Raw genomic sequence first — 121,896 nt, 5'->3', positions numbered from 1 at the left:
GTTGTCACGCTTTCCTCTCGGCTTGTTTGCCACGTCAATCATCATTACGGTGCAGAAATTGCCTGGCGAACGAAAGTCAAGGGAATTCAAAATTCATTGCCAACGAAAATAGATTAAAACCATGCGAGATATCTTCGACCACTCTGCCTATTTTAAATAATTAACATCAATAGAATACCAAATTAATTTTATTATTGATTAAAATTTGAAGTAATTTCAATTCAAAATATTTGTAGACCCAAAAAGATTTACAATCTTTTGTGATTTTCACTTCATTTTTAAAAGTATATTAATATACTTATATAAATGATGTAATATTTAAATAATTTTAAGCTAAGCCTTGATTAAAGGAAGAGTTTCTTTCATCAAACAAAAATTTTAAGTGTAATCAGTTAGTCAATATTAATAAAGTTTATCTACCATAAAAAACTGATTTCAGTTATTGCATTTTGCCTATAAATAAGGTTCGTAGCTGATTTATGTATTTTATAAATAAGAAAGAATCAGTCCAGTAATCGTTTCTGTTTTTTGGAAATGCAATAGCGGCTCTATGCAATTGTTTACACTATGTTTGAAGAAACGCGTGTTAAAGATCTTAAACTGTCGCAGTCTTTGTTTTGGCTATTTTATTTGTTTTAATTTTTTGCAGTTATTTTCGTAACTATTTTGCGTGTGTTTGTGAGTTTGTAGCCGGTAAAGGAAATAAATTTTCACTTTTATTTTTTGGCTGAGAGTCAGGGGAAAAGCGGGAAAAGCGGCAGAGGCAACAGTAAACAGTAAACAAACAGGCAAACAAACAACAGTGAAACTTGCAAGGCACTAGGAGAGGAATGAGCGAGAGATTTTCCGATTTTCAGTGCAGTTGCACACACTGAGAAAATGGTCGGGTGCCGAGCGGCATTCGGGCCATGGCTTTTCCGCTCGGCTTTTTCCGCTTTTCCGCTAAGGATAAGTTGCTCGGCTGCTCGCCAGATTCTGTCATAACGGCTTCGGCACTCGTGGCGTTCGTTTCGCTTTTCCAGCAAGAATTAGCAGAGGCAAGCTTCCAATTAATTTCAACCCGCTTTCGAAAACGTTTTTCAAGTTCAACCACCCACATTTTTTTGTTGCTGTGCTTTTAACGCGAGTTTTGGAACAGAAAAAAAAACACAGAGAAAAACAAAATAAAACAAATATTAAACACCAAAAAAAAACACTTGAAAAATCTAACACAAATCCAACAAATATTTGAATCCAGACCGAAATTCACACAAAAACAAAAAAAATAATAACCAGCAATAGCAACAGCAAAACCGGCGGGTAAGTGTTAATTGGTTAACAAACAAACTTTCAACGGGTTAAATACGATTTTGGCGATAAAAACCCTTCATTTATGTGTGTGTTTTTTGCCCGCCTTTTTGTATTTATTCATTATTCGGCCCGATTGTTTGCTTTAGTCTTGGCCAAACGGTTTCATTACGAAATCATAAGGCCAAATAAAATACTTGTGGATAATTATCAGCTAGCTGTGGGAGTTTCCATAATTTATTTATTTATCAGCAATATTGCAATCATCTCGCGTTCGAAATCTACATACTACTCGAGGTAATTTATTCATATATTCAGGAATAATTTGTTCTACTCTTAATCGAACGAGAGTGGGAGAGCTCAAAAATAATTTGGCATGTCATAGGGAATTAAGTGTCTTCATTTATTTGATTGTTTAGACAGTTAATAAGATAATTATTTGTATTTCATTTAAAAAACAAATTGATTGCAAAAGCTTTCATTGGCCAACTTTATTCATTTCCAAAATAAAAATGAACTGTAGATTTTATAATTATTGTTATAATTCAACAGCAACGGTATTTGTTGACAAGTTACATCTTCATTAATCTAGTAATTTCATTTGAAAGTTCAAAGTTGAAAGTCCCTTTTTTCATTTGATTAAAACTATGTCAAATTTTAGTCTGCCCAGAGAGAGGAAACACAAATAAACGAGAACTAGATGCAATTCAACTTTGTTGCGTTTAATTGATAAATGTTATGAAGGAATGGCAACTTTTGTCAATTTTAACAAACAAAATAAACACAATCATGTCTTTGAAGTCTGTTTTATTGATAACATTTTAATTTTTGATTTTCCGCAACTATATTTAAACTTGTTGCGCAGCCTGCAAATCAGTTGCGCAAATGGAAAACATGCACTCGCATCTGCCATAATTTCGGATAAATATTTATGAACCCAAGCCGGAGCAGATCCCACACTTGATTCTGACATATCTATATCAAATCGCTTGCGGTCCAAATATTTACACATTTCATATTTGGGTTTAACTTCTCTATTGTATGATAAACAAGCTGTCGGCCACTCCATTTTCCCCCGAAAAAAATTTGGGGATGCATTCTGCATCTTATGTGCGAACGAAGCAAGGAAACGACATTTTGTATTTATATTTCAAGAGTGTGCACTGTCATATAGCACTGCCATACAAATATATACTATATACTCGTATATGAGAGGACGATGTGGGAGCTCGTTAGCATTGTCCAAAGTGCCGCGTGAAGTGTTTTTGTGTGCCGTGGCAAAGACTTTAAATGTCCCTGACTCTCTTCCTAATGAACTGCAAAATTGAGTGGATAGAAGGGAGGGGGTGGGGGGTAAAGGGGGGAATGGGGATTCCCCGTTGGACACCTGTCCACCTCATTATCGGAACCAGAATCCTGCGGCCAACTTAAACGTTGTCGTAATCAAATTGTGCCACTTGCAAAACTGCAATCCCATCTCAACCGCACCTGTCCACTTCAATGTTTCGTTTGCACTTTGAAAAACGCAACGACTGGAACCAAAAGTTGCCAAAAATGTTTGGTCCATTAGGCTCAAGTTTGCGAGGACATCAACTATTTTAAACTTATAAGCCTCAAGAAAAGTTAGTTGGGAACCTTTTGCGCTTGGCCAAGTTTTATCGCTAAAAAAACTTTTTGTTAACTTTTGATTTTAATTATTCTGTAATACTTTAAATTTTATCCCATTGGTTGCAGGACATTTTAAATGCGTATCTTATACTAAAACAAAAACAAAATATTTGAATTACTTTAGATTACTTTTCTGGGGATAATGTTTATGCAAAGTTGACTTTAATTTGTAATTGATAACTTTTAAATAAATTTGATTCTTCTGATTTGAATAAAAATTTATTTTCTATAAGTTATTTACAAAACATATTAAATTATTTGTTATTTCTACAAGAAGTTAAAATTAAATTAATTTTCATTTGAATAAAATAAAAATACTTAACTAAGCTTTATAAAAACGCACACCAAAATCAAACTCATTAAATATTCCCATATTTTAATTTCTACAAAAAGAATCAGAGAAATCAAGCACAATTACAAGTGAAATGGAAACGTGTATTGTTCCCGGGGATTTTCGCAGTGCAACTACATGGCGGAAAACCTTTTCCTTCGCTCGTCAAGTGTTTCGCCCATTTTCCTCGCCTTTCGCATAACAAAAGTTCCCTCGCTCGAATTGTGTCAAATGTTTTTCTTGCGAGGGGGACGAGTGCGGAGTGTGTCGCGGCACAAATAAAATGTTTGTGTGCGGATGCAGAGGCGAATTTGGGATTGGATTTGGATTTGAATTTTAGTTCGGGGCTCGGATGCGCCCGGTGGCGTATGCGTAATGTGCAAATAGTGCCAGCGCGCCGTGAATTTGTTTATCAGCGGCGAGTTTGCTAGCAAGTGTTTAAACAAAAGAGCGAAGCATAAACAAACTGTGTATATTTCGGAGAGCAGGTTTCCAACCACAACAAACGGGGCACAGTGAAGCCCCGCCGGGTGGACAGTGGCCCAGAAAATACCAGAATTGAAACCATGTTAAGGACCCTCCATCTAATTATAAGTCCTTGTCGTTTCGTCTGAGCCATAAGCCACTTATACAGCCGTGTTCAAATATTAGTAGAAGAACGTCAAAAATGAGTGAAAAGCCAATCTTTTTGGTATTTTTATTATGCAGTTTGTTTAGAATATCATTAATATTGTCAGTTTGAGAATATTTAGTTTTAACAACTTTTTTATGTCTTCATGCAGATCACATTAAAATAAACAATTTAAAATCGCTAAAAGAGAATTGTATATCGTTAAGTTAAATGTAATTTTTTGTTGATTTATATAAAGTTATTCATTTTGTTTGTAAATTAAAATTTAATTTGTAGTTCCTCATAAAATTCTTAAATATAGAAAAGAATCGGGAACTTTTAAAAAACACATTTTAGTCCCTTTAAATAAACCAACAACTATTATTTTGCGCACAGCTGTTGATACTTACACCCAAACAAACATAAGAATTATTTCAGCCATGTAAATCATTTCCTTACACAAATTGAGCTCTACTATACAATGTACCTATGACTTTATTCATTTTTTCAAGTAAAAGTTGTTTAGTTTGCATTTATTTTGTTGATGGAAATACAAAAATTCCCTAGTGTCATATATCGTTGGGCTTGAGTTTTCATTGGAATAGTATTTATTAAACCAAGACTTTTGTAAAAGGAGTGTGGAGCTGAAAGACTTCAAACGGAAAATTCGCAGGGCTTGAAATCGATTTTCGAGGATGTGGAATGTTTTAAATAAATGCGAAATGCATGGAGCATTTTTGTAAAATCATTGCAATATTAAAGTGGGTATTCGGATCTATTATTACTTGTATGCTGTGTGGTAAATGTCAAACATTTAGTGCCGGGTCATAATTGTCCCGAGTGCTCAGATTTCAATTGTTACACAAGGCAAGTGAATCCGTTTCCAGCGCAACTAATTAATCACTCTTGGTTCCCCATTTGGCTCAGCTGAGCTTTTGTGATGTTTTGGATTTTATTGGGGCGGTGGGCGGGTGGAATGGATGAACAAAAGGGGGCGTGGCAGGGGAGCAAAAAACTCTACAATTTATTAGCACAAAATGTGATTGGAATGTAACCCTGGGTAGCAGACGCAAAATCAATTATTATCTACCCTTTATTTGAAAACACAAAATGGCTATAAATAAAAGTGAACATTTATTTATTTGGTTTTTTACTAATGTAACGTTTGTGCATGAATCGTTTTGATATACACTCTCTGACCTACAATTAAAAATCGAATTACCAATTGTTTAACACTTTGCAAATCGGAAGTTAGCTTCAGGCGCTTTAATACCTCTTAAAAATCGATTGTAAATAATGTTTCTTTATTAATAATAATTTGTTGAATAAATAATAATGACGGTCGGGATTTGCTTTTAGAAATGATTTGTACTCACTTTAACTTCTTAAAATATTTACCAATTCTAAGACACTCTCTTGAAAAAATATAATTTAATACTTTTTAAAGTATATTTAATTATATTTATTTCAGTGGTCGCTAGCTACTTTTTTAAATTTAACCTAATTTAGTTCTTTTAACTCGCTTGAAGGTAGTCCAGTCAAATATACCAGTGTTCATCATAAGTCCATGAAATTGGTGCTTTGGCCGTTGATCCCTTCAAAAAGAAAACTGTTGGCCTTTTTTTTTGTTATTGCGTGCATTTAACGCCGAACTTGATATATATGAAAAACAATACATTGGCATGAGCGAAGGAAAATCGCATAAAAACAACCGGCGTGAGAATGATGGCAAAACAAAAGGGATGTTGTTGAAACAATAAATCAATTATATAGTTTGTTTTTGGCATTTTTTATGAACAACTTGCGGAGTACGTGAAAGCAGAACCCGTCCCTTGCAAAGTTTATTTTTAATCAAACGATAGGGAAGGGGCACCCATTGATTGACGTCAGTTGGTAAACGATTTAAATGTTTGACGACCATGCAGTCTTATAATCGGAAATCGGCATGAAAAACACCATCAAAAATGTACCAAAAATACTGTCGTGCCGGATGCTTTTCCAGCGGAAGCCGGCAGCCATCAAATATTAACTAGAAACCTTATGTCTTAACTGGGGAATTGTGCTGCGATGGACTATCGCAAATAAATAATATAAAGTGACTTAATCGCCTTGCCAAAAATGAAACTTCAAGTATAGGTGTTCGGGATCTCAATGAGGAAAACAATATTGTTGCTAACTCAAGTGGAACTAAATCCAAATGATATGTTTTCTCTTGCGAATGCTGTAAAAGTTCCAAGAAAATCAAACAAAGATATCTTTTTGTTTACTCGCAATTTATTTATGCTGCAGACACACTAAATCAATATTATGAAGATATACAATAGAAATAAACTTACATAATGAAACTTTTGAGAAGTTGTTTATTTTTCCGAGTTATTAAACGAAAAAAACCAAGTCTTAATCTGAAATATGGGTTGAAACCATGCATATAAGTCAATTTTTGTTATAAATACAAATACAGAAATATTCCAAAATTTATTTATAAAAAAGCCTTCAAATTTGATTTTTGTTTGACCGTCAATTTAGTATACAATAGTAAACAATAATTTAGAAAACTTTGCCTTGTTCTTGTTATTTTAAATATATTTCTAGCTTACGGTTTTTATTTTTGCTTAACATTTAAAGCATGACATTAAACTTAAAAGCTTACTTTGTTTACTTACGAGACTATTTTTGTTCAAGGCACTTTTCCATAGGTTTGTTTATACGGAAACCTCCAAAAATGATTCATGTTTGACCGTCGATTATATGCAGGAAAATAAAAATCTAAATTCTTTTTATTGTGGGCAACAGGATTTCTGGGCTAATCTGCCACTAAAAGCTCTTGATGGAATTATGTCCGCTTTGCTCGCAGGATTAAAGTCCATCAAAATATGCGCGATCGCATAATGAAAAATGCGACTTCGTTCTGCCGAAATTCCGAAATCCTTCTAATGCGAGTTGTAAGAGTTAACAGTAACTGTCAATGGGCTGTAATCCATACACACTCGCATAAAAAGGATGCCGACATGTGTGTGTGTGTGTGTGGGTGTGTGTTTGCCGGGCTCTCAGGATGTGCTTTAGTTGTCATTGTTGTGCCAGAATTCTCAGCTAAATCGGCTTAGTGGGAGCACACACGGCCCACACACACACCAACATAACACATCAACACACTGAAGATGCCATTGGGCTAAAGTGGGCGTGGCAATGGAGCGTCGCCTCTTAAATTTATTTGCGCATTTGAGCGCATTTAAAACGGAATTCAACGCCCTGGGCAATTTTGTGTGTGTGTGTGTGTGTGTGAGATCCTTGCACCTACGACAAGTCTACGTGACTTTCATAATCCTTGCACTTGCAACGCACTGAAAAAAACCGGGCTTCACCGCTACTTGCAAAGCCAAAACAAAACAAGTTGCAACTAAAGACACGTTAAAAATTCTGATTTTTATTACCAAAAGTCGGAAATTTTTAAACAAAGGTCATCTCTTTAAATTGGCCATAAAATTGCAATTCAATTCAATCACATTTGAAACAAACACATTTTAAATCTGCTTGGCTTGTAATTATGGATCGATTTTCTAAAAATTTTAATATAACTTTTCTAACATTTTTGTAATGCTATAAAGCCGCCAATTAGCAAACTGCTTTTGCGAAAATTGAACTATAGCCACCCAATTTAGGTAAACTGCCAGAGCAAAATTAATTATACAAATTTTGTTCTCATCTATCACTTTCTATTTTTGATTGTAGCCACAACTCTTGTGGTTAATTAAAGCATATTCAAATACCCATAAACCGCAACTGCCTTTCATTTGACATATCAATTTCACTTAGTGACGATTCGGGAAAATATACATATTCGGTCTAATCAAAGGACATCAATTAAGTACTGTTTAATTCCTGGTTTTTCGAACAGTGCATGTCAAACAGTAATAGCGTCTGTCGCTTTGTGCGCTTTTTTATACTTTTTTTTCAACGATTTTGTTATTGATTTTTTCCCACGTACACCCACATGACATGTAACACATTATTATGCCATACATTTATTTTTGAGTTTTTTTTTTTTTTGTTTGGCCAAAGAACTGCATTTGCCGTAGGCTAACAATGAGTGGGAAGAAGCAGAGCAAGATTCAATGAAAGCAGAAGAAGAAGAAGAAGAAGAAGAGGAAGAAGCCAAGGGGCTGCTTCTTCTTCGCATCCTTATGTGACATTACATTGCTTGGCTTTGTGTACGCCTGTGGGCATAAAATTGCAGGCAAACACACACCAACACTGAATTGGTGTGGCTGCACTGCGAAAAATGAAGGAGGAAAAAGGCGCAGTGTTACCCTGCTCAAGTCCTACTACCTAAAATTAGGACTTTTTTATCATCTCTTTCGAGGGTACCACACAAATATAATAAAGGAACTTACATAACTAACATGTAACTTTTAACTAACAGCCATTTATTTTGCATAGAATTATTCTATTTAATTATATTTGTGTAAAATGCTCCATCTAAAAATTTAAAATTTTCAAAGGCAAAAAATTGCTTAAAAAATTTTAAATATTGCATTTTTGACAGTGCACTTTAATTTGGCTAAGACCAAGCTTAGGCGGACAGATTTTAAACAGGTCTGAAAAACCGATCGAAAAGAAAATTTAATCAACCAACTAACCAGTGGCCCCACTTCCCCTATTTGTGTCTGAGTTTCCCAACGCTGACTTGTTGTCAATTTCATTTCATTTGGCTGCCATGGCAATTATACCCAGAGACATTCTAATTGAATCGACGCCATTAGAGCAGCTAGAGTCCCCCACTTTCGCCCCACCCCAGCAACCCCATTTGTGATCCTTAATTTATGCACATCTTGGTTGTCCTTGCACATGCCATGCAGAACATAATTGGCAAATTGCTATTGCCAGGACCACAAAGACGGCGTCTGTCCAATGGCAAATGAAAGTTGCTGTCACGAGCAATAGTCATCCTTGCACTCCAGCTCCCAAACGCCTTCTTCACTTATTTTTACCCCATTTTCATCGACATTTTCTCTGATGATATTTTCTTTGCGTAGAATCAGCTAAGAAGGCAATTAGTAACTCATTGCATTCAATGTAACGTTTAAAGAGTTGCTGATTCTTGAAATCAACAATTTGCGAACCCTCAGCATAAGACTCACAGCACTGGCTACACAGAGAAAAATGTTGTAGAAGGAAAAGAAGACACATATCTAAAATTAAATAAATCTTTAAGAAATCTGGGCATCACTGAGAATTAAAGAGTACCATATGCATTCAAGATGTATAACTATTATGGCAATATCAGAAACTCTTGTGCTAAAATTCAAACTTTATGAAACTTAAATATATATTTTTTCTGAGCATATGAACATAAAACTAAGCTCACATAAGTTATTAAGAACACTTTTATTTTTGTGTACGGATGAGGTAACATTGTGAGATGCATGTTTTTGGGGTTGACTTTGGGATATTTTTTGGAAGGAAAATACGAGCTTATGGGCACTCCGAACGGAAGACGAAGGGAGCACTTGTCTCCTGGGCGGCACAAGCCGCTAATTTCACTTAACTTGCTACAAATTTGCATAAGACAGGTGGCACATAAAACACTCACACAACTGTGAGGCACTTTGGCCCACTCATAACCAATTCCCTTTGGGCCTAAACTATAAGCTGACTTTTCAACTTAATTTGGCAACATATTTAAGGGCCAGCGCCAGCAGAGCTGGGGGCAACGGAAAAATTCCAAAAATTTGCCAAATGTTAGGTTTTTCATTCACGTGTGCTTAGTGTCCAATTTTGTAGTCAAGACTCTTGTGAGCCTCTTGACTCTACATCATAACTACATGCCCCACAGCAAAACAAGAATTGCAACAATTGGCCAACAAAAAGAGCCCTCAAATCGTTTTAATTTTTAACAACTTGTATACATTTTATATAAAACGAAAACGTTTTCCTTTGGTGGTGACAAAAAGGGTTCAACGAACCGAAGAATGACTAATGTGGAATAAAGAAAGTATAAAAGCTGTTTTGGAGCTTACATTTTCAATGCCTAAAGTTTTATTGCTGAAACATATTAAATATTATAATAGTCAATATGGAAATAATACAAATAAATTATTAAATCAAATTAAATGCGATATCAGGTTTTATTTATAGATTTATTATAATATATTGTATATTTATTACAAAATATATATACACACAAATTGGAATGCAAGAAGAGCAAATTTAAGGAAATTAAAATAATAATAGTGGATCATTAATTTTCACAATATCATTTATCCATACAAAATGCTAGAAAAGTCAAAGAGCTTGCGAAGAATTATACTTACATTAAAAAGGATGTACTTTTCAAATATTTATAAGCTGGAATAAAAGGAATGGAGGAAAAAAACGAAGGGGAGAATTCCGCGAAAAAGGAGAAAGTTAATTAAATGCCAACAGGCGAATGGCTTTAAGGGCATCACACAGACACAAACCCACGCACACACACATTGGCACCATTGCATGGTGCGGTCAGCTGTCTGTGTGTGTGTGCGTGTGTCCATATCTGTGTGTGCAGAATTCATAGTTTTTTTTTTTGTTTCCACAAAGCAAGGGGCAAGGTCATCCGTGAATTTTGTTGGCAGGCCTAGTTGTCGTCGTCTGTTGCAAAATGAGAGGAAGAAGCCTCAAAAAGGGTGAACTAGAAAAATGGGAGAGCCACAGAAATGGGAAAAATCATGGCAAGGACAAAAGGAAAACTCGACCAACGCCATTGGTCATTTTGGCGGCCATTTGCCGGCACATGAAAAAATACAAACAATAATTAAAAACTTTAGCAGAGGAAAATAGAGGAGAAAAATCTCAAAAATAGCTGCCAAGAGAATGCCTCTTTTCAAGTTCAGTTTGCAAAACTTTCGCCACTTCTGGCCAACTTCTGAATGGGCGATCTCGGCCAGCTGAATTCCCATCGATGGCCAAGTGGTCTTGAAAACGAGGTATATTTGAAAATAAATGGCAAAGTAATAGGATCCAATAAAGGCGATTCAATTTATAGCCAAGCCTTGCGGACAAACCGCGAAAGGGGGAAAAAATGGCAACGGGGAAAAAAGAATGCAAATAACGAAGAGTCTGTGGAATGCAATTATTAGGCAACTCAACTTTGCTTTCGAGCCATTTTTTCGCTTTCATTTATTAAGTTTCTTATTCCTATTTACTTGTGAATGCTAAAAAATGTGAAGCATCATAGCAAATACATAAATCTAATTTAAAACAGAAATTCTTTTCTCATTATCAATAGCATTTTGGCTTTTAAAGCAGAAATTGATTCATTCATTTCATAATTGCATTTCATCTCGTTCCCTTTCCCTTGCTCGCCAGTGAAAAGATACCACATCAAGATCAAGGTCACACTGCTTTCTCCCACACTCAAGCACACACATGGCCACACTCAGACACACATGCAACGTTTTTTTTCCAACAACTCATTTATAAGTAGAACAAGTGATGCATGGCAGTCTCCGCAGCTTTATATGCAAATCTTTGCCTGACCCACTATCCCTTTCTCTTTCTACCCGCCCCCGGCCCACTATCTGTCTCTTTCGTCCCGCAAGTGGAACATTTTAAGCATGTGCAAGCACACACAAACACGTCGTATCATGTTTGAGCCCGTCTTCTCTCCTGCTCCCTTCGCTTTCTGTCCTGCTCTGCTGATTAAATGGCAGGCCAAGCTGCGGGGACAAAGCACAAAAGTAGGGGCAAAAATTTTGACAGTGAATCGAAGTGGATTCGCTTAATCCTCTTAGACAAAAAAAAATACGTTTAATTTAATAATTAAATTTTTACAATTATATAACAACTCCATCTTAACCTTTTTAAAATATTTTCTTTTCCTTTTTTGTTAATTAAACTTTTGGTTAGAAATAAAAGGAAAGGGAATTTTAAAATTGATTGGGTGCATTCTTTAAACATGTTTTATTATCGTCTTATATTTTTTTTCGACCTATATGATTTTACTCAATTACTTTCTTATATGTACATCTAAAACGGCTTCAAAATTGTTCTTTTTTTCTTTCTACGTTAAATTTTTTTATTCTGACAATTTTAACACTGAATAATAATTTAATAATAATTAATATTATTAAAGGGTTTCCATTTAAATTCTATCCACAAATATGAGCCATATGAACTACTGTGTCGCAGCGAGACTTGAGATATTGCGATTACAGTGGACTCTGGGTATAACATTTCCTTACAGCATTGTCTTGCCCAGTCTCCAGTCTCCTGCCCCCTGCCACGCCCACCCGCCCACGCGAACAGTGGGCAGTAAAAAAACGTGGCATGTGCCCCAGCTTTTGTTTTGTATTTAGTGTATGTGTGTTTTTTTCATTTTTTTTTCATTGTGTTTTTCGTGCGGATTGCGTAGCCGGAACAATGCAACAGTTTTTGGCCTGGCCAACCAAGTCTGGCAAACAAAGCCAGCCATAATAATAATAACAACAATAATACACATAATACATAATAAGAAGAAAGCCTCCGTTTCTCCCACCACCCACATAGAACAACCTCTTAGCGTTGTCTGATATTTAGGAATCTTTTGTCTTGTGCGAATAGTAGAATGTGGAAAGTGCAGAGCGCAGCAGAAAAGCGGAAAATTAAAGCATCTCCCCTCGGGGGGCGGAGCCACGCCCACCGGGAACAGAGAAGGTCGTCGATTTCAGTGATTAGCGAGGGGAAAGTTAACTGACAGCTTAATTGGACGGCCACAAAATAAAAGTTTTGGTTTTTTTTTTACAATAATTTTATTCTATTTAACAAACATATTTATATACTTAATTTAACTAACCAATTTAACTAATTTAATTAAAATAAATTTAATTAATAATAATCGTTGCCAATTGAAATCATTCAACCGAAAAAATATGGCGAAAGGGTAGTCAAGGGTTAAACAGATGTAGCTGGAAATTCATTCGTAATTGATAACTTGATTGCGGACATCGATATGGCAATACAATTGGGAACTGTTTTCTGACGAACCAAACAATTAAGCGATAGAATTGGTTGGATTAACTGTTATTTTATTCTACATTATTTAATTTTTATTTCGTTGATTTCATGTATTTCTGTGTGGGCAATCGATTGGTTGCGACGCCCGCATTGTTTTGCGGTCGCCGTTGCGTATGCGTAATGAATTTTACGACCCATATTAATCATACGCCATGTGTGCGGGCGTTTTGCTGTTGTCGTGCACTAACTGCAGTCGATTCAATTAGTATGCGGAATTAATCGAGGCGCGAATTACTGGACTCCAGCCAAGTCCAATTAGCCGACTATTCCCCACAAGACGTCCTCCCAATCGGAAGCCCGATCCCTTTGACATTGTCGCCAGCGCATGCTTATTATCTAATCAGACAGCGAGTCCTATCCTCCCACTTTCCATGGACATCCTTGCCAGCATTTATCTCCCTGGTTACCGCAGCGTCCAAGGTCATCTGGTAATGTCAGGTTGCGATTCTACTTAAATCTCTAGCTGCGTATAGAGCATTAACCCTTAATATGCAAATGAAATCATATCGAGCATGATACCACAGAAATATTAACATTAAGGAATTTTGATTTTTAATTCAATCCCAAAATAAAAAATATATTTGTTCATTATCTAACCAGCCAGCATAAATCTTTAGCTGCAGATAGAGCAATAACTCTTTTCAAGAACATTCGGAATATGCAAATGCAATCATGATTTCACAGATATTTTTAAAAGTTAATAAGTCTTTGACTTTGTTCTACAACTGGTTTTATGGGAATTTTGTTATATTAATTTGTCTTCAATACAAAAAGAAAACATAATTGTAAAGTCAATAATTTCTAATTAACTTGCTTTGATTAAACCAGCTATAAAATATTTTATTAAACAAAAATTAACTTACACCTTCAGTGCTTATTATTTCAGCCGCCTTTGTAAACTACAAATGTGGTTATTCTGTGAAATTTATAGAGGCGTTTTACCATGAACAGTTTGGTTTCAATCAGTGTCAATTACAAATTGTTAAATTGATTTAATTACACACAGTTTGATTTGGCAATATTGCTTTGATATTTCACAACACTAGCTTTAAATTTGTTGCAAGTCCCAAACGATTATCAGCCCTGGTAATACGATAAGCCAAGCAACCAGGACCTTTGCAGTTTAATCCAGAGATATTTTTCTTGCACTGCTGTGCCATATTTTTGTTTAGTGGGCAAAAAAGAGTTTCCATCTTGTCTGTGGCTTGGCAAGAGAAAGCCAGCTTCAAAGTTACGCTAGTCCAAGCTACACTCAGCCAAAACAAGGCAGCCCACAATTGAAATATATTTATTTCTGGCAGAAAATCGCATATGAATAAATTAAAATAAATCAATTCCTCTAATGGTACATTAAGTAAAATTAAAATATTTGAAGACTTTATTTCAGTGCCCTTAAATTCACATAAATCATACATATCATGGACTTGGGTAAGACGAAATTTTCTCTAAGTGTAAAGAACACAAAAAACAAGTGGCGAAAAAGGCAAGCGGCCAAACGGAAACCCAAAAACCCGAAAAACAGAACGCAGAACGCAGAAAACACAACTGCAAAGCGCAGCAAAGTATGCTACATAATTTTTTGCAGCAGGATATGCTGTGCAAGATAAATGTGGCGTAAATGGTGAGTGCGGGGGGCATATAGTGGATACAGTGAGGCAGTAAGCGGCTTGGCCGACTCACAGCTAAAAAGCTTACAGCTCACAAAGGGAATATTCAAGAAGGCGGCGGTTTAAACGGGGGCGTGGCCACTTATATGTGAAAATGCAAAAATGCGAAAATGCAAAATGCGAAATGTGGGCGCGCGGTTTGTTGCAAGGATGTGGAAAGATGCCGGCAAGAAGCATTGGGCAATTAGTTAACCACAGTCAGCTGTTAGCGGATGACCCTTGACCTTGCAGTCTCATCAGCAACCCTCAATTAAGGCCCACCATTTTGGACACTGTACACACTCCACACTCCACTCAATTGGCTTAATCCCCCACCTGACAGCAAAGTCGAGTCTTTGTTGATACGTAATCCGGATTCCATTACAATTTTACATGGCAATCCGGAGCGCTAAAGGGTTAACCTCGCTGTGCACTTTGACAGCGTCTGTCAGTGGGTTAAGTCCACCAAAAAAAAAAAGAAAAAAAAAAGGTTAAACAATATGCAGCTGTCAGCTTTGACTTTCGGCTTTCGGCCTTCTCCCGCTACCTGGCTTTCACTTCTTGCCTTCACCCCATTCCTCCCATTTCCGTTTATCGACGGCAGCTCAGCTCCGACTTGGCCATTAACATTCACTTGCAGCTGCAGTTGCAGTTGCAGCCATAGTTATGTTGTACGCCATCTGCACTGATTGAATTCAAGTCCTTGAACATCACTGCAGAAAAAATGGAGGATATTGCGAAGGATCAGGATTCAGTATTCAGTTTTTTCCTGCCATATGCATTTCTTACAAACAGAAACCTTTGTATTTTTAAATAACAAAGGGAAATCCACCTTTTATCATCAGTATATAATTAAAACTAAACCTTTCCATCATTTTCTTAATGAATATTTAATATCGTGCATAGTGAGATCAAGTCGTTCACCATTTTCATCATCATCATCTTCATATATATTTTTTAAAATAAAAACGTTGTACATTTTATACATATTTTTTTTTTTCAAATTTCTAACTTTTGAGGTTTTTATGTCTTGATTTGATTGATTTGTAATGCTCGCAGTGTTCACACACAAGAACATACCAGTCGTTTCCTATACATCCTGCTGCCCTGACAGCCTGTTTATTAATGGCATTTTGAAGCTGATTGAAATTAAAATGGCGCATTGTTCAAAGTGTATTTCCCTCCAACAAAAATAAAAGATGAGCAAAAAGTATAGAAACCATAAGGTTACAAATTAATTCTAGATATATGTTGTTTATTGTTTTTTTTTCCCCAAAAACACGTCTGGAAATCACTTCACTCACATAAAACCATTACCGCAAAAAGGTTCCGTCTGCCACAATTTGATGAATATTTCCGTTTACCTTTTGTTGCACAAAAAAAAGAAAAAAACAAAATGTGGAAAATACGAATCCAAAGAAAAGTAAATCGAATGTGTGATGATGTAAAGAAAAGAGGGAGCATTTCTTCACATCTGTAAGCATCAGTTGTATGCCAAACCGAACCCTTAAAGTCCCCTTCATTTCTCATATTTGTACAGCAGATGAAAGGGCCGAGAGACTACCAAAACATTAATTTGTGACAGCAATAGAGGGGAGCTTAATACTAACATAATTATGCACAATTGTATTGCGAACAATTAGGAGCGTATCATTATTTTTATGTCATTCGAAACGCAACTCAAAACCGCTGGGGCAGATAAACGAGCCAAGCGAACGGTGAAGATACATCTGCGGACACAGAGCACAGAGCTGCAGATACATTTACTCAGGTTCACGGATAGTCGGCGGTGCAGGAAAACTGAAAAGCGGAGGAGCAGGAAAGCAAGGAATCAGGCGACCACAACAATCAGCCAACGAACCAAAACGAGAGTTACGAGAATTAGTCTGGCAGTCTGCCAAAATTTATAAAAATACAACAAAAAACCGGGGCACTGGGAAAAAAAATATATATATTTGTCTGAATCACATAATGGCATGCGGTCACCCACAGAAATATTTTCCATTCGTAAGGTCACACTGCGCACAACAAAATTAGGTCTTATTAAAACATATTTTTAAAGGTTAGATAACCGTAAAAAATGTAAATTAATGAGACACAGATTTTCAAACATTTCAAATTTTCTTTCTTCCCAAATCGTTCTTCAATATCTAGTCAATAGTGTTACCATGTACATTTATGATTCATTTGAGTCTCTTAGTGTGACCTTGCTATATGCAAGAAACTATCATCTTTTGCAGAAAGGCAAGAAAAAACTGCAGTTTACTGTTTTAAATGAATTGTATTAACCTAAAGTAATAGAAATTTAATGTTTAATTTTTCCGTGAGTGTGCATGCCTATGTTTATATAGGGCTTGGGTCACAAAAAAGCGCCAGAACAGCGCAGATCTTGTTGCCTCGTTGTCAAGGTCTGGCTGCGACTTGTGCCGGGCTAACGAGTAAAGAATTTCCTTCGTGGCCAGTGCTTAGTGGGTTGGGTGGCCTGAAGGCGAGTGGGTGGGCTTGGGCTGTGGGTTGTGGGAGGCCAGGCGACCAGGCGGCCAATTTGGGACCACTGCCGTTCGCCAATCTGCCACCACCCTGGGCCACAAAACATCGAGGTGAACGAGAGCAAACAACCAACGAACCTTGGATGCCGCGGCACTAATAAAAACATTTTTCTCAATTTGAGTACAATTGTTTTACTTCAGGAACTTGCAATGCAATATAGAAATCCCTTTTTTATGAAATATATGAATATACAAATCTAGGAATTTTTAAGAATATTCATTGAAAATCACAATAAAATTTTAAAATGTAGAGTTAGTTTGACGATTTTTTTTTGAGTGTACATTGCGTTCTACAACCGTGCCAATGATTGGATGAATGGTTTCTTAGGGGTAGGGATTCTGGGGCTTGTAGGGCTCACAAGTTCAGGGGTTGCGCAATCAACAGGTGTTCGTTAAAGCTCGCAAATTTGAATAATCATTATGTAACTAGCTTATTATTGCACAACATTGTAACGAATATTTTGAGCTGGTGTTTTATGTAAGCTGTTTGCGTAATTCTTCTCCTGATTGAGATTGGTCAGTGAACTCCCGGCGCCGAACCAATTGTATAACTCGTGTGAGCCATCAAACAAATAAATACTAAGTACATGTTGCGTATTTGCAGTTAAAAAGGAAACGTAAGCTTATCTGTTTATAAGGAAAGCTTGATTGACAATTGGATATTAAAACCTTTGCATAACTAGTTTCCAATATCATTTAAAAGAAATCCCGATATCATAGACCGATTTCGAAATTAATTAAGGGAATGCCCCCATAAAATTTCATGTAAAACCATTTAGAGCAAATAAAACGCCAGCTTTTCGTACCAAGGAAAATTCTTGAATTGTCAGCCACTTAAATGGCAATTGTCATTTGAATGAATTAAGAACAAACACAAATTGAAAAGTAAAATGGAGCAGCGATTAAACAAAGTGGTAAACTCTTTTGTGGCCTCGATATTCGTTACTTCCCTCATGAAAATGCCACCACAAAATTGCATCGAATGGCTGTCCATTTTGAAGACAGTAATCCATTGAGAATGTTTAATTCATGGATGGCCATTCAAGCGTCTTTTGTTGTGTTTTCCACACTCAAAAAAATGTGGACTAGCTTGGTAGTTGTTATATTAAAAGCAGACACATTCAAAGTCATTAACAAAATCTAAATAGTAGCATAAACTTAAATAATGTATAGACTTTAGAAAAAGGATAGGGAACGCAAAATTTGTAAAGAATATTGAAATGATATTATACTCAAACTGTATATGTTTGTTTATTTATGCCATTATTTTCTTTGTGTAGCATTGACTGTGACACTGAAACTGACATTCTGTTGGAGTGGCGGTACAGTGAACACACTGACACAGGTAACGGCACCATAACCAGTACTATTTGCTATTGCGACTGTAACTGGCGGTGCCAACAAATGGCAGTAAGTGCTGCTAGGCCGGCACGTTCTGTCCCAATGATATTGATTTATAGAGTGTCAATCTGGCAAATTGCACAACAGTAGCGTAATCAGTAATGCAACAGTTGCACACACTCACCCGCACTTGTCGCAATTTTCCGGGGGGAAAGAGGACGGGAAAAATCTGAGTGCGGCGGAAAACTCTGTGGCATTCAATATAGACGAGGCACACAAAACAACTTGACGAGCTGTCAAAATCTGTGCGGCCTGTCAAACGAATTTCAATATAAAATATCAACATAGGAATTGACGAGGCGAAAGCGGGATTGCCATTCATTCATTAGAATTTTGCCTCTTTAGAATTTTGCCCCTTTGGCAGTGTTTTATTCAGTTATTCAATTACAAACCCGTGACCAAGACACTTGCATCGATCCAAGATGTGAAGGAAAAACAAAACTGTGGAGAACAAAAACTGCTCCGGCAGATAATTACACTGAGATAAGTTTTTTAGAAATTTCCATATATTTACTTTTTAGTCGTGAACTGCTTAAGTCCTACTTCTCTATGTGTGCATACGTGTCTGGTATCTCTGCAAATATTATTTCATTCATTCAAATGTTTCGTATAAGCAGGGGCTATTTTGATTGCATGTGTTACCTTCATAAAGTAGTACATCCCAGCGTTCAAAATGAAATTAGTCAAATAGTTAAGTCTCCAGATTTTTTCTCTCTGTGTGGCCAGCTGCGAACAGTGGCAGTTTCAATGCCAAATTGTATAAGCAGCTGCAGTGGCTCAGCCAAGCGGCAAATGTCCTGCGGTGACAAAAGCAAAGCACCACCCCACATTCAGTTGCTTTAAGATCCTGTCGAAAAAGGTGATGCAACCGTGACCTCCGACCTCCCGTTTTAGTCGCCAGTCGCCCTGGAAAATACCTCGAATTTAAGATGAACGTATAGCTGCTGTTCAAACACTTGCCAAAATTTCGATTGGAAAATCCTTTGTTGCAATCTAATTGGCCCGGATAGTGTTAATAAATTCTATGCTGCAAGATAGGTAGTTTGGATTGACCGTTCTTCCAATTAGAACAGCCTTTATGGCACCTTAAATGAAATAATACATGTTGGTAATATTAATTTTGTCTACATAAAAATATAATAAATTCATGTGTCAAGTGAATGTATTTAACACTTGTCTTTTTTCAAAAAATAACAATTAAAGTTTTTGAATGGGTTTACAATGAACTTATAACCTTTTAAACTCTCTATTAAATCATGATTTTCTTTGATTACGTAACAGTTAAAGGTGATAAATTGCTTAGCATCATTAACGTACCTAATTAAAACTAATTAAATAAGTTTTACACTCCTTAAACGCACTGTACTTACTATGGCAACTGTGGGCTAAGAAAAACCCGCAGTGAAAAGTCTTCTGGCTTGTCAAATAGCGCGAAATATTTTTCAATTAGCGCCGCCAGCCGCCTAACCAAAACCAGCATTTTCCCACCATTTCCCACACCCCACCAAACCCCACAGTTTTCCGCCCACATTTCACCACTTTTCCTCTGGCCCTTTTGTTAGCGAGCGAGCATTGGCCCAGTCTATGCATTTCGTCTCTATGAATGGGAGCTCTTGAGATTCATTTTCTTTCACTTTTCCCCATAATTATGGCAAAGAAATGTACGAAAAACACACGCCCCAACGCCTGCAGATGGATTTCCGGGGCTCTCAGATTTTGACGGCCTACGAGAGAAAGAAAAACACCAAGTCCGGAAAAACTTCGACTGCACTTTGGGCGATGAAAATGTTAAAACAATCGATCGGCAAACGGGACAGGCCCATTATTTAGGGCTCAATCAACCCAATTTTCAAGTCGAGCGCTGTCAGTTAAAATTACTTTTTAATGTTGTTGATTGCACTTTTAAAGCTCCATCGAAAACGTATAACGAATTTAAATCCACATAAATCCTTGATTGTTGCTGCCTATCCAATGGCATTGACAACTTATTTGGAGCAGTATCGCACTGCGTGTTAAATAATTGAATTGCCGACTGTTCAATAAGAAAGTTGATTAATTATTGAAATGAACCAGCATATCGAGCACGAAGTTGTAAACAAACGAATTCAACTCGATCAATTAACTGGACTGAATTTGGATTGTTTAAGAAATAATAAATATGCCAAGGGCATGAATATGAAAATGAATTTATGCGATGCATCGCGATGAAGGGAAATATTCAATTAAAAACAATTATTTGATTGCTTGCGATTTCAAACTTTAGTATGTTTTAAGCTAATATTTGTTTGCTTTTATCCCAAATCTATTTCTTGGGCTAAGTATTTTTTTAAATACATGTATTACTATTGTCTAAAATGTAAAATTAAATATGCTTCTAATGGTATGTCCTATGTTTAAAAATATTCCTGAATTCACTAAAACATTAAATTTAGCACCCACTATTTGAATAAAATACAATTTATATGACTCTTGATTTAATGTAAGGTCTTTCGAGTGCAGTCCCCTTTTGTGGGGCTAACTTTAAAGTACACAAGTATTTAATCTAGTCCCCAGAGCAGGCAACCAACCTCTTAACCCCTTGGCACCGCACTTTAACCCGCTGCAACTGCTGCCAAGTGACCCAAATCAGGGTCTGCCGTCTGCGGTGCTCGTCTGCTCGGAAATTAGAAACTGAGGGACAGGATCCAGCTTCCAGTTGGCTATCCAATCCCAATCCTTTGCTCCTCGCGCGACTTTCGAGATGGCTTTTGAGTGGCTTTTGCGCTTAGTTGGCTTAATTACGAACGCGCCGAGAATCAGGCCGCTGCAGCGATAAGTATCGATTAGTATCGCTAAAGTGAGTACTCTCCATGGCCGTTCCAAGTCAGCATCGTAATCAAGGTCCCCCTGAGAAATAAGTTCGAATAAATTACTAAATAGTTAAATAGTTAGTATCTAAAAAGTATAATTTCTATTCTTCTTTGCAATGTCGGATGCTGTAAATATCATGAGGGGTTTGCAATCACCTATAAGGTTCCCATGAGAAAGAATTTCGAAATAATTAGTAAATAGTTAAATAGTTTCTAAATTTCAATTATTTTATTTAGTGCTGTAAATATCCAGTAGTATTGGATTTCTTAACGATCTTTCCATGTTGTAAAAAAAACACATAAGTCAATCAACAATATATAAAAGTTATACTTCTGTAGGAATTTAATGGAATATTTTTCCCTACACACTTAATTTAAATTTATTCAAATAAAATAGACTTAGTAATGAGTAGTAACTTAATTTTCAAGTGCTACAAGTATTTGTTTACTTATAAATTAATACACTAATCGCTATGAATTAGAAAATTATGAATTCTGCATTTAAAAACTTAATACTTATGTTTAATTATTTCGGTTGTTCTGATGATTATTATTTATTGCAATATTGAAATATTCATATTTTAGTTACTTTTCTCTCGGTGCAGCATGTCTGGTCCTGGTTCTTATGGTCTTATGCAACCCAAATATGGAGCTGGATATGGCCGGAGAAATGCCCCTCGGGAATAGAGAATGTGCCCCATATTATGTGATGCATGCATATGCGAGCAGCGACTTCTCTGGCCAAATTGAAATTCTCATGGAATTATATAAAATGCACTCAAAGGCATTTTCGGGGCAGCTTAGCAACATCAACAACTTCTGGGCACTTTGGGGCGACCGTCCTTACGACGTACGAAAAACGCCGGATTTTCGGGCATAAACAAAAAAACAAAGCAAAAAGCAAATCAGCACCCCATTCTGTTTAACGTTGGGTTGCTAAAGCTGTCACAATGAAACCCAGACTTGAGGAAATCATAATTTATTATGTCATTAGTAATTTACATTTCGTTCAGCCTTGGCGACAAATGGCACATTAGACATAACGTAATTCCACCATTAAAATTGTTATATTTTTTTATTTTTTGGGAAGAAACCCTGCTCTTCATAAAATGACAGACAAGGATTGCTTTTTAAGAGGATTTTCAGCACTGACTTGCATTAAAAGTCTGTGAATCATGTTGAAAATATTTTAAAAAGTAATAAATATATATATATATATATATATATATATATATATATATATATATATATCGGCAGTTTGCAATGCTTTTCAATGGACCTTCAGTCTTTAAATAACGATTTTCTCATAATAAATCATGCATTTAAGAGTCCAATTTTTATTTAGTTGCTTGGACCGGCATTATTTTTTTCCAAAAGAACTGAGTTGTGTGATGTGCTGCCTTGAATTGAGAAAGGAGGCAAATGCAACTCATTGGAATCCATCACACGACCACACCACACAAAGAAAAATAAATGCCTTAATTACATTTCAATTAAAAACATATAAATATATAATATATTCAAAATAAATATCAAAATAATTGCAATTGTAGTGACTAAGTGACTTAGTTTGAAACAAAAAATAATTAAATATATTATCAAAATAAAATAACTTCAAAATTAAATTTACAAACAAAATTATTATAAAATAAAAAATAACTGCATAGAATTTGAGCCAGGACCTTTCAAGAATTAGATGACATCTTGTTATTCATGTCAATTTTTAAGCAGTTTTCACAGTGATGCACTTATTTTTGATATAATTCATTACTGATTAACAATGTACAAATATTTTGGACTTGCCATTATTTTTTCTGCGTGTAGTTGCTCCTGACCATTTGCCATTTGGCCAGACTTAATCCCGGCAATCGGTGTGATGTGGGTGATACGAATACGAACACGAATACAAAAACGTATACGTATACGTATGCGAATGCGAATGGGAATGGAAATGCCGATGCCAGTGATTTGTGTATATGGTATAGAGTACGGAAAATGCGATATGTGGACCGTGATGTTTGCACTCCGGTGCAGCGATGCAATGCGATGCGATGCGATGCTATAAATAAGCCTGGTATTTATTAGGGGGCAATCATAAACTGCGTTAACAACGGGCACTCTGCCAATCTGGCAATCTGTGAATATGCCAACGAATCGAGAATAAGATCCGGTAAACAAAGGAGCCCATTCCGTTGTCGTTGTCTCGTTGTGCGATAAGCTTTCAATTAATTCTGACCGGGCCAACAGGGCGGATGAAAATTGCAAACGGCAAACGGGAACGGCAACGGAAACAGAATCGAAGGGAAGGGAAGTGAAGGGGCAGCGGCAGCGGCAAGAGATCAATTTCCAATTGCAACACGTACACATACATACGTCCGATATATATGCTAATATCCGAAGATAAAGAACCAGCTGATGAAGGTCGCATTCACATCGCAGATGAACAATGAAAACAATGTGAGGGGTATTTGTAGGTGTACGTGCTGAAAACCATCCAGTTAGTTAATTTGATTTTCTGCTCACCGGGAAATGCCAGTGTGCAAACTCCTGATATCTTAGACAACTCACAAGAGGCAAAAGACATTTCAATATTAATTAAGCTTAGAAAAGTTATATTAAGCAAGTGAAAATACTAATATATATGGGGAAAGGTTTTAGGCAAATTTAAAAATTAAAACATAGGATTTATTATATTAATATAATAATTACCAAAAAAAATATATAAATAAGTATGTGATTATATCTGATAGGACTATGTAATATTTTTTAAAATAATCTTTAAAAACTATTTTTTATGCCGATAAAGCTTAACATATTTATTTTAAAGGCAATTTTAAAATGATAAAAAAGTAGTTGAACAGGCAACCTTTATTTCTTAAAAATGACTTGCTCTTTTGTTCAGAATTGACAGCTTATGACTGATTATTTGACTATAAGTATGATGATAAGCTGATTTCCCTGTCTGTTTTTTTCTTAGCATTTTCACAATGTGGTCGATGGCGAAATGACCCTACTGTCCAACATCCTCGACTGTGGAGGCGGCATTCCCGCCCAGCGCCTCGCCCGCCTGCTGCGCCAGTCCAGCTCATCAGGATCGACCCCATCCGGATCAGCATCCGGGCCATTTGAATCCAAATCCATGCTGGAGCCGACAACCTCGCACATCCTGCCGACCGGACGAGTGCCAATCCTGCACGATTTTGGTTCCTCGTCAACAGAATCGCCGCTAACGGGAACGTACCTCCTCGATGGCGTGGCCAGTGTGGCCGAGATGGCCCTGGAGCCCACAGTCAGGGACATCCTGTCCGATCCGGATCCGGACAAGGTTCTCAGCAATCTCAACGCCAGCGCACCCTGGAATTTAACGCTTGCCTCGTCGGCGGCCACCAATTTCGAGAACTGCTCGGCGCTTTTTGCCAACTACACCCTACCGCAAACTGGTGAGTGGGTATATACACCCAAAAATAACATATAAGTTTAGTTTTAATACTTTTGTCTTGAAAATAAACAACAGATAGTATTGATTCAAATATAAATAATATAATCCCTATACTTTTAAGTTTCATTTCTATACCGGAGAGTCTAAACCTGTAGTCTAAATTATTATTGGTATTAATCTTATTGAGAAATTTTCCACATCGAATAGCTTAAAACAACAGATTAGTTTCTATGAACATTTTTTTAAGTGTAAAGTAATTTAAAGCTTAGGAAATCGCTGCTCAACAGAGGTTTTTAACCATTTAATGATTGTAAAGTTGGAATGCTTCGAGTTTGTTAATCGTAGGTGAAATGAAACTTATATTTTCTTTTTTAAACAAATTTATTTTGTGCAATAGAACAAATAATATTAGGCAAAATTTCTCTGTACACAAATAAAAGCAAAGAGCTTTCTAACTTGATAGCCATTTTGAGAGGTTTAATAAAACAAATAACAAATTAAAATAATACAACTACTAAAGCTTAAATTCTGTTTGTAAAAGTCTAGCTTTTTTAAACAAGTATGATTATATTAAACGATGACTCAATTGTAAAGTCTGATTTCTTTTTGACTTGTTGTTGTATTTGGACAGGTCTCTACTGCAATTGGACATGGGACACATTGCTCTGCTGGCCACCCACTCCGGCCGGAGTCCTGGCCCGGATGAACTGCCCTGGCGGCTTTCACGGCGTGGATACGCGCAGTAAGTTACTAAAGGACTTAAAGGGGTTTTTAGTTACCTAATCGTTCGTTAGTCAGGGCTTAACCAGCTGTAAGCTGACTTTGTTCGGCCGATTAAAAGTCAAAGGACATAACCTGCGGTTATTATCCATATCTGGCGGCCACAATTATGCGGATCATTAGCTGGCAATCCGTTCAAGTGCTGCTTGGCAAACAATTACTTGATTTCGTATTCATCGAAAGGATGTCAATATTTGCATGCCTGACTGGCGCGTCCATTCAACCGAACTCCCAATCGGCCCCGCCCTCTTTTAACCCTCTACTCTATATATACCCTATTTAACCCGACGGGGTCATCGTAAAACTGGGCCAAAAGTGGGCGTGGACAATGCCAGGGGCTGTCCAATATGCCCAGCAATATGACCAGGTGTTCCATGTGCATACCTCTAACTAGGTTTGAAAATCCAGGAAAATCGATTGCTTAATTACGATCCGAAATGTGTCCGACCTCTCCGATTTGATAACCCGCAAAATTGAAAGCTTTCCCAGGGGAAACTGGTATTTCATAAACGCAGGCAATATACACTGAAAAAAAGGGCCCTCTCATAAAAAATTCTTGGTTTTTTGGGGAGACTAATGACAAATTTAAAAACTTTACAAAAACTGAATGCTATATTTTTAGTTATTCAGTGCATAATTTAAACATAAGTACGATAACATGCATTAGAAAATTCGTAAATAATTCCCAAAGCAAAGAAAACATAATTTGTCCAAGTGCATAATTTCCCTGGCCTCATTTTTCCGCTCCTTGTCTTGATTTTTAGCCCCAATCCTTGCAGCTAAACGAGGTCGCCCATTCGATTGGCATAATTGCACTTGTCAGTCAGTGTGTCAAAGTTCGATTACCGTCATTAATCCGTGGAAACCATTTCCCCTTTCTCTCCGACACACAGAATTCGCCATCCGCAAGTGCGAACTGGATGGCCGGTGGGGCAGCAGGCCCAATGCCACGGAGGTGAGTCCGCCGGGATGGACGGACTACGGGCCGTGCTACAAGCCGGAGATTATCCGCCTCATGCAGCAGATGGGCAGCAAGGACTTCGATGTGAGTTAAATGCCTTCGATGGCCATTTAAACGTTTTGTAAAGAAGCCATTTTTATGCGGTTTTTTTTTTAATTTGTATCGTACATAATGGAGTTGCAAATATGAATATCTGACTATTGAAAGCAACACGTAATATTTAATATTTCGATTATTTAATATTAAAATAGTTTAATTAATTTGGATAATATTTATTTTAAAATGAATACCTCTTGTTTAAATGTTTGTTTAAATAAGTTAAATATGGGTTTAATTTAAATTAACTTTTGTAAATATTAATATTTATTCCGGATGACTATTTCTGGAAAAAAATTTGTTTGCCTATGAAAGTTAAAAATATTTTTTTTTACCACAAGTTCTTGTAACACTTACATAATTTACAAAAAAATCTTTTTTTCATTTTGACTCTGGTATTATAGTAACTGCTTTTCGTTTTGTGATATCCCATAGCTCTACATAGACATAGCCAGAAAGACTAGAACGCTGGAGATCGTGGGCCTCTGCCTTTCGCTGTTCGCCCTAATAGTTTCTCTGCTGATCTTCTGCACATTCCGCTCCCTGCGGAACAATCGCACCAAGATCCACAAGAACCTGTTCGTCGCCATGGTGCTGCAGGTGATCATCCGGCTGACTTTGTATCTGGATCAGTACCGGCGGGGAAACAAGGAGGCGGCCACCAACACCAGTCTCTCAGTCATTGAAAACACGGTGGGTCTAATAAGTACCTTTGACATGATAACATGATTAAAAATATATTTTTAATGATTTTCGTGTTTCAGAGATATTTAAATTGAAACAAAAAAGTTTTTAAGCATATAAGTATGCAAATATAAAGTTTACGTTCTGAAATCTCTGGAAAAAGTGTTTTAAGTTTACTATAACATTATATCTAAAATATATTTAAAATATTTCCTCGCAAATAGTTTTTAAGCTATTAAGTATGCAAATATAATGGTAACGTTCTCAAATCTCAGGAATCTGTTTTCTTTTGAAACTAAAATAAATCTCCACATTCTAACATCAAATTCAAGAGGTTTTAACTCATTTAAAAATAATAAAAGTTAACTACAAAAAAATTTGAATACGAAAGTCCAAAAGATTCCTTCAAAAGTCGTAGATCCGCATACTTTTACATAACTTTATAGGTGATTGTAATATTTCAGCGTTTTCTGTTCCAAATATTAGAAATCCCCAATCCGTTTGGGGTTTCCCATAATAAAAGCTGCTGATCTATGAAATTTTTTGTAAAATCACTAGAGATGCATTACTAATTAGCAATTTTCATCGGCAGCCCTATTTGTGCGAGGCCTCGTATGTGCTTTTGGAGTACGCCCGTACCGCCATGTTCATGTGGATGTTCATCGAGGGTCTCTATCTGCACAACATGGTGACGGTGGCCGTTTTCCAGGGCAGTTTTCCCCTCAAGTTTTTCTCGCGTCTCGGCTGGTGTGCCCCCATCCTGATGACCACCGTTTGGGCGAGATGCACGGTGATGTATATGGACACTTCGCTGGGCGAATGCCTGTGGAACTATAATCTCACACCATACTATTGGATCCTCGAAGGACCGCGACTGGCGGTTATACTGGTTGGCTATTTCGTTATCTCGTACTACGTCCTCTTATTTATTTATTGCCCAAACTAAACTTGCAGCTAAATTTTTGTTTCCTGGTGAACATAATACGGGTGCTGGTGATGAAGTTGCGCCAATCGCAGGCCAGCGATATAGAACAGACTCGAAAAGCGGTCAGGGCCGCGATAGTCCTACTACCACTTTTGGGTATTACCAATCTCCTGCACCAGCTGGCCCCTCTGAAAACGGCCACGAACTTTGCCGTCTGGTCGTATGGGACCCACTTCCTCACCTCGTTCCAGGGATTTTTTATAGCTCTTATTTACTGCTTTTTAAACGGCGAGGTAAGCAGTTATATTTCTTTTCTGTAATTTAATTAGCAATTTGAATGTATTAAGAATGAAATTAATTTTTCGTATTGTATTGTTTCTATATTTTTTCGAAGGTGCGGGCAGTGCTGCTGAAGAGTCTGGCCACCCAGCTGTCGGTGCGAGGTCATCCGGAGTGGGCGCCAAAGAGGGCGTCCATGTACTCCGGTGCCTACAACACGGCACCGGACACGGATGCAGTGCAGCCGGCGGGTGATCCATCGGCTACCGGAAAGCGGTGAGTTTCCGCTTTAGTGGTCACCACTTGGTTTTGCTGATTTTCCGTAACATAATCAGAATATCACCGCCGCATAAAAGGTTGAACGGAAGGAAACCGAGTAGCGCCAGCATTGTGATGATCCATGAGCCGCCACAGCGGCAGCGATTGATTCCTCGGCTGCAGAGCAAGGCCCGGGAAAAGGGCAGGGATCGGGCGGAGAGGGCGGATGCGGATGCGGATGCGGAAACGAACACGAAAACGGAACCGGAACCGGATCCGGCCATCACGCGCATCCACAGCAAGGAATCGACGGCGGGAAGCACGGGATCGCGTAGCAATCGCGGCTCCAAATGGATCATGGGCATCTGCTTCCGGGGTCAAAAGGTACTAAGAGTACCGTCAGCGTCATCCGTGCCACCCGAGTCAGTTGTATTTGAGTTGTCAGAACAGTAGCCCAAACAAAACTAGTCGTAGACGTGTAGCCCATAGAGCCGTAGCCCATAGAGCCGTAGCCAAATAGAGCCGTAGATGTAGCCAACGCTATATAGCCACCACCACAGTAGCCAGCACCCAACCACCAATTACGAACCGGAAATTCCCAGCAAAATAAATATCCCACAACCAAACTATCCATCTGCATCTCCATGATAAAATATCAATTCCTAACCCGCAAAAAAAGCAATCTGAAATCAAGAACAGCACCATTATGTCGAAATAAAGTTTTTATTTTTGTAATAACTAGTGTGAAAAACTCTTTAGGTTTTACGTAGAGAAATTCCCAATAATCCCAAACCAGAAAAAACAATCTAATAACCTAAAGTCAGCATTAAAATGTTTAATTCTATATCATTTTGCGTTAAAAAAAAAATTTCTAAAGATTAATTTTTTTGTGTTTCCCAGTATTGTCCAGCTTTTGCTTTTGTGTAACTATGTATATATATTCATTCATGTAGGACAGATCCGACCCTTCCTCAAATACCATAGAACTCCAAGTCCAAATTCGATACATCGCGCGTCCATTCTTACTACCTTTAAGTTTCTATTTAATATATTTGATAACGTCAAGTTTCTATTAGCTCCATATTCTGTTCTGTACACGCAAATACACTCAAAAACACTCGCACACGGTTATGAATATATAACATTTTCCAGCAAAACTTGAGCGGCATGTTCTTCTTATTCTATTAATTCTAAAATACTAGATTGAAATATTCGAGTAACTTAACACAAACTTCACGTTACTATGCAGTGTGACCAAATCGCAAGGGGGAACTATGAACTAATTTATAAAAAAAGAAAAGGTTTTTTTTTATATTTTCAAATAGTTTCAACGTGCTGAAGTTATTGTTTCTTATTTTATGGCTGAACAAGTTAAAACTAGTTTTAATGCCTATCTACCAAAACTTTTTTTATAAACCTACCATTATTTCATTGATTCTTTTTATGTTTTATCATGTATTTTAGTTTAGTAATATTATATTTTTGTATGACTTTGACATTGTATACTATTAATTGTATTGAATGTGTTATATTTTATAAAAAGTTTATTTAATATGGTACTTCCTTATGCTTTGGACAGACTGTGCTTTATGTTTGTTAAGCTGGTCACACTGCCAGTCACGATCGTTTACGTTCACTGTCACTGCCTTGAATATTGCTCGCTGCGCTTTGTTTTGCAACGAAATACTTTTCCACGATCGATATTAAACTAATGGGGTCCGCAATCGGAGACATAAATTGAATAAATATTTTTCCGGCTTATCTCCCGACTCTGTTTCCCACTTAAAATGCGGCGCTCTTTCCGGACTTTCGTCTTCTTTTCCTCTTCTCTTCGTTTATCGATTGCAGGACAAATGTGTGATGCCAGGTTCCCAAAAGACGCAGCAAATATTTATGACGTCACAACTGGCACCGACGTCGACGCTGGCAGCGGTAGCAACAACAATAACCACAACAACAACAACCGCAGCAGCAAAAACCACAATAGCAACAATCGCTACAATCGCAACGATAACAAAATCGAAGGCAAAAGCCAAAGCGATTGCAAAAGGTCATCAAATGCCGAAATCTTAAAGGATATCGATCTCTATTTCTTGCAAGCGCAACTGTACTAAGCGAAACTAAAATGCTGAAAAGTGTGCACGTTTTTTGTATGCAGCGGCTTCGATTATACCGCTAAAAGTTTCGATAAATATCGATTAATATACATTATATCCAATATTTTTTGTATACTTACCAACGAAGTGGTGGATCACAATTTTTTTGCATATACATCCGTATATACATATTTATATATTTAAAGAGAATGTGTAATGAGTGTATTGATGAATGTAATTGTTAATTTTTTTTTTGAATAAGCTCAAATAACATAAATGTAACGGTATTTACATAAAGCATAGAGAAAACATATTTACATACTTGGTATTTACACTGTCGCATGCAAAAGAGAAACCTGATAGAAATATCGGAGCATATATCGTATATTGAATATACACGCATATATATTAAAAATAAACACGTAAAGAGAGTACAAAGCACTTGGAATGGTAAAGAGGAACAAGAAGAAAATAAACGGAATTTGAGCGTATCACTATGTCACACATCATCTGATCTCTGATCAGCGGGAATATTGGATATTCACCCTAACGTTAAGCTTACTATGCATTTTTAAATGTAATATTTTGTGTGTGAAGCCGCGTCGGTTTTGATTTATTTACTCTGTTTCCGTTTCGCTTCACGCAATTTTCAAAACTAAGAATTCAAGCCGAATTTAAGAAATGGAACCTAAAAAAAACCAGAACACCCAGTGTTCGATGGCAAACTATTACGTGTATAAGGCTAAATGGAAAATGAATAAACATGATTTTATATGCATACATACTAAACCAAATTCGGTTGTCTATTTTCTTCATCTTACTTGGGATCAGGTTCGAGGTCCACAAAGCTTGCGCTTTCAGATCGGCACGTGTCATTCGCGAATTCCCAAATTGGCCCAGCTTAATTGGCAATTTTGGTCCATAAGCAGCTTAATCGGACGATTTAATGGGCAGTCAAAAAAGTGCGATAAAAAGATGATGTGGATATTATGCCAGCTAACAATAATCGACGTTTTGGATACCCTATAACTGTATAGTTTAAAAATTAACTTACTAATTAGTTTTATAATTATTTTGTACTTAAATTTAAAGGCTTTTTTTCACTTAATAATGCTGACTTCCGTAGAACTTCCCATCCTAAGCAGTCTCAATGACAATTAAGTCACTAATTGCTGGTGATAGAAAAACTGACAGGCATATAGATGACCTATTTAAATTGCATAAAATGCATCAACTACTAATAAGGCAAATCGACATTGGAGAAATGAATCTCTTTACCTATAAGAGTATACAAAAAAATAACGTTTTACTACGTTTACTTGATATTTAAACTATTTTGAAAAGCTAAACTCAACTGTTTTTGATTTTAACCATTAATTTGAAGATTTGGTAAATCGAGCGTATACTTAATATATCTCTCAATTTTGTATGCGTATACTTGATATTTATCGTGCGTATACTTGTTTTTAGCTGACTCTTTTTCCGCAGTGCACACTTAGACACTTAGATACACAGAAGCCAATTGACAATTGAAACCACAAACATAGCAATCACAAAGGTTACGATTACGGATTGTATTTCCAAGAACGACAAGCGGTACAACATCCGGATCACAATGAACAACGACAACAAAAACAAGAGGTGGTCTTCTAATGGGCGGTAGTGGTGGTGGTGGTGGTGAGGTAGCAGAGTTGAATTGGGTGATGTTTGGTGGTCAGGTAAATGGGGTACTTTGGAAGTGGAATCGGTCTAGAAGAGCAGGTCCTCGTCGCCGTCCTCATCGAGGATGTTTTGCGCCTCCTTGGTCTCGGTCACTTGGCCCAAACGCCGCTGCTCCTCACGTTTTTTATCGGATGCCTTACGAGCCTCGCGTTTCTTATCCTGGATCTTCTTCAGCCGATAGAACTCCTCACGCTCCAGTTCGTCCAGCTCGCTGATGATGTACTCTATGGTTCGGTTGATGCGGGGTATGATCACTGGAAAGGATAACAAATAATTAGGTTATATTATAAATTACATATTTTAAAGAAAAGAGAAAAATCATTAAGTCTTACAGACAACAAAATATAGCAAGCCAAAAATTAAACATTAATTGCAAAATAATACAATATCACACTCATAATTTTAAAATATTATTGAAAAAGACTACAGAAATTAAGTATGCGAAAATTATAAATAAGAAATTAAATTTAAGTTCTTTTATAATGCAGTTTGGATACTTTTAAACTTTTTTTGCATAATTCGAGCACTATTTTTTCTGTCTATTTTGAAATTTTAGTGATATTAAAATGTAAAGCATAATACCTTAAGTTTTAAATAATTTGCCTTGAAAACTAAGTTTTTGGATTTAAGAAATGTTTGTACTTTACATATTTAAGTGCGTAAACAAAATATAAATATATATATATTGTATATAATAAGACCCATGAGAAAAAGCTTAGAAATGGGGTTTCTAGCCCGCCACCCACCGTGCTCAATGGCATTGACTCGCCGGTTGGTGACCTTGATCACATCGTCGAGGGTCACAAAGGAGGTCTGCAACGAGGCCAGTTCGACGAGGAGGCGCACGGCGCACTGGTAGTTCTTCTTGAGCTTGGCCAGCTGCTGACCACCGCGTGCCAGGCCGGCCAACTCGTAGGTGTCCACACCATCCGTATACGGCTCAAACACGGGCAACGTGACCCCGGCCACATTGTCCTTTTTGGTCCTGATCTTGATCTGCGCCTTTGTCACATTCTGCAGCACTATCTGGTTAATGTCGCCAGTGGTGAACTTGACCTCGGCCAACGAGAAGGCAGCCTCCTTCATCACCTGACCCATTAGGGTTTTGGTCTGCAAAATAATCGTAGGTTATAGTGGCACAAGTCCATCATTCAGCGTGTGCTCACCTCTATGATCTTGCCCAGAATCAGGCGAAAACGCATCTGCAGAGCATCTGCTTTCTTTTTCAACAAGCCATGTCCCTTGGTGGCCCCAGCCAAACGCGATTTCATCAACGTTTGGGCACTACAACATTTATACATATAGCATGGATTCAAATCCTACCAGGATCTGTGATACTCACCCACGTGAGGGAAATATAGGCAGGCGATCTTTGGCTGCCATTAAAAATTAAACACTCAAGTAAAAAACTTAAAAAAAAAAATAACAAAAATACAACACGCACCACGCCAACCAAGTCCGAACTATAAATAACAACAACAAAATATTTACTAAATATATGCGAGATACTACGAAAATAAAATAGACGACAAAAAATAAGACGAGGGAACGACAAACAGCACGACAACAAACTGGGCCAGCGAATGAGCGACCTGGCGAGAGAGTGACGATCTCTAGATGGGATACGATGTTATGGGATAGAATGGAATCGAATAGAATCGAATCGAATCGAGTCGGATGGACTCGGATCGGAGGGGCTATTATGGGGGCTCGGAATTGGATTCGGGCCACTCAGCTGTTCCGGAACAGCTGCCACACATTATAACACAGTATATGCGATGATAAAAGGTATGTCCGATATGCAAACACCTGTAACTCGGTGGTTTTTGGGCTTCGGGATATGAAATTTGGTAGACCACCTTTTGAAAACTATTTTATTGTGAGGTATTATAATTATTCTTCTCGGCATTCAATATTTTTATGATAATTTAATTATGAGTTTTTCGTTAACCTATATGAATAACTTGTATATAAATAGTGTTAATGTGGAGGCATGTATTAATAATACCACAAAACACAGAACAGAATATGAATAACTTGTATATAAATTGGTTTACTCTTAAGGCAGTAAAATCAAATCACAAAACAAAGGTAAAACGTTTAGTCGTTAGGGCTAAGCAGACCAGAATAGTTCTCTCAACAAAGATATGTATGAACTTTTAATTAGTTAAACCATAACTTTAACGAATTGATTATTAAAATATATACAAAATGTAAAGTATATAATGCTTTTTAGCGATGACATCAGCTGATCCAAGAGCAAAAATTGTGATGATATAAAATCACTTTGTCAACAGAATTTTAAATATGGGTAAGTTTGACATTCCGGTTGTATTGATCATTTTCCCAAGCTTTTGGATATTCTCACCATATCATGGACTTATAAGTAAGATTCTAAATTTCTTGGCCTCTTAATATTATGGATTTCGGAAAGTTCTCCCAAAGGATTTCCGAGATCGCGATCAACCGCGGATTTCAATGGAGCAACAAAAGGATGTACCATTTGAAGGGCAGTTAGTGATTGCACCCGTTCGATAGTCACTCGATAGGCCGATTGTCATTTTGACAGATTTGTGACGCAGTGATGCCAGTTCCGTTTTATTACCGTTAGCGCAGATTGATTTCAATTGAATATGATTGCCATCAATAACGCACAACAATTTTTGGGGCAAACAAAAACTAGCTGCCACACGCAGATAAACGCACAGCGGCACTGACTTTGAAATACCTTTGTACCCCATCTGTTCGGATGTCTACGTGACTCCGGTTACGGTTACGGTTCCGTCCACGTCCATCCGGAGCAGAGCCACGCAATTTGAATATGCGTCTTGTGCCGTCATGTGACCCGATTTGAATGTACAGAGTGTGTCTATAAAGCACTATTGTCCAGAGAGAAAAAAATTAGTTTTAGTATTGCCAAAACAAATAATTTGTAAAAAATTATTATTAGTAATTATTGTACCTATCTCTGCTATACAAATATTATAGCATGTACTGTTTTATTATTAAATATTTAAAAAAAATACACTGCCTTGTTTTCCCCAGTGCAGTTTACCCATTGTGTGTCAGTGGACACGTGCCATCCCCATTTGGACACAGCCCAGTGGCGATCAAGTAGGGGTATTAATTAAAGTAATGAATATGCATACCAGCGAGTAACGAGGTGAGGAAAGGTCGGAATTCGATGGCACTTTTGGTCAGCAACGGCTTTACGTGGAAACAAGGTCATCTGGGCCATTAGAAAATGTTTCCATACTCAAAAGCTTTAAACATGGCTCAAGATAAATATATATTTTAAATTGCATTTACAGTTTTGACAGCGGCCAACAAATAAAATTTGCTAAATTAAGCATTTTTAAATTCATCCGTAAAAATTAATGATTAAGCGCAGATTAAGCACCTTTTGAAAATTATTATACCTAATTTGGCGTAAAGAAAATGAATTAATTTTAAAACATTTAAAAACACTTCTTATCATGTTAAGTGCATTACCAACTGACACATAAGGACTCCAATATATTTATCCTACCACAAATTTTACGCCTTATTTGCACATACTTTTAAAGGATGTGTGCCCATATATATTAACAGGGATTCTCTCCCTTTTTTTTTAACTTGGCACGTCCTGGCCGTTAAGTAAGTCAAAATCTGTATATAAGTGTGAATACGGGCGTACATTGTACGGCGGGTATAACCTAACAAAGGCGGAATCAACAGTTGGTGCAAATTCGAACAAAAAAGGGGGGTTTTGGGTGGATTTTACGAAGGGAAATCGAGCGGGGAAAACTCTCGATTTTACTGGGCTAACAATTGTATAAGTATTTGTATTTGGGCATAAGTCACGGCCAGGCAATCGTTCACGTTGCGTATACGCATGGCTCACTCGGAGGACACGACAACAACAGGCAAAACAGAGCAACTGTTGGACGGCAAAGCGGGCTCCCCTGCCCCCTTCTTTTACCCCACCCCGAAGGGCAGCATTTTTCTCATGCTTCGGCAATGATGCAAACCCGAGGGCGTACACTGAGCGCAAAAATGGGTACTCCTTGGGCACTACATTACGTACGTACAAATAATCCTTTAATCGTATTCAAAATTATCACTCCGATTCTGGTTAAAAGTTACATTTGCCATCACGATTCGATTTCGTTCAAGTAAGCCTATGCTTAAAATTCCCAACATGTTTTTCGGTAGCAAATATTAATTTATATTTCAACTGATGCTTATTGTCAGATTTTCTTTGTATTACTTTCTGAATCCATTTTGATTGTAAAATTAAACCTATAATAAACTAACAAGCTTTAGTGATCAATGAAGTTAAAGTTTGGTTTTCCTTAGATTGTTTGATTAAAAAATAGTAAAATATTTTTTCGCAAAATATATTGCTAGATATTTTCTCGAGGTGAACATACGGGATGCTGTCGCTGGTGGTTCACTTTTGTCGGCTGCTCCAGCTGCTCCAGTCGCGTTTCGCATCTGAAAGCGCCCGCAAGTAGGTTACACATTTTTTCCCAGCTGAGGAAAACAAACAACAAGTCCTCGAAATACCGTCCATTTTATCCACTTCAATTCGTCGCAAAACTACAGAGTAAGTGGAACTAACGTCTAAATTTCATGTGATCCAACTCGAAATCGGTTTGCCACAGGTGATACGGGGTCGTGTTTGTAATGGTCTTTGGAATTAAACGAAAAGGATGATATGGTACTTTGTGTGGCGGCGCGGGGGGGAGTGTCATTGGGAGCGCCTTTCGATGGGGGTGTGTCATTAGGGCAACCACAAAGGTTGGGGAAAGTGCAATGAGAGTGAGAGACAAAGGTTGAAATTCAAAAGGGCAGAGAGAGTTGCGACTAATTAAGTTATAGAAAAAGTGTCCTTCCCCAAACACTATAAACACCTATGATTATGTATGCGTCAAAAAAATATTTTAAAAAACGATATCAACCTTATTAAATTGTATTTCTAGGTAGAAAAAATCAGTTGTTGATTTTTTTACATTTCGGTTAATCAGGTACAATTTAATTAAACAGAACGAATTGAAAAATTACAATTGAATACCATTTTTTTTAACTACGTTCTATTTCTGCTTGACAAAAGAAAATACTTTATTTTAAGGAAAGAAACAGTTAATTTTTAATGACAAAACAAATAACGAAACAACAACACTTACGAAAATAAAGCTAAAGTTAAAGTTGAACTAAGGTAAAAGGTTGCCTTCTTCGTATAAAAAGAAAAATCATTTTTTTACATAAATACATCGAAGGAATAAACCACAGGTTTACTAACAGAAATCAATCAGATTAAAATTATTATCAAATTATAATATTTTTAGTGCTTAAATTTACAGTCAAAGATATTTAATAAAAAAATAAGATAATTTAAAGGTACTTTTACATATGACTTGACACTGCTCAAATCATTTTAATAATATATGATTCAAAGTATCAATGATAAAAACATATACAAGTTTAAACATATTAATTTAAATATTAATATTAATTACTCACCACCATTTAGGAATTGGTCACCACCCGAAGAAGTAGTGCCTCCGCTAGCTGCGCCACCATGGAGTACAAACAGATCGAATTGGAGGACTGTGACCAGGTGCTGGAGCACCTGCGTCGCTCCTTCTTTGCCGATGAGCCGCTGAACAAGTCCGCCGGATTGTGCCAAAACGGTAGCAGCTGCATCGCTCTGGAGGCTCACTGTGTGGAGGCCATCAAGGATCGGATGAGCCTGATGGCCGTGGACGCGAAAGTGGAGGGCTGCTGCAAAATAGCCGGCGTTGTGCTAAATGGCATTTTGAGGCCGGGAAACGCAGCCAAATCTTTGCAAAAATTGGACAGCACTAGCGACGCCGATTTCCGGAAGATCTTTGAGCTGCTGCACGGGCATAGTCTCAAGTACAATCTCTTCGAACACTTCGAAGTGGGTTCCATTTTCGATGTGCGCATCCTGTCGGTGGATTCCGGTTACCGTGGCCAGGGAATCGCCAACGAGCTGGTCAAGCAATCCGTGGCGGTGGCCAAAGCTAATGGCTTCCGCCTGATGAAGGCCGATGCCACTGGCATATTCTCGCAGAAGATATTCCGCTCCCACGGATTCGAGGTCTTCTCGGAGCAACCCTATGACAAATATACGGACACACATGGCAAGGTTATCCTGCCCGTTGAAGCGCCGCACATCAAGATGCAGCAGCTCTACAAGAGGATCTGTGAGGGAGATAAGGACGACAAGGAGCAGCCCCACTAAGGAGACGACTGGCTGACTCTGATTCGGAACAATAGTCTTTTATATTTTCTACATACAGCCAACGTATTTATTTATAATCGCATTGGAATGTGTTTGTGTGGGTCCACCTAAAGAAATGCAAACATATACGGAAATTACTAGATGGCAGATTACGGATAGTACGTTTGGGGCAGTTCCACTTTTGTTCCCTAAATTGAACATTCTCTGAAATTATATTTCAGTTGTTTTTATAACAAGAATCATATTTTTTAAATAACATTATGTTACATCCCTTTTAAGCGAAGATTTTCTATGCAAGTATCTGTCCTGCTACCAGTTATATTTCCATTGGTAATCCTTCATGTTTTTTAACGATGTAGTTGTTTGCTTTTTTTCCGCTTAGCGAAAATGAATGACAGATGGCATCTTAAACCCAAGGACGCCCAAATAAATCATACTTTTTAATATTTATAATAAACTAAAGGAATAAGAGATCAGGATCACTAAAAAATACTATATTTAAAAATTAACGGCTCCTAATTTATGTCTTAGACTACAAGGTAACATTACAAAATCAAGAAGAATTTACAAAAAAAAAAGAACTATGGAAAGAGATAAAAAGTCCTCTTCAACAATGATTTGCAAATAAATAACATCAAGGTCACCTAAGTGACCAAAAACACGAGGATTTAAAAAAAGGAAGCTCAATTGCACTTCCAACGATAACTTTAAAAAACATTACATGAAGTTCTTATCAACTACATTTTAGGACCTCCTAAGGTTGGCTTAACCATTCCTACTCTTAACGAGTATTTTAAATATTGCATTTGAAAAGAACTCGCTCTTTAATTGAATATGGAATGTCGCAACTTAATAATTATATATGTAAAATATATAAATTATATGGGAACAGAACCAGGAAATACCTTTGGATTACTTTCCGTTTACAGTTTTTTTGGAGCGTAAGTCGATCCACTCTATAACTATAACAGCTGCCTGGCTGGTATTTGCATAAACATTTTGTAAGTGTTGTTTTTTATGGGGACCAACTGCTAGCAATACCTAAATAAAGTACATTGTTGTGCCAAAGTTAACCAAGCAGCTCCTTCTTTAAACCTCCATCTCCCTTTAAAATGTCTCCCTTTAAGGTTCTAATATCACAAGCGCAGATTCCAATCCTCCGTTTCCTATAACCTGGCAACCTGGCAACTGCAGGTACTCCTATTCCTCTTCCGTGCTCCGCATTCGCTTTCTACTCCTTTCACTCACTGGCTGGGGTGGTTTTCTGCTCGTAGATGAAGATGATGTCCTCATCGGTGCCGTAAGCGCGACGTGCCGTGTCCATGGACTCGATGAGGCAACGGCAAATATCTGTGGAACACAGCCAAAAATGAAAATCAATGAATTTATAGCGTAATTGGATGGCACAAGGGTGACTCGATTTGCCCCGAAGTCGATTATGTTTATTAAAAATAATAAAATAAAACAAAATATAAGTTTATACAAGTTCTTTCAAATTGATTTGCTTTTAAGTTCAGGCTCTTAAATATCTTATAGAATAAACGATTTGCCGATTAAAATGTAATAAAAATTCATTAAATTTAAAATTTTCCTCATAAAAAAGTATATTGGAACCTAAAGTGCCTTGGTTTAACTATTTTTAACCACACATATTTAAACCTTATTAACACCAATCTAAGCCTTAAGCAGCCAATTTAAAAAGGGTTTACTTTCTCATCGAGTCACCTTGGTGTTCCTTGAGTACTTACGGCCATCGTGCACCTCGGGATTGTGATAGAAGAGCTTCTTGGCGGCCATGTCGTATCCACAGAGCACCACATAGTGACCGGCATACCTTTTTACACCCAATTGTCGTGTGTTTCGAGCGATGCAAGGTATATAAAGACAGCTTTTCATTTGCGATTTATGAGGTATTTGGGGGGTATTTTCGGGTGGCCTGGAGGCTTATGGGAACTTACCCGAATTTCTCCAGGACATTGCGTTTGCAGACCTCGCAGGTGAGCAACGAGGCATTGGTCAGCAGGATGACGGGTCCGTGGCGGGCCAAATGCCGCAGGATGACCTCCATGTCGACGGTGCGCTGCTCCACGCGCAGTCCATGTGCCCGGGCGTCCTTGAACTTGCGCGTCACCCGACGTTCGTCCTTGTCAATGATCTTGGAATAGTAGGTGTGCTGGGCGTAATTCGGATCGATGCCGAGCGTTTGGGTGAAGTACTCGTGGCGCACCTGATATTAGGAATGGTAAAAATACAGATTCTTTTGATAAATAATGAAATATAATTACAAAGTTTCAATATTATACGCATTTTTAGTACTAACAACAATTTTTTTTAACAAAAGAGGATTCATGATATCCGCGTGTTCTCACCTGGTAGCGCATCAGCAGGTAGCACAGGTCTATGGTCCAGGTGCTGGACCCGAATCCCTCCTCGCCGCAGACAGCCTCAAAGTTCCCAAGGAGCTGCTCCCGCTGCTGCGCCGACAGGATCATGATGATGCAGGATAGTCCGCAGTCCCAATTGTAACGCTGCTGGTAGTGCGTCAAATTGTAGTGCTTGCTGGGCGCCAGTCCGTTCATCCTGGCCAAATCCGTTGGTCCTTGGGTCCTTTTCGTCCTGTGCCCTCGACTGGCTGCGCTGCGCAGGCGAATCTGGCGTCGATTTGGGAATGTTTTGATTTTTCGGGGTTGACTTACGTTTCCTTCTTCCGAGTCTTCCTAACAAGTGTGACCGTTCATTGGGTGAGTGCAAATACACCGTGACTTTTATTTCACACACTTATTAATAAAATTTCGAATGCCAAAACTTAAAAGTTTTATAAAAACTAATTATCTCAAAGTGTTGTAGTCTATTTCATTCCCAATTTTGCGATAACCATTTTTATATGAATGGAGTTCGGGCTATGTTTTTAATCGAAATCAAAAAAATAACCTCTTAAAGCAAGCTTTACTTGAAACTCAACATAAATCGTTAGTTTTGTATCAAATAAAAATTTAAATAAAAATATTAATACTCTGGGTGTTCCCTAAACGACTGAATCTCTGAATTGATGAAATTTGGTCAGCTGTTTGTCAGCTGTTCCATACAAATACAACCCAGAAGCTGCTGAAAATTTCGTTGAATTGTTAAAGATCCAGGATAGACCTACTAATAGTCCCAGCATAAAAATAATCTCCAAATATATGCATGTAAAGGAAGTTTTGACAGTATTGTTAATAAAACCAATAATTCGACTTCCTGCTTATTTTTTTTTAAATCAAATAATTTTGAATAAAATTTTTTTTATTGCTTTGCAAAATTAAAAAAACTTCTAATACGAATACCGTGCGCGAAAAATTTTTGCAAATTGACTCAGCAGTCTGGCAACGCTTAGCTGGGGCACGCGCTATACAGTCTTCCTGAATTTATTCGGTTTTCTCAGGACTTTTCAGCGGGAGAACTCAGTCTGAGTTTTTGGTGTTTGAACTCTGTCAATTCTCAAAATCGTCATTTCCAGAAAAACACCCACAATTACCAACAAACACGCCGCGCAACTTTCAGCCGGATGGCGATGCACAATCTCCCCATTGGTAAACCGGCTGAAACTTGCAACGGCCACACTAGCGCGCTGGCAACATTATTTTAATTATCAGTGTGACCATAATTGTTATTATTTTCACGTGTGGCCCAAACTAGCCAAAAAACCAAGCGCCCGCTAAAACAAACAAATCGTAAACATAGCAGCGAGCAGCCGGTGACCACCGGAAAAAGGAGGTGCTACCGACATCACCAAAATCTCAGCCAGAACGATCGCAAAATCGGCGTCGGCGTTTCCACATAGCCGGAACATCAAGAAGAAGAAGCACGTGTGCGGCGTGCCGAAAAAAAGAACGGGAAACTACATTTAAACCAAGGAGGCGGGAGAGGAAGGATCATCGGAAAACGAAAGCCGCGAGGACATGGTGCCCATCGGAGCCGTGCACGGCGGCCATCCCGGCGTAGTGCATCCGCCACCGCAACCGCTGCCCACGGCGCCCAGTGGCCCGAATTCGCTGCAACCGAATTCGGTGGGCCAACCGGGGGCCACCACCTCATCGAATAGCAGTGCCTCCAACAAGAGCTCGTTGTCGGTGAAGCCCAACTACACGCTCAAGTTCACGCTGGCCGGGCACACCAAGGCGGTGTCGGCGGTCAAGTTCAGTCCCAATGGCGAGTGGCTGGCCAGTTCCTGTGAGTATATCTGAAATCTATTCCTGGGAAGATAATTACTTCCTCCCGAACCCATGGAGGGACTTGGAGCTAGGTGTTGTCCCTTCAAATGCAAACAAAGGATCATACTCACATACATATTCGAGAAGTTTACCAAGTAGTTATCCTTCAGAGTAGTTTCTCCACTTCATCGAGGGGTCACAGAAATCTCTTGCAACCGAATACGTTAGCAAATCTGTATGTAGAAATATGCGTATGATGCGTATATTCCACCCAATGGTTGGAAGAAAGTTTCTTATAAAAACCTTTCATTTACCAAACAATTTTGCCTAACTGCTAGTTTTGATATTAGTCTTTGAATGAAAAAGGGGTTGTCATTTATCGAAGGGTCATGTCAATGTATATGTTCATAAGTTTCATCCGAAGTAGGCTGGTGTGTATTTGATAAGTTCTATCGCACAATGTATAGAATTCATTGTTTATTGGCAGATGGTAGCTTGTTTAGTAGAATTTTTATTGTTTATGAACAGAATGTCAAGTAATCGTTTACCTTACCTAATTATAAGTAAAATTTATAAAATACACATAAGACTTTTAAAATGAAATTTAGCAACTACCTGGGGTATTTGTTTCATTTTATTCCCAACCAAAAAGGTATTACTCTCCTGGAAATACACAAAAAAACGTGAATGACTTATACACTAATAGAGCTTAAAAACATTGTAAGCAATTAAATAAATTGATTTATTCTTATTAAATACTCTCTTTTCCCTTAGCCGCCGATAAACTGATCAAAATCTGGGGAGCCTACGACGGCAAGTTCGAGAAGACCATTTCGGGCCACAAGCTGGGCATTAGTGATGTGGCCTGGAGCTCGGACTCGAGACTCCTCGTGAGCGGCAGCGATGACAAGACCCTCAAGGTCTGGGAGCTGAGCACCGGGAAGAGCTTGAAGACGCTGAAGGGGCACAGCAACTATGTGTTCTGCTGCAACTTCAATCCGCAGTCCAACCTGATTGTCTCCGGCAGCTTCGACGAGAGCGTTCGCATCTGGGACGTGCGCACTGGCAAGTGCCTGAAAACCCTGCCCGCCCACTCCGATCCCGTTTCGGCGGTCCACTTCAATCGGGACGGCTCGCTGATTGTGAGCAGCAGCTACGACGGACTGTGCCGCATCTGGGACACGGCCAGTGGGCAGTGTTTGAAGACCCTGATCGACGACGACAACCCACCCGTCAGCTTTGTCAAATTCTCGCCCAACGGCAAGTACATCCTGGCCGCCACATTGGACAACACGCTCAAGTTATGGGACTACTCGAAGGGCAAGTGCCTAAAAACGTACACGGGCCACAAGAACGAGAAATACTGCATATTTGCCAACTTCTCGGTGACGGGTGGCAAGGTGAGTTTGGAATCTCTACTTCCAGAGGGAGTTATAGTTGTATTATTTCTTTATTATTATTTTTTTTTTGTAAAATTTTAAAGATTTATTGCTCAAAACCTTTTAAAATTAAACTGACTACTGATCAAATACTTCTAATTTGTAATCATGAATTTAATTGCTTATTTAGTATGTAATTTAGAATTGTAAGCATTATTAGGTATTGACAATTCAAGGATTTAAAGAAAAGAAATTTGAAAAGAACCAAAGGTTTATTCACTGTTAACCAAATTAATTTAACTTTCTAGATTAACTTAATTTCTCTATTCATTTTCTTGTACTTCGAATTTAATGTGCATTTTGACGTTTCAGTGGATCGTGAGCGGCAGCGAGGACAATATGGTCTACATCTGGAATCTGCAGAGCAAGGAGGTGGTGCAGAAACTGCAGGGACACACCGACACCGTGCTGTGCACCGCCTGCCATCCCACGGAAAACATCATCGCATCCGCGGCGCTCGAGAACGACAAGACCATCAAGCTGTGGAAGTCGGACACATAGAGCGGGCGACTTGTATCGCTGGTATCCAGCTGGAGGAAGGACGAACGGGCCATCGGCCGGAGCAGCCTATTGGCTGCCTTCACACATACATTTCTTGGATAACACTATGTTAAAGGAAAAATTTAATTAATAATTTTAATATCCCTTTTTTTGATACATAATTTAAAGAAGGAAACCTTAAATTCTACTTTTAAATCACAATTTAAAATTCACATTCTAAGGCAGAAAAGAAAAACCACACAAAAAAAATCGGAAAAACAAAAAAAAACAATTATTAATGTATAAATATTTATTAGCCTACTGTATTGGCCACAAAAAAAGCGATAATATTCCCCAAAAAATGTTTGTAACCTTTGACACAGCCACACACACCCCCACAAAACAATTATGATGATCTTTCGGTGACGAGACAACTAAATTTAAGCAACCACACACATACATATACATAGGTGCTTGGGGCAACACCCGAGCGCCAGAAAGAATATATATAAAATACGAAATGTAAATTTTGAATAAAAGAAAACACGTCCTCAACGTCGCAAAAGATGCCCTTGCATCTTTAGCGTTATTTGTGGCGAGTCACTTATTTGTAATATTTGGATTTTATTTAATTTTTATTGAAGGGTATAAAGGTAAAGTAGGTTCAACGAATATATGTTCAAAGTTTATTTTGTTATGTTGGTTCGGATCGGAGCAAAAACAAAAAAGAAAATGGTCGAAATTTTAAGTATTTGGGAGATTCTATTTGTTAAAAACCCACCAAAAAACCTTGTTTTTTTGTAAAAACATAAAATTGACCTAAGGACGTTGTAATTTGAATATCCCCCGCAAATTGAGTGTGACCCTGGGTCAGCGCAGTTTTATAAGTCAGGGTTACACTGGCCCACCGAAAGTGTGACCGTAAGATGGTTCATTTTGACAGCGGCGCGCAACGGTCACTCAACAAAACGAAAATCGAAAAACCGACGAAACACGGAAACACGGATTCGATTCACTCGTTTCGTTTGGCTGAACTTAACCGAATCCGCGGTCCGAATCGGAATCCTCGTCAATGTGCGCGCCAATCGCCAAAACAATCACCCAGTGAATTTTGGGTCTTGCAAATAATTTCGATCCGCCGCCGTCGCACACTCACATAAACAACCGCACCGCACACACACACACACACACACACATACACATACGTATAGTAGAAAAAATAAAGTTGCTATAAAAAAACAAATGAAAACATCGCGCTCGTGGGAAAATCGATATTCCTTTAACCAAATTGTTAACATTCGCTGTCATTCGGGGTTTTCCAATCGTTAATAAATCATTTTTTTTTTGTCTGTGCAAAGTACGCTGAAAGAGCGAGAAAGAGCGGCGTGAACCGGTGATGAAGGAGAGGTCGAGAGAAAATTAGCAAGTTTATAAATATATATTCCAACATAAAAATTGCAAATATTAATGAACAAGACAAGATCAGCAGCAGCAACAACAAAAACAATTAGGCCCAGCAACAAGAAATTCGAATACGAAAATAAACCAAACAAATCGGCGGGAGCAAAAGAAAGAGAGTGAGGAAGAGCTATTGAGTAAAAGACGGGAGAGGCGCCAAAAGAAAAGTGTATAATTTTCGCGTCACACCCAGAAACACGGAAAACTCCCGCCCACCACCGCCACGCCCCCGACCTTCTGCCACACCAATAACAAAAACAACAGCTAAACGAAATCCGAAGAAAAGAAAAACAGACAGATAAGAATAAGAAACCCAAACATTCGGACACTTACTCTTCTTCTTCCCACTCCGTTTTGGCATGGAAAACATGGTAAGTTAACAAAAAAAAACGTAGTTCTATTTTTAGTTTAAGGTGTTCCATTAGTTAAATCAATAATCAATCACTAAACAGAGGAAAACTAAAGACAAATTTCGTACAATTTAAATTAAAAATAATATAAAATGAACCCCCTGCCTACGCCCTTGGTGGTTAGCCACCCGCTAAGGTAACGTGCCCCTTCTTTTCGACGCCCTTGGGCCGCCTATTAGCACATTTCGGTTAGTCGTTGTTTTTGTTTTTACCGTGTGTGTATGTGCACAGCTGCGGGCAAATAAATATGACTAAATATAGCTTTATTGAAAAATGTTTCTGTAATTATGATACGGACAAAATATTTACATAAACATATGCAAGTGTAGCCATAATAAAATAATAATTTGTTTTTAAATATGCCAGGTTTTTAAGGAGTATGCATGTTAAGTGGGTTTAGTTTAAAATACATAAGGTTACACCTTAATAAGTAAAGATTAAATTTTAATTGGGAAATTATAACTTTCTCTTCGCTCCTATTCATTTTTAAAATCTTGAGACAAAAGCATTTCATAAAAAAGTATATTCAAACTTATAAACATTGTTGTGATAAACGTACAGATTGTACACTTAATCTTTATTATAGGTCTTATTTTATGAGTAGAATATTGTAGGGAAACAATATTAATGCAGTGAAAATGCTATTATTTTGAGCACAACTGTGTGACTGTTTGGACAGAGCTCGCGTGTTGTTGTATTCTTTTGTTCCGTGTAGCATTGTGACCTGTTAACTTGGAAAGTTACTCGGGATCTCGTGACTGTCGTCTGCATTCAATATTCATAGCTAGCGGGAAATGTCCTTGTGCAAGAGTTTCGTCCGCAGTGGTGCCCCTCTTGGCCCCCTATTAACCTCCCGACGGGCACAGCAGTGTGTGTGCTTAACCCTTATGCCAACACTCCCTTGATGTACAGTCACCACAAAAAAAAATAAAGAAAAAACGCCCATTGCAGGATGTTTACGGTCATGCATTTGTTTGTTACTTTCACTCTCTGTAAACATCTTTCGAATGAATGGTTTCATTGTGGAAGAAGGCAACAAAGAAGAATTTAACATTCTGCGATGTAAACACTTGAAAATCAAGAACTGTTTCCGTTTGCCGTAAATGCCGGATTAAACAAATAGATTTATTCCAATATTTTATTTCTAGATTAAGTAGGTTTTAGGACATAACCAATTTTAAAAAATATTTTTTTTTTGCAACCAACTTGGAATGAAGACATTCGTACAAGACCTTGCGATTTGAGATGATGATGATCTCAAAATTAATGGACAGTTTTTATAAAATCAACTAAATAAAGACTAATCAGAATACAGCAAGCATCAAAACAAGAAATATAAATGACTTAACCATTGGTAAGGCGATACTTTTATTACTTTGGAATAAAACTAAGAGCAATGACCATATAAATTGACATTTATTTAAAATGTTACTTTTACAAAAAAGTATAAAACACTTGAAGCCGATGTTCTGAATTGCTGATGCAAATAAGAGGAAATGTAGGCTTTAGATTGTGAACAATGTCCAGTATACACACAATACATATAATAAATCGCTTAGCACACCTTTATCTTGAAGGCATTCTTTTAAGGTAAACCCGTTTGAAGGAATTTTCATTTAATTCTGGTATTAATAAGTCATTTTGGATATATTTTTAAATAACTTAACTTATGAAAGGTTTAACTAACTGAACAGTTTCTTGGTTTCTTACATAATCAAATTAATTCTTGAGGACCATTAATGCACTGTAGATTGCGAAAACAATTTTTATTGACTTAAACCCACGGAGAAGTGCATTTCCAGTGCGACTTGCACTGAACACAGACTTACTTACATTTCATTTGTGGCCACAATTAACGAATGCTGATTGTGTGCTCTGCCGGCGGTTATCTACATTTGTCGGTGTTTGCTCAGCCCACTGCGATAAGCGATTTCTTTTCGCCCTGCCTCTCATTTTCCCAGCCCTCTGTGTGTCTCCAAAACTAGCCGGCACTACCGTCCACTACTCCTCCGCACGAGGCGCGTGACGAACAAAAATAAAAAAGAACCGACATAATGGGACGAACAACAAGAATTGTCACCTAGTATTCAGTACATATCCCTCCTAATGTCCCTATCTACTCGTACCTCTGCTCATCGAGTGGCCACAACCCCTAGCCTAACCTTATGATGTCATGTTGGGGGAGGAACTAAAGCAACCCACTGCCACCTTACAACATCGGAACTCGCACCTCGGTTCCTGCTAATGTCCATATCTTCTTTTTGACATGCTATTGTCCTATCGTTTTATTTATATACTCAAGTGCTTCCGATGCCACTGAATTAGGTGCACAGGAAACTGCTATCTAAAAATAATAACATTGTAACTAATATGTTTCATTGGTATAACCGAAAATTCCAAATGGTACTATCCATATTTACTTGCCAGCTAGAGACACTGAAACAACAACAAAACAAGCAGTAAGTGTCCTTGCCAATATCCCTATCTACTTGTTATAATATGTATTCTGCTTATTTAATGACCATAATGCGCATCTATCTGATCCATGACGACATCTCTGGATAAGTAATAAATAGCAGAACTACTGTCCTACTTAAAGCCGAGTGCAAACGCTCTAAATTAGTCACCCACAGTGGCAGACACTCACTGAACTTACTACGTGAACTCATAGTGTGATTCAAATGATTCAAGAAGTGATTACGACATAATCGTGCGTAATACACAGAAAAAATGATGGTACACAAACGGTTGCTTTAAATTTGTTTATTAATTACGTTATTAACAATTTTTATTTAATCCTGGCACTTAACTGAATTTGTAAAGCTTACATTGTTATAAAATTAAATAGCAAGTCGTTGAATCGTTTCTTACTTATCTAATAATATGTCTATAAAAAATGCAGGAAATGCGAAAAAATATGGGTCAGTTTTTATCAATATTATTTGAAAAGTGTGTAGATCATAAATAAGATATAAGCACTCCCTGAAATCCTATAAAATCACTCAGATCAATTGGCAGCAAAAGAAATCGGTTTAAATCCATCGAGTGAATCGTAAATCACCGAAAAGTCACTTTGATTTGATAAACCACTGAAGTGACGTTCAATGCATCAAATATGGATTAGCTTAGATTTCCGTATTGCCCGATAACTCCTTATGGGCAATACGTAATATTAAGCGTTTGCCGGAGAGTGAGTGTTGGTGATTCTTCTACGTGTACCCCAGGTACATACTACCAACAATGGTTAGCGGCGCTCTGCTCTGCCCTCCGCTGATTGTGTTCTGCGCTTGATAACGTATTTAATTTATTATTATGACGGTGCGCACACACACACACACACAGCAATTTCCATACACCAGTATATACAATATGGGCAGGTGTACCTGACCGATTCCTATGGAGCTTAGTGTACCGGCGACCGTCTTCGTAGCTCGAAGCACGAGAGGAAAAGTCAGAGAACTCGCGTAAAAAATCGAAACGAATCGAATCGAAAACGTGCACCGAATCACAGCGAAAAATATACGAAAAAAAAAACACGAATAATAAATAGAAAAAAAATAAAACGAAAAGGCGCGATTATGGACTGGTGAGCGGGCGGGGTGGTTTTCGCGGGGGAGGGGGGGTGGAGCGAAAAACAAAACAAATCACAACCCATTGGCAATGACTGTAATTCACAACACCTGAAACGATCACCTGTGAACTGCGGATTTCCCATTCATTCAGCCCTGCGATGGACTTTGACATTGACTATGCACAGTGCACAGACAAAAATATTTAATGCGACAACAGCATCGTTTAAGACCTGATATAAATTATATATCATATATCAAACATGGATCATACAATTGTGAAAGTTTTGCTAATTGTCTTTAGTTGAGGAACATTTTTCAAGCAACGATCTATGTGATTTTTTGTATTACGATACTATAGGCACAAATACAATTAAGTTAAAAACCCTTAAAATGCCTAGAAAATTAAATACTAATCTACTAAAAATTGGTTTAAAAAAATTTAAAGTGTTTCCCTTTTTTTTCTGTCACAGATTTCTAGTTAATAAAGCCATGCGCAATATCAATATGATATTATGTCATTTTATTCGGATAATCCCAAGATATGCCCATTTTTTTTCGTGTGTGATTGGTGTAGTTACTTTAATTGACTTCTAGGCCAGTCTAGAGACGTGCTAATTAATGGGCCCTGGCATATAAGAGAAGTGAGAACCGAAAAGAGCTGGCCTGAACTATTAACTTGGCTAATGGAACAGCTTCTCGAGTGGCCAAGTGTCCAAGTGCGTTGACGATGTGACTCAGGGCAGGTGCTTACGATTAGATTTACCTGTACTTAAAGCTTCTCATCGGTGCTTTGGAATTGTCCCCGGGAACAATGTGCCGCGGCAATTAACCAGTCTATCAGCAATGGCATCGCACACTACAGTGGTTATCGCCTGCAAATAGTTTGTAAATCAGAGTTATTTTTTCCCGTTAAACGTTATATATTTAGTGCAATCGTTGATAGATTATCTATTGATTTAACACCACTTGAAACTCTTGTTTTTCCGTATGATATTTTGTCTTTGCTTATAAGTGAACTGTTTGCACTTTCGTTTATTCCCTTAACCCATATATCCACTGTATTCGATTTTGTGCACTGCCCTGCAATCGTTGGAGCGTTGCATTCATTTTCATTTTCTCGCAGTTAGTTGCGAAAAAGTATAAAAATAAAGAAGAAAACAAACAAAACCAGCAAATGAAAAGCGCCATATAATAGTACTATTGTTGAAATTATTGCACCGAGCCCAGTCAGTCAGTCACTCAGACAGTCAGTCCGAATTTGTTGTTTATATAAGAGCGGTAGAGGACCGGACCGGTTATCGCCAGCGATCCAAGTTCATTACGCCCCCAACAACAGAGCTCGTGCTCCCGGGCCGGGCGGGCTATCTGAGGCTTGGTCTCTCCGGAATTGTCGTTGAACCGCCTCCTCCGGCCGTATGATTCATTCACATTGGCAAACTCGATCGCGGATCACTCGGTGATAAGCACACCACGGGTGTCATTGTTGATGTTGTTTTGGGGTTTTCTCTGCGTTTGTCACTGCTGGAGAACTCCAGTTGAGGCTCGGATCGGGCGGGATCTCAAAACCAAGCGATTGAGTAAGTCCAAATAAGACTGGTTTTGCTGACGAACGGCAAATGCGATTATCTAGGATTTCGCAGTTCCCGAAGGCCTTCGCTTATCGTCAACGGATTGTAAATAGTGCTCGTACTCAAGAGTACTCGTACGCTTGTCCCCGTAGCCATTTTCTCCGGGTGAAGAGTGTCTTTATCTGGCTGGCTGAAGTGCCACAATAGTCGGCCCAACTACAGTGGAAATCTGTTAAGGCGGAGCCAAATAAATGTAATATTTATAGGAAAAACATTAAAATTAAATCTCTGTTTAAGCACAAAGTTCCTGTAAAAGATGTAATCTGTTAAATTTAAGGAGTTTTTTTTAATGCAATTTTTTACATATCCATGCATTGTTTGTAGAAATAACCCTTAAAGTTACTAATCTAAATGTTAGGACTTAGTTTTTTGTATTAAGTCGAGATCTTTTTTAATACAAAATCTGTCTGTTTAAAAATGCCAGTTATCTCGCCAAAGCCAAATATATATATATATTAACTTAAGAGGAAGTATTTTTGCGAAAGTTTAAATGTGTAAACAAGATAATTACAGCTTGAAGTTTAAGGACGTACCATACGAATGGAATTTAAACGATAAGCAACGTTTGAGTATATTTTTGAAAACCAGGGTGACTGTTGAGCGGTATGATACTGCGAGACTTTCCAAGAAGCAGAAATTCAGAAATAAATACCTAGAGAATGGCAATTATTCCATTCTTAGAACCTAGCCCTCGATATTCTCTTATCAACGCACTGCCCAACCTCCCAAATTTCCGGGGTTCCTGCCCACAATTTGTGGATAAATCGATATGGGGCGTGAGTAACTTTATGTGGGCCCTTGCATCGGAAAACGCCCCAGACACACTGGTCGACACTCCCGTGGGATATTTGAATCCATGGAAAATTTCGCTGGCATTAGTGTTCCGCTGGTCAGCGGTTTTCTTCATTTTTCCTTGGGTCAGTGTGGGCTGAAGTCCAACCAACCACATGAATCACGCAAGTTCAAATGATAAGTGTCTGAGTTTCCGACTTTACTCTGTCATTCTCCTTTTGTTTAACTTCCTCACCCGGCATTCGTCACTTTCCTAAAGGTTCGTTGTGTGTTCTATAGGGGTTCTATATATATAAATATATGTATATATATTGTATTTATGAATTGATTTGCTTATTCTCTCTCGAGAGTTTTGGTGAATTCAATTTTATTTGATTATTTCTTGACAATCAGCAGTCGCTGGTTTCTATTGCTTGTAGATGGCACACTAAATTTGTTTTAATTGATAATTTTATTTGACAGGCGGGGGGTGGCATTATTCGGCTAAGGGTAAGAAATGCGAGTCAATCATGCATTGCCCAACGGATAATGTATATATATTGGACAATTTATTGATTACTGATCGATGATAATGAAGAACGCGAGTCCTTATCGCTAATTTGATTTTGGGCTATCTTTTGAATGCACTCAAAAGTGTCATTCAAAGACTGAATTATCTAAACATTTTCTGGTATCCCCAGGTTCGACTATTATACTCATTTGCTTGCTCATTTTTCTTTTTTTAAATACTTCTAATCATCTCACGCTTAGTCATTAAGAATAGAACAAGCAAATGGATACATTTGCAAAAACAATATCATTCGGATATCGATGGGCACTTTGCATACACAAATTTATAATGAATGATATAAATAAGTATATGGAAGTTGCTCAAATGATCAGACGTTATCTGCGTGGCCAACCGAAAATACAGCCAGAATTTCGAGGGCATCAGCGCCACCAGTAATGCGAATGAAAATTTAAAAAGTGTAGCAATTGTTATCAAAATCATTGGCATTTGAACTCGCTCAATTGCTTCACAAATTATTATACGGGCTTTATGGTGGAGAATCTGTTTGGAGAATATAAAGAAAGCTGACTGGCTGGTTGGCTGGCTGGTAATATGATCAATGGATATGGGCCGCCAGGCACGCGATTGCTAATGATTAGCATGTTTTAATGGCGGTTACATGGAACGCCCATTCACTCGGTTCTAATTCAATCATATAACGAAAAATGTGACCGATGTGAAAGGTTAAAAAAATTAAGCACCGCATGGTCGGCACTAATTAATTTTAAATGCCAGATTGCGAGTCGCAGAAGAGAGATGCCAATTTTCATTGGCATTTTAGTTTTGTTTGTTTTTTTTCGAAATGGAAAACATTTAAAAACACCGGAAAGTAGAGGTTGTGAAATTTTAAAAAGCTTTTTTATAATCACTAAGAAATACAAAACTCGAAAATTCCGTTGGTGTTGGTTTTCGTTTTTCGAAAAATGAAATTCATTTAAAACGTTTTTTTTAACATACTTAAAATTTGATTTTTATTCTTATTCTATGTAAAGTTTTAGTTAAAAATCTGTATTTTAACCGCCTTTTTATCTTTTATTATAATTATTCAATCCTATTCCCCATAATTTCGACAACACTAGTGCAAGTGACTAAAATTTCGCATTATTTTTGTTCCATTCACAGAAATGTCTGACCAGGAAACAGAGCTGAGAGTCTTAAATGCAAGCAAGCCAGCGGCAGCAACCAAGTCCAAGTTCACCAACAGCTGAAGAGGAAGGGAGGAGCAAACGCCACCGCACGCCCAGGAGCTGATAGAGGATTCGGAGCACAGCTTATCGAGCCGGGTTGCCTGTGCCTGGGTCAACTTCTGTTCCGCTCAGTAGTCCGCTCAATCGCAAAGATTTAAGCACAAACAACGTACAGAAACTATACATTTGCAACTGACTCATTCACAGTTTGAGTTGGAGAACGAACGAACGAACGAACAAACTAACAAAATAAGGCGTATAATTGAAAGGATTACGGATAACCAATTACGACGGATACGCCGCAGCACAAGTCTACTTAAGGCAGGAGGACTATAGCCATTTAAGATACGATACTACACTCTACCACATCATACACCACACACCGCACACAACAAGATGAACTCCACCACAAAGCATCTGCTGCACTGCATACTGCTCATCACTGTGATAGTCACCTTCGAAGTATTCTCCGGCGGTATTAAGATTGACGAGAACTCGTTCACGCTCGTGGATCCATGGATTGCATACGGCCAAGTGGCCACGGTTCTGTTGTACTTACTGCGCTTTCTCACGCTCCTCACGCTGCCCCAAGTGTTGTTCAACTTTTGCGGCCTGGTCTTTTACAATGCCTTTCCCGAGAAGGTCGTCCTCAAGGGCAGCCCGCTGCTGGCGCCCTTCATCTGCATCCGTGTGGTCACGCGCGGCGATTTCCCGGACCTGGTGAAGACGAATGTCCTGCGGAACATGAACACCTGCCTGGACACCGGACTGGAGAACTTTCTCATCGAAGTGGTCACGGACAAGGCGGTGAATTTGGCACAACATCGACGCATCCGTGAGATTGTGGTGCCCAAGGAGTACAAAACGCGAACGGGGGCGCTCTTCAAGTCGCGGGCACTGCAATATTGTTTGGAGGATAATGTCAATCTGTTGAACGACAGCGATTGGGTTGTCCACCTGGACGAGGAGACGCTGGTCACGGAGAACTCAGTGCGAGGCATCATTAACTTTGTGCTGGATGGCAAGCATCCGTTTGGCCAGGGACTGATCACCTATGCCAACGAGAACGTGGTCAACTGGCTGACCACGCTGGCGGACAGCTTTCGGGTCTCCGATGACATGGGCAAACTGCGGCTGCAGTTCAAGCTCTTCCACAAGCCGCTGTTCAGCTGGAAGGGCAGCTATGTGGTCACCCAGGTCGGTTATTATTCCCCATCCACCCCTCATTATTATCCCCTTTGTGGCAAGGAAAATGAGTGGGCTCTTGGGGAATTCTATGAACTTTCCCATGGGTCTTCTATCACGATTGACAGCTCCCTAAGCCCCCAAAACAAAGTGCGATATAATTCTAGCACTTACCAAATGAAGGGGAAATTCTGGGCTTGGAAGGGGTTAATTGACTTGTGTTTTTGTTCTATGCACTTAAACCAGAATGTACATTTTATCTACTGCTTTCTGTAGTTTTATTTTTACTTGCATAACGAGCAGCAAAGTCAAGTCATTTCTGGTCGTCAATTTTCTGTTATCAACACACTTGAAGAACCCTATTATAAAAAGTTGTTTTATGTCGCAATCAATTCCTAGAACTACGGAATGTTTAATCAAACAACTCATTGTTTTTTTTTTTTTTTTTTTTGTTTAAATTCCAACAATAAGTTTTATACTTTTGATTTATGAACTATACTATAATTCAGACACCCTTGGTTTTTAAGATGTGAGTTATTTTGAATTGAAACATTTTCATTTTATTATAAGTCACTTGAAATTGTTTATGGATTATTTAGAGGGTTATTCAAACTTCTTTCTTTTAGTTATTGCTTACAGTTAGAATAACAATATAGAATGTTTTTCTTGGCCACAAATCGACCCAAATCATTGCATTTCCTTGTTTCCTTTCAAATGAAACATACTAATACCCTGTACTTTTTTCTGCAGGTGGGTGCCGAGCGTTCGGTGTCCTTTGACAACGGAATCGATGGCTCGGTGGCCGAGGACTGCTTCTTCGCGATGCGGGCCTTCAGCCAGGGATACACGTTCGACTTCATCGAGGGCGAGATGTACGAGAAGTCGCCGTTCACGCTGCTCGACTTCCTGCAGCAGCGGAAGCGATGGCTGCAGGGCATCCTGCTGGTGGTGCACTCCAAGATGATACCCTTCAAGCACAAGCTGCTGTTGGGAATCAGTGTCTACTCGTGGGTCACCATGCCGTTGTCCACGTCGAACATCATCTTTGCGGCACTGTATCCCATTCCCTGCCCGAATCTGGTGGACTTTGTGTGCGCCTTCATTGCGGCCATTAACATCTATATGTACGTGTTCGGCGTAATCAAGTCCTTTTCGCTGTACCGCTTCGGATTGCTCCGATTCCTGGCCTGCGTGCTGGGTGCGGTGTGCACGATACCCGTGAATGTGGTCATCGAGAATGTGGCCGTCATTTGGGGTCTGGTGGGCAAGAAGCACAAGTTCTACGTGGTGCAGAAGGATGTGCGCGTGCTGGAGACTGTCTAGGATATTGTGGAACTGGAGAGGTGGGGAGGGAGTCATCAAGTAGTCATGGCCATCATATCGCTCTAAAACTAAATCCTTTCAACATCCCTAAAAAACCAAATGAAACAAAGCTAAAAACGAAAGAAATGTCGCACAATTTGGCCAGGTCCAGTGTGTTGTCCTGTCACTATCTGATTGATCTACTTTATTTGTACATTTTCTAAGCATAAGACTACTCACCCCCACATAAACCTGCACAGCACACAACCGCACACACGCATACAATTGTTGTTTCGTTCTAAAAATCATGATCATTCATAATACCTATTGCCAAAAATGAAGGAAATAAATCAGAGAATAGAAGGTTATTAAAACGCAAAGGAACAAATGTTATAGACAATGTCTTGAAACGAAATCGTTGAAAGTGCACCACTCACCGGCAGTAACAAAATACCAACAGCAATTTGGGGAATTATACCGATCCAAGAAGCACACACAACACACAAAAACTCTCCATTAAGTGTAATTTCATTATAAATATATTTTTTTGTATAGTCTGTAGTGAAAAAAATGCGCTATATTTATATAAATATAAATATTGTATGTATATTGTGTAGATTTATTATTATGATTACGATTATTTAAAAACATGTACATTAATGTATTGTAAATTAGTAATCTGTTAATTGTCATTCACACCGAAACCAAGGATAAAAGAAAAGCGAAGCAAACTTCATTGTTTAGACTTATGTACTTACATACATGTGCAATTATCGATGTACTTTGTGTAATTGTTTGACCTATGTAAATATGTCATTCACTCCAAAGCTTATACCCGTAGGCCCAGCGGATAAAGATCGGAATTTGTCCGTTTGCATTGGGAAGTCGTCCGTTCCGTTCACTGCAGGAAAATCGATTGTGGTGTGAATGATATGATCGTGATTAGTGAAAGAGGTCCTGGATCATCTTCATCTCAGGGCCCCCGTCGAATTTCTCTGTTCTTCTTTTAATTCGTAGTACTCTGTTTTTAGTTATCAGTTACCATTTTTCTTTTTGTTTTTCTCTTTTCGTCATTCTGTTTAACTGTTATCGGTGCTTTGAGAATCACACCCAAAAACTCACAATTCCCAAAAATATGGAACACGTGCATTGCAATCACCTCGTAAATCCCAAAAGAGCGCAAAAAAAGGATGTCGCACACACACAAACACCACACTCACACACACACACACACACACACATTAAACTGTTATGAAAAAAGAACCAAATACAAAAACAATAATAAAATGTCAAAAATATAATTACTTGCCATCTTTTTATTGGGGCTTTTGGGGGCTATTACCCAGATAAAATGTGTGTTTTACACAAACGCCCTTAAAAAAAAGAAAACAATATTATTTAATCATTTTTCCAGACTCTTTTTTTTAAGAGCTTTTGATAATGCATCCTTACATATATATATTTTTTTTGAAAACAAAAGTTGCCCATCTATTGATATTCTGTCTTAATTAAAAGAACATTTAGATCACACTTATACACATACTTATACGTTATATTTAATTCGGGCAAAGATTATTAATGCTAAGATCTAATAAAAAAAGTTGTATTCATAAAAAAAATATATATATCCTCAAGAAATTAGTTCCACTGTATACAAAACATATATTTTGGTAGATCTCCGTATACATAATATACCCATCTCTCTCGTAATTGTGCAAACGCTGCAAAATATAGTCCTTTTCCTTTTAAAATAGTACACAAACTAGAAGGTTATATTACTAGACTTGCCTTTTAATGAGAAGTGCAGAATTCCTACGTACTTCTTACAAAACAAAAAATTATATATATATATATAAGTGTGTATGGGGAACAGGACCAACAGCTTGGCTTAAATAAATAGGTAAAAATTATGCGATGATTTCTAACTGAATGGATGGGATTCTGCCAAGTTACCAGCACGTTGCAGTCGAAAATCTATTTAGATCACCCAAAAATGAAGTGGTGCAGATTATTGGATGCTACTATATTGTTAATTACTATAAAACATCGATAAGAAATACAGTCTTGGTTGGAATATGGATTCTGGCAATAACATACACGTATGAAAAAAAGACTATGATATAGCTACTTGGGGAGTCCTTCCTGCGGCCGGTCCACTTGCGTTTCCCAGTTCTGCCCATCCACATCCAGATAAGTGGTGCTTGCATTTCGTTTCCTTGCCATATCAAAAGAACTTCCGCCTGGGCGTGGCAAACGCTAATCCCGACATTCTGTAAATCGAAGACAAATACTTGCATTGCTTGCGTACAATATAAATTATTCTTGCCCACTTTGTTAGCTTGCACCCATCGAAGTCCTCCAATGCGCCGTTCCCACTGGTGACCGGCGTGGATTGGTTCTTCTGATCGAGCTGCGATTGCTGTGGCGAGTCCACCGCCTGGCTGACCATATCGGACGTGGAGAACGCAGCCACGTTCTCCTTGGCCGACTTCTCGTCGGGCTCACCCCCACCAGCATTGTCGGGCTCATCATCTTCAGCATCGTCGGGCTCATCATCCTCAGCATTGTCGGGCTCATCATCCTCAGCATTGTCGGCCATTTCAATGTCCTCCTCGTCGTTCTCCTTAATTTCCATAGACATTATTGAATGGCTATCGTCACCCTTGGCGTTTTCCGGCGGCGGCTGCTGGCCAAGATTGATCGGATTGTGGCAGCGCCCCTTGCAAACGCAGCCCTCGACGCATACAATGCTGCCCACAAAACAACCACATCGCCTGGAGTTGCACTTTTTGCGACACCTGCAGCCCCTGCCGCGTTTGCCGTCTTCCGAGACCTGTGTGGAGTTCAGTGATTGGGTGGATGCATTCCCAGCCGACGTGGCACTGGCATCCTCCTGGTCATCTCTGGGCACCGTCGCCTGGGACTGCTGCTGCTGCGACAGATTGCGATTGGAGGTCGTCTGGCGTGTCTGACGTGAGGCCAAGAAATATATAAATCAAGTGCAAGTTTTAATTAATTTATTGAAGGAGGGGAATGAGCAAACCAAACCCACCTTGTATTTGGACGTTAAGGGCTTCCACTCGGGATCGCTGTCGCTGTCGAGAATGCTTAGTTCGTTGTCCTCTACCATTATCACACTTTCGTCGGCATCCAGGGGTTCAACTTTCGGTACCCTGACCTTCGACTTGGTATTGGCTTTGAGCGCGTCCAGCTCCTGCTGCAGTGCTTCTCGGCTGCTGAGCAGTTCCTCGAGGATCTGCTGGCGTTGCTGCTCCACCTCCGCTGGTGGCTGGCATCCGGCTGATCTCTGGTTGGCCGTCCTAATCAGAACGGCCACCTTCTCCTCGTAGGCGCGCTGTAGGGCCAGCATTTGCTCCTCATGCTCGACTTGGGCCAAACGGAGACGTGTGGTGGCAGCCAACTGCTGCTCCTGGGCCTCCAGCAGCTGCGAACGCTGCTCATCCAGGGCGGTGCGACCGAGCACCTGCTGGCGTCGCTGCTGCACCAAGGTCTTGAGCAGCTGCTTGTTTACAAGGCGCGACTCGCCAATGCTTTGGACACCCTCGGCCACGGAGCGAATGCGGCTATCCAGATCGGTGGGGCAGACCTTCTGCTGCAGATCGGCGATTTGGGCGTTGCGCATCTCGAGCTCCTCCTCGAGATTGGCTAGCAGGCGGGCCTGCGCCTGGGCCTCGGCCGGATCGTTGGGCCTCTCCTGCTGCATCATTTGATAGTGATTGTTGATCACTGCCCGGTCCTCCATCAGTTGCTCCAAACTGTGCTCCGCATCGATCAGTGAAAGTATGATCTCCACCTCCCGATCCACCCAACTGTCGGTCTTCATCGAGTGGACAGCACTGGAGCCAGAGCCTCCGTGATCCTTGGCGTATTTGTATCGCTGGGTCTGCGCCGAGGCCTGCCGTTCGAGGGCCTCCTTGAGGCGCTTGTTGGCCGCCAAGGCCTCATCGCACTTGCGCTTCAATACCTGCCGCTGCTTGGTGTGCAGCGTCTGCTGGCGCAAAATCTCCGACTGCATCTTGCGGTCCTTGCTCTTCAGCTGGGTGAGCTCCTTTTCGCGCAGCATCTTCCATTGGCGGAACTTCTCGGACTCGCCACGCATGGCCCGTATCAGTTTGACCTTGGACTCCTTCATGGCCCGGATCTCGCCGCTCAGATTCTGAATCTTCTCGCGCTCCTTTTCCCGCATCTTGAGCATGTTGGCCTGGGTGAGCAGCTTGCGCCGCAAATCGGAGATCTCTTGCTCCAACTGCTGCAGACGCTTGCGTCGCTCCTCGGCAATTTTGGCCGAGGTCTCCTTGCTCTTCATGTTGCGCAGTTGGTCCATGAGGTTACGCCGCTCTGCCTCCAGGTCATCGATCTTCTGGTTGCACTCACGCAGCTTGGCATCCTCGTTCCCGTCCTCCAGCTGGCTGTAGTTGCGAGTGATGCGCTCGTGCAGCTCCTGTTTGATATTCAGCTGGCGGTTGATGCTGCGCAGTTCGCCAGCGAAGTTCAGCTGCTTGTTGGTGAACTCCTCCGAGTGGGACTGCAGCATTTCGTTGGCTTCATCGCCGCCACTGCTGGGGCCGCCGTTCTCGTCCCTTTCGGAATGCGAGTGGCCACTGTCGGCAGTAGTGAGATGCTGCTGGTGGATTGTTTCCTGGTCCTGGGACTCCAGTTCCGCCTGGGTGCGCTGGAACTCGTTGTCCACTAGCTCTATCAGTTGGCTGATCTCCCGCTGTCGATCCTGGCCATCCGCATCTCCGTCTCCGTCCTGCTGCGGATCCAGTTTGCCCTTCAGCTGCAGCACTTGGCTGCGGATTTTATCGTGAGCCTGCTCGACGATGTGGGCACGCATCTCCTTCTCGGTGAGATCGACCAACGTGTGGTGTAGCTCCTGCTGCAGTTTCTTAATCTGATCCTTCTGGCTGCGCACTTGCTCCCTGAGCCGTTTAATCTCCGCAGCACTGGCCATGGAGCCAGCGAACGACTCATCGGTGGGTAGGGGCCCCAGACCGGCGTCTCCAACTGCACTGGATATGGAGCTGGTCATCTTGCCGCCCCCTAAAAGCTCTATACGCAGCTTCTGAATGATGTCCTTCAGTCTATTGACCTCCGCCGCATGCGGATCGACATTGACCACCGGCTTGTTCTTGATCTGCAGGGCCCGATCCGCGTAGCGCAGGGTGCTCAGCGTCTCGGCCACATTGTAGTCCGCCGGACTGACGCAGGCGATCATCAGGGTGATAGAGTTTCCGCCCAGGGAGTCCTGCAGCAAGCGCGTCAGCTTGGACTGGCGATAGGGTATGTAGCCAGCGGCCTGGTTAGCTGAAATGGGTATCGAGAATTAGTATCCAAAGGCCTGAGCTGTTCGAAATTAAAGGGGGCAATATAGTGATACAAAACCTGATATTTATTGCTCAATGATGATAAACTTAAGGAAAGTCTTTGTTAACAGTTATTTTGTTACAATTTTGTTTAACTCGAAAATTTGAAATTAAATATAAACGATTGTTTACTCCATAGAGAATATTAGATTAACATTTTTTTTATAAATCAATTCACCGAAAATCAAAGGATTAATAATTTTCATACAAATTAAGGACTAAGAATGAAAAATAAAACACAACCAAATGATTTTTATATAACTATATAAACAAAATATTAAATTTTTAATTCCATAAATAGTATCTGATAAAAATGTTGCATTTAATTAGTTCTCCAAAATAAAAAAAAAATAAAACAAAAATGAAAAAAATATATAAAAAAATAAAACGTGTTCTAAAAACAATATCAGCTTACAATGATAATTAAATAAAGAGTACAAATTTTAATAAAATCAATATGCCAAAAATGAAGGGATTCCTCCAACAACAAATAATGGAATGGAAAATAAAACCAAACGATAACTAATACTATAAACAATAACAAATTGGTTTAAATATATCTTAAAAGGTGGCTTCGAGAGCAATTTTAAAACCATCTTTTCAAAAAAAAAATCAAAAAACAATCTTTTCAGCTCGGTATCTGGATAGTGATTACTTACAACCCAAGGCGTTGATCACATTGCCCAAGGCCAACAGGCCTTTGTTGATATTGACGCCCTCCTTGAAGCGATCGCCACTGGCCAGAGTTTTGGAGCAGCGTTCCGAGCCCGCCAGATCCACCAGATTGAACCGGGATGTGGTGACCGATTGTCTACGGCAGAAACGGGGAAACATGAGTGATTAGGGATGCCCACGATTATGGCATTCGCCCCACATACTTGCCATCCAGCTTGGTGGCCTCCAGGGTCAATGTGAAGATGGCGTGCGATCGCGAGGATGTCTCATTCATGGCTGTGGCGGCCACAGCCCGTCCGGCGGAGCCGCGCATCAGGTGTTCGGTCACCTCCTGGGCGGACTTGACCTCCAGTTCTGTGAGGCCCGGCATGACCACCCGGTTCTTGACCTCTCTGATGTCCACCGTGGCCTTTTCGCGCTTTTGCGTCGAAAAGAGATCGTAGAACTGTTCCTGGTAGAGCTCCACAAAGGAGCAGGTGACCACAAAGCGGAATTCCTGACGCATTTCCTCAATGGCAAGGAATATGTTGTGAACGGCGCGTGGTATAACGCCCACATCATCGTCCAGCACTCCATTGAAGGCTGTGCCCATGGTATACGTTTTTCCGGAGCCCGTTTGGCCATAGGCTAGGATCGTCACGTTATAGCCGCTCAGAAACTTCTTCATTTTGGCTTCAACGCAGGACTCGAAGATATCCTTCTGGGAGTCCCCGCTGTCGAAGACATGATTGTATGTGTACGACTCAGTCCGGTTCACCGTAACCTGAGGTGATCCATCCGGCGACCGCTCCACCGCGATCCGGCAGCCGCGATCCAACTCCGATTGCACCAACGGACGCACGCGCAACGCCACGGCGACCGAACTGGGATCCTCGAAGGACATCTGGTGCGGGTGGGGGTGGGTATAAAAAGGATAACTTGTGTTGCTGCCATGAATGCTTGGCGCCATTTTCGTCAGCCACTCACCTTGTCACCAGAACAGCCGCTTTTGTTGTGATTCCGGTGTTTGGGGGGGCAAAAATGAAGGAATAGGACACCACTGGGAAACACTGGACTCGTCTAGATGGTCGCGATGGAACGAAACACGGTACTTTCAACAATTTTGATTTTAAGGGGCCTTATCTTCAAGGAATGCGACGCTAGCGGCTATCCTACAAATGCATTGCTGTCGGTATTTTCAAAAAATGGCGGAGATATCGATTGGTTGCAGTTATCGAATTGGGGCCCAGATGATTTGCTTTAGCGGCTTGTTTATCGCTACTATTCTAATTTCTTTTTTGGTTAATTTTGTTTTGGATAAAATAATAATGAAACTCATAAAATTCAAATGTTTTTTCAAATGGTAGTGTGAAAAAGAAAACCAAGCCAACTGTTTAAAAATTATGTTTTAGAGCCGAGCAACTACTTTGTTTTTTTTTTTCAATATATAAACTTTGCTTCGTTTTAAAATCTTGTTGAACTTATTCTTCTATTGCAAACAATAATTAAACATAATACAATAAATTGGCTTACATTTTTTTGATCACGGTATAGCTGCATGAAATCTTATTTAGGGTTTTGGAGCAAAATTCGTAAGAGTTCTTTTGTTATAACTTAGCCAAAACTAGACGTATGGCCATAACAGTGACTATTTTGTAAAGCTGGCGACCTATACTACCCATCCACATTCGGTTAACATAAATAAATTTTGTTTTGGTGCAAAAAAAGATTTTTAAAAATCAATTTTTTTAAGTAATTCATTTTATGGCCAAATTTTGCACTTTAGATAAGTTATTATTTTTTTTTTGAAAATTTGAAAATATGAAAAAAATTTTAACTGGGAACGCCATTTGACAGAGAATTTAATGACGAATTCACCGAGGTAATAGAAAAACTGATTTTTAAAGTTTTTTTTTTGTGTTTTTGAGACTTGTCAAAATAAGAAAATCCGTAAGAGTCCTTTTGTTGTAACTTGGCCAAAATTGGACGTATAGCCATAAAAGTGGCTGTTTTGTAAGGCTGGCGACCTATACTACCCATCCACAATCGAGGCAAAATCCGATTTGACCAATTTTTTGAAAAAATGTAAAAAACTGAAAAATTGTTCACTGTGAATGTGTTGAATGGAAATTTTATGATGAACTCAACTCAACCTTTGACAAAAATTTCCCAGGTGTTGTGATTCGAAACCCCATCTTTAAAAAGTGTTTGCAGTTTGGTTTCACTTGAGGTTTGTCAAAACAACGTCTTTTAGGCAAAATAGATAAATCAAGCTTTTTACCGCTAGCCTTTTTGAGGGGGCACCGCTATAAAGCTATCGATAAGTAGGTTCACAGCGCTGCGGTTTTATCGCATTTTTGAACAATCGCCACAGCCACAAACAAGTTGCGATTTTAGTTGATTTAAATTTAGAGGCAAAAAGAAAGAAGGAACAGGCTGCAGGACATGGAGAAAGTGGCGCCGCGTATCAAGGTGCTGGAGGAGGCGTTTGACGGCAATGGGAACGGATGCGGCAGCGTGGAAGCCACCCAATCGGCCATTTTGAAAGTGCTGACGCGGGTGAACCGCTTCCAGGTGCGCGCTCGCAAGCACATCGATGATAACTACGTGGAGTTCATGCCCAACCACACCTCGCCGGACACTTACCTGGAGGAGTCGGCCTCCCTGACCCGGGAGATCCACGATCTCCTGGAGACGGTGGGCTCCGAGGGCTTGGGCGCCCTGGAAGAGGCGAATGCCAAGTTGGCGGACAGCGGCAGGCAGCTGAGGGAGATCCTGTTGGGCCTGAGAGTCAGCGAGCATGTGCTCAAGATCGACGAATTGTTCCGGTGCGTGGAGGAGGCCAAGACTAGCAAGGATTTCCTGGTTACCCTGGACCTGGTGGGTCGTTTATGGGAGTTCATCTACGGCGACGACTCGTCGGTGGCCACGCCCGAGGTGCGACGCATCTTCAATACTCTCGATTGCTACGAGACATGCAAGGTGAAATATCATTGTCAGGCCTACCTGCTGGAGCAGAGCCTCCAAGAGCGCTTCGATCGGCTGGTGCAGCTGCAGTGCAAATCCTTTCCCACATCGCGCTGTGTCACGCTACAGGTGAGCCGGGATCAGGCGCAGCTGCAGGACATCGTGCAGGCCCTCTTCCAGGAGCACTACAATCCCGCACGCCTCTGTGAATTCCTGCTGGACAACTGCATCGAGCCGCTGATCCTTCGGCCGGTGATGGCCGAGTACAGCGAAGATGTCGACGGTGGCTCCCACGTCCGGCTATCGCTCTCGTACGCCACCAAGGAGCCCAGCTCTGCCCAGCTGCGTCCGAACTACAAACAGGTCTTGGATCACTTTCGACTGTTGCTGCAAACGCTGGCCGGCATCAACAGCAGTGTGTGCAGGGAGAAGCATGTGTTCAGCATCATTGGCGATCATGTCAAGGACAAGATGCTGCAGCTGCTGGTGGATGAGTGCCTGAAACCAGCCGTACCCGAGACCATGGAGGAGTATCAGTCCTCAACGCTGTGCGAAGATGTCACTCAGTTCGAGCAGCTGCTGGCGGACTCGTTCCTCATCAATCCCGAGCAGGATCGCGCACTGGGGCAATTTGTCGAGCAGTACGAGACCTACTATCGCAACCGACTGTTTAGTCGGGTTCTGGAAACGGCGCGCGAGATCATCCAGCGGGATCTGCAGGACATGGTGCTGGTGGCGCCCAACAACCTATCCACCGAAGTGGCCAGCGATCCCTTCCTCTTTCCACGCTGCATGATCTCCAAGAGTGCACAGGTAGGCCATGTAATGCCCCCAACTTTCAGTTTCCTAATACCCACTATTCATTTTAATATTTAAGGACTTTGTCAAACTGATGGACCGCGTCGTACGCCAACCAACCGAACAACAGGGCGAAGACGGAGCCGATCCTCTGGCCGGCATCTTGTCCGTCATGCTGCACACCTATATCAATGAAGTGCCCAAGGTGCACCGCAAACTGCTCGACAGTATTCCACAGCAGGCGGTGCTGTTCCACAACAATTGCTTGTACATGACCCACTGGGTGGCCCAGCATGCCGACAAGCGCATCGAAAGTATGGCGGCGCTGGCCAAAACGCTGCAGGTCACCGGCCAACAGCATTTCCGCGTGCAGGTCAACTACCAGGCCTCCATTTTGATGGATATCATGCAGGGCTTCGAGTTCGAGAGCCCGCACACGCTGGGCTCCAATCCGCTAAAGCTGGTGCGCCAGTGCCTCCGCCAGCTGGAGCTGCTTAAAAACGTGTGGGCCAATGTGCTCCCGGAGACGGTGTACAATGCAACCTTCTGCGAGCTGATCAACACCTTTGTCGCCGAGCTGATCCGCCGCGTGCTCACGTTGCGCGACATTTCCGCCACGATGGCCTGCGAGCTGAGCGACCTCATCGACGTGGTGCTGCAGCGGGCGCCCACCCTCTTCCGCGAGCCGAACGAAGTGGTCCAGGTCTTCAGCTGGCTGAAGCTGCAGCAGCTGAAGGCCATGATGAACGCCTCGCTCAAGGAGATCACGGAGCTGTGGTGCGACGGCGCTGGTCCGCTGACCGCCAGCTACAAGTCGGACGAGATCCGGCACCTCATCCGGGCGCTCTTCCAGGACACGGATCGTCGGGCCAAGGCCATGACCCAAATCGTTTAAGCTTCATACTAGAATGGATGGGTTTTTGGCCAAGAAGGAGTAGTGATGTGAGGAACCAAAATGAAATCGGAATTGATGAAATATCACTTTTGTAGATTATTATTATTACGATTATTTTTGCGAAGGAGGAGTAGTGATGTCAGGTGTCAACTTATTTTGCTTACAAAATGTGAATGTGAAATTGATTAAATATCGCTTTTGAAGATTATTATTAATACTATACTATAAACACCAAACACATATTGGAAAATATATTTTAAATCGGAAAATGAAATCAAAACTATGTATATATTTTGGACGAAGAGCGATTCATTTTAAGTAGCTACTGGATGGTTTTTTGGGGTTTTCAACTGTTAATAAGAACAAGTATTCAAAGAATACTTCCATCAACCACAAAATTCAAACCATCCGGCCCGCAAGACACTTTCTCAATTTTAAGATTTATTTAATTTAAATATAATAACAAAATCCCCTCCATTAGTTCGCCTCATGTCGTGCTTGGAGGAGCAGTAGGTACAGCTGCTCAGTGAGCAGTCTATGATCGCGACCATGGGTGACGGTGAGGATGCGCTGGGCCTCGTCCAAATGGTGCAGAGCCTCCTTGGCGTGGCCCTCGTACAGCTGGATTTTGCCCAGCTTCATGTGGAGAAGGCCGAGCAGCGGGTTCCAAGGTCCGTGGTATTTCCGGAAGCCCGGCAACAAGCGTTGCCCGTAATCCAGGGCATCCGTCCACTTTCCAACTTCGATGGCAGCTTCAAAGGCCGAGTCCAAGGTCTTTACATACCACACGTTCAAGGGATGGAGCACGCCCGTCTGCTTATCCAGGCACACCTTGCACACGTCCAGATCTGGCAGGGAATAAGGTATAACGAGAGATGCCTTAGTATACTTTCTATAGATATTTATCTATCTATCAAAGTTACTCACAGGCCACGTCCTTCATGTTCTCCAGATTGTGCTGTGTGAGGGCCATCGCTTCGTTGAAGGCGTTCCTGAGCTTGGGACTAATTCCTGCGTCGCAACGCTGACAGTTTGTGCGCTCCACATTGATGCCCACGCCGCAGTTGCGGTTGGGACACAGGGCGGACAGCATTTCCTTCGACTCCTTGGCATCCGTGCACTTGCTGCACACGCAGAGGAAATAGTAGTGCTCCTTGAGGTCCAGACGCCTCTGTTCCGGCGTATTGAGCAGATCGATGTAGCTGATGAAGATCTTGGACCAGTCCAGGCACTCCATGTCCTCGATCGCATGGACGTGCAGCTCGTTGCCCTCGAAGGTGGCCACCGCATTCGGCTGGCAGCTGTGGTCCGTTATCGAGACGCCCAAATATATGGCCGTGGCAATGGAGTTCATCTCGGCGTCCAAGATATTAAAGCCATTGGTGATGAGCTGCAGGAGGAGGGCAAAGAAAGAGCATTAGCATGTGCTTGAGCACCCGCATATCTGTGTGCCGGGGAATGTGAACCGTAGCCCTTCCTAGATGATCAATTGGCTGGCAGAGCGCCAGGCGATGACCATCGATTGCTATCTAATTTGGTCGACCAGGAGCGAAATTGCTTTTTAAGGGGAGCCCAAATCTAAAATAGGTACTTTTGCCATTGGTGCTAATTGTCTAAGTTACTAGTAAGCTTTAAGTTTTAAGCCTTTAGCTAGCTTTATATAAGTAAATATCTAAATGGTTAATTAAATAACGTATGAATACATTTAAATTGTTAACTAGAAATGGGTATATACAAATTGCCCACCACTTATTTCTCTTTAATAAGTTGGATTATATAAAAAAAATGCAATATGGCATATTTAAATTGTAAGATAAAATAGAAGTAGGTTGGACATCACCTATGCCTGTTTTATATGAGGTTTATATAAAAATATAAAAGTTTTAAAAGTGTTATGTACCTCTGGAAAATATGTAATTGCTAATCTTGGCAGGAAGATTAAAACTAGACCATATACACCTACATGTGCGCCCCCAATCCGCTCCTGGTTTCTGGCACAGGTGTCTGTCCACTTACGCGACCGTAGATGCTCATCAGTTCCGTCTTGTTTGGCACCGTGCTGGGACTGTCGGCCATCATGTCCGTGAGGACGGCGTGCAGGGAATCCAGGTGTTCCAGTCTCATCGGATCGTTCTTAATTTCGGCGTAATCTGTTGGGTGTTTATACAGAGATTAGCGAGAATTTGATGAGAGAATCGCACACTGCACACTGCACACTCACGGGACATGAGATCGCGGAATTTGCGGGAGCCGTGCTCGGTGTAATAACCCCGGATTAGATCCCCACCGTGCTCGAGACGCAGGATCAAGCGGCAGAGCATCCGGGCAGCATCGGGCACGATTCTGGGATGCACCTTCTTCAGAAAGGGACACTCGTGCTTGTGCTGGGCCCAAGCTTGCATTTGGCAGGAGCGGTTGCAGTAGGACACGTAGCGGCAGTTGGAGCACTTGAGCACCTTGGTCCTGCATGGGAATAGGAATGGGAAGAAGGATTAGAAATGGGAGCCGGAGGAATCGCCACTTGGTCAAACTCACGCCTCAAGGCAATTATCGCAGCGCTCCAGGCGATACTGCGACTTCAGGACGAAGGCAAAGGGCTTCTCTGTGAGAATCCGCTGACCCCTTTTGATTTGCGGAGCTGCATTCTTTACGCTTTTTGATTTCAATGAGCATATGGATTTGGATGAACTGGCAGTGGATCCATATTTTTCCATTTCGCCGGAGCAAAAAAAGAAACACCTTCTTTGACTTTCGCCTGGGGGCCCGTCTCACTGGCGACTGAAAATGAGCGCACACCTGAAGATCAAAAATATTGTTTCTGCTTTTCGAATGCTTTTTGAATATTTTGCGGCATCTGATTCCTATTTTTAGCCAAAAAAACAAACACAATTTACGCAAATCGCTGGCAAACACACAAAAGCAACAACAGTTTTTTTTTGTTTTTCGTATGCACACGTTGGCGTTGCCAGACCGTCAAGGGGGTCATGCTCCCTACAGTGGACACTGAATATCGTAAACGGAGTATGGGTATTTCAATTCAATTCAGTTTTTTTCAATGTCATTTAAAATGCACCCAAAGTAAATATTTACTAGAAAAATTAATTATATTTGTATTTATTAAATTTATGACAAATTAATATTTGCAATTTATAGAATTTTGTAATATGCTTTATTTAATCTTTGGCTGAGATGTCACTAATCTATACATTACTGTTCTCATTTAGCACAACTGCCCTAATTTTGTAAACAGTTTAATAAATTATCATCTTTTAAAATAGTAAATGACACCACTGTACCATTTAAAATGAGGGAGATAGCTATATTGCCAGCACCTAAACAGATAGGGTTATTATTTATTTATATATTAAAACTCATCCTATTTTTATATTTTTTGATTTTTGGTGTTATGATTCTTAATTATAAGGAATAGGGACGCCCCCCGATACAAAATCCTTCATATACATCAATAGCAAATTCTTTTTTATCGGTGCCCCTGGGGGCAGTTTTTACGATTTATTTGTATAGCAAACTTATATAGCATAGGGACATGTTGTGTGATCGGTCCGTACGAACTCCTATAAGCAGTAAACGCGGGCATTGGGATCGGGAACGAGAGCGACGGGGACTAACTAATTGTTCTGAGGCTTGGACCACTCCACACTGAGGATCAGATGGTCGTAGCCGTGCCCGTTGAGGATCTCGATGGCGGCGGCCGCATCCTTGCGCTGCTTGAAGTGCACGTAGGCGAATCCCTTGCACAGGCCGGTGTTCTTGTCGCGCGCCAAATACATCTTGCTCTGCGGCCCGATCTTCTTGACCAGCTCCTCCAGATCCGCCTCGGTCATCGACTCCGACAGATTGGAGATCCGGATGGCGGCCGTATCGTCGCGCCCGCGCATTCCCAGTCCGCCCTTTTGGCTGTCCTTCAGGAACGGCGGCACATACTTTCCGGACTTGGGGGCATCCACGGCAGCCGCTGCGGCGGCGGTGGCCTTCTTCTCCATCATATTGGTGTCCATCGCCGTGCCCTTGTACGGACAGTTGACCGACCAATGCTCACCATTGCAGATGCGGCACTTGGCAATGTTCTTGGTGGGATCCAGCAGCGGATCGTTGGCCTTCTCGTCCTCCTTGGAGTTGAGGAACTGCATGATGATCTCCTCGGACACCATGGTCGTCTGCGAGTTGGGTCCCGGCTTGTCGTTCTTCGACTCGCCGAACTTTGTCCAGGTGCGGCGCTTGGCCACCGTTTTGGGGACCACCTGCTTGGAGATCTTGTACGTCCGCACCACCTTGGACTTCTTGTCGTCCTTGTTGTACTTGTACTCGGTCACATACTTGTGTCCGTTCTCCACCGTTTCCGTGGTCGGGGGCAGTCCGCCATAGTCGAGCTCCACCTCATCCGCCCAGGAGGATTTGATCGTTTCAACGCCCGGCATCTGAAAAGGTTTGTTTGGTTCGTGGTTAGTGGGGCTGCAATGGGGGTTGCGTTCAGCACACTCACTTTGTTTTGCACTGCGAATTGTCAGCGAATTGTTAGCAAATTTCGCCACGAGTTTCGTTGCGATTGGAAGCAGCAACACGAAAAGAACTATCGATTGCCCTATCGATTGTTTGATCGATGTTTCAGGGATGGAGAGCTTCCGAAGTTAGTGTACCCCAACATTCGATAACGGGGTATCGAAAGAGCAGTGTTGCCTTCGATGACAGCTTCATTGCACCCCCATTGTTATCGTTTTAAGCTTTGGCACTAAATTTAATAAATATATAACAATATGTAATTTTATTTTTTATTCAATATTTTCTCACCCCTATAATAAATATTTGTTTCATTTTCTACGTATACAAAATTTTTAGGGTATTCCCCATCGCTGAATTGTAAAAAATCCAAAGGATAAGTTCGGCATTGTCGGAATTGTCAAACAGTCAATATCAGATTATTATTATTTTTAAATTAGACCAGTTTCTTAAAAACTGAGTATTCTGGCCTAGAATTAAAAAACAAATTTATTTTTCAAAACCGATAATGGGAAATCCTTTTTAATCTTCTTTGGCAACACCTTAATTTTCCTGTTTTTTATTTATTGTTAGCTACGGACTAGCAAGTTACAAGCGAAATATCTTACATTCAAAACTTTAAATATAATAAGGTTAAATTAAAACTACAAAACTTGAGAATTTGAGATTAATTTCAGCGGCGTTTCAAACCCATAAATATGTCTGACCATTTTATTCCCACTATTGTGGTATTTTCGCAGTGCCTCCGATCTGGCCACTCTGTCCATCTCTTCTTCTTGCCATCGCATCCGCTTTCTGTTCTTTTTCCTCGTGGTTTTCGACTGACAAGATGGCTCCAACCGTAAGTGCTCCGCCCAAGAGCTCCCGATTCCCTGGTCAAAGTGGGCTCCCTGCTCGTAGTTGTGTAATGCCAATGGCCAGTGACAAGGAGTGAATAATCACCCGTAATCCTCAGTGGCCAGCTAATTAATGAGTGTACTTTTTTTCTGATTTTTTTTTCGGTGTTGCTTCCATAACCGCCATGTTGTCCCGAACAGGCCAAGACCAACAAGGGTGATACCAAGGCCGCTGCTGCCAAGCCGGCTGAGAAGAAGGCTGCTCCCGCCGCCGCCGCTGCCAAGGGCAAGGTGGAGAAGCCGAAGGCTGAGGCTGCCAAGCCCGCCGCCGCCGCGGCCAAGAATGTGAAGAAGGCACCCGAGGTGGCCAAGGCGGCCGCCGCCGCTGCTGCCAAGCCAGCAGCAGCCAAGCCCGCTGCCGCTGCCAAGCCGGCCGCCGCCAAGGATGCCGGAAAGAAGGCTCCTGCCGCCGCCGCCGCTCCCAAGAAGGAGGCCGCCAAGGCTGCCGCTCCGGCTGCCGGAAAGGCTGCTCCAGCCAAGAAGGCCGCTTCCACCCCGGCTGCCGCTCCTCCGGCCAAGAAGGTTGCTCCCGCCAAGGCTGCTGCTGCCGCTCCGGTCGCTGCTGCTGCTGCCGCTCCGGCTGCAGCTGCTCCAGCCGCCGCTGCCAAGCCTGCTGCCAAGCCCAAGGCCAAGACCGCTGCTCCCGCTCCCAGCAAGGTGGTCAAGAAGAACGTGCTCCGCGGCAAGGGACAGAAGAAGAAGAAGGTTTCGCTGCGCTTCACCATCGACTGCACCAACATTGCTGAGGACAGCATCATGGATGTGGCCGACTTCGTAAGTAGCTGGGCGGGATTCCCCCATGCAAACAAGAAAAAAGCACCTCCCAAAATCAGGGCATATTCGGTTTTTGCTTTCGAGGTGTTCCGAGCAGAGATTCATCTCTAAAGACTCTAAATCTATCACAAAGTTGGCTAAAAGTAAGCTTTTAACAGCTGACTAATTTTTCCTCGTAATCAAAAACGATCTATTGCAAATTATAAATTTTACGCTGTAAGATGTATATAAAACATTGCATACTTTTAGACAGCCAAGTTTCAGATTTCAGATCACTAGAGACTGACTTCTTCATAACCTTAAAAGCCTGCCAAATCCTGAAAGCAATAACCGGCATAGAGCCTCAAAAACCAGTATCAGTTTACCGCACCAAGCTTTCCATTGTCCTCCAAGTTAACCAGGGGCTCTGGATAAAAAGTTGTGGTTACAGTGAAGCCTCTCCATTTGGCGATAAACTGCTGGCGGACTTAACCCGTGCCGCCGGTGGTTAACAACTTCTGGAACAGCACTAACTGTAGATCATGATCGTAGCGTATTAGCATATTAAGATAAAACTAAATATATGTATGTATATGTATGTCTGTTCCAAAACGCATATTTCGCTGCCTTTCATCTGGCACACGTGTTCATCCGCAGCGCCTCCCGAACGCGCTAATTGTCAAGGGGCTCTGGGCACTGCACAACGGGGTAGCCACTGACCGCCAGTGACCTGGCACTGGCCAGTGGTGCAACCGTCTGTGAACAGCGTCAAGCCGTGCTATGTGTACCGCCACGTGGTGGGCCCTGGGTTGAGTGCGTCCACATCCGTGGCGCCTCAGGCCAAAATTCATAGTGCGCCCTGCTCACGGTGTCCGCTCTTTCGTGGCACTGCAGGTTTTCCCAACTCTAGTGTTAGTTGTTTGTTTAGCCTTCGTCTATCTAATAAAATTCGCCTAAAGAAACCATTTACTATAAAAGAAAAACCCACTAGTGGGCAAACCGAGTGCGCTTAACGCGCTGCTTAGCAGGGCGCTAAATTGATTGAAACGTCGCCCCCGCCAGAGGATCAGGTAACTACCATCTTAAGCTTCATTCACAAATGGAGAATGGGAATCACCAGGTTACTGGGTACTTACTTGATGATGCCATCCCATGTATTTAATCATATTAAAGAGGCAATTACAAGCGCTCACCACCTGGTGGTTCCCAATCTCCATCGTTGCCCATTCATCAACTGGATAAATCTATAAATTACAGGCCACGCCGATTTGCCGTCAGAGAGTGAGCTTAATGCGTCGCTCTGATGGCAGTGTACTCAGTGGCATAGCAAAAAATTGGTCACTCTTCTTTATTTGGGCCTTCTGTTCTACACAATCGACTCTTGGCCTTAACAAAGACAGAGACATTCAATCACTCCGACTAACCGATGTGTCTTGATGAAGATTGATCAACGCACCATCCCACCACTTCAAACAGAACTAATCCGAGAATCCCTGTGTTCCTATTCCGCCCGCAGGAGAAGTACGTGAAGGCCCGCCTTAAGGTCAACGGCAAGGTGAACAACCTGGGCAACAACGTCACCTTCGAGCGCTCCAAGCTGAAGCTGCATGTCAGCTCCGACGTGCACTTCTCCAAGGCCTACCTCAAGTACTTGACCAAGAAGTACCTGAAGAAGAACAGCCTGCGCGATTGGATCCGTGTGGTGGCCAACGAGAAGGACTCGTACGAGCTGCGCTACTTCAGGATCAGCTCCAACGACGACGAGGACGACGATGCCGAGTAAAGATGATCCAATACCAATTCCACACAGCAAAAACACAAGGTTTACATTTCGTTTTTAATGTATGTACTCTATATCTCACGTCCTCAAAAGGGGGCGTGTTTTTATAAGCTAGCAGAAAAAGGTGTAAACTCATGGAAAAAATCCCTTTGGGTTCGCCGCAATAAATTATTTGTGTGAGAACCGTAAGATCGATGTGGTTTTTAATTAGTTGTATGTAAATGTGTTGCAATTTCTTAAATTGTTTAATATTTAGTTGTGGATCTCTAGATCGAATGAGGCAGATTAATTATCGTTGAAAAAGCTTTGATTTATAGAGATATTCGCTAGTCGCTATTGTGCTTTTTTTGCTCGCTAAAAGAGCTTAATAATGATATTATATGTCTATCTCTCTTAAACTCGTGCTGGTTTGCTTTCGTTTAGTTGTTGCCTAAGGTGGTGAAAGTATTTTAATGCCCTCCAAGAGGGTAATATATGTACATGGTGGCATAAGCATGCTATCTATTAGTTTATCTGATACCTCACTTTTCAAGGGGTTAAATAATACGTCTTTTTTTTTTGACTAAGGGTTGTTTTTGACTATTTTTTTCGACTATTTCGAATTGTGAACAAATAATTTAAATGCTAAATATTATATATCATTGACTAGAAAAGAAGTATAACCAGCATTGTATAATATATAAAACTGGACTTCATGAGCAGATGGTCTAGTTTTATTGAAGATTGACTGCATAAATGCAGGTATTATAATATTGCTTTGAATTATTCAAGTGAAACAGTATTGGATAGCTCAGCTTTTGTTTCATCAGCTAGACGAACTTTAGGAATCTTCCGGAAGATCGCACTGATATCAGAGTAAACGCTACTGTACGCTGTTGTTTTCTGTTGTGGTTTATATCATGTCTCTTTAAATATTTGCTGCCGTACCATCCGTAGTCCGCTTGCTGACAGCACCATGTCACCCTTTTGTTTACCCACTCGGACTCAGCGGGCTAAACAAAGTACGCCCATTTTGTCGTTACGAAAACGGGCGGACCAAAATAGTCCGGACAATCGCTGTGGCTCATCATTGGGACAAGCAAGCCAAGCACCCGACCCGACCATTAACTACTCAAATCCGTATTCAGTTTGGCCGCTTTTGCATGAGTAATGGCTTGTCCACGGAGCCAGATGAAATGAAACCACTACGTGTCGAGTGCTATGGGTGTAGGCGAAAGCTTTTATTTTATTCAACAATTGAGGAGTGCAACTAATACGCGTTTGCTTACAACAAAACAAACAAAAATACAAAAATAAAACAAGCAACAATTACGATTACGATTACGCTAACAATTCTAGAAAAATATACACTTTTAGTGAGCGAACGAACTTACATTCATTTTGTCTTTCTTCAAGGGCTTTTGAGTAAGATGGTTATATATAGGGTTATATATTATATACTGAGATATTCGAATGTTTTTGCTTTGTTTTCGAGCACACTGGGCTGGTTAGGGGGTGTCCCATTCCCATTCCCATGCCCATGCCCATCGCAATCATCACAATTGAAGGCTGAGTTGGATAAAAGGGGGACTTTTGGAGGGGAATTCTAAACTGGGAACCCGCGACTTGTTTATCCACGAATACTGTAATCGGAGATGGTACGCCATAAATTAACAATTTTCGTCCAATTAGCGCCTGGAATTATCGATCTTGGTCAGCAGCGCAAACAGAGACCGTGCGCGCCAAGGCCACAAAAGCTGGTTAGGAAGGTACAATAGGTACAGTAGGTACAGGTAGTGGTAGGGTTGGATTGGGTTTGGTTCGGTTTGCTTAATTGAGGGGGCAAGTGCACACACAGTGCAGCTTGCAATTGGAACGTTCCAGAAGCGTGCCCCTTTAGAAGCCGGCAATGCGCTTGGCCAGGGCTCCGGACATGAGCATGATGAGCAGGAGGGTCTGGCCGGTCAATCCTGGCAAGGAACGAGCTCCTGCACCACTGGTGTTGGCCTTGACGGACGCCTGGACTGGAGCGGCAACATCCGGGGCCAGCTGCACCTGCTGCGATCCCGGCTGAACGGGGGCCATGGGCGCCAGGGGGGCGGGTCCCTCGCCAGCCGGAGCAGCTGGTGGCGGCGGTGCCGGATAGCAGGCGATCTTCTCCACCTCCACCATCTTGCTGCTGTCAGCGGGATCCGTTTCGTTCACCTTGGTGGGCACACAAATGATGCCGCCGGCTGCTGGTGGAGCACCAGCATCCGGTGCGGTCATGTTGGAGGCCTCTGGGTTGAGGGGGGCCATGGGTGCAGTTGCAGCTGGTTGCTGGGCATCTTGGGTCACGTTGGAAGGTGGCATTGGTGCCGGAGGCACTGCTCCCGGAGCAGCAGCCACGCCGGCCGCATTGATCACAGTGGTGCCATCGCTGGCATTCACCGGCACGCCGTTGTTGATAATGATGATGCGATCCTGGCCACCAGCTGGAGCTGCTGCCGCCACCGGCTGCGACGAGGAGCTGCCCCCAGAGGGCGTGAGGGCATGGCCCAGCAGAGCACCGCCCAATCCACCAGCGAGCAGACCAGTGCCTGTGAAGGAATTAAACTTTTAAGCGGAGAAACAGGTGTGTGGCCTAAAATAGCACCAAACTTGGGCAGTCGTTGTGTTAATATTTAAGGGTAACATGAGTAAGCAACTTGGGATTGGAAGCAAGTAATGCTTACTTAGGTGGCACGAGAAATAAGTACTCTTTTAATCATTTTCCAGATAAAAGAGTATCCCATTTTGATTTGCTTATGCGATTTCAAGTACTCACCGAAGCCCAGGCCAGAGGAGGATTGCTGGGGCGGCGCCGAGTAGTAGGTGGCTCCGGGTGGCAGGGCAGATCCGGCCTGGTAGTAGGTGGCACCCGGAGGCGGAGCAGCAGCAGGGTGATAGCCACCGCCCATGGGCACATGCGCGGCGGATGGATAGTAGGTGGCTCCAGCAGGGATGTTCGAGGGATAGCCGCCGACACCTCCGTGTCCTCCGGCCGGGTAGTAGGTGGCTCCAGCTGGGACTCCAGAGTACTGCGGCTGATGGACATTCGATCCGGTGGCCGCACCATAGCTGGGCGGAGCTGCTCCATAGTTGGGGGCATGGTAGGCTGGCGGCGGTTCATGCATATTGGGTCGAGCCCCGCCGGCGGGATTGGAGGCGGAGTAGGCGGGCGGCGGACCCTGCGGGACATTCCAGCCCGGCTGCGGGGCAGATCCCGGAGCGCCTGGGGAGCCGGCGGCAGCGGTCATCGGACGATTGGGCTGCGAGTTGTAGTTGGGGTAGCTCAGTTTGGCCACATCCGCATGCGAATTGCCGGCGGCATGGCCATTGGTGTTGTAGCTGGGCTGCGTCACATGGCCATAGTTCGAGGAGGAGCTGGATGACGAGGAGGTCTTGCGCTGGTTGTTGCCTTGGTTACGCCTTGCATCCACAACATCGCCGCTGTGCGTCAGCAGCAGTGCCAACACGGCCCAGGCCACGAAGGCGAATTGGCCACCACTGGAGGCCATCATGTGATCCGGATTCGGATTTGGATTCGGATTGGCACTTCTCTCTGCGTCGAGACTCTATAAAAAGTATTAAAAAAAAAAAACAGTAAAAAAAACGGCAAACGTCAAGCGTAAATCGGCGAACTGATGAGAATGCTAATTACAAAAACCCGTTTTAGGAAGCGATGCTACCTACTGACTCTCGTTTTTGTTGCTGTGTTCTTGCGTGGACCGACCGTTCGTTGTCCGCGAAACACGATATGACGGGTTTTAATCGTTATAAAAATTAAATGATTTCACTTTTGCCAGTGTGACCAGGCGAGGTATCTTCAGTAATACAAACAACATAGCAAGGACAACAACCATCAGCGGTTTGGGTGGAAAACATGAATAATCGTGTAAAATACATGTATAATTCGCAGGTTCCTAATGTCAACGCTAGGTGTCGCTTAAAAAGCACTAAATATGTCGGCTGATTAAATTAAATGATTTCACTTTTGCCAGTGTGACCAGGCGGGGTATCTTCAGGAATACAAACAACATAGCAAGGGCAACAACCATCAGCTGTTTGGGTGGAAAACATGAATAATCGTGTAAAATACATGTATAATTCGCAGGTTCCTAATGTCAACGCTAGGTGTCGCTTAAAAAGCACTGAATATGTCGGCTGATTAAACTAAAAGATTTCACTTTTGCCAGTGTGACCAGGCGAGGTATCTTCAGGAATACAAACAACATAGTAAGGGCAACAACCATCAGCTGTTTGGGTAGAAAACATGAATAATCGTGTAAAATACATGTATAATTCGCAGGTTCCTAATGTCAACGCTAGGTGTCGCTTAAAAAGCACTGAATATGTCGGCTGATATGCGACTCACAGCCATCCAATTATTTTTAGGTAAATTTGTTATTTTTGTATTAGAAAATACATTTTTGAGTGGATTAAACAAATTGAGTAAGATAGCAGTCTTAGCAGTCCAAAAAACATTCAGCCTTTCGTCATATTAGCCGAGGTATCCTATAAAAACACTTAAACAAAAATTACTCCGAAAATGGTTTATGCAGAAATCCAAATCAAAAATCGATTTTTAACTAATGAATTTGTATTTATTTTATGATTTACCGCCTAAAAAAAAGGTTCAGGTTCAGGAAACTGTTCTAAATGTTTTGTTTTGATGCAAAAACCGATTTCTAAAAATCCCTCCATCATATTTTTTTGAAAATTTGAAAATATGAAAAAAATGTTTACTAAGAACGCCATTCGATTGGTTATTTAATGGCGAATTCACCGAGGTATGACATTCCATCTTTTGGCCATTTCTTCTCAGCGTTTTGATAGAAAAACTGATTTTTTTGGGTTTTAGAGACTTGTAAAAAAAACAAGATCCTAAACAGTCCTTTTGTTGTAACTTGGCCAAAATTGGACGTATAGCAGAAGTGTCGATAGAGAATGCTGAGGCCATATTATTCTTCCGTTTTGAGCACAATTGTTGGGGTGCCAAAAACATTTAACAAATGTAATTGTATTCCATAAAATTATTAGAATTCAATCATCATTGATCATTAGGGAAAGATTTACAAAACGTATTTTATTTTCACATTTATCAACGAATCACAATCGCAAGTCTAGCGTTAATATGCTACTCCATCTCGACTACCTATGAATATACAAGTACAAAAAAATAGAACAGGCGGGTGCACCTTAATATCTAGATGGGGGGGGGATATCGGGGATTTGGCCAACTAGGAGTAGTTGTGCAGCAGGTAGTCGTAGGAGTACTCGAAGACCAGCAGCAGGATGGCTCCGCCTGGGCCAAGGCGCATAATCTTGGGCACAAGTCCCTTGTACAGAGCCCGGAATCCCTCCTCGCGGTACACAATGCCCATGGAGCTGAGCGTGCCGCGGTATTTGATCTGCCCGGCTACAGGCTGCGGGCCCTGGATGCGCGACTTGGCCACATCGAAGGGGATGTTGACGAAGCAGGCCAGCGTGCCGGCTAGGAAACCGATGGTCACCTTGCGCAGGAACTCCAAATGACTCTCCTTGTACTCGGGCACCACGTTCTTCACGCTGTGGTAGAACCCAAAGTACACCATGTTGAACACACCATTCCGTCCCATGGTGGCCGTGATGCCCTTGTTGAGGCCCCGGAAGCCCAGTCCGTCCTGTTTGATGATGCCCTTGGCCACCGCGAACGTGCTGAGCATCTTCTTCTGCCTGTCCGCCTGCTGGGCCACCTTGACCACCTCGAAGGGATTCACGGCAATGGCCTCCAGAGTGCCGGCCGTCAGTCCCGCCAGCGAAAAGGTCAGCGGCGTGGGCGTGGGCGAGCCAAACTGGAAGAGCGGCTTCGTCTGCTCGAACACCAGGAACTTGATCGCCCGCTTGGGCGTCTCCGCCAGGATCGGCGGCATAATGCCCTTCCAATAGGACGTAATGCCCTCATGGCGGTACATCTTGGCAAAGCAGTCGAACACGCCATTGTAGTGCAACTGCAAAATAGCGATAAGTTTATAAGTATATTGTTTTGGAAGCAAAAAGGGGAAAGTCACTGTGAATTCATTCAAGTTTAAATCAGTGATCCTTCGGGGATTACAAAGATAATACCAAGACCTAGAGATAAAATACCTAAAATAAATTAAAGAACAAGTCCCAAGACTCTAAAACAACCACAATTTAAACATTTTAATTAAAACCATCATATTGAAACATATCTGCGTACAAAAATCAAAATAGTGCAGCTGAAAAATAGCCATAAATTCATAAGTATATAATTTTGGAATGTGTAAATAAAAATGATACTTAAAATCGATGAAGAATTTTCTAGTTCAAAGCAGTGATCTAAAATATATAGAACAAGTCTTAGGCGAACCAGGCATTAAATATTTTTTAAAAAATAGTTCATAATTATATTGATGTATAGATGGTAAACAAATTTAAGACAAACCACAATTTAAATATTTCAATTTATATTTCAATATCTTTAAATCTGAATAAAAAATTTTGTTGCGTTGGAGAATATCTGTTTTTGTTCTATGCACTCTTTCTTCTCGTGACAAAACGCAAAACTGGAACTATATCAACGGGCAACTGCGTGCATTGTTCCACATATATTTATCTGTTGAATTTGTGCTAATTTGTGCTTTTTGTCTGTCAGCCAGGCTCTTGCTTTTTTTGACTGCTTTCATTTGCAGTCGTAAATTTGTTTAATCATCACGCCTCGTCGCCTGAGAGATGCAGAATTGTGTGGCAAAATTCAGACATTTTTATGCTTGGGTCTCTACACACAAAATATTGTTTCTCATAAACCTATATCTTCTTAGAATTAATTTATAAATTATTTTTCTTTTTGGACAACACAATAACCTTAGTTTTTTGTCCCCTATTATTTTTTGTGAAATCTTTCTTAAACCATAATTAAAGAATAATTATGCCAGAACATCTTTTCTGATTGTATGTAGCTCCATTTTAGCCTTATCTAAAGGCCTCCTAAGCATAAAGATTTCAGAATATAGTACCCAGAAAACACCAAGATTAGATAGGCTGTGTGAGTGGACCTCTCATTGCACTTGTTCTAGTTTCTCCATTTGAAATTCGTAGAATTGGAGTTTAAACTACGTTCTGCAACTATCAGTTTCCAGGTGCTTTGCCAAAAAGCTAACCCAAAAATTAAATGTGTCGGAAGGAAATCGAAAGTACCGACTGCTATCAGCGCATAATTCCGATTTCAATTTGGAATGGGGAATGGGAATGTTTGGCCCGTCTGGCATGGGTCCATTTTACATATATATGTTTTTATATACTTGGTTGATAAGCTGGTTCAGGGGGAGGGAAACGCGACACTTAACTTCGACTGCTGATAAATATGGATTGTCTGCCCCTTCGCCAGAGAAATGTAAACACAGAGAGCCAGAGCCAGTTCAACATAGAGAAAAAAGTGGAGAGAGTGTGTCCGTGACCTTGCTTTGCCCTTATCCAAAAACGTAAAGCCTCAGCCCCAAAGCAAAACCAAAACCAAAACAACTCACAGCTGATGAGAGAAGATATATGTATATATATATAATATATCTTCGGAGTGACCTCTTTAGATCTTGATTGGACAGGAGAATCCTCGAAATACAAAATTCTAGTAATCAGAAACTAGTAAGCTCTTTTACTACCTGTTCTAAATGTAAATGACTTATGAATTTAAAATGATTCATTTGTGTCTATAGTATTCGTAATTAAACTTCTAAATTTAATCATTTTTATATTAAAATGGTTTATATATTAAGTAAAATGTTCTGTTTTTGGGGTATATAACTTAGTTTTTATGTTGTCTATAGAATTTGTAAGATATCTTTTAAAAATATAAATGACATATATATGTTATCTTTATATTGGCTATTGTATCTCCGCTCCAGAAGGCATTAATGTACTCACCTCACCCAGAGCCGTGGAACTGGCCACCGGCGTGGCCTGGATCTGGATGCGGGTCTTGACCACGTCGAGGGGCTGCATGATGCAGACCTCCAGGAAACCGGCTGAACCGCCGGCCAAAACCTGGAAGGCGGCGCGCTTAGCATGCGAAATTTCCTGCGGTTGGGCGGCCATCCTTGCGACTTCTCTGTCCGGTTGACTGGGCGAAATTAGCAGGGCTCCAGCAGGAAGCTGGGACTATCGAGTCACTTCACGGAGGGAAGTTTCGACAATCAGCAGCAGCACCACAACGAACAATTGGAGGTAAATAAATTTGGCAGAGCCAGAGAACTACTGGTGAACGAACCGCCACCGCACGCCTCGAGAACGCAATTCGCACTGAGCTCGAGGTTGGGCCAGCTGCCTGTGCCGAAGACAAAAAACCACACCGGAAAAAAATACAACTCAATATGACTATGTCTACTATCCTCACATGATAAAATTAGTGTATAACACACTTCACACACTTAAGAAACATTAATCAGTACACGTTTGTTTCTCTCTATGGACAGTTTTGTTTTTTTCTTGTGCTTAGAAAAAGTGTTGGTTAAGCCTGATTATTTTCGTATACTTTTTAATTTGGCATTACATTATGACTAATAATATAATATAAAAATTATTTTAATATCATATTTTGAAAATTAAAATTCGAAGTTTGTGCTTTACATTATACATTAATTGAGCATTATATTTTCTGTTTTTTTCTTGCTTTTTAATTATATTGATTTAGCCTGCTTATATTTGAGTCATTTTTCTATAGCATCAAATTATTTAAAAAAAATTGATTATATTTAATATAAACATTCATATTAGTTTTCTTGATAAAACATTGAGCGGTTTATCGAGTACTTTTTTCTTTCCGTGCAGAGAGGGAGGCGAACCTCGATGATTCTTTGGGCGGGACAGGGCGGGGCCGGGCAGCACTGGAACGGGGTCGGGGCTAAACTTTCGCCGGATTCGGATTCGTATTCGGATTGAGAATCGGAATCGGTATCGGAATCAAAATACGAGACCCAGAACACAGAGAAGAGAGCCACATGTGCTGGAACGACTTGCTAATTGAATTTGCTCACTCAGATCGTGGGATCATTGGAGAGCTTTTTCTACTACGGGTCTTCGTCATCACCAGATCGGCGATCCCAGCCAGCAGAAAGCTCAAGATATCGGACAAAAGAAAGCTACTACATTTTGCAGTCCATGGAAAAATTCTACAAGGCACATAAAAGGTTAAACGAGGGAAACAACAACCCTTAGGATACACTGTTCATATATTTGTATTCTTGCAACAGGTAGCTGGTAGGTATAGAAAATTCTGGTCGAAGACAACATTTTCTTTAAAAGAGAAAAAAATAGAACCCTCAAGATGGAAGCAGAATTATCTGTGAGATAACACAGCCATTTCACATGGCAATTGAAATCATTCAGGGCTGTAGATAAAATATAGAGGGCTTATAGGCAGATGGACAAATTGTTTAGATAAGATAACTGAATGCGAGAAAAAACATATATTATATATATTTGATAGCTGTATTTAAGTAACTAATCGATCGAAGTAGAACATATTAAACAATCATAGATATCAATACTTTGCAAGAGTAAAGTGTTGTTCAACACATTGTTAGTCAGTTAATCGAATATGTTAAGTATGGAATATTTTAATTATGTAAATTTTAATTTTTACAGGGAAATGCTGTTTGTTTAAAAACTTGATATAACAAGAATGTACTGACGAATGCACTTAAGGTAATAAAACGAATTATAATTGTTTTACTTGTATTTACTTTAATCAAAAAGGTTGAGTAAAAGAAAATAAAATGAAATGCTTGGGTTTTTATAGGAAAAAGCAGTTCGTTTATGAACTTGGCCTTTTAAATTATTAAACAACTTTGTATGATAAGATTGAAATGAAGAATGCAGCTCAAGTATAAGAACAAATACTAGTTTAATGAATTTATGAAATGTTTTTGATTAAGAGGTTCCTTTTCTAAGTCAACCCTAGGCATTCTCGAGGAAACACAAATATGTATGAGCAAATATACTGGCTAGCCCATATAGCTTTACACCTGAAACGAGAATTCACCTTTAGATTGCCCATCTGTGCATCGCATTAATGATGTTCCTCGCCCATGTAAACACACTTCGAAGGAGCCACAGCCACAGTCACACAATGGACAAACAAATCGTTTGACATTTTGTGCCTCTTGATTGGTTTATTGTTCAAAGCTCACGGCACACCGGACATCAATCAGAGACACAGAACAAGATACCACCTCCAGTCCAGATTGAGGACAACTTTCATTTACATAAAATGCATTCTATACCGAAATTGATAGAACAAATTGTCGGTGTCAAAAATGAATCTCCCCACAGTTCGAATCTCCAGAATCTCGGTGATTTAGATGCCTTCCTTTGTCCGCCTGCGTGTGTTTTATGATTGTCCAAATATTTCTGGCTGTTAATTATGGGCACGAGTTGGCGTGACGTACAGCTGGGTCAGCTGGAAAATCTGGGATGGATGGTTGGTTGGACGGATGGATGGTTGGATGGACGGATGGTTGGATGGATGAATGCACCGTGGATGTGTGGAATTTATGACATTCGACGGCGGACAGAGGGGGAATTTAAAACGCATTAGAGGCCATTAAAAGCGAATTAATCCAGGCCATCCTTACCTAATAATGCTGTCAAGTCACGCAATCGGAATTGAAATTGGAATTGAAATTGGAATAAGAAACGTAGGGGAGGATGATCACATCGGATCATCCATGGATCGATGGGAAAATATAAACGATTTTCGATTCATTTCGCCTGGGCAATTTCTCGTCTTTCCACCCGGCTGAAGATCACACAAAGATACCGATTCCGATCCCACATGGAGTCCTCCCTCATCCCCATCACTATCCCACTGGAAAACGCGTTTTCTACGTCCGTAATTAGTACAAGTTTTACGAGTAAACGCAACACGTAGAATGCCACATGCAAGCGCCGATTGATCGATCAAAGCCGCGATCCATAGGGCTAATCAATCATTTTTCCATTTTCCATTTCCCATTTCCCCATTTTCATTCTGGGCCCGCTGCTGCAAAGTGAGAACTCACGACCGCCTGCAGCTGTCCGTCCGTCAGAGGCTATTAACCCCGTTTTTTTTTATTCAGTCAGAATGTTCCACTTGTTGCACACTTTTGGCCCTTGAGAAACAAGAACAAGTTGGCCCAGAACAGGCGGTGGTCAAAACAGAAAGTAAGGCTATGCACAGAAAGAAAATTGATTGTTTAATTTTCCAAATCATTCGATGGGTCGAAGATGTTAGAACTACATTTTCCAAAATATCACTTTATTATTAAATTGTGAGATACAAAATATTGGAATTTGCAGTCATTTTGCTTCCAATTTGTCTGATTTATATACTTCTTGTGTAAAATAATAAAATGATTCAAATAATATTATACATTTTGTGTTCAAAAAGTAAGTAAAAGATTGAATAAATTAAATGCTAATAATAAATTACAATATAGAACTGTTTGTTTTTTACGTGTAAAGTAACGGCGGGAAGGTCTTCTCTGTCTGCCCATCAAAGAATCCCCGAAAATTCACTTCCACTGCGATGCTCCAAGAACCGAGAACCGAGAACCGGAGGCTGGAGGAGCAGGCCACCACAACAAAGGGAATCGGTTAAGAGTGTTTTGATTAATGCCAGTTTTGACAGCTGATGGACCATGGAGATGGATATGAAAATGGAAAATAGCTGGCTCCATTGATGCTGAAGCGAAGCTGGCAGCTGTCCAACTCCTGACAACAAAACACCAGACACTCGAAGAGCTCTGACAGAAGATTTAACTAGGCAATGGGACACTCTGGAGCAGCATTTAGCCGCGATATGCAGATAGTTTAAGTTATTATTAAATCAGGTCGAAAGCCTATGAAAATGTAGTATTATTGCATCTATTTCCTTTTCTGAATATGAGAATAGTTAGTTAGTTATCAATTAATTAAGTTTTAAGATGAGTTACACTTCTAATCAAGTTTTAATTGGTTGAGTTATAATGGTACATTTTAGATGTAGGCAATCCAAAAGCCTCTGAAAATGTAGCAAAGTTTAAGTTTGGGCTAAATTATAATCTATATTTCTTAGGATTACGTTGAGAACATTGTAATTAAAGTATACAGGGTCTAGATCTAAATACTTTCGTTACAATGTTGTGTAAATTAAGAAATAAACACCTAATGGTTTATCGAATTGAGGAACATATCCTGATTAAGTTTTAATTATTCAAGTTTTAATGGTAAATCTTAGCTGTAGGCCACATTTAATCGGTGCGCAAGGCAGCGCCCAATCCAAGTTATTTATTCTTTCTGGTTTTGGACCTACATTACACCGAGTGGTGACCCACTGAACCTTTGGGGCGACGACGACCCACTCAGAACGGGTTGTGCGATTTTCGCCCAAAACGAAAGTTTGTTACGCCATCAGCCAAAAATGCGAAGTGTCCAACATTGGGCATATAAAATGATGGATTTGGAGTGGCTAGTTGACCATTTCACAGACATTCGTCGCACCAAATGGAGGTGCCTTGGATTGTTTTGCTAGTTTCGGTAAGGGTATCCTTGGGCCATCGCCCACTGTGGATACTGGAAGATGGGTTGACCAAAAGGCAAAGACTGGATCGCCCAGAGGCGGATTATGAGACGACAACCAGGATGTCACCCCTGATGATCCGGCGGCAGGGAAGGGGAGGGCGAGGGCCTGAGCCCGGACCCATTACCTTTCTGGTTCGACATGAAGATCGGGATGTACCGGCTCCGCTACCTCCTCCTCCTGCGCCTCCTCTTCCCCGGAGACCCATCTCCTCGTTGCCCCAGCGACGCTTCATGAGGCCCCATCATCGGCTGCAGTTGCCCCATCAGTATGTGCAACCAGCGATACCGAAAAGCAGGAGTCACCGGCGAGCAGGAAGTCGTCATCTGCCCGTTTTCGATAATGGTCCCGGAGAGAATTCGATGCAATTGGGCCGGGATAACTACCCCATATTCGTGTACAACGGCACCAGGGGGGAGCTTATACTAAACACCATGCTGAGCCGGCGCCGATATCCCATGCAGGAACCAGTTCCCGGTCAAGTCCTTTATCCACCATCGACGCCCATGTTCCGGCCCAAGCCGATTGTCCAGCGATTCCGTGTGCCAGGGCAACGGGAGATGATGAACCTAACGCTAATACCCTTTTATGCCCATGAGGCGGTCAACGACCCGGGTTTGACTAGCACCAGCAGCAGCAGCAGCACTCAGCCCACGGTTAGCTCTACCACGCCAACGCCACCTCCTCCGTCGTATGAGACACAGCTGCCCAGGATCGAGGAAATGGTGAGCCGCCTGGGCAAGCGGAAACGGAAGAAGGCCAAGCAGTACGAGGTATTCCATTCGCCCCAAGAAGTGATGCAATGGCAGACTGTGCTGCGTCGATCCACTGGTCACAGCCACAACAATCACCGGCATTTCGCTGGTGAAAGTGGCGAAACTGGGGAACTGGTGGAGCATCAGGAGCTCGTCGAGGAGGAGGAGGAGGAGGAGGAGATGGATGAACCAGACTGGCTGGCACAACAGGAAGCCGAAACGGAAGTGGAACTACCACTCGAGCAAACGGAGACCTCCACCACCAGCAGCAGGAGCAGCAGCAGCAGCAGCACTGAACCCTTCCAGATCGTCTACATCGATGAGAGTCTGGAGCGACCGATGGTAGAGGAGCATCGAACCACCAGCAGCAGTCCACCACCACCACCACCAGTGCCACCACTTGTGCGACAGAGCTCTCGTTATGCACTGAAAAGGGAATACTATGCCTTTCCAGTTTATACGCTGGGTAAACTGCTCCAAAATCCATCCAAGAATCTGCTCGAGAAGAGCGATCGCTCAGCGAGAAGCTCATCGGAACGGGAGTCCAGCACCTGGTTTATCCTGAATTCACGGTGAGTAGGGGATCTCTATCTTTCACTATGTACACTGGTAAAAAAACATAGATTTAAATATTTGATTTGATTGGGAATTTCTTTCATGGCGGTTTTGTTTAACAGTATACGAATCCTTGTATTTCAGCTACAAGGGACCCCACCACCGCTCACTGGGATCATCGGATAACCCGATCAAGTACTATACCTCCAAGTACATGGAAAATAGCTTCAGACCCCGCAGATAGAGCCCCTTATTAGTCATACATTTAAAAGTGAGAAATAACCGAAGATTAAAGATAATGCACAAGTTGGGGTTTCATTTGGGGTATTGGATGGATGGATGGATGGATGTGGCTGAAAAAAAAAGAATCTAGAACTCGAAATTAACCAGTGAAAGATTGTGATTATGACAGTGATCGCGAGATGACCATTAACGCCTCTCCATACATATAGCCATTTAGATGGAACCATGAGACAGTTTAGATTGTAATGGGTCGCCGGGTTGAACAGTTTTAAAAGCCATAAAGGTCAGTCATAAATTCCTGGTCAACAAAAAAGTCGGGCTCTTGTTCTCTGAAAAGGCGATCGTAAATTGGAAAGTGAAGAATGGGAACCACACCACACACTCGATTGAGATACCGGTACTGATACTGATGACCCAAAGTTGCATAACGCATCGTGCAAATCGAAGGCGTCGACTGACCCAAATTCCAGAACTCAAAACATAGAAAATCAGAAAGAAAAACAAAATTTCAATGTGTTAAAAAGCAGTAAGGGGGAGGGTGCCCGTCCACAGAAAAGTCATCAACACAAATTTTTATGGCCAATCGAATGGACGCGGCCCTTTTTAAGGGCCGTGTAGTACCCCGCCTCATTTTGCATCAGTGGGTCCATCATTCATTCAATCACTTTGTCAATGATCCGCCTTTCCATGTTGTTGCTGTTCTCCCCTGTTCATTATTATTATTGATTTCCCAGCTTAGTTTTCGCTCTGCAGACTGCAATTAATTTTCTCGTTGTTCTACAAGGGGTCTTCACTCCAAACTCCAAACTCCAAATTCCCCCCTTCCTTGGATTTTCATTTTCCCCTCTTCTACTGAAGGAAAAACCCGCTTGGTGGCGGCTTTTCTGTTCTGCCCAGCAGCGCCATGGGCCACACAATCGATGCCAAGCGATCCCAAGAGATCCCCATTCCCAGTTTTCGGCTTTCGGCTATAAAAGCTCGGGCCGTGTCTCTTATTGGGCTTAGAACAAAGGCAACCGCGAACGCGAGTGGATCGCTTCCCCTTTTTTTTCAAATTTTTTAGCTGTTCCCCAAGGATAAAGGGACATTCTCGCAGTGAAGTGTGCTGTACAAATAAAATGTGGCTATATTTTGTGGTATGTGAAAAAGAAGGGACAAAGGATTGAATTTAAAATATCATTGGATATTACAAAAATTCAGGACATTTTATTTTTTTAATTAAAACAAGTGATTATAATCGTAAACATTCACAAAAGTGCGACTTAATAAAAAAAATTAATAACTGAAATTAGCTTTTATATTAAAATGTCTTTTGAACGTAAATAGTATTAAAAGGCTATTAAAAATACTTAAAGTTAGCTAATATATTAAAATTTCTTTTGAATGCGAAAATGTGTTTAGAAGACCAATTAAAATTAAACCCTAATATGAAAAAAATATTTTTAAATAAATATCACTATTAATTGAATTAAGAATGATTTAAAAATATTACATGCCAAGGAATTATTAAATTAAATCGTGGTTTTATTAAATATGGAAACTAAGGACATACCCAAATTTATATTTATCCCTCTTTAAACTGATTTGCCTTTTAATGTTTCCTTTTCCCTTCTCTTAGATCACTGTAATCCTGGCTGGTTCCCAACTGTCAAACGCCTTTTGGTGGCCAAAGACAACCACGTGAGTAGATATAAAAAATGTATCGTAAGACTCGTTTATAACTCACCTGTGTCCTGTAGGGAAACCAGGGAGCCAAGTGTTCCGGTGCTGCAGCACATTCCGCTCACCTATTTCCGCACGTACACGTATCAGCCGCTGGGTCCCGGATTCTTTGGCTTCGGAGCTGCCCAGACACCACTGCTTCCCGGTGGCCAGTACGATCCGTATGCGGTGACCAGCTATGCGGCTGCCCGGCGACATGACTCCTTTTCCCGGCCGGAAGTTACTCCTCCGGCGGGATTGCCCAGTAGCAGTAGCAGTAGCAGTAGCACCACTAGCACCACCACCACTCCAGCTCCAACAACTAAGCCGACGACAACGACGACGACTTCTACGACGACGACGACCACCACTCCGGCACCGACGACAACGAGCAGCACTACTACTACGACGACCACACCTCCACCGCCGCCTAGATCGACCAGTAGCAGTTACTCCGAGGGATCATCCACATCCAGTTTGATGCGATTTGGCGAATATCCCACGTACAATCGCCGGTTGAGCAACCTCTACAACGGCCGGCCCCAATATCCGTATCCCGACTACTTTAACTACCAGTCGTCGCATCAGAATCTGTTGTCGGATCAAGGCGCCAGCGGCAGTCGCATACAATTTGTGCCCTGCATGTGTCCCGTGAGTGTGCCCAGTTTGGTCTCAACCTCGCCGGTGGCCACAGTGTCTCCCCATCTGGCCACCACATCCACCAGTGTCTACCAGTCTCAGCCGGTGGCGCGTCAAATCGAGGGCAAGGAAGTGGAAGCGGATGCGGATGCTGATGGGGAGACAGAAAGCGAGGGAGAGGAGGAGGAGGAGGACGACGGGGAGGAGGAGCAGGGACAGGAGGAGGGTGCCACCAAGGACCAGCCGGAAACGCAGGAGACGACCTCATATAGTCCCGCCTAATTCAGTTCAGCCCGTATCGGTAGTTTTAAGCACCACACCTCGACTCCTCGACTGATTTGTCAATATCTCGGGGGTGTCCCAGAAATCTCTTTCAAACAATTTTCAAACGTGTGTCACAGGAACTTTCAATTTTGACTAAACAACCGCGCAGAAAAAAAAATGCCTAAAAGTGGGCTATGAATTTGCAACCCAAAGTAAATTTTTAGTGACCCAAAAACCTCAACTTTTGCTTAAACCAACCACGCAAAGCTAAGCTATAAACTAAAAAATTACCAACATTCAAAACTTTACAAATTCTCGGACACTGATTGACTTTTCGTGTGGGAAAATCGTGCGAAATTTCTGGGATATCCCTGTACATACAAACAAATGCCTGCCGAAAGATCATCATTTTTTTTTCTCTAGTATTTATAGATGTTAAAATAAAGAGCGACAGCCTGGAATAATAAGAAAATTAGTTTAATTTAATTGATTACCATATTTATACATTTTAAAGACATTGGTTTTCACATTGATTTCATGTTCTTTTATTGATTCATATTCGTATGCTCCATCAATTACATTTACACATTTAAATTGTATTTATCAATATTCTAATACTTTGCGCTTGCTGCACGCATTTCAACTAGCCCCGAGCCAAGATCCTTGAGCTCCGCCTTATCCTTATCGTTATCCTTCTTATCGGTCCCTAAAAGCCGCTCTCCTCCACATCAAACGACTTGACCATCAATTAGTGGAGGACGCCGATCCGTCAATCATCAATTCAACAATTACAATTACATTTACTTAACTAGATGAACTTGTGCTTCGAGTCTTTGAAGTTGAAATTAGCTTGCGATTCGCGAAAAACTCCGCCGCTTTTCCACTCCGATTTTCATTTCGGAGAGGGTGGAGAGGGGAGGGGGGCGCCAAAGTGGTCTAAACGTAGCTAATGCATGGGTAGTACGATACAAAAAAGGAGTTAAGTATACAACTAATCGGGGGAAAATATATAATCAGTCGTTTAAGTTTTTAGATATACATGTATACATACATCGATATATAAATATAGTCATAAATATAAACTGCATTCAAATACAATTACGAGTACAATTACACCTAAGCTTGGGGGTCTGAACAATCGAAGAGTTACGAGCTAGAGTACCTGGGCGTAGTCCCCCCGGAGGGACTGGGCCCCAACTAACAAAAAAAAAATGCATCTTACCTACTACTAAGATCGTAGATCGTACGGATCGTACTTAGTGCTAAGTCTGCTGCGCATGCGCTCGTATAGAATCTTTTCCTCATTTGTTTGTGTGTTTTTTTTTGCAGGTCTGCTTAATGTTTGCATGTTTGCTCGTTTGTTTGTTTGCTTGTTTTGCTTTGTGTGCTACAGTTGCTTTCGTTTGTGGGCTTATGTGGTAAAGAAATTGCATTAATATGGCCTATCAATATATCTGATGAATATACGTATCCTAAGCCTTCTTCTTCAGATATTCTGCTCATTCCAAATAGCTATAGCCTTCCTCTGTTTGCCTGTCCACAAAAAAAAAAAATTACATTTATCCTTGCTTATAAGATATGGTTATTTGTTTTTCTTTTGCATTTCGTCTCATGTCGTTTTTTGTTTTTGTTTTGTTTTGTGTTTCTCTTGAACTTTTTCTCTTCGTTTTATCTACTTAGACCACCACCGATTGCATCGGTGTTTCGTCCTCGCCTTCAAACTTCTAGATTAACTAGTTTTTATCGCACACACAATTAAAAAAAAATAATAAACATAAAACATAACCCTTTGTCGTTTTAAATATAATGAGATTGCGCCAGACTAAACGCGTATGTAGATCACTCGCACACTCACAGTCACTCAAAAAAGTTCAAGCTGCCTGCCACACACGCCCTGAACACACTTGGAAATCATTTGTAAAACTTTACCGGACGCCACGTATCGATTTATCACAGGATCCGGATCCAGATCCGTATTCGATTTGATAGCGCCCCTTTCGATTAAATGCCATTGCTTGGAGGCGTGGCAGACAGCACTGCACTCACAATGCACACTCGTAAATAAATACTAAAAAAAAAAGGAGCAGAGTCATGCTGGGAAACACAGTGGTAAAACACAGGCTAAAACTAATGCTCTTCTCACACTCTACTGAGTATTGGTGTTTTAGTTTTCTTGTCTCAATTTAAAATATCCAATTTATGCAAATGTCTTGTGAGCCTAGTGCTAAAAATGATACAGATTAAAGAGGCCCAAGAGACACTATCATATATATATATATATAAAAAAAAACAATTTCAATTAAAACAAGAACATTAAAACACAAACACCCACGATACAGTGTGAGTAGTACATAAATGCTCGCAAATCTCAGATCTCTCATAACTAGAAACTATAACTAAATGCATACAGAATAACCTAAGCTAAGCGAATGTCTGTTATTTAGTAATATGTATATATATATAAATATATCCCTGTAGCAGCGCATCGTCGGAGAGCTGGAGGGGCTGAGGCCCGGAGGTCCTGCTGGATCAGTCTGATATGTGGGTGTGGATGTGGGTGTCCTCCTCCATATGTAGAATCGTAGATTCGATTCGATTCGATTTGATTCGCCCCCAGCCAAGCCCCCAGCTCCGTCTCCCATTTCCGGATCACCTTGTCTTGCCTTCTCAGGTTCCATTCTCATACCAATCCTCATGCCAATCCTCATCTTCATCCTCCTCGTCGTGGACAAAACTAGACAAAGGTCTCGCGGATGACGGTGCCGTTGCTACTGGTGCTTAGATCTTAGAACTCGGTTGATTGTCAGACAAACGACGAGAAGCCGGGCAGTGGTGCCCTCGATCTGGCCATATTATTGACGATAATTTGGCCACCATTGAGGCTCATCACTGCACTGCCCTCCGGCTCTGAGTCGGTGTAGCTGGAGTAGTTCCGCACCGGTTTGGTCTTCTTCCACGACTGCCGCAGCGAGTCGTTTACATTGGCATAGTGATTCACAAACGAGTGCGGATCGCTGCGTACGCTCTCGTTTTCGCTTTCCGAGTGCTGCAAAATCAAAGCAAAATACTCAAATTAATTGTCGTTCCAATCATACATTTCAGTGGTGGAAACTCAAGCCATTATACAAACTGAAAAACATGAGGGAAACACGATCTAGTCCACATGTCTTGAGCATAATAATCATCAAGCAGGCAAACGGTCCTTAGTAAAATATGTTTGTTTATGATTTATTGATTGCTGGTTGCTTCCAAAAACCATAATAAATTTTAATAATTTAGTTGGGTTAGTAGGGTTAATTACAATCTTAACTTAAAATAAACAAGTGGAACAGTTTGGTTCTGCTTAAGCTGGCAATCTTTTAAAGATATTTTCTCTTAAAAGATTTTGTAAGCATGAATTTAAAATTTATGTGGGTTATTATTCAAGTTAACTGAAATAAAAACCAATTGGGAAATTTGGTTTTGTTTTTAATGGCAGTTTTTGAAAGAAATGTTCTCTAAAACAATTTTGTTTGCAAGAATTTGAAAATTATTTAAATTATTAATTAAAATAAGATTATTCAAGTTATCTTAAATGAACCAATTTTGCAATTTGGTTTTGCTTTGGGTTAGCAGTCTTTTAAAGATATTATCTGCACATAGATTCTGTTAGCATGAGTTTGAAATTCAGTTGGGTTAGTAGGGTTTGTTGTTACTATCTTAAAAGCAGACTATTCAAGTTAACTACGGTTCTGTTTTAGTAGGCAGTCTTTTGAAGACATTTTCTCTACATTTCGTAGGCATATTTTACTTGGTCTCTGTTTTTCCCTCAACTCACCTGCGATGCCTCCGAACTGCTCACCTCCGAGGGCTTCTCGGTCACGCTGCTGTCGTCCGGATTCTCGTCGTAGCACTTCAGGCTCTCCTCGTCGCTGTGGTATGCCACAGAGGCGGGCGAGGGGCGTGGCGGACTCTTGCCGAGATGGACGCCCGGTGGCGGCCGATTGGTGGACTTCCTGCCCAAGGTTCCCAATGTGCCGCTGCGCAGAGTGCCCACACTGTTCAGGGTGCCTGTGCCGACGCCGTGACGAGAGCGGTACAACTCCAGAGCCAACTCCTGTCGCTCATCAATGGACATGGCCATCGATTCCTCCAGAGTCTTTTGTGCCTCCTCTGTAAGTTGGTTAATTAGTTAGCGCAATTCTTGCCTAATTGCAATCTTAAGTATTCTTACGTTTGTATTTGTAGCTCTTGCTCTTCACACACAACACTGCAATGACCATCACAATGATCACAATCGAAGTGGCCGCCAGAGAGACCATGAACCATGTTTGCCGATAGAAGGGCTTGTGCTGCAGGTAACCGTATTCCAGGTGCAATTTCGAGGGCGTCAGGATCGAGTCCTTGGAGTACACAGGAAACGAAATGCCGTATCGATTGTAGGCAATCACCCGGAATGTGTACGCCGTTGAGGGCATCAAAATGTGATAGCTGACCGTAAAGTCCTGCATCATGCCCTTTCGTGTCTGCTCGATTTTCGTCCAGCGGGAGTCGTCTGTGATTGGCAGAAGATTAGTGTAAAGTTTCCGATTGCAAAATATTAAAATATTGTGGCAAACTAAATACGGTCAACTAAATTTCAGGGTATTATATTAAAAGGTTTTCAAAAGGTCTTTAAATCAAATAAGTTAAGAGGAATGCAAAAGATAAATGATGAAACTTAGAGAATAATCAATTAATGTATTAATTTTAGTAGGTTATTATATATTGATTAATGTCAATTCAGTCATAATTCAATGAGATAGTTAATGTCAGAATGGAATTATTCATATGATATAATTGATTTTGTTACTACTATGTTACTGTGATTACTTAAATTCTAATTTCTACGGGACTGCAATACTTACAAACAAATGACGGCTCTCCTTTTTCTACGCAAGCAAAGGAGTATTTATGTTATTATAGTTTTTGGAAAGAATTTGTCATTTTAGAACCAAGTCACCAAAGAGTAATCGAATGCAAATTAGGGGGAGATCCAAAGAGAATGCAAAGAGATCATGTGATAAATGCAAGTCCAAAACCAGTTCTACAATTTTCAGTAGGAAAACGCGACAAACTTACCTCGCTTCTTGGCCTCAATTAGATAGCCCAGAATGGGCCCCCTGCCCGACGGCCCATTGATCCAGTGCATCTCGACGCTGGACAGCGTCTTGGTCAGGATGAGATCACGCGGCGCTACCGGTGATCCATCTTGGGGACCAGTCGTCACATTTTCACTCACACCCGGTCCGTAGTCCACGGACGTTTGAGCACGGACCGTAAACGTGTAGGTGACCTCTTCCTCCAGATTCTGCACACGAAGTGTGGTATTCGATACCTTTTGTTTCACCTGCTTGCTAAACTCTGTGGGTTAGAACAATCATTGTTTTATGATTCAATTGAAATAAATCGCTGAGTCCTAAATAAACCAGATGATAGATGACTAGAACTTACTCTCGTTCTCCTCGGTGGTCTCGTAGGTGACCAAATATCCCAGGATCTCGCCGTTGAGGAACTTTGGTGCATCCCAGGTGACCTCCAGGCTCTGCATGGTGATGTCCGAAAATCGAAGATGAAGCGGAGCACTCGGTACTCCTGGCAGTGTTTTCACGGTGATCGGCGCTGATCTCGGTCCATCTCCGGCCGGATTGAAAGCCAGCAACTGGATGCGATACTCGGTGAACTTGTCGAGGAACACCAGACTGTGCGAGGTGGCTGTGGCCGAGACCACCTCGATTTCCTCCTCCCACTTGCGACCGGGCTCCAAGGCTTGCGGTGAGTAGGTGACCAGATAGTAGATCTTGTAGCCCAGTATGTCACCATTCTGCATGCTCTGCTTTGGTGGCTTCCACAGTAAACGCACTTCGGTGCTGGAAATGGGAGCTGCATCCACGGCTCTTGGTTCTCCGGTGGGCACCGCTTCGCCCACATAAACCGCTGCCGGGGGCGTGGCCGGTCCAGGACCTTGTGAGTTAAAAGGCAACACAACAATCTCATAGTTGCGATCCTGTTGCAGATCCGACAACACCACACTGTTCTCATTGATGCCATGCACATCGGTTTTGGGTGTGGACTGCAGGGCGGTGGGGAAGTCGGATAGCTGTTGATACAGTATCCTGTAACCACCAGTTCCGGCATCACCATTCCACATGCCCGTCTCCAGGGCACTCCACTGCACCCTCACCGAAGTTGTTGTGATGGGCACCACCTTCAGGCCCCCAACTCCGGCTGCCGGGGCGGCGGGCAGAGTTCGCACCACCACACTTTCCCGACTAAAGGCGGAGGGGCCCAGATCATTGGTGGCCTGTATACGAAACTGGTAGGTCATGTACGGTCTCAGACCCAAGGCTGTGTAGGAACTGAGTAGTGGATCCACTCTCTCTGGCAGTGGCTGCCATCGGCCCTCGTTTTCGCGCATCTCCACGGTGTAGTAACGAAGTGGGGCAAAGCCGTCCCTTCCCGGTGTCCAACTAAAGGTGATCTGATGGGCCTGAATCTGGCTGCGTGATATCTGCGGCACAGACGGCGCCTGCGGTCGCTCCCTATTGTTTGTGGTGTACACCAGGGCAGTGGCTATCTTACCCCATCCCAGACGCGTTTGGGCCGTACAACTGAAGCTGTAATACTTTTCGGGTAGTAAACCGGTGGCTCGGAATGTCCGATCGGAGGGTGGAAACTCTCGACTGTAGTTCAGCATGGCACTGCCGTTTAGGGTATAGGTTACCTGATAGGCCAAGATCTCTCCGTTGGGATCCATGGGCACATCCCAAATGATGCGGGCCATGGTCAGGGTGACGTCGGGAAAACTCACATTCGACGGAACACCAGGGGTATCCTCAAAGGTCTGTACCCTAATGGGTGGAGTGCTTAGTGCACCATTACCCAATCTCGTGTAGGCCAAGACCTGAACGTGGTACACCACGAACTTCTTGAGTTCGGTGAGGGTAGTGGTGAAGGTGGCATTGTTCGGTATCGTCTTGTGCAGCACCTGTTGGCCCCCTCGATCGGCGGCGGCATAGAACACCTTGTAGCCATCAATCTGACCGTTCCTATGTTGTCGCGGCACTTCGCCCCATCGCACAACCACCGTGGTGGACGATGTGGCATTCGCCTGAACATCCAGGGGTCCATAGCTGGGAACAGCTTCACGGGTTCGCTCTATCGCAGTGCCACTCTCCTTCGAGCAACCCACATCGTTGCAGGCATTCATTATCACCTCGTAGAGGGTCCACTCCTCCAGACCATCCAGCACATGCGAGTTGGCCGTGTGATCTTCGATTACCACCGAACGGGGCAGGTACTTGACGGTTCCCGGGGTCTTGACCAACTGCTTGTAGGATATATTGTAACCCCGGGGATTGCCATACCACTCCGTTTGTTGCAATGGAATCCAGCGAACTCTGAGCTGCTGAGCACTCATTGCCCTTACGGTTACATTGAATGGCGGATGCTTGGGCCTGGCCTGGATGGTTTGGAAGTCCTTGGTGGCCTCCGAGGGTTTCGAACTGCCAACCACATTGCTGGCACTCAATCTCAGACGGTATTGGGTGAATGGCACCAAGCCGGTGACCGTCAAGGTCTCCGCATCGGGATCACTGATCTCACAAATGGTGAACCACGTCATATTCCTCGCTGTCTGACCCTCGACCTTCCACTTGGTAATGCTGGAGTTGCCATCGAAGCCCGGCGTGAATTGTAGCACCACGGAGAAGGCTTCGATATTGGATAGCGCTAGACTGGTGGGTGCATGTGGTAGAACTGGCTCTACACCAGACTGAATGGTGGCTGTTTTCGGAGCTCCACTGCCAACTCGCGTCCACGCGAAGATCTCAAACCAATAGTGCGTGGTGGCCTGCAATTGATTGACCGTCAGCTCTGTATCGTCCGCTGTTAGATTAAAGGATTTCAAAGTGTCCGGACGATCCTTGACTTGGTAGCGAACCGTATAGCCCGTGAGTATACCGTTGGAGAAGCGTGGCGGTGCCCAGAGAACTTTCACCGACCGATCGGACACGTCGTCGAAATGCAGAGCGGTTATCTCATCGGGCACATCATCGAGGGTCATCACTGGCACTTGAACGCTGGCCACACCATCGCCGGGATCCGTAAAGCAGAGCACACTGATGTTGTATTCGGCATACTTCTCCAGACCTCCCAGTATGGCCGTCTGTTCCGCCAGTGGATCGATCAAACTCGGGGGCACAGTCATCATCCGCCTTTCGATGTCCTTCCACTCGCCATCGATCAGTCGACGTTGCCATGCCTGAATCTTGTAGCCCTGATTGATGCCATTGATCTGCTGCGGATTGGGTGGTGTCCATCGACATCTGGCCGCCGTCGAGTTGATGGCCTCCACTTTCACATTCGTGGGCGGTGCTTCCGGTACGCCCTCTTTGGTCTTGATCTTGGAACCCTCGGTGTAGACACCCACGCCCATGTTGTTATATGCCGCTATCTGTACAATGTAATCCTTCCAGGTGATCAGTTCTTGGATCAGAAAGTTGCGTTGCGCTTCGTTTGTGATATTTTGGTAGGACCACGGCACATTGTTGTAGCCAAAAAGGCGATAACGCAGGATATAGCCCAGGATCTGGCCATTGCGATGCTCCTCCAAAGGCGGTTGCCACTGCGAGATGATCTCCGACATGGAGCGCGCGGATCCAACAAATCCCACCGGTGGACCGGAAGGAGCTAAGTTTAAAAAACATTATTAGTGGACATTTATTAAAGACGCAAAGTCCATTTAATGGAGAGTCTGTACTTCTCTCTGGAGGTTTTTTGTTTTTATCCGTGTGTGTGTGTGTGTGTGTGTGAATCGTGTGAGGGGCGTTTTAAGGGGGGCGTGAATCTGGACTATATGTATATACCTCGGTGAAGCGGAAACTCTACGCGCGGGCGAGCGACCAACGGCGATTTTCAAATTTCATTTTCGTGATGACAACGATAGCAGTTAAGAGTACAATACATATACAGGGTATTCAGCATTAGTTCTTTACACTATACAGAGCTATATCTGGGCTATATATCAATATATATATCATTTAATGATTAATTATAATCAGTAGGAACAAAGTAAGAGGCAAATTAAAAAATGAAGAGTCTTTAAACTAGTTAAAAAAATAAAATTTTGAGAAGTCTAAATAAAACTATTTAAAGACATTAATTCGATTTTAAAGCCATCTAATAAGAAAAAAAATGTAGCACTAAATACAAAAGCTTTCAATTGGTTTATGAACAAACAAGATTTCAATAATTAACAAAAATTTGTTTTTTATTAATATATATAAATTATTGTAAATTAACTAAGGGGAAAGCAATACAACACACACACAATATACGTTACGATACAAGTACGAGATGCACAAAATGAGGATGCAAAAATCCTAGAAGCGGGGATCATTTGCGGGAACTGGCGGGATAACTTACCTTCCTGGGGCAGTTCGACGACATTACTAGGCTCCGACGGAGAACCCTCGCCTACGCGATTCACGGCACTAACCCTAAACTGATAGACGGTGGCGGCCTTGAGGTTCTCGAGCAGGATCCATCGTTGATCCGCCGAGACATTGCTCAGTTCGGTGATCCAGTTGAGCAGAGGGTCTGGAACTGGACCTACGAATTTTTCTGTGATGTTAATGTGTTTGGAAAAAAACAGCAGGCGGGGATTATGGTGTAGTGAGTGGTGGTGAATGGGAGATAGATATTGATGTTATGGTGTACGATAGATAGTTGGTGAACCACATGTGTGGTATATATTATAAATTGGTGAAAAGTGTGTAGATTACAGCGTGTTCCGTGTGGTGATGTTGTTGTTGTTGTTGATGTTGAAGTGATCGCGATGAAAACAAAGTGCAAAACAACAAATTACAATCGAAAATAAGACAACAAATGTACAAATAAGTTATCATTAATAAATACAATATATAAAAACAATCAATTTACAATTCGAAATGTTTCGGTTCGTTCCAGTTTTTGGTGGTGTTCAAAGTAAATTTAATGGAAGAAAAGAGAGAACAAAAGAAACGCATCAAAATCTTGGTTTCCTTTGTGTTGTCTGTAATGAGTTCCTAACTAAATGAGGTGGTTCATGGTTCCTCTTGAACTGTAATTTAACCAACAGTTGCCACTTTTTATTGTAGAAAATATAAACATCTAAAGTGTGTTTAAGTTTTCTATTGAACACCACAAACAAATTAACATTCGTTGTGTTCATAATATTATTAATATCTAACCAATAAATACAGGACACTTAAACCTTTTAAGAAAAATATTTAAAATGGTATTTAAGTAGTATTAATGTATTTTCAATTGAATTAAGTATTTAAAATGAGATTGTAGAAAACCAAATCAAATCAATTTATAACTATATATATACTTAACATAAACGAGTTTCCTGTTTTGTATACAATAAAAGTATATGTGACTCAGTATATAATGCGACGTGGCCACATTTTTTGTCCCATCATTTTTGCTTATAAATGGCAACCGTGTACGCTTTCACCCCTTCCCTCCGTTTTCATAAGTCATAAATTCAATGCTAACCAAAACCACCACAACCCACAAACTCTACGCTACCAAAATATATGTATGTAGATAAAAGTGGCCAAAACGAGACTTACCCAATTCGGAGACCTCACGTCGCTGGATAATAAATTTGGATATTGGACTGTTGCCATCGAATCCCGGTGTCCAGGACACGTTGATGCTGCGCTGTTGCGGCTCCGGCAACCGTTCCACCTTCACGTTACTGGGCGGAAATGGTAGCTCGATGACGCTGAGGCGGGCGGCCCGCGTCTCATTTCCCCCGGGAGAGGTCACCACACAGGCATAGCTGCCCACATCGCTGGCCCGAACCGCCTGGATCTCCAGTTGCCCGTCCGCCTGGACGCCAATGCGCTGCGAATTACTGATGGGCGTCGACGACTGACCCTCGCGATACCAGTCAATGTTGTACGGAACACTGGGATCACTGGACACCTTGCATTGCAGGGTGGCCGTCAGGCCAAGCAGCACCGTTGTGTCCACCGGCGGCTGGATGATTTGTGTCCGCACTGCGGGAAAAAGAGGACAAAAAACGGCACAAAAATAAGAGGACTTTCTCTGGACAGGAGACAGGAATATGGAATACGGTAGACCGGAGGGATGGAACACATTAACAACACGGCAATGCAGATTAAACGACCGCAAGTCGTGTGGCAAATGACAAGTCGCGACAGCCCCGCCCACTTTTATTGCTCCTCTACCGGACGACACATCCTCCTCATCCTCCTCTTCCTCCTCGTCTTTCAACTGCCTCCCTTGGCTTATCCCTTAACCCGGAGAGAATTCAAGGCGCCAAGGATCAGGTGGGGGAAATGAAGTTTAAAGGCCCCAAAACTGACACACAAAGCCCGTATGGCAAACACCCTGCATTCGGTGGGTTTTGGGGAGTCCTTTTTTTGGAAGATCGTTAAAAACTTAAAAATCACTTTAAATTATGACTCAAAAATTCAACAATATATTAAATCCGGCGGTCTGGTGGCTAAACTATGAAAGATGACGTTATGTTTTTTCTGCACACATTAAGACTCCTCTTAAGGTAATTTAAAATCTTTGGTACTACTTAACAATTGCTACCAACTATAAATTAATATTTCATATGTTTATTTAATTAAGCAGGACATGAATTTATTATTTTATGTTTATATTGATTGCTATCACAAGTAAACGTTTTTTAGTTTCCTTATCTGTTTCATATCAAACGGTATTTCATAGTCTTTAGGCACACACAGCACACTTGCAGGCATGTGCCCCCTTCGTTTGTTCCCTTTATGTATGGCTTTCTCTTTTGATTTTATTTATTTTATGCTTTTTCTTCCTTTTTTCTTTGCTCTCGCTCGGCATTTCTTTTTTAGCCCATTTCAGTCACTTGGTGGCCCGCATGCATCAAAAGTTCAACGCGCCCCGTGGCCCAGACATTGTTGGTGCTGTATGGTGGTTCTGCCGGTGGTGTTGGGTTCCGCTGGTGTTATAGTTGTTCTTGTTGTTGTCGGTCTGTTTGCCATAAGCCAAGTTGTTCCCCATATGGGAAGAGATGAACTGCACTGCACTGCACTGAATGGCGGTAGCGAAAAGTTCACAAATGAATCTGGTTTACCCCTTTACCCAGTCGTCAATAGTGGTATACTCTGGATAACTGGGTATTTCAAAACTGGACTTCAAAAATTATTTCGTAATAAGCAAAAATTTATAATTTTTCGAATTATTTGAACTATACAGGTCATTTTAGATGACTAATTGATTAGATGCTATAAGTCGGTCCACCAGGGGGCGCCAAATATTATTGCAATATTGTTGGAAACAAAAATGCCTCTAATGACAAACATTTAAAAAAAAAAAGAGTATTTAAAACTTCGTTATGCGCCTACAATGAACTTCTTTGCGGCTCTTATTTTTATTTCTTTGTCGGACTTGGGCACAGTGTTTTATGCAACACACACAAATAAAGCCAGGAGGCGGTTCGTTGGGTTAAAGGGATGATGGAAAACTGCCATCAGCGCCGCCGGTGGCCAAAGTCCGGAGTCCACGGGCAGCATTCCGGCGTTTTGCCAATTAGCCGCACATTGATGCTGCCTTTTAGGACCACACCACAACACACTCGTGTGCTCAGGGCCAAAAATATTGCATGTGCAAATCAACTTTAATTACACAAACAACACAATGGACAGCAGCGGAGCGGTAGGCATGCAGGCAGGCAACAACAACAAAAGCCCTTAAAAAAATCATTTGAAGCTTTTGGATTTTCTAGTTTTCTGGCGCTCACGCAAAAAGTCAAAGCCATATGCCCATTTAACATAGACATGTGCGCAAATGTTTGGCTGAATATTTTTCGAATTATCCCAAAAGCAATTGACGCTGCCCAGGAGGGAGCACTTCAAATGAAACCCATCGTTTTGGTTGTTGGCATTATTATTCTGTCCTGTTGTCGCTGTGGCTGTGCTGCGGCTTTGATGACATGCATTATTATCATTGGACCATGCATTTTAGTTGATTTGATGCGATGTTAGGGTCAACACTAACGCACAGTTAACCTACATACAAATACACGGAAAAAAAAAACCGCGCAAATCGGTGAGCAAATCCATTTAGCAAGAAATGGAACGAAGTTACCTAATCATTTCGATAATTTCCTTTTCTCATTATTTTAATTTTCATACACGATATCCATAGATTTTTTAGGCAGTAGTAGAAAGTAATATTTTTCTGCTTGTGCACCAAAATGTCATTGGAGAGGTAGCTATGCATAAAAAATAGTGAGTGGAGCCAAAACAGGTGCACAAACAATTGTCGAATGGAGAAAGTTTTTGTTAAGTAAAGTCAATTTGAATCTCTTTTGTGGTTGCACAAGAGTTTCGTTGGGCGGATGACAGCATTTCAGTAACAGTCGCAGGATGTGCCAACATCAAAGCTCTGCAATTGAACAATTGATGGAGAGCCGATTGTTAAGGCGAGATGTGGGGAGAACCAAAATATTCTGCTCAAGTTAGGCGCTTAAAAAAAGGAGTAGCTAAAATTTAATCCTATAAAACGAATTGAAGATGATTTCACTATAAGGTTTAATTTGCTCACTTTTGTTTCAGTAAAACCGTATCTCGGATTTATTTAGAATTGTAGTTTGACTTATATTTATCAATCTATGAGTGATAGCATTTTAAGCTATTTTAAGGTTAACTTTTGCTTAATTCTAATCATATCAAATTACGTAAAATGTACAATATGAATTCCAGATGCTATCAAACACTTTGTTTTTTTTTTTTTTTTAATTTATGTTGCTGTTGCAATTAACAATAAGCACACTATTCAGTTAATAAAGCGCTTTAGTAAATCTGCAAAGTACACAAGTGTTAACCTAAAACACAATTGTGAGCCAAATTAAAAATACAGAGAATAAAAGTACATTTTGTAGCGATTATTTTGTAAGGGGTGAAACTAATGGGCAAGCAAAGTTTAAACGTTGCATGCTTTTGGACCAGCTTAAATACTTTAAATAAATGGGGCTAAAAGCTCGGGTCTGAAGTTGCGCCTCTGTTAAGGGGTTTAAAAGGGACTGCGTGCTACATAAAACATAAAACCCTCGAAAGCACCGGTAACTAAAACGCTGACACTCAAAGGCGACCGACTAGACAGACGCACTTGAAACTAACAGACGGTTGGAGCGGCAGGCAATTAAATTGTTCATCAGGAGGGGGGAGGGGCTGCTATCCTCGCACCGGAAACAAGGACTGGAAAACTCACCCAAAACACTCAAATAGGCCTCGCCCTTGACGCTGCCCGCCTCGTTGGCCCGCACGCAGATATATAGACCCGCGTCCACGGATCGGATGTTCGAGATGAGCAGGTCGCCCGATTCGAGTATCTGCACCCGGCTGGATATGTCCACCAGTTGGGTCTCTGGATTTCAGGCATTGTTTCGGCAGGTGGATTGATTGGACGGGTTATTTGGCAGGTTGGTGGCACGATGCGAATACGGTAGCATTTTTGTTAGCATTACAAGTTGTTTGGTTGGTTGGTTGTTTGGTTGGTTGTTTGGTTGGTTGGTTAGCGAGCAAAACAAAAGAGAACGACATGGTATTAGCATCATCATCATCATGATCATCATCACCATCATTAGTGGGACATGCTCTAAGGAATGTAGCCTTGCAACACTCACCATTGTATATCCAGGTTATGTTCGGATTGGGTGATCCAACGGCACGGCAGGAAATAGTCGCATCCTTGCCATCCAAGGCGGTCACATTCTGGGGCGGCAGTTCCATAATGGGAGCCGATGCTGTAGAATATCAAATTCAATTCAATTACAATTAAGCCACAATTAACTTTGAAGGTAAAATCACTGTGGGTTTTTAGGCTAAATTCAACGTAATTAGTGGTTAAGTAAGGTTAGGTGTTAGGTGGTGTGGGGTGTTGTGGATGTTTTTTATTTATTTATTCAGCTTCTAAGAAAAATCTGTGAGGCTGAAACAAAAATTAATTAAATTAAATCTACTGCAAACTTGTTGATGAATAAACAATAAGAGATATTTACATATGGTAAGCCAATGAAGTATACTACTAAATAATTCAAGGCACAAAAACATGATAAATACGTGATAAAAAATCATTTGAATGTAAATATTAAATGTGTAACGAAAGTTTTTTAGTCGGAAGTTTGTGATAGCTTTTTTTCAAAAATCAAATATTTGCTGCATTTTTTTGCAGCTGTACAGCGAATGACATTTTTTACTATCGTTTTATTTTGTTTATTTTGTCTTATTATTACCTATTTATATGCCCTGTACGCAAAGTACAATTTTACAGCGAGTTTTCGAGACAAAATTAGTTTTGTTTGCCCGTGTATACTGAGTACCTTAGTGGTGTAGTTTCAGCACACATATATGGAGTTAATATGGCACAAAAATTCCCATATTCTTTATTTATATTTATCATTTAATCATAAACAAGGATTTACCATATATTTCCCCCCTCATAAAGTGCATTACGAAAGTCCATCAGCTGAACCACCATCAATTGATTGTAATTGATTCTTTTTCTTTGATTGACTGCTTCATTGACTCACTTTCTGCCCTTCATTGGGTGCTGACTTTTGCAATTATGATTACACCAAATTAAAGTCTGGCCAATTAATCATGCTGCTTCCTTCGTCGTCGCATCAGGTGCGTATATATTGTAATATAGTACACAGGTATGGACGTCGATTCCTCCCAGTGCCCAGACCATTTGGCTTTATTTCTCGTCCTTTCACTTGCCGCTGGTTAATGTAAATTATTTATTGGATTTTGAGTGGCACGACGGCGGCTGACTGTTCTGATGTTTCTGCTGTTTCTGCTGTTTTTGCCTGTTTTCATTGTTATGGCCAAATGGCACGCGCTCGAATGCCGAAACTGAGGCTGCTCTCAACTGTGTTTGCTACTCGCACCGGGCGAGAGCGGGCAAATGTAATAATATTCGCAATAATTTCACATGATGGCGCATTCCCGTTAACTACGCTTATGTAAATAAGTGCATAAAATTACAATAAAAGCACCCAGGCTCCTTGCCACATTAAGATATTAAGTGCTCGCTGCAGCAGTCGCAATTGCTGCGTAAAATCATAAAGACATCAACTCTGCTTAACAAATGAAATAAAAGAAAGGGAAAATGCAGGGGTAGGCCAACTTTAAGTCGGTTTAATTATGATTAAGCGGATTCTCAAGGGTCAGAACAAGTAACTTTTATATGAAATGCACTTTAAGGACAATAAAGCTGCACATAATGTAACATCATATCGTGTTTAATTTTGATATGGAAAATTTAAGGGCTATATAAATAGTATACATATATACTCGTGAGCTCGGATAACTCCTTTGCCCGGGCAACGTGTTAAGTGTGCTTAAGCTGCCCCGGTGGTCAGTAACCAACCTTCTCTCACTTTCCATGTCCCTTGGCCCGGTTTTTATAGCTCACGCAAGGCGAATATTAAAAACATGGAAAGGACCTCCCAAGAAAAGGAGAAACAATTTGTGGCAGGATTCGCCAAGGGAGACCAAAAAAAAAAATATAAATAAATAAAACAAAAAACCTGCATCTAGGCTGAGTGCTTAGCATAAATTTAAACTAAATCGAAGTCAAGTTGGCAAGTAATGATTTATGCCCAATAATCAAACGGAGCGTATACGTAATGTTTATTGAGTATACGCCATATGTACACAAAGAGAAATAAAATGAATTAAATAACAAAACAAAAAAAAAAACATTTTGAAGTAAAGTGATCATAGTTTCATATATAATATAAAAACCTAAAATTAATTATGGGATTTTCTTGCATTTGAAGTGTACCAAATGAATGGTAAATTTTGAAATATCTTCTTTAATGCATTTGCCTTTGTTAACGGGGTTGGCTGTAATTAATTTCGAGTTGGCCCACTAAAGAGGCCGCGCCATCAACTTAAAGTCATAATAAAACGCTCACTCAGCCGGGCAAGTGGCAAAAATGGGTGGCGGTGTGGTGGACTGGGTGGAAAACTGGGGGGCAATGGCGTGCGATGGCAATAATTGCCATTACTTGGCCATTGAAGTGGCCACCCGTTCCAGAGTCCAACATTAGCATGCGAATTGTTTTTAGCCCTCGTGCCGTTGCCTTTGTGCCCGGCTCTAAAATTTCCGCCCACCCCATTTGGCACCGCTTAAACGGTTTTTCGTTTCAGTTTTCCTTTTGAGCAAAGCGCCCTTTCTTTATTTTAATAAGCATAAAAAGAATCGCTTTTCAAGGGCAGCCTCGCTTTGAGCTGCACAGTTTTTGATATAAAGTTTCTGACTAATCGAAAATAGCTTTTTAGCTTTGGTTAACAATGGAAGTTATCGAATGGAAGGTTATTAAGTGTATAGATAAAAAACAAGTCCACAACTATTCTAAAATGTTGGATTATTAATAAGACTTTTAACCTTTCGATGTTTAAAATTTAAATTTTAAAATTAAAAATCTGTTTCGTAACTATCGTTCAAGTACAATGTTTTCGTATATTTCTTAATATATCATGAGACTTTTATTTGTTGGAATGTCTTAAAGCCATTTAAATAGCTAAAGTAACTATATGAACATTACTAATTTACTCAAGGAATTTGAAACTCCTTTTTATGGGCATGGCATGTCGTAAACCAATCAACTTGAAACTCTAATGGTTACTGCAATCAATCACTGGGGCGGTGTGGGGTTTAGCAATGCTGACCTCTGACCTCTGACGAAATCGCCACCTGTTGGCGAGGCTGGCCGTGTAGAATGAAAACGAAAACGAAGAACTTTTGACTTTCGGGCAAATAAAAGAAATTTCTACAAATTCGCACAGTGGAAATCGCATTGAGCCATCAGGCGAATGAAAGGAAGTGAAATAGCCACGCCCATTCCGCCCAAAAGTCACCTAATTACTCATACACACAGAAACGCAAACACAAACACAGACACAGACAAACAAACAAATAGAAGGGGATGATGGGCGGTGGGTGTTAAGTGCAGGCACCTTGGAAACGGCAGGAAGCGGCGATTAAAATCACTTTTGCGTTTCGGGAAATTACGAAATTATGTTACTCGAGAGTTGAGGCAGCCGGGAAATGCTCAGGCAGCCGGAAAATGCGATGTGGAAAACTCTGACTGTGGCAGGTGCAAGGACGGGGGTTGGAGGGCGGAGGCGGGGGCGGGGGCGTAGATTTACGCCAACTTAACAAAAATGAAGTGAATAAGGCAAGCGAGCGCGCGCTCCAGAGAAAGGACCAACACAGAGAGATGCAAAACTTTGACAAACAGTGGGCGGCGCGTCAGGAGGAGCAATTAAAATGCAGCCAGGTCGGTCCTAGGAGCCAAGAACGAACTCTCACCCAAGACCAAGCAATCCCCTTGAACGCGAAAGGCTGGAAAATAATTTCCCAACTCAACTTCTTCGCCTATCTAAGTGAAAAGTGCTCCGGCACAAGGATTATCCCTCAAGTGGCCTTCCAAGCGGAAAATAGAGAAGGGACTACGGGTAGGGTGTTAAAGGGGAAGGGGGGGTGGAATCAGCAATACAAATGCCACACACTTGTTGCCATAGCGAGGAGCTGCTGAGGAATGCGTTAGGAAGAACAGCTCTACCAGCAGATAAATGTGTGCAGAGCGCACAAACAATGAACGAAAGAAATTGCAAAATGAAATCAAGCCAGTCCCAAGTGCGCGTCTTGAGAAGCGCGGAGAAGGGCGCATCGGATGGCAACAGGATTAATCCTGAGCACTAGACAAAAATTACAAACTGATTTAAATAGCCAACTCAAGGATTTCTTGTCAAGTTAGCCGACTATTAATAATATGTTGAACACTTGCTGATACCTCTTGGCATAAGTCCAGTTTCTCTAAACAAAGCACTGCCTATTTGACTTTTCTGCCAGTGTAAAACCCTGGTAAATAGCCCAGGGACTGGAGGACCGGACCCGCTGGGTAATCGAATCAGAAAGCCGGAGAGTCAAACTGCAAGCGGCCAAAGGTGTTCATAATCCGATTTTGATCCTGATCTGGATTAAATCGGGATAGACCAATTACGAGACCAGTTCACTGCTGTGGAAAAAGGACTAGGACTAGGATTCATGGGCATAAGCGGACAGGGCACACACGCTCGGCCAGAAACAAAGCCGATTAGGCCAGCAGCTCCAGTTCCAGCTCCAGCTCCTTCTTTCTGTTTTGTTGGCCAGGACCAAATGCAGTCAGACAACAGAAACTTCTGCCGGCAATAAAACTTATCCCCGAGATGGGGAGATTCTGGGCAGTGAATTAGAGACTTGGAGAGACTAAATGATGGCCCGCCACCTAGGATCGTAAAATGCGCTGGGGGAGACAAACAAATTGACTTGAATTAGCCTAGGCAAATAAAATTAAATGAGCCGCAACGATTGGTTACCATTCAGTCATGCCAAGAAGAAATCCGGCGTGGGCTAAGGAGCTAAAAATATCAGAAACTTGCCCAAGCGAACTATAAAAGCTGGAAAGTTTTTCAATAAACCGCTGACGACAAAATCTCTTAACTAGTTTAACTCGAATACAATGCAACAGGGCTACGAAAAAAAAAAGAATAGAAAACCTAGGGAGGAGATATAAAATAGATGGAAATGAAGGAGGGCCATGCTGCAACATAAGAATAACTCGGAAAAATATGCATGGAAATTTGAAATTTACATGAAAATCTCAGCTCTGGCCATAAAAATTTAAGCGATAAGGGGGGCAGACATCGCACAAACTTTGCTTCAAGTCCCATCAAGAAGAACACGGAGATGAAACTTATTTTAGACCCGCAAAACAATATGTCCCCCCACCCCCACATCCTGTCAAAGGAAGTCGAGTCCTCAACTCTGTCTGTCAAATATTTAAAACGTCAGCGGCGAAGTCACTCGTTTTTTGGGTTAGGCTCATGAATGAGGAATTATTCTCCGGCCGGCCATCCAGTCAGCCAGCGAGGAACTTCGAACTTGCAACCCAAAAGAAAGGATCCGAAAAAGGAAACCCTACGATGTCATGTCAGCATGACAGGACCCGCGACCCTCTTGTCCTCAGAAGTGTGACTTGTGTGTCAGTCTTAATTTTCGCATTATGAAATTCATTAAAATGCAAAATTGTCCCACAGCAAGTCATATTCGAGTGGATGTTTTTTTTTTTTTTTTTTTTTTTTTTTTTATGTTGGTTGGCGACCCTAAGGCACCCATTTGACCTAGCACTTAACGGTACTTCGGGGCCTTTGAAGGTGAAGTCTCAACTTATATACTTATATTAGCCGTCACTCAATGACAAATTCATAACAATTCATTTGAAAAAAAGGGGTGGAATATTTCCACTTTGTTTTATAGGGTTGTATTAAAATTGGGTACTTACATCGTATTTTATTAAGAGAAAATTATAGTAAACAATAAACTAGGTGCCAGTGCTAACTTAAAGTTAAGTGATAGATAAATAAGAATAATAATGCTTGAACCATAGTTAATGCCAACGCTTGGTATTCTTGTTGAAGATTTAATGGCACAGAAAAGATGGTATTTAGTATGATTATAAAATGAAAAGGTTATAATTATTTTTTATTTTTTTTTTATCATTAATATATGCATGGAGCAAACCTTATTGATGTTTATCTTCCTTTTCTGTGCTACCAAATGCCTTGCAGCTGGACAAAAGCTATAGATAATTTGGATTAAATGAAAAAAGATTCAGCTTTTTGTGCAAATAAATTCATTGGGTTAACCGTGGCAGGGTGGTCGGGTGGCACTAATCAACTTGAATGAAAAATTCTTCTGCTTTTGACAAATTTGAAAAAGCAACCGAATAGAGAATAGACAGATGAAATTCCTGCTGCTACCGTTGCCTGCCAAAAGCGTTTGGTCAAGACGAAGCAAAACGAAGCAAAACGAAGCTCCGCAGTAGCCATCGGGTGAAAAACAAATTAAGAATGGTCCACGGCACATAAAGGAAGATGAAACGGATGCAAGGCAGCAGCCAAGAGGATACTGGCAGATAATATTTAAGCTTAGACGTAGGACGCCAAAGGCAATAAAATAACAGCAAGCCAAGCCAATAAAACAACAAATTCAATCGCAAGACAATCAAAAGAGCTACTTTCTAGGGGGCATTTACAGGGTTTTTAAGGGGGTTTTCATTTTAGGCGGTGGTGATAGTGCATTGCTAGTGGTGCAAAAGTAAGTGTGGGTGCTCAAGTGAGATTGTGTATTTTTGTGTGTTTTTGTGTGGCATTTAGCTGTATGCCCATACCAAAGCGAAACTCCTTGCGTCTACCGGAGGAACCTGTTCCCGATCCCGATCCCGATCCCTTTTCCGATCCCAAGCCAGCATGCGAAGCTCTTACCCTCAGGATTCGCGGCTGGGCCAAACGCTTCACGCGGATCTTGGCCGTTTTTGCTATGAATTCGTTTGTTAATAATGGGTTAAAAGGTCAAAATGCAAAAATGGTTAGGGATATGTTTCACAGGGCAGAGAGATGTATAGAGAAAGATATATGGCGTATGGGGGCATACCAAAAAGAGCACTTAACTAGTATACCAATGTGACAGGCATTCAGGCATTAGCTTGTATTGGCATTATTTTATTTTACACTGTGTGACATGGGCTTAAGTGAGGCATTTAAGTATCCGTTTTATTGGGCATCTTGGAAATATATATATATCGTTAGAATCAAACTTGAAGCTGCTTACTTTGGCATAATTATTTTATATAATTGTTAAATTTTTGATTAAGAATTGCAAAGATTTGTGTATGCGCTTTTTAAGCAATTTCTATACATTTCTTTAAGCCTTTTGTTCTAAATTCCTTAATTAGCTCAACAAAGCACCCAATTAAATGCATAATACATGAACTCGCAGTTTCCATTTAACCAAAAGACACTTCAGCTCCCACTTGCCATTGTCACACAGGCATAGTAGAAAATCGGCTCTTGACTTACTTTTAACGCGCAACCAAGTGCTTGCCGAGTTCTCGCCCGCTTCGTTGATGGCCAGACACTGAAACATGGCGGCATCATCCAGGATAAGTTTCTTAATTACCAGCGTATTATCCGTGTTCAACGTGTATCTGCAGGGGAATTTAATAAAGTGGGAGAGCGATAGAATCGATAGAAGTGATAGAATCTCAATTCATCACTCACCTTCCGCTCTCAATGTGTGCATCCACGGACTCGGCATTCCTGAACCACTTGACCTGGGGCGTGGGCTCGCCCACAACATCGCAGGTTAGCTGCACCTGTCCGCCGAATTCGCCAAAGGTTTCCGCTCGCATGGGTGTGAAAAAGACCGGCGGTTCGAGGATTTGAAGGCGAGCCGAAGCACTTACGGCCGGATAGCCGCCGCTGCGCAATCGCACCTGGCAGGTATATTCACCGGAGTGTGAGCTGTTGGCCTGCAACAAGGCCAAGGTTCGATTCCATGGATCATTCAGAGTGTGCCTCACGCCGGCCGTTTCCACCGCAAGACCATCTTTTAGCCAAAGGGTTTCCAATTCGTGCAGCGGTCTGGCATTGGCAATGCACTGCAGCTCAACCACACCAGTTCCCATTTTGACTTTCACATCCTGCGGACGCACAATGATTTCGGGCGCCACTTCTATATAGGGATCTCCACTGACATTCAGATGAACGAAAGCACTGCTCTCCTCTTTGCCCAGCTGCGTGTTGATCGCCTTGGCCCGATATCCCTTGCGATCGTTCTCATCCGCACTCAGGATGACCAGCTGATTGGCCTGGGTGAAGGCGTACTTGATGTCATAGTTCAAAGGTCCGTCTTCCGATTGCCACATCACCGAAGGCACCGGCACCGAATCAATGGCTGGCATATCGAATATCGCAGGGTGCCCACTGATCACCGTCAAACGACCCTCGGTGGTGTTCTCAAAGCTGCCCATGTCTGTGGAGAAATTGGTTTTTTAATATTATTAATAAATTTAATTTCATTTAATTTATTTCTTTCTTATATTCTGGTGCTATGCACTAGTCACAAATACAAAATTCAATAAAATAAAATGTATAGATACCTACTTAACTAAACTTGTCAGCCTTATGGCAATTTATAGTTGAAAATTTAATATAATATTTAATACAGGGTTGACATTCTACGTAATTGTTGTTACTTTAAATTTAATTCATTTGATTATTTTATTTTGTACTTTCAGATATTAAAAATGTAAATAAATTGTCCCTAATTAATCAAGAGAATATATGACTTTACTAGCAATAACTTCATTCTATGAGTATACAAACTAATCAGTATCAAATTTGAATATGTGTTGCATTTGTGACAGTTACAAATATTCTATTCCTTGCTATCAATTATTGTAAATGATATTTCTGGATTGCCCGTTCCTTGTAATTTCTGGTTCTGGCCAACACCCAAAATCGAAGTAACCCCAATGCCATGGAAACGCTCGCTGTGCCTTCCTGTGGTGTCATTCGCTAATTGAATTGGTACGGCCTGCGGGCAAGTCAATTTAACCTCTGAACCCGCTCTGAAGCAGAGCCCCACCCGCTAGGAACCACCCGACGGAGCTTTAAAGGTTATTAGTTCAACTTAAGCTCGTTCTCCTCCCTCCTGTCGCTTCTTTGGTCCTACAATTAATTAAGTGCTCAAGACGCTGCTGCTGCTCCAAGTCAACCAGTCAACCGGTCGACGAGTCATTGAGTCAGTCTGTCAGTGAGCCACGCCTACCAGCCGCCCCCGAAAAGAAGGTCACCGCTTAGGTGGGGTAATTGCAAAGGGGGTGGCGCAAATGGTGTTGTACCCATTTACTTTACTTTACCTTACCAACAAAAATTACAGCATTTAACATTATATACTTAGAGTATTGAAGAATTTCACAAAATGTGCAAATAAATTTTACATTTTAAAAACCAACATTTTAAAAATAAATATTAGTTAGCAAGAAATTTAGATTTGGTATAGATTTAACTTAGTTTTGTACTTTTGCACCTTAAAAATACCTCCTTTCTTATGTAGGTACATAAATTTAGTACCTTTACCAACACTGGGCATAAGCGATGGCATAAGGGGTTCTTCTCTTCATGGAGGTCGTTCTCATGTCGAGAGCTCGATTTATTAGGTTCAAGTAGTGGGGTAATAAGCACTCACACGCACGCTCACACTCAGAGCGCAGAGCTCAAGTGTCACTCACACTTACTTGTCTAATTGTTCGTTACATCCACACCTACCCGGGGACCCTCTAACCCTTAACCCTTAACTCTCGGCCGAGATCGCCCCCTTATCCACATTCCGTTCTTGTTGTAATTAAGTTCGCATTAAAGAAAAATTAGCAGCTAACCATTTATCCGGGCTAGCGGGGAAAAGGCATTGGCTGCTGTGACAGTCGTTTGATTAGTACTCCACCTAGAAACCCCCTTTAAAATCCGCCCATGTCAACCACTTGGAACAATTTTGTGCTGGTAGATGATTGACCCATTTTTATCCAAAATGATATAACTTATACTTTCTTATGGTTTAAGAATGTTAAGCGAATAAGTAAGTTATTATGTGCTGAGGTACGTCATTAATTCTTCTAATATGGCGAAACAATAGTGAAGTCAGCTAATGAGGAACATATAGCCACCATAAGCCATTATTGAATTTCTATTATATCTCGTTAAAACGGTAACTCAAGCTGTCCAAATGCTGCTTAACAAAACCCCAAAAAAAAATGGCTTTATCCCCGGGAGTAACTCAAATTTCTGTGCCTTTAACTGTTGCGTTTTTCCAATTTTTCACTTCTGTTGATGATGATGTGGCGTAATCGATATATAAGGACATATAATAAGTAAGGATGTGCCACTCCGGACTCTGACCCCCCCCCTCACGAATCCCCCTTCCCCCTTTTCGAATGTGGAAATATTAACTTACAGGCAACGACAACGTCGCTCTTCTCGCTGAGTATGGATCCGGCATCATTTCTGGCAATGCACTGATAGCTGCCCGCATCCTCGCGCCGAGTGCTGTGGAAGCGGTAGAACTGGCTGGATGAGAAGTCGCCCACGGGGACCCCGTCCTTCAGCCATCGATATGTGGGCTGCGGGTATCCTGGAGATGCGAGAAATATAGAAGGAGAAATGAAAAATTGCTTTAATGAATATCATGTTGGGCGTGTGGGAGTAGTGTGCTGGGTGGTTCTTAAGGGTATCTCTCGTACATATCATTAAACCATGGTCTTATTTGAATTGCGATGACAAAGGCATCAGTTAGCTGGCAGGGACGTGGTGAAAGTATTCAATTTCTAAAGACTTTGCATTAAACCTCCTTCAAATAATGATAATTGGAGTTGAACAACAACTTAAAGTCTCAAGCTTATTTTATTAGCTGAAATTAAACAAATAACTCCAAGTCTCTTCACGTTGAACTGTATTCGACTGTTCTTTTAAATAGATTTTGGTTACTATCAGCGACATGCATTTAATTATTGATATAAAATCACATCTTAAAATGACCTTTTTAGACTTTATTTTTTTTTAATTTTCTATCTTAGTATATATTTGATTTCTTTATAAAACAAAAAACTGCACTTCAAATTATAAAATAAAAAAAAAGTAGTAAATCCCCGGTGAGCCCTCGTCCCTGTTACAATTAAATTGCATGCTGACCAAGACTTTCTGCCATTATGAAAGCGTTAGACAAAGTATGAACACACAAAGGACGCTCTCGTAGCCACAGATGGCTTCATTTGTTTGAACTGCCGCCCAGAAAAGAACGCAAAGACTCCAAAGGTCCAGAGCTATGGAGACATGCATATATATGGGGGCACAGGCACAGAGTGCTCATTCTGTTTTCATTGCTGCAGCCGAACTGAGCATTTAAATTAAAGTTGACTTATATGGCCACCGCCACCCATCCACACTTCATCCACCTGACCTCTCAGAGCCCACAGCCCAAACTCCCTTTGCGAAATGGAATTGCAATTGGAATGGCTAAACAAAAATTACATGTGATCTCAAGCAGGGGAATGGGGCTGGATGCTGAACTAAATGAAAGTCTGAATAAAATATGCGATTCGCCTAACTGGCCAGGATGCAACAGGATTGAGTGCACATCGCATCACAGGATGGAGGCCACCGAACGGTAGCAGACGTATGGGATTGCCGGAGGCCGAAATCCGGTCATCAAGCCGACGGGGAGGGGGGGAAACTCCGAGCTCCGAGCTCAAACCCAACCCCAACCCACAACCCACAACTCTGGCGGTGCCATCAACACTTTGCAAAGAGCTTAAGCCGGGCACTTCGGCTCATGAAGGAATTGGGGTTGATGGCTAGCGGCAACTGAACGTAATCCCAGATACCCCGTTCTCCAACTTATAAACGCATTTTTAAAAATTGAGTACTATGCGTTCAACTAATCATAAAACAAGGAAATTGTTTTTAATTATTAGTTAGTTAATCAACCGCTTAAAACTGGAAGCATGATAAGGTTTCATATATACCATTTAAAAGTTTACCAAATCGTTAATTAAAATATTTTTTTTTTTTCCATTTTTGCCTTATCCACATTCAACATACCCCGCCTCATTTTAAACACTTACAGGGTAACAACATCAGGGTAGCCAAACGTGGCCAATGGCAATGCAATTCACTTCATTCAGTTTGCAGACAAAATCGAATTGAGCCTTGTTAGAAGCGAAACTGGAAACTACCATCCAAGAATAGGAATCAACTTGAGAATAGGAAGAAATAGCGAAGAAAGTGGGAAACAGGCTGGAGAAGAAAGGAGAAGACAGAAGAGGCCCGGCAGCAGCCAAAAGTTTCTCAAGTGTTGGCACAAAGAAAAAGGAGAAAATACCCAGGGATAAGCATTAGAAGAACGAAGAAAAAAAAGCGAAAAAAAACTTACATGAAACGGACCAAAAGGCAAAAGTCTATTTGAACATTTTGGGCAATGACGCTGCTATAAAATTACAATTTGGGGAATTGTAAGGCAAATACACACAGACACACACACATTGACGCATGGACCCACACACATCAGAAAGTGCCGTTAGTCGACAGCAAGAAAAAAAAAAAAAAAAAAAGCTGAGAAGAAACAAACATTCTCCAGCGAAATGTGTCAGCGCTAAATCGAAGCGAAGGTCCAATAAGCAGAGAAAACGGGGAGAATTGAAGGGAAAAAGAGACAGGAAGTACCAGGAAAAGAGAGAGGGATAGCGGGCAGGCCCCCGACGGACCCTTGCCAGCAAATACACTAGGCGAAACTCCATCCAACACCTTTAAAAATCAGAAAAAAAAACTTTAGATAGATGTAAATATTTTAAGTATCCTTTCCAATTTTTTTATATTTATTATTTAAAAAGGTAACTGCTTCAAAATTCTCAAGCTAAACTACTTTTAAGTCTTCACAAACTTTTGTCATGTCTTTGCAACATGTTATATTTAACTAAAACTATTTCTTTTTAAACAAGTTAACATACTCTTTTTAAAATTGTCTTGAAAAAAACTATATAAAATTACTACATTGCTAAACCGTCAGTGGTAGACTAAATTTTACACAGTGCCTGCACATGGTTGTGTCATTGAGTGTGTGTTCACATCTGTGTGTAATGAGTTTTTAATAACTAAACTGACAAAAATCCTTTAAGCCCAAGCCATACAAAGTCACTGTCAATCCAAAAAAAAACGGGGACACAGCAAAAGGGAACTCAGGGCAGCAAAGAAATGAATGAAAGGGAGGACGAGATGGCTGAAGACCAAAGAAAACAGCCCAAGAAATGAAGGGGAGCCAAAAAGAAGCTGAAATTTACATTCTCTTGGGAGGCGGCCAGAGTCAATCGAGATAATAAAAAACGGGAAGAAGACCCTGGTAAACCGAAGGCCAACCGAAATTGACAGAGCGCAAAATTCATTAAAAAAGATACAAATTTCATTTTCTAGCTGCACACAGACACATGACTTTAACCCAAGTTTATCAAAGGAAACGCAAAAGACTATTGAAAAAAAAATTAACTTAAATGAAATGCCAAAACTCAATCACTTATACCGCAATGCAAGGTTGTCTTCCCCCCGCGTTTCATAAAATAGTGATTTCCTTTGCCGCCCATAAAAGCGTGCTACACTTTTTTATATTTGTTAGAAAATAAATGGCAACAAGTCATCGCTATATTTCCGCGGTTTTTTCTTTGCGGCTTGCCGCACAGCAGCCAAGTGCCACTCACTCAATCAGCCAGCCAGGCAGCCAGTCAATCAGTTAGTCAATCAATCAATCAATCAGTCAGTGTCTAAGCAAGCCCAACTGCATATAAATAAATTCAGTAAACAGGCGACGCAATGCAACAAATTGCATTTGTTTGTAAAAGGGGGGATTCCCCGTTCTGCAAAGCGGAAATTGTTTGATTTGTGGCCAGAGCAAACCCATCGAAAGTTCCTCGAAATCAATTGCATTTAAGAACAGTGCTTTGGGATATGGTTGTCGGGCGGACATACGATGTGGGATGTAGGATGCATGGCAAAACGGATGAGGATGGGGAAAACGGCATTCATAACTTCAACTCCGGATCATCAATGTTTGTCCAGCGCACTCGGCAGTCCAGGATGTCCGATAGTCCATTTGCTAATACGTCAAGTCGGACTCTCGATCCCAGAGTTATCGGATCGGCCCGTTCTGGCATAAACACCAAAAATAATGAAGCCCAACCATTGAATGCATCCTTTTGTGATGCCAGTCAGCTTCTCGCTGGAATTCATTCGAAGGACAAACAATTGGAACATTATAGTCTCCTTAAAGGTTCCAAAAAATGTTGTGCAACATGAATGTGAAGCATTCTTACAGTTCTTAAAGTAATTTAAAAATGAAAATCTCATTAAGTTATAATTCAAATATTTGGAAATAAAAAGTGCCCACTTGCATGTTTTTAAAATAAACCCCTCTCCCTTAACCGTTTTAACATTTTGTTGCGCCTAGTAAACGCAATTAAGTGGACACACTGTTGAACACACCTTGTATTTTAAAAATTCTGGGAATTTATGTGATTTATATTAAAGCTTCAGGATAAAGGAGTTATATATTTATTCAATTAATTCCTCTGTGTTCTGTTATTAATTAAGGAAATATTTGCACGTATTTTTATCTGCACTACTTTGGCGAAATTCCAACCAATTTGAAAGTGTATTTAAATACATATAAATCGTTTTACATACTGCATGATTTGCTGCAATTTGTCTGTGCAACATTTTGTGCATGTTTTCCTCTTCATTATTTTACACGTGTTTCCCCAGTTTGTCTTACACAATTTTAATTTGCTTTTAGTTTTCGGTGGTCGCTTTTCAGTCTGTCTGCATCTCTTTTCCTCATCAGCAGCTGTCCTTCTCTCCACTCTTTATTTTTGTTATTCTGTGGCAACACTGGCACATGTTTGCTAAATTATGCACAGTGCAATGCGCTGAC

At 41.2% G+C, this 121,896-nt stretch overlaps 16 protein-coding genes and 1 long non-coding RNA gene across 26 annotated transcripts; 9 read left to right on the top strand and 8 right to left on the bottom strand.

Moving 5' to 3' along the window:
• Positions 1-1,251: 1,251 nt before the first annotated feature.
• On the top strand, positions 1,252-31,675 carry LOC108137180 (PDF receptor). 4 transcript variants are annotated; one of them, XM_017258761.2, is made up of 10 exons: positions 1,252-1,299; positions 24,346-24,808; positions 25,439-25,549; positions 26,481-26,632; positions 27,080-27,337; positions 27,921-28,217; positions 28,283-28,546; positions 28,648-28,808; positions 28,868-29,174; positions 30,639-31,675. In XM_017258761.2, the coding sequence occupies exons 2-10, from the start codon at positions 24,373-24,375 to the stop codon at positions 30,861-30,863; spliced, it is 2,211 nt and encodes a 736-aa protein (XP_017114250.1). In that variant the 5' UTR covers positions 1,252-1,299; positions 24,346-24,372; the 3' UTR covers positions 30,864-31,675. The 4 variants fall into 4 exon arrangements, with proteins under 4 accessions (XP_017114250.1, XP_017114249.1, XP_017114248.1 ...); XM_017258760.2 differs by lacking the exon at positions 1,252-1,299 and adding an exon at positions 23,662-23,825 and having other exon boundaries at positions 28,889-29,174; XM_017258759.2 differs by lacking the exon at positions 1,252-1,299 and adding an exon at positions 23,664-23,825.
• A 770-nt stretch (positions 31,676-32,445) lies between these two features.
• LOC108137209 (probable V-type proton ATPase subunit D 2) lies at positions 32,446-34,220 on the bottom strand. The gene is made up of 4 exons (XM_017258799.2): positions 33,951-34,220; positions 33,775-33,892; positions 33,355-33,718; positions 32,446-32,862 (listed from the first exon to the last, which is right to left on the bottom strand). The coding sequence occupies exons 1-4, from the start codon at positions 33,989-33,991 to the stop codon at positions 32,636-32,638; spliced, it is 750 nt and encodes a 249-aa protein (XP_017114288.1). The 5' UTR covers positions 33,992-34,220; the 3' UTR covers positions 32,446-32,635.
• A 2,518-nt stretch (positions 34,221-36,738) lies between these two features.
• On the top strand, positions 36,739-38,940 carry LOC108137175 (dopamine N-acetyltransferase). Of its 3 annotated transcripts, none has more exons than XM_017258752.2 (2): positions 36,739-37,196; positions 38,124-38,940. In XM_017258752.2, exon 2 carries the CDS (start codon positions 38,172-38,174, stop codon positions 38,856-38,858), a length of 687 nt encoding a protein of 228 aa, XP_017114241.1. In that variant the 5' UTR covers positions 36,739-37,196; positions 38,124-38,171; the 3' UTR covers positions 38,859-38,940. The 3 variants fall into 3 exon arrangements, with proteins under 3 accessions (XP_017114241.1, XP_041566736.1, XP_017114240.1); XM_041710802.1 differs by lacking the exon at positions 36,739-37,196 and adding an exon at positions 37,373-37,390; XM_017258751.2 differs by lacking the exon at positions 36,739-37,196 and adding an exon at positions 37,672-37,808.
• LOC108137173 (protein GUCD1) lies at positions 38,876-41,624 on the bottom strand. 3 transcript variants are annotated; one of them, XM_017258746.2, is made up of 5 exons: positions 41,555-41,624; positions 41,228-41,495; positions 40,817-41,085; positions 40,607-40,746; positions 38,876-40,208 (listed from the first exon to the last, which is right to left on the bottom strand). In XM_017258746.2, the coding sequence occupies exons 2-5, from the start codon at positions 41,435-41,437 to the stop codon at positions 40,099-40,101; spliced, it is 729 nt and encodes a 242-aa protein (XP_017114235.1). In that variant the 5' UTR covers positions 41,438-41,495; positions 41,555-41,624; the 3' UTR covers positions 38,876-40,098. The 3 variants fall into 3 exon arrangements, with proteins under 3 accessions (XP_017114235.1, XP_017114236.1, XP_017114239.1); XM_017258747.2 differs by having other exon boundaries at positions 41,228-41,490; positions 41,555-41,616; XM_017258750.2 differs by having other exon boundaries at positions 40,607-40,692; positions 41,228-41,568.
• Positions 41,625-42,479: 855 nt separating this feature from the next.
• Positions 42,480-45,581, top strand: LOC108137190 (protein will die slowly). Its single transcript, XM_017258773.2, has 3 exons — positions 42,480-43,067; positions 43,823-44,448; positions 44,800-45,581. The coding sequence occupies exons 1-3, from the start codon at positions 42,797-42,799 to the stop codon at positions 44,986-44,988; spliced, it is 1,086 nt and encodes a 361-aa protein (XP_017114262.1). The 5' UTR covers positions 42,480-42,796; the 3' UTR covers positions 44,989-45,581.
• Positions 45,582-45,907: 326 nt separating this feature from the next.
• On the top strand, positions 45,908-58,229 carry LOC108137125 (beta-1,4-mannosyltransferase egh). 2 transcript variants are annotated; one of them, XM_017258664.2, is made up of 3 exons: positions 45,908-46,796; positions 54,500-55,761; positions 56,500-58,229. In XM_017258664.2, exons 2-3 carry the CDS (start codon positions 54,961-54,963, stop codon positions 57,070-57,072), a joined length of 1,374 nt encoding a protein of 457 aa, XP_017114153.1. In that variant the 5' UTR covers positions 45,908-46,796; positions 54,500-54,960; the 3' UTR covers positions 57,073-58,229. The 2 variants fall into 2 exon arrangements, with proteins under 2 accessions (XP_017114153.1, XP_017114154.1); XM_017258665.2 differs by lacking the exon at positions 45,908-46,796 and adding an exon at positions 50,247-50,421.
• Positions 58,230-58,347: 118 nt separating this feature from the next.
• LOC108137124 (chromosome-associated kinesin KIF4) lies at positions 58,348-65,211 on the bottom strand. Its single transcript, XM_017258661.2, has 7 exons — positions 65,129-65,211; positions 64,080-64,385; positions 63,317-63,996; positions 63,098-63,249; positions 60,104-62,379; positions 59,382-60,019; positions 58,348-59,321 (listed from the first exon to the last, which is right to left on the bottom strand). The coding sequence occupies exons 3-7, from the start codon at positions 63,994-63,996 to the stop codon at positions 59,276-59,278; spliced, it is 3,792 nt and encodes a 1,263-aa protein (XP_017114150.1). The 5' UTR covers positions 64,080-64,385; positions 65,129-65,211; the 3' UTR covers positions 58,348-59,275.
• A 217-nt stretch (positions 65,212-65,428) lies between these two features.
• LOC108137161 (centromere/kinetochore protein zw10) lies at positions 65,429-68,026 on the top strand. Its single transcript, XM_017258731.2, has 2 exons — positions 65,429-66,872; positions 66,937-68,026. The coding sequence occupies exons 1-2, from the start codon at positions 65,538-65,540 to the stop codon at positions 67,750-67,752; spliced, it is 2,151 nt and encodes a 716-aa protein (XP_017114220.1). The 5' UTR covers positions 65,429-65,537; the 3' UTR covers positions 67,753-68,026.
• Positions 68,027-68,176: 150 nt separating this feature from the next.
• Positions 68,177-70,710, bottom strand: LOC108137162 (histone-lysine N-methyltransferase SMYD3). The gene is made up of 5 exons (XM_017258732.2): positions 70,288-70,710; positions 69,974-70,215; positions 69,769-69,902; positions 68,680-69,142; positions 68,177-68,600 (listed from the first exon to the last, which is right to left on the bottom strand). Exons 1-5 carry the CDS (start codon positions 70,464-70,466, stop codon positions 68,230-68,232), a joined length of 1,389 nt encoding a protein of 462 aa, XP_017114221.1. The 5' UTR covers positions 70,467-70,710; the 3' UTR covers positions 68,177-68,229.
• A 360-nt stretch (positions 70,711-71,070) lies between these two features.
• LOC108137216 (eukaryotic translation initiation factor 3 subunit G-1) lies at positions 71,071-72,377 on the bottom strand. The gene is made up of 2 exons (XM_017258807.2): positions 72,257-72,377; positions 71,071-72,191 (listed from the first exon to the last, which is right to left on the bottom strand). Exon 2 carries the CDS (start codon positions 72,189-72,191, stop codon positions 71,382-71,384), a length of 810 nt encoding a protein of 269 aa, XP_017114296.1. The 5' UTR covers positions 72,257-72,377; the 3' UTR covers positions 71,071-71,381.
• Positions 72,378-73,019: 642 nt separating this feature from the next.
• On the top strand, positions 73,020-75,888 carry LOC108137145 (60S ribosomal protein L22). Its single transcript, XM_017258708.2, has 3 exons — positions 73,020-73,111; positions 73,308-73,940; positions 75,436-75,888. Exons 1-3 carry the CDS (start codon positions 73,100-73,102, stop codon positions 75,700-75,702), a joined length of 912 nt encoding a protein of 303 aa, XP_017114197.1. The 5' UTR covers positions 73,020-73,099; the 3' UTR covers positions 75,703-75,888.
• Positions 75,889-76,890: 1,002 nt separating this feature from the next.
• Positions 76,891-79,502, bottom strand: LOC108137143 (basic proline-rich protein). Of its 2 annotated transcripts, none has more exons than XM_017258705.1 (3): positions 79,389-79,502; positions 78,485-79,274; positions 76,891-78,257 (listed from the first exon to the last, which is right to left on the bottom strand). In XM_017258705.1, exons 2-3 carry the CDS (start codon positions 79,218-79,220, stop codon positions 77,575-77,577), a joined length of 1,419 nt encoding a protein of 472 aa, XP_017114194.1. In that variant the 5' UTR covers positions 79,221-79,274; positions 79,389-79,502; the 3' UTR covers positions 76,891-77,574. The 2 variants fall into 2 exon arrangements, with proteins under 2 accessions (XP_017114194.1, XP_017114195.1); XM_017258706.1 differs by having other exon boundaries at positions 79,393-79,497.
• Positions 79,503-80,759: 1,257 nt separating this feature from the next.
• On the bottom strand, positions 80,760-83,997 carry LOC108137114 (mitochondrial 2-oxodicarboxylate carrier). Its single transcript, XM_017258640.2, has 2 exons — positions 83,620-83,997; positions 80,760-81,689 (listed from the first exon to the last, which is right to left on the bottom strand). Exons 1-2 carry the CDS (start codon positions 83,788-83,790, stop codon positions 80,940-80,942), a joined length of 921 nt encoding a protein of 306 aa, XP_017114129.1. The 5' UTR covers positions 83,791-83,997; the 3' UTR covers positions 80,760-80,939.
• A 622-nt stretch (positions 83,998-84,619) lies between these two features.
• Positions 84,620-85,422, top strand: LOC108137115. Its single transcript, XR_001774020.2, has 2 exons — positions 84,620-84,951; positions 85,339-85,422. It is a non-coding gene; the product is annotated as an uncharacterized LOC108137115 (long non-coding RNA).
• A 2,793-nt stretch (positions 85,423-88,215) lies between these two features.
• Positions 88,216-89,845, top strand: LOC108137062. Its single transcript, XM_017258569.1, has 2 exons — positions 88,216-89,618; positions 89,746-89,845. Exons 1-2 carry the CDS (start codon positions 88,216-88,218, stop codon positions 89,843-89,845), a joined length of 1,503 nt encoding a protein of 500 aa, XP_017114058.1.
• Positions 89,846-90,847: 1,002 nt separating this feature from the next.
• On the top strand, positions 90,848-92,911 carry LOC108137113 (nuclear pore complex protein DDB_G0274915). Its single transcript, XM_017258639.1, has 3 exons — positions 90,848-90,980; positions 91,463-91,524; positions 91,584-92,911. The coding sequence occupies exons 1-3, from the start codon at positions 90,963-90,965 to the stop codon at positions 92,464-92,466; spliced, it is 963 nt and encodes a 320-aa protein (XP_017114128.1). The 5' UTR covers positions 90,848-90,962; the 3' UTR covers positions 92,467-92,911.
• Positions 92,912-92,969: 58 nt separating this feature from the next.
• Positions 92,970-117,481, bottom strand: LOC108137112 (protein sidekick). The gene is made up of 14 exons (XM_017258638.2): positions 117,379-117,481; positions 114,645-115,398; positions 114,444-114,571; positions 113,756-113,902; positions 107,156-107,275; positions 106,741-106,896; positions 103,086-103,517; positions 101,893-102,090; positions 101,334-101,351; positions 97,921-101,157; positions 97,549-97,830; positions 96,662-96,982; positions 96,266-96,600; positions 92,970-95,494 (listed from the first exon to the last, which is right to left on the bottom strand). Exons 2-14 carry the CDS (start codon positions 115,394-115,396, stop codon positions 95,252-95,254), a joined length of 6,369 nt encoding a protein of 2,122 aa, XP_017114127.1. The 5' UTR covers positions 115,397-115,398; positions 117,379-117,481; the 3' UTR covers positions 92,970-95,251.
• Between the last annotated feature and the right edge of the window lie 4,415 nt (positions 117,482-121,896).

The sequence above is a fragment of the Drosophila elegans genome, unplaced genomic scaffold, assembly GCF_018152505.1.
Source record: "Drosophila elegans isolate 14027-0461.03 unplaced genomic scaffold, ASM1815250v1 contig_149, whole genome shotgun sequence".
NCBI lineage: Eukaryota > Metazoa > Arthropoda > Insecta > Diptera > Drosophilidae > Drosophila > Drosophila elegans.
Note: the sequence above shows the minus strand (reverse complement) of the source record. Positions and strands in the feature narration are given on the sequence as shown.

What these genes read in the sequence shown, in the direction of transcription:
- LOC108137180 (XM_017258759.2), top strand. Translation starts at nt 23,784, where the DNA reads ATGAAGGTCGCATTCACATCGCAGATGAACAATGAAAACAAT. An exon ending in AGATGAACAATGAAAACAAT is followed by an intron (nt 23,826 to 24,345) that starts GTGAGGGGTATT and finishes TTTTTTTCTTAG; the next exon opens with CATTTTCACAATGTGGTCGA. An exon ending in ACTGCTTTTTAAACGGCGAG is followed by an intron (nt 28,547 to 28,647) that starts GTAAGCAGTTAT and finishes ATTTTTTCGAAG; the next exon opens with GTGCGGGCAGTGCTGCTGAA.
- LOC108137209 (XM_017258799.2), bottom strand. Translation starts at nt 33,991, where the DNA reads ATGGCAGCCAAAGATCGCCTGCCTATATTTCCCTCACGTGG. An exon ending in CCTATATTTCCCTCACGTGG is followed by an intron (nt 33,893 to 33,950) that starts GTGAGTATCACA and finishes TAAATGTTGTAG; the next exon opens with TGCCCAAACGTTGATGAAAT. An exon ending in TTCTGGGCAAGATCATAGAG is followed by an intron (nt 33,719 to 33,774) that starts GTGAGCACACGC and finishes ATTATTTTGCAG; the next exon opens with ACCAAAACCCTAATGGGTCA.
- LOC108137175 (XM_017258752.2), top strand. Translation starts at nt 38,172, where the DNA reads ATGGAGTACAAACAGATCGAATTGGAGGACTGTGACCAGGTGCTGGAG.
- LOC108137173 (XM_017258746.2), bottom strand. Translation starts at nt 41,437, where the DNA reads ATGAACGGACTGGCGCCCAGCAAGCACTACAATTTGACGCACTACCAG. An exon ending in ACCTGCTGATGCGCTACCAG is followed by an intron (nt 41,086 to 41,227) that starts GTGAGAACACGC and finishes TCCTAATATCAG; the next exon opens with GTGCGCCACGAGTACTTCAC. An exon ending in AATGTCCTGGAGAAATTCGG is followed by an intron (nt 40,747 to 40,816) that starts GTAAGTTCCCAT and finishes GCAAATGAAAAG; the next exon opens with CTGTCTTTATATACCTTGCA.
- LOC108137190 (XM_017258773.2), top strand. Translation starts at nt 42,797, where the DNA reads ATGGTGCCCATCGGAGCCGTGCACGGCGGCCATCCCGGCGTAGTGCAT. An exon ending in CGAGTGGCTGGCCAGTTCCT is followed by an intron (nt 43,068 to 43,822) that starts GTGAGTATATCT and finishes CTTTTCCCTTAG; the next exon opens with CCGCCGATAAACTGATCAAA. An exon ending in TCTCGGTGACGGGTGGCAAG is followed by an intron (nt 44,449 to 44,799) that starts GTGAGTTTGGAA and finishes TTGACGTTTCAG; the next exon opens with TGGATCGTGAGCGGCAGCGA.
- LOC108137125 (XM_017258664.2), top strand. Translation starts at nt 54,961, where the DNA reads ATGAACTCCACCACAAAGCATCTGCTGCACTGCATACTGCTCATCACT. An exon ending in GCAGCTATGTGGTCACCCAG is followed by an intron (nt 55,762 to 56,499) that starts GTCGGTTATTAT and finishes TTTTTTCTGCAG; the next exon opens with GTGGGTGCCGAGCGTTCGGT.
- LOC108137124 (XM_017258661.2), bottom strand. Translation starts at nt 63,996, where the DNA reads ATGTCCTTCGAGGATCCCAGTTCGGTCGCCGTGGCGTTGCGCGTGCGT. An exon ending in CCTTAACGTCCAAATACAAG is followed by an intron (nt 60,020 to 60,103) that starts GTGGGTTTGGTT and finishes GCCTCACGTCAG; the next exon opens with ACACGCCAGACGACCTCCAA. An exon ending in GATGGGTGCAAGCTAACAAA is followed by an intron (nt 59,322 to 59,381) that starts GTGGGCAAGAAT and finishes TTCGATTTACAG; the next exon opens with AATGTCGGGATTAGCGTTTG.
- LOC108137161 (XM_017258731.2), top strand. Translation starts at nt 65,538, where the DNA reads ATGGAGAAAGTGGCGCCGCGTATCAAGGTGCTGGAGGAGGCGTTTGAC. An exon ending in TGATCTCCAAGAGTGCACAG is followed by an intron (nt 66,873 to 66,936) that starts GTAGGCCATGTA and finishes TTAATATTTAAG; the next exon opens with GACTTTGTCAAACTGATGGA.
- LOC108137162 (XM_017258732.2), bottom strand. Translation starts at nt 70,466, where the DNA reads ATGGAAAAATATGGATCCACTGCCAGTTCATCCAAATCCATATGCTCA. An exon ending in ATTCCGCGATCTCATGTCCC is followed by an intron (nt 69,903 to 69,973) that starts GTGAGTGTGCAG and finishes AACACCCAACAG; the next exon opens with ATTACGCCGAAATTAAGAAC. An exon ending in TGATGAGCATCTACGGTCGC is followed by an intron (nt 69,143 to 69,768) that starts GTAAGTGGACAG and finishes CTCCTCCTGCAG; the next exon opens with CTCATCACCAATGGCTTTAA.
- LOC108137216 (XM_017258807.2), bottom strand. Translation starts at nt 72,191, where the DNA reads ATGCCGGGCGTTGAAACGATCAAATCCTCCTGGGCGGATGAGGTGGAG.
- LOC108137145 (XM_017258708.2), top strand. An exon ending in TCATGGATGTGGCCGACTTC is followed by an intron (nt 73,941 to 75,435) that starts GTAAGTAGCTGG and finishes TTCCGCCCGCAG; the next exon opens with GAGAAGTACGTGAAGGCCCG.
- LOC108137143 (XM_017258705.1), bottom strand. Translation starts at nt 79,220, where the DNA reads ATGATGGCCTCCAGTGGTGGCCAATTCGCCTTCGTGGCCTGGGCCGTG. An exon ending in CTCCTCTGGCCTGGGCTTCG is followed by an intron (nt 78,258 to 78,484) that starts GTGAGTACTTGA and finishes ATTCCTTCACAG; the next exon opens with GCACTGGTCTGCTCGCTGGT.
- LOC108137114 (XM_017258640.2), bottom strand. Translation starts at nt 83,790, where the DNA reads ATGGCCGCCCAACCGCAGGAAATTTCGCATGCTAAGCGCGCCGCCTTC. An exon ending in GTTCCACGGCTCTGGGTGAG is followed by an intron (nt 81,690 to 83,619) that starts GTGAGTACATTA and finishes GCTATTTTGCAG; the next exon opens with TTGCACTACAATGGCGTGTT.
- LOC108137062 (XM_017258569.1), top strand. Translation starts at nt 88,216, where the DNA reads ATGGAGGTGCCTTGGATTGTTTTGCTAGTTTCGGTAAGGGTATCCTTG. An exon ending in TGGTTTATCCTGAATTCACG is followed by an intron (nt 89,619 to 89,745) that starts GTGAGTAGGGGA and finishes CTTGTATTTCAG; the next exon opens with CTACAAGGGACCCCACCACC.
- LOC108137113 (XM_017258639.1), top strand. An exon ending in TGGTGGCCAAAGACAACCAC is followed by an intron (nt 91,525 to 91,583) that starts GTGAGTAGATAT and finishes TGTGTCCTGTAG; the next exon opens with GGAAACCAGGGAGCCAAGTG.
- LOC108137112 (XM_017258638.2), bottom strand. Translation starts at nt 115,396, where the DNA reads ATGGGCAGCTTTGAGAACACCACCGAGGGTCGTTTGACGGTGATCAGT. An exon ending in CATAACCTGGATATACAATG is followed by an intron (nt 106,897 to 107,155) that starts GTGAGTGTTGCA and finishes CCTGAAATCCAG; the next exon opens with AGACCCAACTGGTGGACATA. An exon ending in ACGTGAGGTCTCCGAATTGG is followed by an intron (nt 102,091 to 103,085) that starts GTAAGTCTCGTT and finishes TTAACATCACAG; the next exon opens with AAAAATTCGTAGGTCCAGTT.